General features: G+C 45.2%; 1 protein-coding gene across 12 annotated transcripts; it reads left to right on the forward strand.

The window, feature by feature from the left end:
* Window positions 1-36,953: 36,953 nt before the first annotated feature.
* On the forward strand, window positions 36,954-121,124 carry UBAP1 (ubiquitin associated protein 1). Of its 12 annotated transcripts, none has more exons than XM_089299881.1 (8): window positions 37,027-37,098; window positions 74,925-74,966; window positions 83,291-83,331; window positions 98,898-99,022; window positions 105,402-106,325; window positions 118,542-118,715; window positions 119,348-119,449; window positions 120,015-121,124. In XM_089299881.1, exons 3-8 carry the CDS (start codon window positions 83,298-83,300, stop codon window positions 120,153-120,155), a joined length of 1,500 nt encoding a protein of 499 aa, XP_089156007.1. In that variant the 5' UTR covers window positions 37,027-37,098; window positions 74,925-74,966; window positions 83,291-83,297; the 3' UTR covers window positions 120,156-121,124. The 12 variants fall into 12 exon arrangements, with proteins under 12 accessions (XP_089156021.1, XP_089156027.1, XP_089156019.1 ...); XM_089299877.1 differs by lacking the exon at window positions 37,027-37,098 and adding an exon at window positions 46,142-46,362; XM_089299884.1 differs by lacking the exon at window positions 37,027-37,098 and adding an exon at window positions 46,462-46,532.
* The last annotated feature ends 772 nt before the right edge of the window (window positions 121,125-121,896 follow it).

Genomic DNA, 121,896 nt, shown 5'->3' on the forward strand with positions numbered 1-121,896 from the left:
TGTGATTTATTTATTTATTTGAAAGGCAGAGTTGCAGAAAGGCAGAGGCAGAGAGAAAGGTCCTCTATCCACTGGTTCACTCCCCAAATGACTGTAGCGGCTGGAACTGAGCCAATCCAAAGCCAGGAGCCAGGAGCTTCTTCTGGGTCTCCCACACATGTGCAGGGTCCCAAGCACTTGGACCATCTTCTGCTGCTTTCCCAGGCCATAGCGGAGAGCTGGATTAGAAGTGGAGCAGCTGGGACTCGAACTGGCACCCTTGGTTGCTGGCACTGTGGGTGGCAGCTTTTCGCACTACGCCACAGCACTGGCCATCCCAAGTGTCATTTAACCGCTGCAACAAACATCCACCCAGATAATAACATTCTTGATCTGATGACACAAATAATAAATGTCCGGAAATTTTTTAAAGTATTATGGGGGTGGGCACTGTGGCACAGTGGGTTAAGACATTACTTGGGATGCCTACATCCCATATCCGAGTGCCAATTGAATCCCAATTACTCTACTGCTGATCCAGCTTCCAGGAAGACAACAGAGAATGGCTCAAGTACTTGGGTCTGTACCACCCACATGTGAGATCTGGATAGAGTCTGGGCTCTTCGTTTCAGCATGGCCGATTGTTGAGGGCATTTGGGGAGTGAACCAGCAGATGAAAGATCTACCTATGATCTCTCTTCCTCTTCCTCTTCCTCTCCCTCTTTGACTCTATCTCTATCTCTATCTTTCTCTGTCATTTGGCTTTTAAAATAAAATAAATCTTAAAAAAAAATTACCAAGAAATAAATGCAATAAGTACTATTGTGATTTTCCTTCCGTGTGTACATGTATGTTTACTCCTCCCATGTTTGTGTTTATTTTTGTTATAAAATTGCATACACAAATTTTTCCTACTGTTTAAACACATTATATTATGAGAACTATATTCCATGTTACTTGTCTCTTGAGAACATATTTAATGCTGAAAATAATTCAACAAATCTGTCCATCAAAATTTATTAACTTTTAAATTATTTTTGGACTTGTAGGCTGTCCATCAGTCAGTATCCTTCAGAAAAACAAAATAGTAGTAATGTATATATGCATACATAAAGGGAGATACAGTTCAGAAATTGGTTCATCCAATTGTGAGACTGGCAAACCCAAAATCTGTAGGGTAGTTTGGAAATTCTCTAGCAAGAGCTGATATTGTGGGGCTGGCACTGTGGCATAGCAGGTAAAGCTGCCACCTACAGTGCGGGCTCCCATATGGCTGTCCCACTTCTGATCCAGCTCTCTGCTATGGCCTGGGAAAGCAGTGGAAGATGGTCCAAGTCCTTGGGCCCCTGCACCCATATGGGAGACCTGGAAGAAGTTCCTGGCTCCTGGCTTCAGATTGGCTCAACTCTGGCCATTGCAGCCATTTGGGGAATGAACCAGTGGATGGAAGACTTCTCTCTCCCTCTCTCTGCCTCTGCCTTTCTAATAAATAAATCATTTTTTAAAAGTTGTTATTGCATTTTTAAAAGATCTATTTATTTGAAAGAGTTACAGAGATGAAGAGACAGAAAGAGGGAAATCTTCCATCAGCTGCTCTGCTCCCCAGATGGCTGCAGTTGCTAGGTCTGAGCCAGGCTGAAGCTAGGAGCCAGGAGCTGCATCCGGGACATCCACATGGGTGGCAGGGACCCAAACACCTGGGCCACCTCCCACTGCCTTTCCCAGGCTATTTGCAAGGAGCTGGATCAGTAGCAGAGCAACCAGGACATGAACTGGTGCCCATTTGGGATGCCAGCATCGCCATGGCAGCTCTACCCACTATGCCACAACACCGGCCCCCTGACATCTTAAGACCGAATTTCTTCTTTCTCAGGAAAACCTATTTTCCTTTTAAGGTCTTTCATTTGATGGGATAAGCCCCAGTTACATGATCGAGGATAATTTCCTTCATGGAATATTTCTCACCTCTACAAAGTTCCTTCACAACAACACCTACATAAGCATTTGATTAAATAACTAGCACTACTATATAAGCAAACCAATACATGAAACTGATCATCCCAGACCATCCCTTAGAACTTGGCATCTATACATATCTTCTTAAACTTTACTTAATCTCCAAGTGAGGAAAATAAGAAAATTGTACTTAACACACAGTACGATATAAGTAGCCTTATTTTTTTTAGATTTATTTATTTATTTGAAAGTCAGAGTTACAGAGGAAGAGAGAGAGAGAGAGAGAAAGAGAAGTCTTCCATGTAGGGAGCAACTCGGACTAGACTAAGTTACTGGAATTAAGACTTATTCTATGCATCTGCTTTCCCACAATATGGCGCTGAGAAGGGAAACAGCTTCTATACAGCTGCCTCCAGTTCAACCAATAAACTGTAGGACTTGCTCCTGATTGGAGGAGAGCAGCGTACTCGGCGTGTGGGTAGCAGAGTTGGGATTGGCGGAAGAGGACTATAAAGGAGGAGAGAGACAACATGCACCAGGAACATCTAGGGGAACATCTATTTGAAGGAACACCTGTGCAGCCCCCGAGAGAGCCGGCCGGCGGTGTGCCGCTCCCCCGCGGAAGTGGGGAAAGTGGCCAGGGGGAATCGCCCTTCCACGGAGGTGGAAGGGATGGTAGCCAACCCGGGAAGAACCAGCAGCAAACCCGGGGAGGGCCGAGCAGACAGAAGAACACCGCAGGGTCCTGTGTCGTTCCCCCACAAAGACGGGGAGCGACATAATGGTGCCGTGACTCGGATATGAAGCCTAGGCAGGGTTTAGTGTCGTTCCTCCATGAAGAGGGGGAGTGACATAATGGGGCCGTGACTCGGACAGGAAACCTAGGAGTGAAGAAACGGGAAGAAGTGGAAAATACCGGAGAGAGAGACTAGCAAAGAGCCTAGGGGAAAGCCGGACGGAAAAGGTGCCGGAAGAAGCTATCGAAAGCCTAGGCATAGACTCGGATATGGACTGTGGGAAAGAAGTTAGGATTTAAAGTGAAAGCAAGAAGAAACTTAGACTTAGATATGGACTGCAGGTTGAAAGTGAAAGTGAAACCTAGAAGAAACTTAGACTCGGATGCGGACTATGGCAGGGAAGCTAGGAGATTGAAAGCGAAAGTGAAAGCTAGAACAAACAGACTTGGATACGGACTGTGGGGAGAAGCCAGGAGAAATGAGGGAGGAATATTGTTGGAAGAAAACTTAGGGAAACATACCGGGTAGAGAAAAATGTTAGGGAAATTGAAGCTGCGGGGGCAGGCCGAGGCGGAAACGTAAGCCAGCTTGGAATTCTTTAAGTCAGCCCGGGGAGCAAAAGGCGAAAAGTTAAACCAGAGGCGGAAACGTGGGCCAGGTTGGAATCCGTCAGATTAGCCCGGGGAGCAAAAGACGGGAAGCCAAACCATAAGGCGGAAACGTAAGCTATAGGTTGAATTCCCCAGGTTAGCCCGGGGAACTTCGATTGAATGCTAGTGGCGGAAACGTAAGCTACGCTGTGTGATTCGCGGAAGCCGCCGCGTGCAGAGAGAGCAGGGAGCGTGAATAGATAGGGAACGCGGGGCTGGCGCAAGGCCGTGGTGCGGGCGCAAAGGGCGTGGAGACCACGGAGTGTGCGCGCGAAGCCAAGCCGCGCAGAGCCGGGAAGCCGCGCAGATGAGAGAAACAGAAGTTTAGAAGTAAAATGAGAGAAATAGGAATGCTGGTAGATAGAAATAAAATAGGAGAAATAGGAATGCCCGGAGATAGAGAAATAGAGAAAAATAAGGCCTCCCCACAACACGCACGGCAATGAGAAGGCTTGGATTCGGTCTGCCTGATTAGTAAGGCGATAAGCACCAGCAGGCAGCTCGACCAGAGTATGAGCTGCAGGTCACCGAAGATAGGCACGAACCAACACCAATAAGTCTCCCCACAAGACGGCAATGAGAGGGCTTGGATTCGGTTTGCCTGATAGGGCTTGTAAGCACCTGCAGGCAGTTCTAGCAGAGCAGAGCATGCGCTGCAGGGCACCAAACACAGGCACGCATCAGCGCCTAGAAACCTCCTCACAACATGGCGAAGAGAGGACCCGGATTTGGTTTGCCTGATTGGTAGGCTTGTAAGCACCTGTGGGCAACTCTAGCGAACAGAGCAGAGTGTGTGCCGCGGGGCACCGAAGACAGGCGCGTATCAACGCCAAAAATAAAAAGAAAGGGGGATCTGTGGGGAGCAACTCGGACTAGACTAAGTTACTGGAATTAAGACTTATTCTATGCATCTGCTTTCCCACAATATGGCGCTGAGAAGGGAAACAGCTTCTATACAGCTGCCTCCAGTTCAACCAATAAACTGTAGGACTTGCTCCTGATTGGAGGAGAGCAGCGTACTCGGCGTGTGGGTAGCAGAGTTGGGATTGGTGGAAGAGGACTATAAAGGAGGAGAGAGACAACATGCACCAGGAACATCTAGGGGAACATCTATTTGAAGGAACACCTGTGCAGCCCCCGAGAGAGCCGGCCGGCGGTGTGCCGCTCCCCCGTGGAAGTGGGGAAAGTGGCCAGGGGGAACCGCCCTTCCACGGAGGTGGAAGGGATGGTAGCCAACCCGGGAAGAACCAGCAGCAAACCCGGGGAGGGCCGAGCAGACAGAACAACGCAGGGTCTTGTGTCGTTCCTCCACGAAGACGGGGAGCGACACTTCCATCTGCTGGTTCGCTCTCCAACGGCCAGAGCTGCACCAATCCGACGCCAGGAGCCAGGAGCTTTTTCTGGGTCTCCCACATGGGTGCAGGGGCCCAAGCACTTGGGCTGTCTTCTGCTTTCCTGGTCAATAGCAGAGAGCTAGTGGTTAGAGAAGTAGAGCAGCTGGGACTCGAACCAGCATCCATATGGGATGCTGGCACTGCAGGCAGTGGCTTTACCCGCTATGTCACAGCGCCAGCCCTGATATAAATATCCTGAGATCACAAAATTCTTAGAATATTTGTGATATCCTATAATTTCAATACTGTGATATAAATTTAACTGGTATTAATATATTTTATGTTGTATGATAAGCAGATAAGAGTGTGAAGAAAACAGACATTTGATATATACACCTATTCATAAATAAAGAAGGAATATTAATAATATATCCTATTTCTCATCTCTGCAACTGGTCAAGTGGTCGTAGCTGATAGTTCCTTTCTCTACCCATTCCATATTTCCTTTGCAGTCAGCAAGCAGCTCAATTGGTCATGGCTCTTAGCCTGATAGAGTGAGCTAACATTTTCTTCCTGGAGATAAGTATTCCTGTCGGGATTGGGTTGTTGTGGTTTTCTATTGACTTTATTCACAGGGCTTGGTACACTGAGTGAAACCCGATGGGATCTCCTGTATTCTAGACGTACTCTTTCTTATCTGTGTTGTACAGTCAGCAAAGCAGCCCAGTTTGCCCTGAGTAATCAGGAGCAATCACCTGAGCCAGTACAATGACTCCTCCTATGCTTGTTGATTCAGAGGCATGAGGAGCCCAAAGTAGACATGTGACAGTCTTAACTTCCAGCTCAATGGGATCATTGTCATCTCACTAATGAAAGCATTCTTCCCTATGGAATTAAACTTCTAGCAGACAGAACAGAAGGTCATGGGAAGAAGAAGCAAACATTTTTCTAGTGGCTCATTAGGAGTGTCATTCTCATTTCCACCCCTTGATTCCTGGACCTGTTCATTCTTGCTGTTGGAGAAATAGCGCCATATACTGAAAGCTGGTTTGGAGCACATACAGCCTCCTGGGGAAATCCGTGCACATCTCTGAGTTCAAGGGATAAATTTACAGAATTGTGAGTGCTAAGTCAGTGGATATAAGCTTTTTTTTTTTTCTTAAGCAACAGCAAAGTTTCTCTCTCTCTCTTTTTAAAGATTGATTTATTTGAAAGGCAGAGTTACAGAGAGAGAAAGAGACAGAGACAGAGAGATCCATTCACTGCTTCACTCTCCAAATGACCACAGTGGTTGGAGCTGGGTGGATCCGAAGCCAGGAGCTTCCTCAAGGTCTCCCACATGGGTGCAGGGGCCCAAGTACTTGGGCCATCATCTACTGCTTTCCCAGGCACATTAGCAGGGAGCTGGATCAGAAGTGGAGCAGCTGGGACTCGAACCGGCACCCATATGGGATGCTGGTGCTGTAGGCGCTATGCCACAACACCAGCCCCATGGATACAAGCATTTTTAAAGTGCTTGGTAGCTTATGCTCAACTGCCCTCCAGGAAGGTTGTGTCAGCAGCATGAACACTGTCTATCTCAACACACTGGTATCAATACTGCTACTGAATATTGTCATTGTCAGCTACTTTGGATAAACTTTGCCCAGAAAAGCTTCCTGTTGAGGAAGTGAATCAGATGTCTTACAGCCACCATGTGCCAGGTTTTCTTAGGCATTGTACATTGATAGGAAGCAACTGAGAAGAAAAACCAAGTACTGACTAGGAGGTTATTGCAGTCATGATGAAAGAGGCTTTCAAAGAGGTTACTTCATCATTTACTTATCATCATCCCTCCATCCTCACTAGAATAGACCGTGCTGAGGCTGACATTGTAGTGCGGCAGGTGAAGTTGTCACTTGCAATGCCAGCATCCCGCCTGGGTGCTGGTTCATGTCCGAGCTGCTCCATTTTCAATCCAGCTCCCTGCTAATGGCTTGGGAAAAGCAGTAGAAGATGGCTCAAGTATTTGGGACCCTGTCACCCACATGGGAGACCTGGAAGAAGCTCCAGGCTCCTAGCTTCAGCCTGGCCCAGCCCTGGCAGTTGCAGCCATTTGGGGAATGAACCAGCAGATGGAAGATTCTCTTTCTCTGTGTGTGTGTGTGTGTGTGTGTGTGTGCACGCGCGCGTGTGTGCGTGTCCCTTTCTGACTTTCTAATAAGTAAACAAATCTTAAAAAAAAAATTGACAGTACCCAATCTGTTTGCTCTTGGCTAATTTAAAAAGTATACAAAAACTAGCTTTGTGATTGAAAATTCTCATTTGACAGAGAAAAGAACCAGTTTGTGATGAACTGGCAGTTCATGTTCACATAGAAGTGTAGAATGGAGTAAAATATTGGAACAGTCCAGTGAATGAACAGAGTACTGGAATTGAGATAAGGACCATTTCTGTGTATTTACCTAGTTGATAAGGTAGTTTAAGTTTTATTTATTTGAAAGGCAGAGTGGCCGGCGCCGTGGCTCAATAGGCTAATCCTCCGCCTTGCGGCGCCGGCACACCGGGTTCTAGTCCCGGTCGGGGCGCCGGATTCTGTCCCGGTTGCCCCTCTTCCAGGCCAGCTCTCTGCTGTGGCCAGGGAATGCAGTGGAGGATGGCCCAGGTGCTTGGGCCCTGCACCCCATGGGAGACCAGGATAAGTACCTGGCTCCTGCCATCGGATCAGCGTGGTGCACCGGCCGCAGCACGGCAGCTGCGGCGGCCATTGGAGGGTGAACCAACGGCAAAGGAAGACCTTTCTCTCTGTCTCTCTCTCTCACTGTCCACTCTGCCTGTCAAAAATTAAACAGAAAAAAAAAAAAACAGAAAGGCAGAGTGACAGAGAACCATATACACACAGATATCGTCCATTTGCATATCTGCAGGTTCATTTCCCAAATTCCCACAACAGCCAAGGCTGGGCCTGGCCAAACCCAGGAGCCCAGAACTCTATCTGGATCTCCAACATGGGTGGCAGGGACTCAAGCACTTGAGCTGTCACCTGCTGCCCCCTGGGGTGTACATTAGCAGCAAGGAGGATCAGAAGCAGAGGAGCTGGGAGTCAACCTAGACACTCCAAAATGGGATGCAAGTGTTCCAAGTCACTACCCAGCTTGCCTTGTGTCAAGTGCCCTCCCTGATTAGATCATTCTTAAAATGTAGAACACAAGGATCTGGAAGTAGGAGCAGCAACATAGAACACAAGGATCTTGAAGTAGGAGCAGCAAGTAGGAAGTCTGCTTACAGAAAGTCACATGAAAGTGTCGTATTCGGGGCCGGCGCTGTGGCTCACTTGGCTAATCCTCCACCTGCGGCGCCGGCATCCCATATGGGCACCGGGTTTTAGTCCTGGTTGCTCCTCTTCCAGTCCAGTTCTCTGCTGCGGCCCAGGAAGGCAGTGGAGGATGGCCCAAGTGCTTGGGCCCTGCACCTGCATGGGAGACGAGGAAGAACCACCTGGCTCCTGGCTTCGGATCGGCATAGCTCCGGCTGTAGCGGCCATTTGGGGGGTGAACCAACGGAAGGAAGACCTTTCTCTCTGTCTCTCCCTCTCACTGTCTGTAACTCTAGCTCTCAAATAAATAAATAAATAATCTTTAAAAAGTGTCCTGTTCAACATTTTAACATTGTATGAATTTCTGATAATAGTAATGATTAATTTTTAATGATAATGGTATTGTGTTTTTTTAAAGACATGCATAACAAAACAGTACTATATGTAATGTTTGAAAGAAAGAAGGAAGAGACGTAGATGAAACAAGATTGGCTGGGAGTTAATCGTCGGTGAAGGCGGGTGAATGGTACAAGGAATTCATCACACTAATCTCCTTTTTGTACACATTTAAAACTTTTCAAAATAAATAACTTAGAAATAATCCAACGAAGGAAAATAAATACCCCAACCAAGTAGGAGGCTGGAAACAGAATCAATGCTTAAAACCAGGAGCTGAGAGGAGGTGAGGCAGCTGAAACAAGCTGCCTCCCTCTGCTGCTGGCACTCCTGTTTTTGGAACTCTACATATCCAGGAACCAGGAAGACACAGACGTGACCACACAACCAGTTACCTATGCTAAACATGTGTAGCTCTGACTAGATTCACAGCAACTCTTGATAAGGAGAGAGTTAAAGCAATGAGAAAGTAAAATAAATCAAAACAGCAAAATTTCCAACTCATCAAATTTCCTAAACTCATTAAAATAGAAAAGACATCCCTCATCACCTAAAGTTCCATAATCAGTGAAGTAAGACGCTGCAGATAAATGAAACTAAAAGGACAATCTTTAAAATATTTTTACATAAGTTTGCTTTGAACAAAGGGAGAATAAAAAATTAAATAGGGGGCGGGTGTTGATGTGCAGTGGGACATGTGCCTCCCACACTGGAGTGTCTGGTTTGAATCTTCATTACTCCACACTTCCCTATCCAGCCTCCTGCTAATGCACTTGAGAGGCAGAGGATCATGGTCCAAGTACTTGGATTATTGCCGCCCACACAGGAATCCTGGATTGAGTTCCTGACTCCTGGCTTCAGCCTGGCCCAGTTCAGGCTGTTATCAGCATCTGGGGAGTGAACCAGTGAATAGAAGATCCACCCCCCACACACATTTAAATAAATGGATTTTTAAAGAAGATTTTTTTAACTTTTTTTTTTTTGACAGGCAGAGCGGACAGTGAGAGAGAGACATTGAGAAAGGTCTTCCTTTGCCATTGGTTCACCCTCCAATGGCCGCCACGGCCGGCACGCTGTGGCCGGCGCATTGCGCTGATCCGAAGCCAGGAGCCAGGTGCTTCTCCTGGTCTCCCCTGTGGGTGCAGGGCCCAAGGACTTGGGCCATCCTCCACTGCACTCCCGGGCCATAGCAGAGAGCTGGACTGGAAGAGGGGCAACCGGGACAGAATGTGGTGCCCCAACCTGGACTAGAACCCTGTGTGCTGGCGCCAAAAGATTTATTCATTTATTTGAAAGGCAGAGTTACAGAGAGGCAGAGAGAGAGAGAGGTCTTCCATCTGCAGGTCCACTTGCCAAATAGCTGCAATGGCCAGAGCTAGGCCGAAGCCAGGGACCAGGAGCTTCTTCTGGTTCTTCCACGTGGGTGCAGGGGCCATCTTCTACAGCACTGATTTCTTAGTTTTGATGAATGTATTATGGCTATATTAAGATGTTAACACTAAAGAAATCTGGGCAAAGCATATGTAAAGACTTGCTATACTATCTTTGTAACTCTGGTAATTCTAAAATTATTTCAAAATGAGAGGTTTTTAAAAATAAAAATAAATGGGGGCTGGCTCTGTGGCATAGCAGGTAAAGCTGCTGCTTGCAGTGCTGGCATTCCGTATATGCTCCCGTTCAAGTCCTGGCTGCTCTTCTTCTGATCCAGTTCCCTGCTAATGTGCCTGGGAAAGCAGTAGATGATGGCCCAAATCCTTGTGCCCCTACACCAGCATGGGAGACCCGGAAGAAGCTCCTGGCTCCTGGCTCCAGATTGGCCCAGCTCTGGCTGTTGTGGTCATTTGGGGAGTGAACCAGAGGATGGAAGATCTCTTTCTCTCTCTCTCTCTGCCTCAGCTTCTCTGTAACTCTACCTTTCAAACAAATAAATTAATCTTAAAATGACTCAATTAGAATTCGTGAAGCAAATTTCATAAAACAAAAAAGTATAGTACTTTGTTGAAAGATGGCATAGCCCTCAATAAACCAGACATATGATTTTTAAAAATTATTTTATTTATTTGAAAGACAGAGTTATAGAGAGAAGTAGAGCCAGAGAGAGAGAGAGGTCCTCCATTCCGCTGGTTCACTACCCAAATGACCGCAATGGCCAGAGCTGAGCTGATCCGAAGCCAGGGGCCAGGAGCCTCTTCCAGGTCTCCCATGCGGGTGCAGGGGCCCAAGGACTTGGGTCATCTCCCAGTGCCTTCCCAGGCCACAGCAGAGAGCTGGATCAGAAGGGGAGCAGCCAGGACTTGAACTGGCACTCACATAGGATGCTGGCATTGCAGGCTGGGGCTTTAACCCACTGCGCCACAGTCCCGGCCCCAAGATATATGATTTTTTAAAAATATTTACTTATTTATTTGAAAGGCAGAGTGACAGAGATTAAGAGAGGGAGAGAGGGAGAGAGAGAGAGAGAGAGAGAGAGAGAGAGAGAGAGAGAGAAAATCGTCTATCCTTTGATTCACTCCCCAAATGGCCACAAGAGCAAGGTCTGCACCAAGCCTGAGCCAGGAGCCTGGAACTCTATCCTATACTCCCATGTGGGTGGCAGGGACCCAAGTACTTGGGCCATCTTCCTCTGCTTTCCCAGGCACATTAGCAGGGAGCTGGACTGAAGGCAGAGCAGTTAAAACTCAAACCGGTACTCCCACATGGAGTGCCTAGTGTAGTTAAGCAGCAGCCACAATGCTGGCCCCAACACACAATCTTACGTGGACACAATCAGAGAGAAACTTAACAAACTAGAAGATGGTTCTGAAGAAGTCACTTAGAGTATAGCTTTAAAAGGTAGAGATTAAGAATAGCAAAAGGCATAGTAGGATCGGGGTGGCACTGGTGAAAGTGGCCGGCACCGCAGCTCAATAGGCAAATCCTCCGCCTGCGGCGCCGGCACTCCAGGTTCTAGTCCTGGTTGGGGCGCCGGTCCTGTCCTGGTTGTTCCTCTTCCAGTCCAGCTCTCTGCTGTGGCCCAGGAGGGTAGTGGAGGATGGCCCAAGTGCTTGGGCCCTGCACCTGCATGGAAGACCAGGAGGAGGCACCTGGCTCCTGGCTTCAGATCAGCACAGCCTGCCGGCCATAGTGGCCATTTGAAGGGTGAACCAACGGAAAAGGAAGACCTTTCTCTCTCTCTCTCTCTCTCTCTCTCTCTCTCTCTGTCTAACTCTGCCTGTCAAAAAAAAAAAAAAAAAAAAGTAGCAGTTCTATCCCTGCACAGGAACACCAAAAAATCTGGCAAAACCTGGCAGAATCAACCTTGCTGGAACTCTAGCAGATAGTCAAAACTTTACAGCAACGAAGCAGATACTTAGCCAGCAGGAAGGCTACTGAAAACTAGCAGGAAAGCTTTGTGGTCTTTTAATTTACTGTAGCCCCTCCTAGTCTCAGTGGAGCCGTGGTCTCAAAACTGGCAGCCTGTATCTTGTTCTCAAGGAAGAGTGTTTATCTTTTGGACCTGCGTGGGGTTTTCCAGGAGGACTTCCAGAGCAGAGAATTGCCTCGAATAACCCCGGAAGACAAGTAAACAGATTGCTGCTGGCTGGTTAAAAAATTAAATAACAACTGAGGCAAACAACAGACAAGCTGAAAGCTTGAAAAGGAAATTCAGACAGTGAGATTCAGAGCAAATAAAGGCTTTGAAATGTTCATGTGATTTTAATTTTCATTTATTTATTTATTTGAGAGGCAGAGAGGAGAAAGAGACTCCATTCACTGGTTCACTCCCCAGATGGCTACCTCATCAAGGGTGCACTGGACTGCAACTTAATCTGGGTCTCCCCAAGCCACTGGAGCCATCACCACTGCTTTCCAGAATACGCATTGGCAGGAAGCTAGAATGGGCAGCAGAGCAGAGTCTTGAATCCAGGCACTCTAATCAGAGAATACAGGCATCTTTATTTAATTACTTGAGAGGCAGAGTTATAGACAGGGAGAGACAGAGAGAAAGGGCTTCATCCACTGTTTCATTCCCCAAATGGCCACAGTGGCTGGAGCTGAGCCAATTTGAAGCCACTACACAGGCATCTTAACCAGTGTCTTTTTTTTTTTTTTTTTTTTGCCAGGCAGAGTTAGACAGTGAGAGAAACAGAGAGAGTTATAGACAGTGAAAGAGAGACAGAGAGAAAGGTCTTCCTTCCGTTGGATCACTCACCTAATGGCCACCATGGCCAGCACTGCGCCGATCCGAAGCCAAGAGCCAGGAGCCAGGGCCTCCTCCTGGTCTTCCATGCAGGTGCAGATGCCCAAGCACTTGGACCATCCTCCGCTGCCCTTCCGGGGCACAGCAGAGAGCTGGACTGGAAGGGGAGCAATCGGGACTAGTACCGGTGCCCCAACTGGGACCAGAATCTGGGGTGCTGGCGCCGCAGGTGGAGGATTAGCCAAGTGAGCCATGGCGCCTGCCAACCAGTGTATTGACAGCTATTCTGAACCCCTGCTCCAGGTTCCTGTGTTTACTGGGGAATGTAGAAAGTCACACACATGCCAAGGGAAGGACATACACTTAAAAAAGAACTGAGGACAAGCTTTCAGCTCTGGCTGGTCTGTAGGACCAGCAGGAAGTGCAAGCAGGCAGTGGGACAGAGTTGTCGACAGCCTGGCAAAGCACAGGATTGATCCATCACAGAGCCAATCTGCAAGGACCTGGAGAACTCTTCTATTAATTTGTTTTTCTTTCTCCCTTCTTTTCCTTCCTTTCTTTCTTCCAGGCATTTAACAAAATCTCTGTCAAACCACAACCAAAGATAAGGTTATGTAAGAGAAGGTCTTTACTTTTAGAAAATACACACTGAAGTACTTCGGTGTTTCCAATATGCTAATGATGTTCCCAACTTACTGGCCAAAGATTCAGAAAGAGAAGAAAGTTTACTAATTTAACAATCATTTCTTAGGTCCTGCTATGTGATAGGTGTGGTGGTGGTGGTGGGGCAGAGATGTGACCTAGTAAGGAACTTATGACTAAAACACCAGACAGTGTAGGGACATAAGAAGCATGAAAAGAGCCACAGGAGCTTATCTGTCCTAAAAACAAGAAGGGAAAGACAATGAGAATGTGAAAGCCAAACTCTTGTTTTTTCTTCCCTTTGTCTCTTTTAATCACAGTTTTCCTATAGTCATACATAAATGGATGTTCACATACACACACACACACACACAGAGTCAGAGTGAGAGCAAGAGATTTGCTCTTTCATATTTTACGGGTTCTGGATTTTTAGCTCTGGACCCACTACTAAATCTATGCCTTCTCTATTTCCTGCTAATTCAGGCTGAAATGAAACAGCCCTATGGTCGGAAATCATTTCCTCCCTCAGAAGCTCTCTCCAGAGCACAGCCAGCCAGTAGGCAGCTGCTCAGACAGCGGACATGAGTCGTCTGTCACGAGGGCAGAGGGGCAGAGCTTCTTTGTACAATTGAACTTGTAGGTAATAGAGAAGCTGTATTGTTCCTGGGAAGCTTTTTGTCTTTCCATAAAGGGCGTTCAGTAGGTCTTCCGTGAGAGAATCATAAATACCAAATGTTCCCTTTTCCATTAAAATTCCTAACTTTTCTATATTCCCTTAGAGCGTGCAGTGGAAAACTGTTGTTTTGGTTTTCCTTGTGCCCATACACCCTTCTTCCTTTGGTATCAGAATTCCTTTGTTACTTTCAATTTTAGTCTGTGTGGTTTGACTGGGACTAACCTGGCTATTACCAGGGAAGTGGTTATTTTTCTTAGCTTCAGTCAAAGCTGGAGCTACTGGGAAGAAGGCTAGGGTTGCTAGAAGAATATGAGGCTGGAGCTGCTGGGATCAGTTTGTCAGCCATGGAGAGAGACTAAGAATGAAGTCAACACTGATCATGTTGTCTGGGAACCTGCCTCAGTTTGAGTAGCATTTCTGTCACTTTCAATCAAGTGTGTTTTAACTGATTGACAAGGATATCAAAACCACTTTCCAGGGACAGAAAAGTTCAACGTAATGCTTAAGATGCTGCTTGTGGGGCTGGTGTAGGTTAAGCTGCTACCTGCGGTGCTGGCATCCATATAAATAAATAAATAAATCTTAAAAAAAAAAAAAAAGCATGCTACTTGGGACATTCACTTCCCACAGTGGAGTGCCTGGGTTCAAGTCCTGTCTCCATTACCAACCTCAGCTTCCTGCTAATACACACTCTGGGAGGCAGCTGCTGATGGCTCAAATAGTTGGGTCCCAGGGACCGGTGCCATGGCATAGCGGGTGAAGCTGCCGTCTGCGGTGCTGGTGTCACATGTGGGCGTCTGTTTGGGTCCTGGCTGCTCCTCTTCCTATCCAGCTCTCTGCTGTGGCCTGGGAAAGTAGTGGGGGATGGTTTGGGTCCTTGGGTCCTGGCACCCACGTGGGAAGACATGGAGGAAGTTCCTGGCTCCTGGCTTCAGGTCGGCGTGGCTCTGGCTGTTGTGGCCATCTGTGGCTCTGCCTTTCAAATAAATGAATAAATCTTCAAAAAAAAAAAAAAATAGTTGGGTCCCTGTCACTTGTGTGGGAGACCTGGATTGAGTTCCTGGCTCCTGGGTTTGATCTGTCCAGGCCTGGCTGTCACAGGCATTTTGTTAAATGAACATTACATTTTTATTTTATTCTTAAAGATTTATTTATTTATTTGAAAGGCAGAGTTACAGAGAGAGATTTTCCATCTTCTGACTGACTCCCCAAATGGCCTCAATGGCTGGAGCTAGGCCAGACTGAAGCCAGGAGCCTGGAACTCCCTCCAGGTCTCCCATATGGTTGCCAGGGGCTAAAGTACCTGGGCTATCCTCCACTGCTTTCCCAGGTGCAGACGTGGAGCAGCCAGGACTTGAATCTAAATTCATGTGGGATGTCAGCATTGCAGGCAACAGCTTAACCAGCTGTGCCACCAGAGAATGCTGATGGCCCATTGTGGCAAGAAGATCCCTCCTTCAGGTTCTGTTGCTTTTTCTCTATGGAAAAAAAGGCACCAATTGAATTTAGTGCTATCTTCAGATTTTTTTGAAAGTACAGCCTCAGTTTTTGTCTTTTTTTAGATTTATTTATTTATTTGAGAGGCAGAGTTAAAGACAATGAAAGAGAGAGACAGAGTTACAGACACAGAGAGAGGTCTTCCATCTGCTGGTTCACTCCCCAGATGGCCTCAACTCTAATTTCCTTGGGGCTGGCGCTGTGGCGTGGCAGGTTAAGCCACCACTTGCAGTGCCGCATCCTATATGGGCACTGGTTTGAATCCCGGCTGCTCCACTTCCGATCCAGCTCTCTGCTATGGCTTGGGAAAACAGTAGAAGATCCTGAATTCATGTAGGATACCCAGAGGAAGCTCCTGGCTTCAGATTGGCACAGCTCCGACCATTGCAGTCAGTTGGGGAGTGAACCAACAGATGGAAGACCTCTCTCTCTCTCTCTCTGTGCCTCTCCTTCCCTCTCTGTAACTCTGACTTTGAAATAAATAAATAAATCTTTTTTTAAAAAAACTCTAATTTCCATTTTCCTTGTGAATGAAAATGCCCATTTCTCCACATCCTAGCCAGTACCAAGAATTATCAATATTTAAAATAATTTGCTAGTCTGAAAAAAGCAGCTAATTGTCATACTTTAACCTTGTGAATGTTGCTTCCAGGGTGGCAGCTAGAGAGGTTCTTTAAAATCTTCCAAACCAGCACCACAAAACTTGAACAAAGAAGAGAGCAGCATCTGCTTTTCTCCTACCCTGGCAGCAGCTGATTACCCATATGGTAGTTGGATAAAGCAGTTGGCCAGAGGCCTCTATAACTTGTTGTAGCAACAGAAAAGGACACACGCACATACACACACACAGAGACATGCCTAATTTGTTGTGTGACTGAAAGAACACGTGCCTTCAGTGAATCTGTGAAGTTACAGTTCAGTGATCTGAGTCTCTTCAAATCTGTTTTGGTCCACTCTGCTTTTGGTGTTTTTCACAATCATTGCATGATCCTGTGCAATTCCTTCCTCTGGGAGTCAGCATCTAGGATGCAATACTTATCCATCTTCCATTTACTTATTTATTAAATATTTATTTATTTGAAAGGCAGAATTACAGAGAGGGACACACACACACACACACACACACACACACAGTGAGTGCGTGAGAGAGAGAGATCTTCCATCCCTGGGTTTGCTCCCCAAATGGCTATAAGGGCTGGGCCAGGCTGAAGCCAGGAGCCTGGAAGGCCATCTGGGTCTCCCACATGGTGCAGGGGCCCAAGAACTTGAGCCATCTTCTGCTGCTTTCCCAGGTGCATTAGCAGGGAGCTGGATCAGAAGTGGAGCAGCCAGAACTCGAGCTGGTGCCCATATGTGATACCAGGGTTGCAGGTGGCAGCTTGACCTGCTGTGCCACAGCACGTGCCACCATTCAAACATTTAAAATATAAAAGAGGAGGCTGGCGCTGTCCTGCAGCAGGCGAAAGCCCCAGCTGCAGCACCAGCATCCCATATGGATGATGGTTTGAGTCCTGGCTGCTCCACTTCTGATTCAGCTCCCTGCTAATGTGCCTGAGAAAGCAGCAGAAGATGGCCCAAGACCTTGGGCCCCTGCACCCACATGGGAAACCTGGAAGAAGCTCCTGGCTCCTGGCTTTGGATGGGCTCAGCTCTGGCTGTTGTGGCCATTTGGAGAGTGAACCAGCAGATGGTAGACCTCTCTCTCTCTATGTCTCTACCTCTCTCTGTAACTCTTTCAAATAAATAAACTAAATCTTTAAAAAAAATAAAATAGAATGATTTGGGAAAGATGGATAAAATATATTTTATGTTATAATATTTAATGTTTTTCTTTTTTTATTTTCTTTTTTATTTTATTTATTTATTTACTTATTTTGACAGGCAGAGTGGACAGTGAGAGAAAGAGACAGAGAAAGGTCTTCCTTTGCCGTTGGTTCACCCTCCAATGGCTGCCGCAGCCAGCGCACCGCGCTGATCCAATGGCAGGAGCCAGGTGCTTCTCCTGGTCTCCCATGGGGTGCAGGGCCCAAGCACTTGGGCCATCCTCCACTGCCTTCCCGGGCCACAGCAGAGAGCTGGGCTGGAAGAGGAGCAACTGGGACAGAATCCAGTGCCCCAACCGGGACTAGAACCCAGTATGCCGGCGCAGCAAGGCGGAGGATTAGCCTACTGAGTCGTGGCGCCGGCCAGCTTTAATGTTTTTCAAAACATGATGGCAGCATGACTCTGCTCGAGCATTTCAAAAGCCTTGAGAGGAGCAGGCATTTAAGACACGTGCATCCCATATCACAGTGCCTGGGTTTAATCTCCACCTCTGGCTTATGGCTTCAGCTTCTCACCAATGCAGACCCTAGGAGGCAGCAGTGATAGCTCAAGTCATTGTGTCCCTGCAATCCATGTGAGAGTCCTGGATGAAGTTCCTGGCTCCCGGCTTCGATCTGACCTTGCTGTTGCTATTGCGGGAATTTGAGGAGTGAACCAGCAGATGAGAGCTGTTTGTCTCTATCTCTCTGATTCTCAAATAAAAATGATTAAATAAAGCTCTCTCCCCCAAATAAACAGTATAATTCTCATTTTGCAGAGGAGGAATTTGAGGCTCAGAGAGGAAATATAATTTACAAAAGCCACTCAATAAATTAGTAGCAGAGGCAGGACTAAAACCATATAATTACTCACCCTAATGATCTTTGCCTTACATCACACCATCACGGGCACAGTTCAGTTCACCTGTTGTGGTGAGATCAATACTTACAAAGGTCCATTGCATACAGGAAGTTCTTCTTAGGCACAGGCAGCTCTGTTAAGGCTGTTTGTTTCTCTTGTTCTTTGTAACACTCCATATCCTTGCCCCAAGCCAAGAGCCCTCTCTGGTATCTGTCACCATGAACACTTAGTTAAAGCTTGTAACTCTAATAGGGCTTCCCTATCCTCCATAATTTTTTAAGCATTGGGTGAGAGTCAAGCAGTCTCCCAAGTCAAGCCATAATGGTATGAAATAGGTTGATAATCAAATTTTCTTCTATTTTTTTATAATTTATTTATTTATTTTATTTTTATTTTTGACAGGCAGAGTGGACAGTGAGAGAGAGAGACAGAGAGAAAGGTCTTCCTTTTGCCGTTGGTTCACCCTCCAATGGCCGCCGCTGCAGCCGGCGCACCGCGCTGATCCGATGGCAGGAGCCAGGAGCCAGGTGCTTTTCCTGGTCTCCCATGGGGTGCAGGGCCCAAGCACCTGGGCCATCCTCCACTGCACTCCCTGGCCATAGCAGAGAGCTGGCCTGGAAGAGGGGCAACCGGGACAGAATCCGGCGCCCCGACCGGGACTAGAACCCGGTGTGCCGGCGCCGCAAGGTGGAGGATTAGCCTATTGAGCCACGGCGCCGGCTTAATTTATTTATTTATTTGACAGAGTTATAGACAGTGAGAGAGAGAGAGAGAGACAGAGAGAAAGGTCTTCCTTCCATTGGTTCATCCTCCAAATGGCCACTACGGCTGGAACTGCGCTGATCTGAAGACAGGAGCCAGGTGCTTCTTCCTGGTCTCCCATGCGGGTGCAGGGGCCCAAGCACTCGGGCCATCCTCCACTGCCCTCCTGGGCCACAGCAGAGAGCTGGACTGGAGGAGCAGCCGGGACTAGAACCGGCGCCCTTGTGGGATGCTGGCACCACAGGCGGAGGATTAACCAAGTGAGCCATGGCACTAGCCCCCAATTTTTCTTCTATTAATGGGAATTCAGCTACAGTGATCAGCAAGAGTCCATAGAGAAAATCTGTGGCCAAGCCAAGGCATCTTACTTCAGCCAAGTCTCTGCAATATATGAGTCAGTTGGGAAATAGTGGGGACCACAGGAAGAAGCAAAAGATGAAACAAGATTCAGGAAGTTGCAAAAGAGGGAGATGGGAAACCCTAATACTTCTGAAAGGAATGTCAAACTGAAGCATTTTGACCTGGCAAGCTGAACCTTGAGATTCAAAGGATCTTTCATACCTTCCACGTCTCTACGTCTCTACGTCTCTCTCTCTCTCTCTCTCTCTCTCTCTCTCTCTCTCTCTCCTTTAGCAGTCTGGCTGTACAAAGATTAAAATATGCTTGGGATTTAATTTCTCTAATTACATGGAAGACCATCTGTGCCCTGCTTTGATGCATGAGCTCCTGCTCTGGCCAGGGAACCACATGCTGATCTGCCAGGCCTTCCTTTCTCCAGCTTTCTCTCTTCCTCGTCCCTTACCATCTGGCCATGGGATCACTTTTGTCAGAGAGTGGGGTGAGGAGCTGGAACTCTAGACAGAAATGCTCCATGCCCAGATGTTCCTCTGATACCCTGGGGACTGGCAATCATCAGAGGGCCATTTGACATCAGCTACCCCTGGCCCAGGGCTGCATCTGGGTGGAAACCTGTAGTGGCTCAAAGGGTGAAGGGCCCCTCCCCCCAGCATGGAGACCTGCAGTGTTATCTTCCTCTTGCAGATCTGACTTAAGTTCAAGGCTGAGTCATCAGGGTGAGCATAAGGATGTTTTCTCTATGTGTAAATATTGGTTGTTGACATTATAGCAGAATTCTGGTAAAGATGACATGTTGGTCCAGTTAAAATGTGTTCTCTATCATGAAAAATAATGAGGAAAAAATAGATCTTTCAGATTATTTGTTACCTAGAAAGAGAGACATTTATTGTAGACTGTGAAGAGACAAAAGTTCATTTAAATTACTGCATCTTTTAATTTTTTTAAATTATGATTTATCTTACTTATCTGAAATGCAGAGTGATAGAGAAGAAGACGGAGATACAGAGAGAGCGATATCTTCCATTCACTGGTTCACTCCCCAAACAGCAATAGCTGGATGAGGCTGAAGCCAGGATCCAGGAACTCCATCTGGACTTCTGACGTGGGTGGCAGGGGCCCAAGCACTTGGGCCATTATCCTCTGCCTTGCCAGGCACATTAGCAGGAAACTGGAGCAACTGGGACCAGAACTGGCACTCTGATATGCTATGCTGGCATGGCAAGTGTTGGCTTAATCCACTCTGCCACAAAGCTAGCTCCTATTGTATATTTTTATGTTTTTATACTTTTTCGATTGAACAACAATTTCTCTTCAACTTCATCTATTCCTCTCCACTTTCCCAAAAAAATAAGAAAGAAAAAAAACCAACTAAACATAAGGGTGCATGGGGAAGGGGAAGTTTTCCTCCAAAGACACCTGCTTCTATTATCAACTTCTCTTTGTTTCATATCACTTTTCACTCTACGCAGTCATTTCTTGATTTATCTGCAGCCCATCTCCTCACCCCCAGATGTCTTAAGTGCCCTCTTCTCTCTTGGTATAAGCCACACATCACAGTTCAGAGCTCTCAGCTATTTGGGAGCACAACGTCCATAAAGTGGAGCTTTACTCTTCTCTTTCATGAACACAAAAATTCAGCTGTTTGCCTTGTCAGTAGAAGTAGAAATCAGAGGTAGGGGAGTCTTCAGAGATAAGCAAATCTGGCTCCTTTAGTATGTAGGTGAGGTGGTTAAGACCCCAATGACTTCTACTAAGAGGGGAAGACAAGATGATTGTCCTTGGGCCTAAGTGGCAAAGAGGGCAGGTGAGCTCTGGATGTAAGTAGGATGGTGTAGTCGTTTGGAGAGCCCAGCTTTGGAGTCAGACCAACTTGGGCTTGAAAGCCAATGATGCTGAGTAATAGCTTACACTTTTTTTTTAAAGATTTATTTTTATTTTTATTTTGAAAGGCAGAATTAAAGAGAGAGGTGGAGACAGAGAGAGAGGTTTTCCATCCACTGCTTCAATCCCCAGATGGCTGCAATGGCCAGAGCTGTGCTGATCCGAAGCCAGGAGCCAGGAGCTTCCTCCAGGTCCCCCACATGGGTGCAGGGGCCCAAGGACCTAGGCCATCTTCCGTTGCTATCCCAGGCCACAGTAGAGAGCTGGATAGGAAGAGGAGCAGCCAGGACTAGAACTGGCACCCATATGGGATGCTGACACTTCAGGCCAGGGCTTTAACCCCCTGCGCCACAGCACTGGCCCCAACTTCCACTTTCTAAATCTGTTTCCTGTGCTGTAAACGGTAAACAATATGGTCTGCCTTTGGAACTATTAAAAGAATTTAATGCAAAGATGTATATAAAAACTCTATGCTTGGAATGAAGTAAGCATCAGCAAAATGGTTAATACTCTGTGTTTCATTACAGTATCATTTTTTCCCTTTCTAATCTAATGGCAGAAAAAATAAAGGAACTAGGAAGTCACTGAATTCCAAGAGAAGCCTGGCTGCTCTACAAACTCAAGTTAGTTAGCTAGGATATCCATGCTGTTCATGAGACCTAAAGCAGGTCATTCATTCTTTCTACTGCTGGGGAAACTGAGCAATAGTAGGAATGGTCTGCCTCGTATAACAGCATGGTGTGAAATGACAAGAAATATGTAGAGATGGGCATTTGGCCTAGCAATTAAGACATCAGTTGAACAGCTCCCATCCCATGTGGGAGTAGCATATTTCAATTCCCAGCTCTGCTCTTGACTCCAGCTTCCTGCTAATGTGCACCCGAGAGGAGTAGTGATGGCTCAAATAATTGGGGTCCTACCACTTATGTGGACTGAGCTCTGGGCTCCCAGCTCCTACCTCAGGCTGAGGTACTGGAGGTATCTGGGGAGTGAAACAGCAAATGGGAGCTCACTTTTCTCTCTCTCTCTCTCTGTCTCTTAAATAAATAAATTTTGAAAAGTTCTAAAAGGGGGGAAATATTGAGGACTCTTGGGGTACTAGTGATGTTTTATTCTTAATTTGGGTGTTGGTTATGAGTGTGATCAGAGGACCAAAAACTCATTTATCTGCATACTTATATGCATTTCTTATATGTATTTCAATATAAATTTTTAAAAGATTTATTTACTTATCTGAAAGAGTTGGGGAGAGAGAGAGAGAAAGAGAGAGATCACCCATCTATTGGTCCACTCCTCACATGGCCACAATGGCCAGGGCCAGGCCAGGCTGAAGCCAGGAGCCAGGAGCTTCCTCCAGGGGCCCAAGCACTGGCTTTGGCCTGACCCAGTCCTGGCCATTGCAGCCATTTGGGGAGTGAACCAGCAGACGGAAGATCTCTCTCTCTCTCTCTCTCTCTTTCTGTTACTCTGCCTTAAAATAAAATATACAAAATAAATAAATCTCTAAAAAAAATTAGGGATTGACATTGTGTGGCACTGTATTAAGCTGTTACCTGCGACGCTGCCATCCCATATCACAGCCCCAGTTCAAGTCCTGGCTGCTCTGCTTCCAATCCACAAAAGAAAATTTTACCACAAAAGAAAAATTTTTAAAGCTCCAACAACTTAAATACCAATATAAGTTCATCCTCGTGGGAGACGAGGATGAAGTTCCTGGCTCCTGGCTTTGGCTGAGTCCATTTGCGGAGTGAACCAGCAGATGGAAGATCTCTGTCTTTCAAATAAATAAATAAACATTTAAAAAAATAAACATATGGGATTAAACCTTGTTAATTCTTTCTTTTATCAGTTCAAATCTACCATAGAGTCATTCTAGGGAATTTTTATTTCAGTTATTATACTTTTTTTTTTCGACAGGCAGAGTGGACAGTGAGAGAGAGAGAGAGACAGAGAGAAAGGTCTTCCTTTTACCGTTGGTTCACCCCTCAATGGCTGCTGCGGCCGGCACGCTGCGGCCGGCGCACCATGCTGATCTGAAGCCAGGAGCCAGGTACTTCTCCTGGTCCCCCATGCGGGTGCAGGGCCCAAGGTCTTGGGCCATCCTCCACTGCACTCCCGGGCCACAGCAGAGAGCTGGACTGGAAGAGGGGCAACCGGGACAGAATCCAGTGCCCCGACTGGGACTAGAACCTGGTGTGCCGGCGCCTCAGGCGGAGGATTAGCCTATTGAGCTGTCGCGTCAGCCCCAGTTATTATACTTTTTTTAACAAAAGATTTTTTTAATTTATTTGAGAGGCAGAATGAGAAAAAGAGAGGTCTTCCATATGCTGGTTCACTCCCCAAATGGCCTCAACAGCCAGAAGCCAGGAGCTTCTTCTGGGTCTCCCACACGGATGCAGGGGGCCCAAGGACTTGGGCCATCTTCTACTGCTTTCCAGTTCATAGCAGAGAGCTGGATCAAAGGAGGAGTGACAGGGACTAGAACCAGCACCCAAATGGGATTCCAGCGCTTGCAGGCTAGGACTTTAACCCACTGCACCACAGCACCAGCCCTTTACTGCTTTAGTCATGGTTTCCTTTAGCTGTTTGAAGTCTTTGTTAAGTATGACATATGGTCGCTCTCATAGACACTTTCTATTCTCTGCTTTTATTTCCTTTTTTTTTTTTTTTTTTTTTTTTACTCTTTGTCTCTTTTCCTTTACTACATTCAGAAGTTAAGCTCTAATTGCCTGCTGGTTGCTCTATTGCTCCATTTTCAACAATGCTAGGGCATAAATTGCTTCACAGACCAATCCAGCAGAATTTGAGCTCCTTTGAAGGGATAGTTTCTGAGGGCAGTGTTTTTGATCTGGTTTATTCCAGGAATGATTTTCCCTGTTATTTTCCCCCCTATGTCTCTGGCATATTAGCTGGCGTACTATTTAGCCTAAATCACCAATGAATCTCTGAATGTCCTCCCAATTGCCTTTCTACTGTTTTTGAGACCATTCCTAGGCTTCAGTTTCTCTATATTCTCGCAAATGTAGTCAACTCCTTTGGGGTGTAACTGGAACTCTGTGTTCTATGGGCTTCTCCACTGGTCGAAATCGCTGAGCCATATCTCTGGAACTGGTGGCAAGGACAGTAGGGAGCTTCTCTCTGAGTGGCAACCCGACTTTGGGAACTGAGTGTTTGGAGGACAGTAGGCAGATGCAGCCTCAGGGCTCCTGACCTTGATCTGCCAGGTGCATCTGCTCCTGAACTGCAGAGGCAGTCTGGGCCTCAGTATTCTCATGTGTTCCTCATTCATGATAGAGTTCCCATCCCACGAATAGGGGCTGGGTTACAACGGTTAAAAAGGGTAAAATTTATGTCAAGCACATTTTACGACAAAATAAAAATTTAGAAACTCCAACAACTTAAACCCCAATATAAATTCTAACATTTCAAGTCTGCATCCCTAGAATAATCCTAGCCTAGCCCTGCCTTAGAGCACTTGATTGAGAAAGCTCAGACTGCCAAATAAATTTTCTGTTGTTTCTAGCTAATGCCTGAAGGTCGGCCCCACCTATCCTTTCTCAGAGAATTTACTAAACAAAAGCTTACATTTTTAAGAAAAAAATGTATTTATTTATTTGAAAGTTACAGAGAGTAGAGAGAGAGATTTTTCATCTACTGGTTTACTCCCCAGATGGCCACAAGGGCCAGCACTGAGCTAGGCAGAAGCCAGGAGCCAGGAGCCTCGAGCCTCATCCTAGAGTGGTAGCGGGGGCCTAAACACTTGAGTCATCTTCTGCTGCTTTTCCCAGGCCATTAGCAGGGAGCTGGATTGGAAGTGGAGCAGCTGGGACACAATCCAGCAGCCATATAGGATGCCAGCATTGTAGGTGTAACACTGGCTGGCCTCAAAACGGCTTGTACTTGTGGATCCTTTCTCTCTCCCTGTCCCTTTGGTGAATATAGTTTTTTTCTCCTATAATTCAAGAGTATCTTTCTCAAGGATCTGGAAACCACTCCCTTGAGATGTAATTATTGGGAAAGATAGGGCCTCCGTCCCCCAGTCTCCTAGGGAGAATAAAATCCTGATGATAATTTCCAGATAACAGATAACTGGCCTAATGAGCATTCACACGGACAAAACGTTTATAATTTTTCATTTGCATTTTATTTGAAAGAGCTAAAGGGAGATCTTTGGTTCACTCCCCAAATGCCTGCAACAGCAAAAGCTGTGAAAGGCTGAAGCCAAGAGTCTGGAACTCAGCATTGCTCATGTAGATGGCTAGGATCCGAGGACTAGAGCCAGTACCTGCCACCTCCCAAGGTGTACAATGAATGAAGCTAGAGTAGGAAGCAGAGCCAGGACTTGAACTCAGGACTCTAATATGAAATATGAGTATCATGACCGCTATGTCAAATGCTTGCTCCTGGAATTGTTCAGTTTCCTAACTGCACAAACTTCTTCTGTTCTCCCTTTAGCTACCTTATTCTCCCCCTTCCCTATTTTTTGTTTGTTTAAAGACAGATTGATTTATTTGAAATTCAGAGTGATAGGCAGGGAGGGAGAGAGAGAGAGAGAGAATCATCTGCTGGTTCACTGGGTCAGGCCAAAGCCAGGAGTCAGGAATGTCTTCTGGGTCTCTCATGTGGGTGGCAGGGGCCAGAGCACTTGGGCCATCTTCCGTTGCTTTCCCAGGTACATTAGCAGGGAGTTGGATGGAAAGTAGAGCAGCCGGGACATGAACCAGTGCCTGTATGTGATGAGGGCATTGTAGGTGGTAGCTTAACCCACTGTGCTACCACACAGCCCCTTCATTCTCACCTCCATACACACTGAAGCTGAGTTCAGCTCACACAGGGATCCTCTTCTCCACTGCAATAGTACATGACTGATTAATATCTCCTTACTACTCTAGTATCTGTCTTTGTTTATATTTGACAGGTGTTTTGACCAGCTTAATGGAGTTTCACCCTATTCACATGTGGCTTACCTATATTATTCAGCGGGACCACTATGAATTTCTTATTCTCTTTTTCCACATAGCATTCTCTGGCAAAATTGCCTTGCACATTCCAGTGCTCTTGGGATTCTCAAACTTGGTCCTGGCTTCTTCACTGCACCCAGACTGCTACATTCAGTTCGGGTTCTGCATGAGTTGAAATTGAAAAAGCGTCGCTGGGCAGAAAGCCAAAGTGTTTTTGGGCTCATTTATTATTTTTTCTTTTCTCAGGAATCGCAGTCCTGCACTCCCTGTTGTCCAGCATCTGCAAATAGTTGCTTTATGTATTTTACCCACTTTTCCAGTTATTTGTCATCAGAGGGCAAGTTCAGTGTCAATTATTCATTCTGGCAAAGCTAGATTCTCCTTTTCCATAAAGTTTTAATTCATTTAGTTTAATTGGGTAGTAATAAAGATAGGGGGAAAAATGAAGCCAAAAACCATAAAATTTAAAAAGCAAACGACAGGGGCCAGCATTGTGGCATAATGGGTTACGCTGCCACCTGCAATGCCAGTATTCCATCTGGGTGCCAGATTAAGTTCTGGCTGCTCCGCTTCTAATCCAGCTCTCTGCTGTGGCCTGAGAAAGCAGCGGAAGTGGGCCCTTGCACCCACGTGGGAGAACCAGAAGCTCCTGGCTCCTGGTTTCGGATCAGCACAGCTGTGAACGTTGTGGCCATCTGGGGAGTGAAGCAGCGGATGGAAGACCTCTCTCTCTCTCTCTGCCTCTGCCTCTCTGTAACTCTGTAAATAAATAAAATCTAAAAAAAAAAAAAAAAAGACAACTATGTCCCACATTGGAGTACCTGGTTTTATTTCCAGCTCTGATTCCTGATTCCAGCTTCCTGCTAACGCCAGTCATGGGAGACAGTAGTGATGATAGTGATGACTTGATGAATTGGGTTCCTGCCACACAACTGGAAGACCTAGAGTGTGTTTTTAGCTCCTGGCTCTGGCTCCAGCACAGCACCAGCCACTGTGGACATCTGAGCAGTTGATGTAGGTATGAAGGCAGCTAGCAAAGAGGAGCTGAGAATCGCCAGCCCCTGCTCTACAGCTTCACATGTGCTGCAGCTGAGTGCCTATCACCCAACACTACCCCTTCCTGTGCAGACTGCAGCTGCCCGGGTTTTGCTGCTTAATAACTGGTGCTGGCTAAAAATATCCAGTATGGCTGTTGGCTGTGTCCTTGCATGATCTTTAGTTCATTATAATAAAATTACCATGACTGACACTCCCACTCCCATCATGCACCTGACACCATGACACTTTTGAGATTTCAAAAAAATAGCAAGGATATGAGTGGTACTCAAGTCCTGCCCTAGACTCCATCTCCTTTGAATATTCAATTAAGTCTCACTCCAGACATCATTTCCTATGTCCTCAGATCATATAAAATGTTGGTCTGAACTCTGTTAACTGTGGCTTTCCCTCCTGAGCATACCTGCACTTATTCCTGAGTGCGTACTTTCGCATTAAATAAATCTTGCTGTTCTGCTCACTTTCATCTACATCCCTTCCTTGAATTCCTTTTCATGTGGAGACAGGAGCCTGGACCTACTCAGCCAGGGGTCACCTCACAAGAATGAATCTCTAGTGGGAACTCTCTTTCTCTGTATTTGTGTCTCAAATAATATGAAGAATAAAATATTTTAAAAAGCAAACAAAAGGGGCTGGTGCACTGGCATTGTGAGCTTAGCCTCAGCCTGCAGCACCGGCATCCCATCTGGATGCCAGTTCAAGTCCTGGCAGCTCCTCTTCCGATCCAGCTCTTTGCTGTGGCCTGGGAAAGTAGTAGAAGATGGTCCAAGTACTTGGGCTCCTGCACCCACGTGGGAGACCCAGAAGAAATTTCTGGCTCCTGGCTTCAGATTGGCCCAGCTCTGGCCATTTAAACCATTTAGGGAGTGAGCCAGCGAATGGAAGACCCTTCTCTGTGTCTCTCCCTCTCTCTCTCTATAACTCTACCTCTCAAATAAATAAATTTTCAAAAAAAAGAGCAAATGATAATAAAACATTTAATAGAATTAAATTATTTTTTTTTTATTTTATTTTTTTTTTTATTTTTTTGACAGGCAGAGTGGATAGTGAGAGAGAGACAGAGAGAAAGGTCTTCCTTTGCCGTTGGTTCACCCTCCAATGGCCGCCGCGGCCGGCGCGCTGCGGCCGGCGCACCGCGCTGATCCGATGGCAGGAGCCAGGAGCCAGGTGCTTTTCCTGGTCTCCCATGGGGTGCAGGGCCCAAGCACCTGGGCCATCCTCCACTGCACTCCCTGGCCACAGCAGAGGGCTAGCCTGGAAGAGGGGCACCCGGGACAGAATCCGGCGCCCCGACCGGGACTAGAACCCGGTGTGCCGGCGCCGCAAGGCGGAGGATTAGCCTAGTGAGCCGCGGCGCCGGCCAATAGAATTAAATTAAATACATTTAACAGGAGATTATATGTAGAATATATGACAGTGCTTAAAAATCATATGGATAAAAGGAAACAATCCAGTATATAATGGGTAGAGATCTACAATAAGCAACTCATGGATAGGCAATAGATAAAAGAAATCTACAACACAATGAAATACAAATTCAAATGCAATGAAAAAAATCACTTATCACAGAGCAGGAGTTTGGTGCAGTGGTTCAAATACTGCCTGGAGGCTGGCATCCTATATGAGCACGGGTTTGAGTCCTGGCTATTCCACTTCCAATCCAGCTCTCTGCTAATGCTCCTGGGGAAGCAGTGGAAGATGGTCCAAGTACTTGGGCCCCTGCTACCTGTGTTGGAGGCCTGGAATGAGTTCCTGGCTTCTGGCTCCAGCCTGGCTAAGGCTGGCTGTTGGGGGCATTTGGGGAGTGAACTAGGCAACAAGATCTGCTTTTCAGCTCTTCAAATGAATATTAAATAAATAAATAAAATTAAAATACATGACTTATGTTAAAATTATTTATCACCCCTATGGCAAAATTTAAAAGATTGATAGTTTTAAATGTTGGCAAAAATACACCAAGACAGCTACTTTGGTACACTTTGTTCTACTGTAAATTAATGAAATCTCTTGGTTGGAAACTTGGGGAAATGGGGAAGCCTTGGTGAGTGGGAATGCATGCTGTTAGACCCACAGACAGCCTGCTTTTCTGCCGCTGTGGCTACCTGGCCTGGGGTGGTTAATGATGGAAGCTATGATCAACTGGCTGAGCTATTTTGTTTACTTAGCTGTTAAGTGCCTCTTCTGTGGTGGATTCTCTCTGGTATGTATTAGAATGTTATGCACTGAATTGTGAGCCCCTAGAATTCGTATGTTGAATCTCTAACCCCCAGTACCTTAGAATGTGACCGTATTTGGAGATAGGTCCTATAACAAGATGGTTAAAGGTAAAGCAATCCTGTTAGGTTAGAACCTAATAATTCTTGGTGTCCTTGTAAGAGGAAAATTTGGACATCCAAAGAGATACCAGACGTGTGAATGCACAAAGGAAAGGGTATGTGAATATACAATGAGAAGGTGGAACCCAGGGAGAGATGACTTCGAGGAATCCAAACCTTCTGATACCTTGATCTTGGACCTCTGGCCCCAAGAACTGTGAGAAGATGAACCTTTCTGCTTTAATCTACTCTGTCTGTAGATTAAACATGTGATGCAAAGCTCATCATACTCATGACCTTTTCTTATGTGTTCATTCAACTGCTCCTTTATTAAACCTTCTTAGACCTGATTTTTCTAGCCTTACTCGTTCAAGGTCTCTAGCCAACTAAATCACTCACTACTATCTGATTCTGAATGTATCCTACCAGAAATTGCCAGGCAATTTCTCCTTTCATCAAAATTGAATGGTGCACCTGCCAGAGATTCCCAGGTGAGAGGGCTTCTCACCATGATCCTTCAGGGTTACCACTAGGCAGTATTTTCTTTTTTTTTTTTTTAAGATTTATTTATTTGAAAGTCAGAGTTATACAGAGAGAGGAGAGGCAGAGAGAGAGAGAGAGAGAGACAGAGACAGAGAGACAGAGACAGAGAAAGACACAGAGAGACAGAGAGAGAGGTCTTCCATCTGTGTGTTTACGCCCCAACTGGCCGCAATAGCTGGAGCTGCGCCAATTCGAAGCCAGGAGCCAGGAGCCAGGAGCCAGGAGCTTCCTCTGGGTCTACCATGTGGGTGCAGGGGCCCAAGGACTTGGGCCATCTTTTACTGCCTCCCAGGCCATAGCAGAGAGCTGGATCATAGGTGAAGCAGCTGGGACTTGAACCGGTGCCCATATGGGATGCCAGCACTGCAGGCTGGGGTTTTACCGGCTACACCACAGCAGAGGCCCCTGCTTGTATTTTCTTAACTGCCAAGGTAACTTCCTCTGTTAGCTGGTCTTGGAGTCATATGTAGCTTTAAATATAAGCTAGGTAAGAGGTGCCAATCTAAAAGCAACAGATGATTGGGGGGGGGGCGGTCTGCCACCTGCTAATGCAGTTTTCTTATGTTCTTGAACCTTATTTGTGTCTGACTCTGAATGTCCTACTTCATTTTTTAACAGATTGCTGCTGGGCCTACCTGCTAATACTGTAGTAACTCTGTGAACTCATGATGGCATCTACTGTCCATCTGTGTTCAGGGACTTTATATGGTCAGATGCTATTTTTCAGAAAATTTATAATTCAGCCAGTGCTGTAGCTCACTTGGGTAATTCTCTGCCTGTGGTGCCGGCACCGGGGGTTCTAGTCCCGGTTGGGGTGCCGGATTCTGTCCTGGTTGCTCCTCTTCCAGGCCAGTTCTCTGCTGTGGCCTGGGAAGGCAGTGGAGGATGGCCCAAGTCCTTGGGCCCTGCACCCCATGGGAGACCAGGAGGAAGCACCTGGCTCCTGGCTTCGGATCGGCGCAGCATGCGGCCATAGCAGCCATTTGGGGGTGAACCAACGGAGGGAAGACCTTTCTGTCTGTCTCTCTCTCACTGTCTAACTCTGCCTGTCCAAAAAAAAAAAAAAGAAAGAAAGAAAGAAAGAAAGAAAGAAAGAAAGAAAGAAAGAAAATGTATAATTCTGTGATGTAGATGTCATAGCCCTAAGCTGGAAACCTAGGGTCTAAATCATGATTCTTGTTGGAACTTGTCATAAACCGCATACAAAGTTTTTGCCACTGTGTTAGTTTGCTCTGCTATAACAAAATACCTGAGACCGGGTAATGACGAAGAACAGAAAATTCTTTCTTACAGTCCTAAAGGCTGGGAAGTCCAAGATCAAAGTTCTGGCAAGTTCAGTGTCTGGCGAGGGCTGTTCTGTCTTGCCAAGATGGTGCCTTTTGTTGTGTCCTCACCTGGTGAAAGGTAGAAAGACAAAAAGGCCGAATGCTGTGTGGAGTTCCTTTTTTAAGGGCCTTAATCCCATTTGTGAGGGAGAAGTCCTCATAATCTAATCAACTCCCAGGGGTCCTGCTCCTTAACAGGATTGCATTGGAGATTAAGCTTCAACATGAATTTTGAAAGGACAGAAACACTCAAACCATAGCAGACACCATTTTGCAGGGCTGTATTGCCCCAACAGCAGGATCATTTATATTCCTGTCTGGATCTGCTGCTGAGCACTCCCCAGGTCTGGGCCTCACTCAAAGCTGGCAGCCTTTTGTGTAACCCAGCGTAGGGGGTGGAGTGGTATTCCTCAATATTCTGCTTCCAGAACAAAGACAACTTAGTTGAGAGAGAGGGGAGTCATGTGTTTAACTTTAAAGGTGATATTCTAGCATTCCCCACATGCTTAGACTCCTCAAAACTTAACTGTTACAGCTTCTCTCTCACCTTTGAAGGCACGTGCACCTTAAAAAGATTGCTAAGGAGGGGCCAGCATTGTGGTGCAGTAGGTTAAGCCACTGTCTGTGACACTGGCATCCCACATCAGAGTACTAGTTTGAGGTCTGGCTGCTCTGCTTCTGATCCAGCTCCCTGCTAATGATCCTGGGAAAGCAGCGGAGGATGGCCCAAGTACTTTAGTCCCTGCCATCAATGAAAGGAGAACAGGAAGGAATTTGGCCTGCCCCAGCTCCAGGTGCTGTGGTCATTTTTGCAGAATGATCCAGCAGGTGGAAGATCCCTTTCTCTGTCTTTCCCTCTCTCTCTGTAACTCTGCCTTTCAAATAAATTAATTAAAAAATTTCCAAGGAATTTGCCATTTTTCTCTCAACATCTAGCCTACTTAATAGTCTTTTCTTATTTGAAAGACAGGGTTACAGAGAAAGGTAGAAACAGAGAGAGGTCTTCCATCTGCTGGTTCACTCCCCATATGGCTGCAATGGCTGGAGCTGGGCTGATCTGAAGCCAGGAGCCAGGAGCTTCTTCTGGGACTCCCACATGGGTGCAGGGGCTCAAGGACTTGGGCCATCCTCTGCTGCTTTCTCAGATGTATTAGCAGGGAGCTGAATCAGAAGCGGAGCAGCTGGGTCTTGAACCAGCACCCATATGGGATGCCGGCGCTGCAGCCGGGGCTTTAACCCCCTGCGCCACAGCGCCAGCCCGAGCTTACACCCTTTTGAGTTTGCCATAGTCTACTGTTATCTTCCAAAATCTACATAGGACTCTTCATCAAAAGAAATCAAAAGGGGCCGGTGCTGTGGCTGAGCAGGTAAAAGCTGCCGCCTGCGGTGCCAGCATCCTATATAGGCGCTTGTTCGAGTCCTGGCTGCTCCATTTCTGACCCAGCTCTCTGCTATCTCCTGGGAAAGTAGCAGAAGATGGCCCAAGTCCTTGGGCCCCTGCACCCATGTGGGAGACCTGGAAGAAGCTCCAGGATCCTGGCTTCAGATAGGTTCAGCTCTGGCCATTGTGGCCATCTGGGGAGTTAACCAGGGGATGGAAGACCTCTCTCTCGATCTCGCTCTCATTCTCACTCTTACTCTCTCTGACTCCCTCTGTAACTCTACCTTTCAAATAAATAAATCATTAAAAAAAAAAAGAAATCAGAAGAAAATATTGAGGCAGGCTTGGGCCTGATGGTTAAGATACTGCCTTGGATACTCACATTTCATATTGGAGTATCTGGATTAAGTCCCGACTCTGCTCTGTATCCCCGCTTCTTGCTAATGTACATCCTGAGAAGCAGTGGTGATAGCTCAAGTAGTTGGGTCCCTGCTGCCCACATGGGCCATCTGGACTGAGTTCCTGTATCCTCGCTTCAAGCTGGCCCAGCCCTGGAAGTTGTGAGCATTTGAGGAGCGAACCAGCAGATGGGAGGTTTCTATCTCTTTGTCTACCTTTAAAATAAATATATTTAGAAAAAGAAACTATGATAGGAAGCACCTCCTCTTGATGTCATAATTTTTATAGGTATCCCTGAATTCTACCATTATATACAGTATCTTATTATTTTTTTGACAGGCAGAGTTAGACAGTGAGAGAGAGAGACAGAAAGAGAGAGTTATAGACAGTGAGAGAGAGAAAGGTTTTCCTTTGTTGGTTTACTCCCTAATGGCTGCCACGGCCAGCGCTGCACCGATCTGAAGCCAGGAGCCAAGTGCCTCCTCCTGGTCTCCCATGCGGGTGCAGGAACCCAAGCACTTGGGCCATCCTCCACTGCCATCCCGGGCCACAGCAGAGAGCTGGGCCGGAAGAGGAGCAACGGGGACTAGTACCTGGTGCCCCAACTGGGACTAGAACTCAGGGTGCTGGCACCACAGGCGGAGGATTAGCCAAGTGAGCCATGGCGCCGGCCAGTATCTTATTTATTTATTTATTTATTTATTTATTTATTTATTTATTTATTTATACAGGCAGAGTGGACAGTGAGAGAGAGAGACAGAGAGAAAGGTCTTCCTTTGCCATTGGTTCACCCTCCAATGGCTGCTGTGGCAGGCGCGCTGTGGCCGGGGCACTGCACTGATCCAATGGCAGGAGCCAGGTACTTCTCCTGGTCTCCCATGGGGTGCAGGGCCCAAGTACTTGGGCCATCCTCCACTGCACTCCCTGGCCACAGCAGAGAGCTGGCCTGAAAGAGGGGCGACCGGGACAGAATCCGGAGCCCTGACCGGGACTAGAACCCCTGGGTGCTGACGCCGCAAGGCGGAGGATTAGCCTAGTGAGCTGCAGCGCCGGCCCGGTATCTTATTTATTAAAAAAATTATTTACTTAGGGTTGGTGCTGTGGCGTAGCAAGTAAAGCTGCCGCCTGCAGTGCCGGCATCCCATATGGGCGCGGATTTGAGTTCCGGCTGCCACATTTCCCATCCAGCTCTCTGCTACGGCCTGGAAAGCAGTAGAAGATGGTCCAAGTCCTTGAGCCCCTGCATCCACATGGGAGAACTGGAAGAAGCTTCTGGCTCCTGGTGTTGGTGCAGCTCCGGCCGTTGAGGCCAATTGGGGAGTGAACCAGCAGATGGAAGGCCTCTCTCTCTCTTTCTTTCCTTCTCTCTCTGTGTAACTCTGACTTGCAGGTAAAATAAATAAATCTTTCAAAAAAATTATTTACTGGGGCCTTGCTATGGCGTAATATGCTAAGCCTCCGCCTGTGGTACAGGCATCATATGTGGGCACCGGTTCGAGTCCTGGCTGCTCCTCTTCCAGTCCAGCTATCTGCTAATGGCCTGGGAAAGCAGTGGAGGATGGCCCAAGTGCTTGAACCCCTGCACTCTTGTGGGAGACCGGAAGAAGCTCCTGGCTTCTGGCTTTGGGTTGGCTCAGCTCCAGCTGTTGCGGCCATTTGGGGAGTGAACCAGCAAATGGGGGACCTTTCTCTGTGTCTCTTTCTCTTTCTCTCTGTAACTCTACCTCTCAAATAAGTAAATAAAATCTTTAAAAAAATAAACTGTTTACTTATTTCACACACACACATAAAGAGAGCTCCCACATGCTGTTTCCCTATGCCTGCAATAGCTAGGGCTGGTCAAAATGAAACCTGGAGCTAGGAACTTTGGTTGGCTCCAGCCCAATCTCTTGAGCCATCACCTGATGCCTCCCAGGGTTTGCATTATCAGCAAACTGAAATCAGAAGTGGAGCTGGGATTTGAATAACGCCACTCTGAAATGGGATATAGACATCCCATTCAACAGCTTAACCACTAGGACAACTGCCTAGCCCAGGAAATGTAATCTGTAACACAAGCTATGGGCAATTTAGGAAGGCCCAGAAGTACAAGAGAAACTGGAGGTTCAAGATTTTGAAGTCACTGACCCAGATATTTCCATCCCATGTCTTCTATTTTCTCGCCTCAAACAGGAGCCTTACTTTGGAGTAGCCGATCCTTCAGGACTGAGAATATAGCCTCCTTTGGAGCTCAGCAAATCTGATAATTAAGTCCTAGATCTGGTCCTTAGGTTTTCCTGCCTGCTGGCTTCAGGAGATGATAATCTTTTTATATGCGGTTATGTATTGCATAATGATAATTCGGTCACCAACGGGCCTCATATATGATGGTATGTAACATGTGGGTTTGAATAAGTACCTTCTATGATGTTCACACAATGATAAAATTGCATAGGGACACATTTCTCAGAATGTGAACGATGCATGACTGTACTACCAAAAGGCCCTTTGACTTGCACACTTAGTCTTTACTTTCTCTAAAGTATACATTACCCCCAACAGCAAATATCCCATTACTTCTCAAATGCCTAATACATTTTGCTTCCTCACCCCCATGCATTCCTTTCCTTCAGCAAAACATCCCAATTTATCACTGGGAAAAATTTTAACAATTGCGTTACTATCACATGCTAGGAGCTAACAGTGCTCCACCTATCACTAGTAATGGTATCTTTGTTGCCAAAAGGCTGGTGAGTCATCTGATTCCCAAATTCCATATTAGAGTTTGCTTTCTTGGATCACCTTTGGCACGAATTTACAGTCATGTATTGCTTGCTGTGGTCTGAGAAACGCTTCTTTAGTCAATTTCATCATTGTATGAATCTCATAAGAGTGTACTGGAAGCCAACTAAGATGGTTATGACACCATCAGGTGTAAAATCTTATGAGTGGGGCCAGCACTGTAGTGTAGTGAGTAAGGCCATCACCTGCAGTGCCGCATACCATATGGGCGCTGGTTCAAGTCCTGGTTGCTCCATTTCTGGTCCCGCTCTCTGCTATGGCATGGGAAAGCAGCGGAGGATTGCCCAAGTCCCTGGGCCCCTGCACCTGTGTGGGAGACCCAGAGGAAGCTCCTGGCTCCTGACTTCAGACGGGTCTAGTTCTGGCTGTTGTAGCCAATTGGGGAGTGAACCACTGCATGGAAGAACTCTCTCTCTCTCTCTCTCTCTCTCTCTCTCTCTGCCTCTCCTTCTCTCTCGGTGTAACTCTGGCTTTCAAGTAAGTAAATAAATCTTTAAAAAAAATCTTATGGGATCACTGTCCTATGTGTGGTCTGTTTTTGCCCAAAATGTTTTTACGTAGAGCATCACTACATTGTAAAGCGGGTTCCCCAGGAAGCAGAGAGGTGAACCTAGAAAATTTTCTGGAGAGTGTTTCCAGGGTCAACATCCAAGGGGGAGTGACAGAAAGAGGATTGGGAAAAGGGAGACGTTAGGTTGCAGTTAAGTCATCAAAAAGCCTCAGCTGATTCCACACAGAGCATTGCAGCAAAGATGGCTAGGCATGATTGTTTCTAACTGGGGCTGGGGTACCTGGGCTTCATACTCCTGGCCCAATCAGTATTTGTGGGCTGCCCTGGGAAGGAAGGTATAGCTTTAAACGAGGCAGCTCTTCACAGCTGAGGTTGTGTGGCAGCTCTTCACAGCTGAGGTTGTGTGGCGTGCTTAGGGGCCAGCTGACATCCATTAGCACTCCTAGCAGCTGGGGGACTGATAACATCGATGTTGAATGGTGGAGATCTGGGGAGAACCCCACAGCATCCCTAAAACACAACTCCAATTGTTTGAATAGTTTACAATGGGAAAATATGTTTGTGTTTTTTGTAATAAAAAATGTGCTTAATAACACAAAAACAGGAGCTGGTGTTGTGGTGTAGTGGTTAAGTCATAGCCTGTAATGCCGGCATCTAATATGGGCACCAGTTTGAGTCCTGGCTGTTCCACTTCTAATTCAGCTCCCTGCTAATGTGCCTGGGAAGGCAGCAGAAGATGGCCTAAGTGCTTGGGCTCTTGCACCCATGTGGGAGATCCAGATGAAGCTCCTGTCTCTGGCTTCTGCCTGGCAGCCATTTGGTGAGTAAAACAGCACACAGAAGATCTCTCTGCTTCTCCTTCTCTCTGTAACTCTGCCTTTAAAATAAACAAATAAATCTTTAAACACACATACACACACACACAAGCAAGCAAAACAAAGAAAATAAAATAGAAAGCACCCATAATGTTTCTACCAAGAGTTAACCACCATTAATATTTTGGTGTATATCCTTTCAGAATTTCAAATTCAAAGTTATATAGGTATATACTGTTTTTTTTTTTTTTTTTTTTGACAGGCAGAGTGGACAGTGAGAGAGAGAGAGACAGAGAGAAAGGTCTTCCTTTGCCGTTGGTTCACCCTCCAATGGCTGCCGCGGCCGGCACGCTGCGGCTGGCACACCGCGCTGATCCGATGGCAGGAGCCAGGTACTTCTCCTGGTCTCCCATGGGGTGCAGGGCCCAAGCACTTGGGCCATCCTCCACTGCACTTCCTGGCCACAGCAGAGAGCTGGCCTGGAAGAGGGGCAACAGGGACAGAATCTGGCGCCCTGACCAGGACTAGAACCCGGTGTGCTGGCGCCGCTAGGTGGAGAATTAGCCTAGTGAGCCGTGGTGCCGGCTCAGATACTGTTTTACAAAAATAAAGCCATATTGTATATATTGCTAGTTGCTTTTTTTAACTTAATGATGTTTTATAAGTATCTTTCCATAGTTACATACTTCTATAACATCTTTTTAGTTTATTTTTATTATTTTTAAAATGCATTTACCTTTTCTTTAAAGTTTATTTATTTTTATTTATTTGAAAGGCAGAGCCAGAGAGAGGGAGAGAGAGAGAACGAGAGAGAGAAACAACCTTCTATCTACTGATACATTCTCTCAAGTGACTGCAACATTTGGGGCCAGGTCAGGCCAAAGCCAGAAGCCAAGAACTTCTTCTAGGTCTTCCATGTGAGTGGGAGGGACTCATGTACTTGAGCCATCAGCTGTTGCCTCCTAGGACGCCCATTCTCAGGAAGCTGGACAAGAAGCAGAGGAGTGGACTTGATCCAAGGCACTCTAAATTGGATTGTGGGCATCCCTAGCTGCAGCTTAACCTGCTGGGGCACAGTGCCTGCCCCTAGAGTTTACTTTTTAGATTTAAGCGTTACAGGAAAAAGTTTGAGTAGATAGTGCAGAGTTCCCATATTGGCTCCAACCCCTGCAGTTTCCTCTATTAGCATCTTTCATGAGTGTGGTACAGTTATTATAATGAATGAACCATAGCTGATGCATTATTATTAGTGTTCAAGGATGGAGTTATAACAAAGTTAAATTCTGAATTGACTTTGTGATTCTAGTCCTCACAAATAAGTGTTCTGATGGGCTGAGCAGGAGAGATTGGTTTTATAAACAGAGAAGGGCTAAAAAAACATAAAGCACATTGGTCATTTCAAAATTAGTTTTCTTATAAGGCAAAGACAGGGAGACAGAACAATAGAAAAATAACTGATTGAGTAACATCAGGTTATACTTCATAAAGATTAAAGCAGAAGGAACTTCATTATCACACTGATTGAAACAGCCTGTTTGGGGAATCTGCTTATTATCTCTTCCTCCTGATTTCTCAGAAAGCCAGTTAACAACTCAGTTTCAGTTGGGTGGAACCTTAGAATGATGATACATTCTGATTTTCAGTATGGTCTGTTGGAGTCTAGTGCAGGAACTTAGTCCAAACAATGGCCTCCTACAATTTTTACTTAACATTAACTAAAGTTCACAGTTTACATTAAGGTTCTCTCTTTGTGTTATACAGATCTATGAGTTTGACAAATGCATGTCATGCATTCATCATTAAAGTATCATACAGCATAGTCTGTCCCAAAATGCTTGTCTTCATCTACTCATTGTCCTTCTCCAACCCTTGCCAACCACTACTCTTCTGTCTACAATTGTGCCTTTTATAATATCGTTTTTAATGGCTGCACAACGTTGTCTCATGTGGATTATCTAGACAATCTTTGATTAGCGGACACTGATGCACACAAAGTATATAACTTAAAGACTAGAATGGTAGCTCCAAACCTTAGATTCCCATAGTAGCTAATCAGACTTTGCTGACCTGGCATAGGATTCACTTTCCCATGAACTCACACTTCAGTGTGTATACTGAGACTTCACTATATTTGGGCAAAGGAAGCTTTTAGATCTACCACACTATCTTGGAAACCCGAACACATCTGGCATTCAGTCTGATAGGAGAACCAAACAAATGTATAAACACCATCTGTCCATTTTTCCTTCCAAAGGAGCCTTTCCAAATTTCAGGGAGGTTTTTTTTTTTTTTTTTTTTGCCAACTCTTGTCATAGTGGCACCAGAAGCCAATGAGACCATTGAGGTTTCTCATGATGTTCTGGGCTAGAAGGCTGGGCTCCTAGGAGTCTCCTGCTTTAGAGGTGCGCATCCTCCTAGGATGCCTCCAAATTCTTTTCATAGGTGCCTGTCTCTCCCTCCTCAAGCAAGGCAGCCATATATGGATGGGCACTGTGTGATCTGCTGAGGGGTCTAGAGAGGGCTGAAATCCAGTTGCACTCAGCTTGCTAAGCTGTATACTCTGGCACTGCATCGACTATGAGAGGATGCCTTTTCCATCTCACACAAAGGCAGGCCTTGTTCCCCATTTCACTGAGATTATTTAACTCTATTGTAACTGTGTGTTTACATATTTATCTTCCTCCTGAGATCCTTGATGCTGAAATCTGGTCTTGTTTAATTTTTGTTCCCATGGCAGCACGGGGCTTAGTGTACAGTAAACCTCAGTACTTTAAAAAGAGATGACAGGAGTCTTCTGACCCCCTGCCAGGATAGTCTACTTATCATTTCTCAAAATTTAATATAATTATCTTTTATTATTTTACAGAAATGATTAGGCTTCCTGCATTTTTAAAAATTTTTTTATTTACTTATTTGAAAGGCAGAGTTACAGAGAGAGAGGAAGAGACAGAGAGATCTTCCATCCAGCCACTTGTTCACTCTCCAAATGGCTACAATAACCTGAGTTGGCCCAGGCTGAAATAAGGAGCCAGAAGCTTCATCCAAGTCTGTCGTGTGCGTAGTAGGGGCCCAAGTACTCAGGTCATTTTCCACTGCTTTTCCAGGTGTATTAGCAGGGAGCTGGATCAGAAGTGGAGTGGTGCTCACATGTGTGGGGAGCAACTGAGACTAGACTAAATTACTGGAATTAAGACTTATTCTATGCATCTGCTCTCCCACAATATGGCGCTGAGAGAGCCCAAATAACCTTTACACAGCTGCCTCTCACCAGTTTGACTAATAAGCTGCAGGAGCTGATCCTGCTCCTGATTGGAGGAGAGCAGCATGTTTGGCGTGTGGGCAGCAGAGTTGGGATTGGTGGAAGAGGACTATAAAGGAGGAGAGAGACAACACGCACCGGGAACACCTGAGGAACACCTGTGCAGCCCCCGAGAGAGCCGGCCGGCGGTGTGCCGCTCCTCCGCGGAAGCGGGGAAAGTGGCAGGGGGTACCGCCCCTCCACGGAGGTGGAGGGGTCGGCAGCCAACCCGGGAAGGACCAGCAGCAAACCCGGGAAGGGCCGAGCAGACAAGAGAACAGCGCAGGGTCCTGTGTCATTCCTCCGCGAATGTGGGAGCAACAACGTGACACTGGTGTTGCAGGCAGTGGCTTTACCTACTGCACCACAAGGCCACCCTCATATATGACAACCACTGTCAAATTGTTCGATACAAAGACTCTATCAATGTATACTTACATTAACAATGCATACTTATTTCTGTATCTAAACCAGCACTGGATGTACAAGTACTTTATTTTTTCAGCCAATTTGTTACATGAAAATTATGGTCTTTTTGACATTACTAGTTGTTCATCATGTTTTTTTTTTAACTTATTATTTGAAAGGTAGAGTTACAGAGAGAGAAGGAAAGACAGACAGAGAAAGAGAGAGAAAGAGAGAAAGATCTTTCATCCCCTAGTTCACCCTCCAAATGGCTACAACGGGCAGGCTGAAGCCAGGAACCAGGAGCCAGGAGCTTCTTTCAGGTCTCTTCCATGAGCACAGGGGCTCAAGTACAGTCATTTTCTGTTGCTTGCCCAGGCACATTAGCAAGGAGCTGGATTGGAAGTGGAGCAGCTGGGACTTGAACCAGCACCCATATGGAATACCAGTGTCCCAAGTGGCAGCTTAACATGCTACTCAATAGTAGTCCCGATCATCTTTTTATACATTCACTGGTCACTTGTGTTTCTTTTTTTTGGTGAATTGCCTCTTGATAAGCAACACCAATTTTTTTTATTGATTCGTTCTATTTTTCAAAAAGATTTATTTATTTGAAAGGTAGAGTGACAGAGAGGGAGAGATAGAGATCTTCCATCCACTGGTTAAGTCTCCAAATGACTGCAACAACCAGATCGGAACCAGGCTGCAGCCAGGAGGCAGGAACTCTATCCTGGTCTTCTACGTGGGTGACAGGTACGCAGGCCCTTGGATCATCTCCTGCTGTTTTCCCAGGCATATTAGCAGGAAGTTGGATCAGAAGAGAATTCAAACCAGAACTTCTATATGGGATACCAGCATCCCAAATGGTAGCTTAAGCCTATTGTGCCACAATGCTGGCCTCTCATTGTACTTTTGAAAATTGACTCATAGGGGCTTGTTATGTATTGAGAAAATTAACCCATTTTAGTTATGTAAGTTACAAATATTGCCTTCTGGTTTATCTTTTCATTTTGGGTAAGAGGTCTTTGCCAGCATCAAACTTGTCAACCATTTCCTTTATGGCTTCTGAATTTGATATCACAATTAGACAATATGGTGGTTAATTTTAGGTTTCAATTTGATTGGATTAAGGAATATGTAAAAACATGGAACAGCATTATTTTGGGAGTGTCTGTGGAGGTGTTTCCAGAGGTTACCATAGGAATGAACTAGATGGGAAGATGGTCCCTCCGCCCCTAGGTGAGTGGCCACTATTCAATTGGCTGGCACTCAAGAGGAAACAAATATATGTGAATTGGTATCTTCCACTGAGAACTGAGACATGTTTTTCTCCTGTCTTGGATAGGAGAATTCCAGGTTTGCTGGCCTTTGGACTCCAGGACTTATGCCAGTGGTTCTCTGGCTGGTTCTCAGAGTTTCTGTCTCAAGCTGAAAGTTACACCTCCATTTTCTTTAGTTCGGAGACCTTTGGACTTGAACTGGATCATGTTTCTGGCATCTCAGGGTCTCAAGTCTGCAGATGATCTGAGGTGGGACCTCTCAAAATTGCAAGAGCCAATTCTCCAATAAATCCTCTGTTTTATGTCTATATACATATCCTATTGCTTCTGTCTGCCTGAATTGCTCTAATACAAATTCTTTCTACCCATGATTCAAAAAATTTTTCTATACTCTTTTTCAAAAAGATGTACTTATTTATTTTGAAAGTCAGAGTTACAGTGAGAGAGGGAAAGACAGAGAGAGAGAGAGAGAGAGAGAGAGAGAGATCTTCCATCTCCAAATAGCCACAATGGCCTGAGCTGGGCCAGATGGATGTCAGGAGCCAGGGGCTTCTTCCAGGTCTCCCATGTGGGTGCAGGGGCCCAACCATTTGGGCCATTTTCTGCTGCCTTCCCAGTAGCATTAACGGAGATGGATCAGAAGTGGAGCAGCTGGGAACAGAACTAGTGCCTATATGGGATACTGGTGCTGCAGGCGGTGGCTTAACCTGCTATGCCTCAGCGCTGGCCCTGAGAAATAATTTTTATCCATTTTTGGTCATGAGGATAATTCCATCTTCATATGATAGTCCTCACATAGATCTTAGAATTGGAAGGAACTCAGAGGTCACCCAGGGATCTGAATCTTTAAGTGTAATTGTGAGCTTTTGGGGAAGGGCAAAAGGTTTCAACTTGACCTTCAAAGTTCTAAGAATTCACCCCGAGTTTTTCAAAGAGAAACGATGCCTTTGCCAAGGATGCTGGTGGCTTTATTTATAGCCTTAGAACTTGTTAAATGCAAGCCAAACCTCTTCCCTCCTGGTTTCTCCAAGCTTTCTCCCTCTGCTCTCCTACATATATCCTTTGTTGTATTCACTAATCCTGAATTTTTCTGGAACTTTCCATTCATGACTTTGCTTAGAATGTTTTGGGCACCTTTCCAAGTTCTTCAAACATGATTCACAGACCTTATGCCATTTAGCCCCCTGTTATCTCTTTGACTTTGTTGCCAATTATGCTCCCCTTTGCTCATTCCATTCCAGCCACGCAGGGCTGCTTAATGTTCTGAGAATACAGGAAGTGAGCTTCCTTCTCAGGGCCTTGGTACTTACTATTCTTTTGACCTGGAATTTTCTTCTTGATACCTGCATGACCCATTTCTTTACTTCCTTTGGGTGTTTACTCCAATGTTACCTTTCAGTCAAGTCTTTTATTTATTAATTTTCATTTTATTTGAAAGGCAAACAGATGGTGGGGGGAAAAGACAGACCAGAGATAGAAAGACAGACAAGATCTTCCATTCACTGGAATAATGGAAACCATACCCAAATGACTACAATATCTAGGACTGGGTCAGGCCAAAACCAGGAGCCCAAACTCCACCCAGGTCCCCTACATGGTTGGTAGGGACTCAAGTACTTGAGCCATCATCCTGTGCTTCCCAGGCATTAGCAGGAAGCTGAATGGCAAGTGGAATAGCTGGGACTGGAATCCCGCACGCTGACAAAATATGTGGGCATCTCACGTGGTAACTTATGGTGCTGGGCCAAAAGCCTGACCTCAATGAAGTCTTAGTGAGGACTTACTTGGCTACTTTTTCTAAATTTCAACCACAAATACTTTTGATCTCTCTTTCCTTGCTTTATTCTTAGCACATATCACCATTATCTGCTAGTTAGCTTCCTCTAGAATGTAAGCTTCATGAAAGCAGAGATTTTGGGGCCAGTGCTGTGGCACAGCTGGTAAAGCCTCCACATGCAGTGCTGGCATCCCATATGGGAGCTGGTTTAAGTCCCAGCTGCTCCACTTCCAGTCTAGCTCCCTGCAGATGCACCTGGGAAAAGCAGCAGCAGACGGCCTATCGCAGCCATTTAGGGAATGAACCAGCAGATGGAAGCTCTCTCTCTCCATCTCTGTAATTCTCCCTCCTGTAACTCTGCATTTCAAATAAATAAATATATATATATCTTTAAAAAAAAGACATTTTTGGCCTATTTTATATCTCCAGTGCTTACCCAGAGTGGAGTAGCAGGTAAAGTCACCGCCTATGATGTCGGCATCCCATAGGGACTCCAGTTGGTGTCCCGGCTGCTCCACTTCTGATCCAGCTCTGTGCTAATGGGCCGGGGGGAAAAGTAGCAGAAGATGACCCAAGTGTTTGGGCCCTCCCATCCATTTGGGAGACCTGGAAGAATCTCCTGGCTTCATCTTGGCCCAACTCTGGTCATTGTGGCCATTCGATGAATGAACCAGTGTATAGAAGTGTTCTTTCTTTCTCTTTCTGCCTTTCAACTAAATAAATAAACCTCAAGAAAGAAAGAAAGAAAATGCCTGGTATTCTTCAGGTACTCAGTATTTGCTAAACAAATACCTGAAAAGTCTATTTGTTCAAGGAGTAACAATATGCTACACGTGTATATATTCATAATCTCTTTCCCAATCGCAGAGTCCAAGGTTCCCCTCTGCCATGTCTTCAGAAGATTTTGCCGTTATTGTCTTATTCTCTGTTTAGCCAGCTGAACTCATTACATCTCTCAGCAGTTTACTAATCCTCAGCTCTTTCTAATTTGTTAAGAAACCTCCCAAAATTGACATATTCTTCACCATTTCTCCTCTTATTTTTTATTTTTTTTAAAGATTTATTTATTTACTTGAAAGTCAGAGTTACACAGAGAGAGAAGGAGAGGCAGAGAGAGAGGTCCTCCACCTGCTGGTTCAATCCCAGGTTGGTCACAATGGCCAGAGCTGTGCCTATTTGAAGCCAGGAGCCAGGAGCTTCTTCTGGGTCTCCCACATGGGTGCAGGGGCCCAAGCATTTGGGCCATCTTCCACTGCTTTCCCAGGCCATAGCAGAGAGCTGGATTGGAGGAGAAGCAGCCAGGACTAGAATCGGTGCCCATATGGAATGCCAGCGCTGCAGGTGGAGGATTAACCTACTTCACCATGGCGCTGGCCCCTCAGATTTCTTAAATTTTATCTAATGTCTTTTTTTCCATTCTAGATGCCCATACAAGAAACCAGGTTACATTTAGTTTATCATATCTTCTTAGGTTACTCTTGGCTGAGACAGCTTCTTTTTTTTTTTTAACCATCTGATTTTTTATGTTAATGTGATATTAATACAAAGAGAACAAATCCAATGTAGTTCAGATATAATTCTAAGAATATAATGCTATTCTCCCATCTCTCCCTTTCTTTCTTTCCTTTGTTATAATGTTATACTACTATGGTTCTAATGAACTGTGATTATTTTTTAAAAAAGATTTATTTATTTATTTGAAAGTCAGAGTTACACAGAGAGAGGAGAGGCAGAGAGAGAGAGAGGTCTTCCATCTGCTGGTTCACTCCCCAAATGACTGCGACGGCCAGAGCAGAGCTGATCCGAAGCAAGGAGTCAGGGACCCAAGCAGGTGCAGGGACCCAAGGAGTTGGGCCAACTTTGCTTTCCCAGGCAGAGAGCTGGATTGGAAGTGGAGCAGCCGGGTCTCGAACTGGCACCCATATGGGATGCCGGCACTGCTCAACCCGCTAGCCACAGTGCTGGCCCCTGAACTGTGATTATTTTAAAATTTACTGTATATAGGTGAAATAATTTTTTTTCATTTGCTAAGTCTTTGCGCGTCCTTTCGCAATAGGGTTCCGGGCCTTTCCCTGCTTGCTCGTCTCGACTCTTACCCTGTCAGTGACCTCCTACTTTCCTCCTGCCCCTTGGGTCAGCAGGGTTCATCCTTTCCAATTGCAATGCTCCAGGTTGCAGGAGTTGTTCAGCGCTAGACTAGAGATTAGTTACGTCACCGTCGGCTCCTCCCATTGGTCCGGGCGGGTGGAGCGCGGCGCCATGACGTCAGACGCCCATAGGGGCGGATCAGAGAGGGGAAGGAGGAGGGAAGTAGGACTTCAACATGGCGGCTGGGGAACTGGCGGTGGCTACGGTGACGGCCTGGCCCGGGGCGGGCAGAGTTGGAAGTGGTAGCGTTCGCTTTTCCTAGGGGTCGTCGGGAGCTCAGCAGGAACCGAGCCTGGGAGGCCGGCCGGCGCCAGCACCTTTGGGCTTCTGGGACGGCGGCGGCGGCGGCGGCGTCGTTCAGGTGAGGGGGCCTCCCTCTGCTCCTCTGGGGGAGGGGGGAAGAGGGGCGGAGTTGGGGGAGGGGGCCGGGACCGGAGACCGACGCGGGAGGAACCAGAGAAAGGGGTTGGAACCCGAGAGGAATGCAAGGAGCTAGAGCTAGGGGTGGAAGGGGAAAAGGGCTGGAGATCGGTGAGTCGGCGAGGATTCTGGGAGAAGGGTCAGAGTCAGGGGACCAGAGTTGAAGGGGCAGAGGGCAGATGCGGTGTGGGAAAGTGAGTTCGGATTGGGGGGACTAATTTCCTACTGGGAGATAGGTACAGAAGACGCCTTTCCGGCAGGAGTTAGAGCTGGGTGGGAAGTAGAGGGTGTTAGAGAGGGGGAGCTCGGGTAAGGGAGGTGAGTGACGGGGAGTTGAGGGTGAGCTGGGCTTGTCAGCCGCAGATTTAGTTCTTCCCGAGCCCGTGAGATTAGGGAGAGAGAGAGAGGAGACCAGACCAGAAGCGAGCGCTCTTTGGGGAGGTCATTGGCATTGTCTGGTCTTCTCCAGATATGTTTAGCTTGCCTTTTGTGTTTGTTCCTTGGGTGGAGACTTACCCGTAGTCCACCTTGGCCACAGAGAACAGGCTCACATCCTCGTGAAGCCAAGTTATAGATGATTTATGTGATCTGTATCAGTGACCTCTGACCCTTATGTTGTTGCCACACGTAATTGTTTCCAGACGAGTCTCCTCAAAGTGTGGCTGGGCGTGAAAATACATTTTGTGTGAACCAAATAAAATTTCGAGACTTCTTAGAAACCCTGTCATGTTGCAATACTAGATTTGATAATTTGGTTAGCTATCAAACATTATATTCTAAGACCACATGCTAATATTCTGTCACTTTCCTCAGCTTAGTTATTAGTATTTGAGAATTTAAATATGATGAATGTATCCCTTCGGAGTATCATCGGATTTGATCAAGGGAAAACAGTGCTCTTAGAATTTAATGATAGGTCATTCTAGTTAGTGTCCTTAGCCTAGTTAAACTGAAAGCATCTATATTATCTTGCAGCAAAGCATGTGAAATGATAAATCTGAAAGAATTACTTTGTATTAATTTAGTGTAAGTTGAATTACATAAATTCAGTTTTTTTCAGTCTTCTGTTATTTAATACCTACTCTGTGTTAAGTTATTAAAAATCATTGTCATTGAAATGGGAAAATTAATGTTTCTTTAGTGAGCAGATATCTTACTAACCTGCTGTGGCCTCATTGGGGAAAAAAGTGCTATTCTAGAAAACACAGGAAGAAAATTAAGCATATGGATATAGAGACTTCCTTAATTTCTCTTTTGTTTAGTATTTGAGACATGTCACTTTATCATCGTGTATCTGAAAGATTTGGTTTTTGTCGTGATTTTGAAGAGGAAAATAACAGTATGCTGATGTTGCTAGGTCTGTAGACAAATCCCAACAATGGTTGTATGGGAAATGTCACTTGTGTATTTTGTCTTTTGTTCTCTTGATATGGTATTTAAAATTAGGATCCCTGAAGTTTTAATTCAGTGACTCAAATTCTTGTCAAATATTCTGAATATTATTAATGTGTTGTCATTAGTCCAGTGTGTAGATGCCAGTATTACAATTTTTTTCTGTTTTTTAAAATTATATTATTGAATGTTTTTTTTAAAGGGTTATTTATTTGAAAGGCAGAGCAACAGAGAGGAGAGACACAGAGTTTCTTATCTGCCGGTTCACTCCCCAAATGCCTGCAACAGCTGGGGTTAGGCCAGGTTGAAGCCAGGAGCCAAGAACTCCACCTGAGTGCTGCATGGGTGGCATGGGCCCAAGCACTTGAGCCTTCACTGGCTACCTCTAAGCACAGTAGCAGGAAGCTAAATAGGAAGCAGGGAGTAGCCCATCTTTAAACTGGCACTTTGATATGGAATGCAGGCATCCCAAGCAATGGCTTAACCTGTTGTGCCATAGTACCCACTTCCATAATTTCCTATAGGAAAAGACCTTTCAATTAAAAAGGAAGACGGTAGATTATTACTCTTTCAAATGATAAAGCACAGTCTCCTGTAATATTGGAAAATAAGGACAGGAGTTTGATCTAGCAGTTAAGGTGCCCAGTGCCTATAAGAATGCCTTGGATTTGAGTTCTGGCTCTGCTGGCATTTCCAGCTCCTGCTAATGCATACCCTGGGAGGCAGCAGATATGGGTCCTTGCCACCCACGTGGGAGATCCAGATTGAATTCCTGGTTCCTGGCTTTGGCCTGGCTCAGTTCCAGCTGTTGTGGGTATTTGGGAAATGAACCAGCAGTTGGAAGATCTCTCTCCTTCTGACTGCATTAATGTGAAGCTGGATCTGAAGCAGAGGAGCTGGAACTTGAACCAGGCTCTCTGATATGGAGGGCAGATATCCAAAATGGCTTCTTTTTTTTTTTTTAATTTTTTGACAGGCAGAGTGGACAGTGAGAGAGACAGAGAGAAAGGTCTTCCTCTGCCGTTGGTTCACCCTCCAATGGCCGCTGCGGCCAGCGCACCGCGCTGATCCAATGGCAGGAGCCAGGTACTTCTCCTGGACTCCCATGGGGTGCAGGGCCCAAGGACTTGGGCCATCCTCCACTGCACTCCCTGGCCACAGCAGAGAGCTGGACTGGAAGAGGGGCAACCGGGACAGAATCTGGCGCCCCGACCAGGACTAGAACCCCTGGGTGCTGACGCCGCAAGGTGGAGGATTAGCCTAGTGAGCAGCGGAGCCGGCCCCAAATGGCTTCTTAATTGCTGTGCTAAATGCCCCCCATAGAGTCTGAATTTGAATGCAGATCCATCTAACTTCAATGCTGTTACTGCATTTGTTAATACCTTTTTGCCTACCTTAGGTGTTCACAGGGCCATTCTAATTCCTGTAAAATCTAGTCACTAGTTTTGAAATAATGACTTTTTTTAAAAAAAGATTTATTTTATTTGTTCCAAAGGCAGAGTTACAGATAGAGGTAGAGACAGAGAGAGAGGTCTTCCATCTGCTGGTTCACTCCCCAAATGGCCACAACAGCCAGAGCTGGGCTGATCTGAAGCCAGGAGCCAGGACCTTCTTCCAGATCTCCCACATGGGTACTGGGGCCGTCCTCACTGCTTTCCCAGGCACATTAGCAGGGAGCTGGATCAGAAGTGGAGCAGATGCTGGCGTTGCAGGCTGGGGGTTTTAACCCACAGCGCCACAGCATTGGCCACAAATAATGGCATTTGATTTTATTATTTTAAAATGAGTTTAGTACAATCTTTTAAAAAAAAAAAGTGCCAAAAAATTATTTCATTTTATTTAAAAGATAGAGACAGAGTGTGAAAGAGAGCTTCTATCCATGCCTGTTTCCCAGTGCCTGCAACAGCTGGTTCTGGGCCAGGCAAAAGCCAGGAGCCCAGAATGCAGTCTGGGTATCCTTCTTGGGTGGCAGGGACCCAAGTACTTGAGCCATGCATGGTCTCTACCTCATAGCGTGTGTACCAGCAAAAAGCTAGAATTGAGAGTGGAGCCAGAGAGGCCTGTGTTTGTGGCATAATGGGTTAAGCCATGGCCTGTGACACTGGCATCCCATGGGGTTGCTGGTTCAAGGCTGATCCATTTTCGATCCAGCTCCCTGCTAATGTGCTTGGGAAACTAATGGAGGATGACCCAAGTCCTTGGGCTCCTGCTGCCCACATGGGAGACCCAGATGAAGCTCCTGGCTCCTGGCTTGGGGGAGTGGGGCCATTTAGGGGGTAAACCAGGGGGCCATTTAGGGGGTAAACCAGGGGATGGAAGATCACCCCAACCCTTGTAACTCTGCCTTTCAAATAGGTGAAATCTTAAAAAAAAAAAAAAAAAAAAAAAAAGTGGAGCTGGGACCCCAAACCTGTTACTCTGACATGGGTGCAGGATTTCCACCAGCTATGCCAAAAACCTGTCCCAAATAATACGATTTTAAACTACTTGTTCTCAGTTGAAATAGTAGTGTAACTGGAATGATAGTTTATTGAAATTTTAGTCATTTGTGATGTCATCAGTATTGTAGGAGGAAATGAATACTTGAATGCTTTGTACTTAACAAAATAAACTGGATAAACTGGATAAGGCACTGCAAGATTTTTTGTATTGCTGAGTCAGACTGGGAACCTCTCTTATTGCTGAGTCAAATTGGACCCAGTTCATTAGGTGCCAGAACTTGTGCTTGGCAAGTATCTGCATGTGTTCTCAGAATGCTGGATTGGTCTCTGAGTTATTTACTGCTTAGTGTACACTTCCAGTATGTGAGTCATTGATTTGGCTTGTGGTAATTGTAAATCTTGTGGTTACTGAGTCAAGAGCTAGCAGTGTGTGGAGTGTTTAACTTCTTCTCCAAGACTTGATATTGTCAGACTTTTAGATTCCTTCCTTCCTTCCTCCCTTCCTTCCTCCCTCCCTCCCTCCCTTCCTTCCTCCCTCCCTTCCTTCCTCCCTCCCTCCCTCCCTCCCTTCCTTCCTTCCTTCCTTCCTTGGGCTTCCTAGGTCTTCTTCCTTCCTAGGCCTGCCTTCCTAGGCCTGCCTGCCTTCCTTCCTTCCTTCCTTCCTTCCTTCCTTCCTTCCTTCCTTCCTTCCTAGGCCTGCCTGCCTTCCTTCCTTCCTTCCTTCCTTCCTTCCTAGGTCTTCCTTCCGTTGGTTCACCCCCCCAAAATGGCCGCTATGGCCAGCACACTGAGCCGATCCAAAGCCAGGAGCCAGGTGCTTCCTCCTGGTCTCCCATGCGGGTGCAGGGCCCAAGGACTTCGGCCGTCTTCCACTGCCTTCCCGGGCCACAGCAGAGAGCTGGACTGGAAGAAGAGCAACCAGGACAGAATCTGGTGCCCCGACCAGGACTAGAACCCAGGGTGCTGGTGCCACAGGTGGAGGATTAGCCTAGTGAGCCGCAGTGCCAGTCCTTAGATTTTTTTCTAATTTGGTAGATTTCAGATGATATCTGTGGTGCTTTTATTATCATTTTTTGAAGCTGAGCACCTTTATGGATATTCACTGGCCATTTTCTGTCTGTGAAGTGTGCCAATTCCTTTTGTTTTCCTAAATTTTATTTGAAAGGCAGAGTTACAGAGGGAGAGATACAGAGAAAGATCTTCCATCCACTGGTTCACTCCCAAACGGCTGCAGTGGCCAAGAGACTGGGCCAGGCCAAAGCTAGGAGCTGGGAGCTTCATCCAGGTCTCCTACATGGGTGCAGGTGGCCAAGGACTTGGGCCATTTTTTGCTGCTTTCCCAAGTGCATTATCAGGGAGCTGGATCAGAACTGGAGCAGTGGGGACTTCCATATGGGATGCTTGCATTGGAGGCAGTGGCTTAACTCATTGTGCCACAATGCTGGTCCTAAAGATTTCTTGACTTTTTATTTTGGGTTGTTTCTGTTTTTTTGATTGATTTTAAGAGTTTTTTTTTTTTTATATTCTAGGTACTAATTATTTGTTATTTTAAAATTGCAAATATCATCTCTTTTTGGTGAGAAAAGCTTGTAATTTTAATGAACTGAATTTTTCAGTCTTTTATGGTTTGTGCTTTTTGTATTGTATTTAGGAAATCCTTTACTGCCAGGCATGCTGCATTAGTAAATACAATATACTGTATCTGTAATGTGCTATCTAATCTGAAATTTAGTTCCAATATCTGCTTGATTAGAAAGGCAAACTTCTTAGGAGTTGTTTTCTTGTTATTTTTGGAGTTGCAGGGCTAGAGGTTTTTAAAAGCATCTCGAATTGTGCCTCATACATGATTTACAAACATTTTCCAAAACTGAGGCAACAACAGATTTAGGAATGAGATGTGTATTTTACTAAATGTTACTACTTCAATTTGACAGTGAGAGACATTTCTTATGTGGACTGTTAGGTACAACTGATAGTGAGTCACTTAGTCTAAGCTGTTAGCACTGCTGCTAAAATATATTCAGAATGATTTTTAAAAACAAATTGACTTGGGGCCGGCGCTGTGGTGCAGTAGGTTAATCCTCTGCGGTGCCAGCATCCCATATGGGTGCAGGTTCCAGTCCCAGCTGCTCCTATTCCGATCCAGCTCTCTGCTGTGGCTTGGGAAAGCAGTAGAAGATGGCCCAAGTGCTTGAGCCCCTGTGCCCATGTGGGAGATTGGGAAGAAGTACCTGGCTCCTGGCTTCGGATCGGTGCAGCTCTGGCTGTTGTGGTGGACTGGGGAGTGAACCAACAGAAGGAAGACCTTTCTCTCTGTCTCTCCCTCTCACTGTCTGTAACTCTACCTCTCAATAAATAAATAAAATTTTTAAAAAAACCACAAATTGACTTTTAAAACTTTATTAATTTGAAAGAGAGAGACAGAGACAGAGATTTCTCATCTACTGGTTCACTCCCCAAATGCCCACAACAGCTAGGGCTGAAGCCAGGAGTTGGGAACTCGGTCCATGTCTCCTGTGTGAGTGATGGGGACCCAAGTATTTGAGCCATCACTTGCTGCCTCCTAGCGTGCACTTTAGCAGGAAGCTGGAATGGAGAGCCCAGTTGGGACTTGAAGCCAGGCACTCAGATATGTGATGTGGATGTCTTAAGCAGTGGCTTAATCACTCCAAACATCCACCACAGAAACATGTTTTTTATGTCTAATGTTTACATTTTTGAGCTTTATTAAGAATAATCATAGATTGTGGAAAAATCGGAAGTTTTTTTTGGAAGATTTATTTATTTATTTGAAAGGCAGAGTTACAGAGAGGCAGAGAGAGGGGGAGAGAGAGGTCTTCCATCTGCTGATTCACTCCCCAGATGGCTGCAGTGGCTGCAATGGCTGGAGCTGCACTGATCTGAAACGAGGAACCAGGAGCTTCTTTCAGGTCTTCCATGTGGGTGCAAGGGTCCAAGGACTTCGGCCATCTTCTGCTGTTTTCCCAGGCCATAGCAGAGAGCTGGATTGGAAGTGGAGCAGCTGGTACTCGAACCGGTATCCATGTGGGAATACTGGCACTGCAGGTGGTGGCTATATCCGCTGCACCATAGTGCCCGCCCCCAGAAGATTAAGGTTTTTTATTTATTTGAACAAGTTACAGGGAGGCAGAGAGGGGAGGGCAAGGAGACAGAGGGAGTGTGAGCGAGAGAGAGAGGGAGGTAGGGAGGAGAGGGTATTCCATCTGCTGGTTCACTCCCAAAATGGCCACAATGGCAGGAGCTGGGCCGATCTGAAGCCAGGAGCCTGGTGCTTGCTCCAGGTCTCCTATGTGGGCGCAAGGGCCCAAGGACTTGGACCATCTCCTCCTGCTTTCTCAGGCCATAGCAGAAAGCTAGATTGGGTGTGGAGTAGCCGGGGCTCAAACTGGTGTCCATACAGATGTCCATATGGATGCCAGTGCTGCAGGCAGTGGCTTTACCTGCAACACCATGGCGTCAGTCCCTAGATTTTTTTTTTGTTTTGAAGATTTATTTATTTGAAAGATAGAGATACAGAGAGAGAAGGGGAGAGAGATATCTTCCATCTGCTGGTTCACTCCCCAAAAGGCCAAAGTGGCCAGTGGTGCTGGGCCAGGCCAAACCAGGAGCAAGGAGCTTCATCCGGGTCTGCCAAGTGGGTGCAGGGGCCCAAGGACTTGGGCCATCTTCTGCTACCTTCCTAGGCCATTAGCAGGGAGCTGGATTAGAAGTGGAGCAGCTGGAACTTGAACCTGTGCCCATATGGGATACCAGCACTGTAGGTGGAGGCTTAACCTTCTGGCCCAGACTTTTTCAATTAATTTTTACTTCTTTGAAAGGCAGAGAGATCCACCTGTTGGCTTACTCCATGAACATGCCCACAACAGCCAAGGTTGGATAAGCCTAAAAGCCAGGAGCCTGGAATGCGGTTCATGTCGCTCATACAGGTCACAGGAACCCAAGTACTTGAGCCATCACTTGCTCTTTTCCAGGGATACTATCAGGAAAGTGGAATGGAAAATGGAGATGGGACTTGAACCCAGGTACTCTAACATGGGTTGGAGGCATCCCAAGTGTTAGCCACTAGACCAAATGCCCATCCCAATAAATAATTTTTTTTTTTTTTTTTTTTTGACAGGCAGAGTGGACAGTGAGAGAGAGAGAGAAAGGTCTTCCTTTGCCGTTGGTTCACTCTCCAATGGCTGCCACCGCTGGCGCACTGTGGCCGGCGCACTGCGCCAATCCAAAGCCAGGAGCCAGGTGCTTCTCCTGGTCTCCCATGCAGGTGCAGGGCCCAAACACTTGGGCCATTCTCCACTGCACTCCTGGGCCACAGCAGAGAGCTGGCCTGGAAGAGGGGCAACCGGGACAGAATCCGGTGCCCCGACCAGGACTAGAACCTGGTGTGCCGGCGCCGCAAGGCGGAGGATTAGCCTAGTGAGCTGCGGCGCCGGCCCAATAAATAAAATTTTAAAAATGAAATTATATTTTGGTACAGTTCTAGTTTGAGATGTTCCAGGTCTCCTGTCCAATATAGTAGCCACATTGATAGTAGAGATCCTTTCTCTTCCCTTCCCTTGTATAAAACATTTCCATCGTTACAGAAAGTTATATTGGACAGCACTGTTTTTGATCGGTGATTGTCCATTTTTAGTGTGTGTTTAACTCGGAGTTCTGGCTGAAATGTATAGTCTATGGGGCTGGCACTGTGGTGTAGTAGGCTAAGCTTCCGCCTGTGGCACTGACATCCCATATTGGTGCCAGTTTATGTTCTGGCTGCTCCTCTTCCCATCCAGCCCTCTGCTTGTGGCCTGAGAAAGCAGTGGAAGATGGGCTTCTGTACCTGTGTGGGAGACCTGGCGGAGGCTCCTGGCTTCTGGCTTTAGGTTGGTTCAGCTCCAGCCATTGGGGCCATTTAGGGAGTGAACCAGCAGATGGAAGACCTTTCTCTCTGTCTCTCCCTCTCTAACTCTGTTTTTTTTTTTTTTTTTTTTTTTTTTAATGTATATTCTGCTTCAGTAGGTCTGGGATGTGTGAGATTTTGCATTTCAAATAAGCTTGCAGGTTATGCCAATGGTCTGAGGACCATGCTTTGAGCCATAAGCGTCTAAGGAGAAGTGAAATGCTTTGGACTGAGTTTTTACTGTAGTAGGAAGTTAAATTTGGGGACTTTTATGGGATCCTGCTAATACATTAATCACTTTTTTAAAGAAGATTTATTTATTTATTTATTTGAAAGGCAGAGTTACAGGGAGAGGGAGAGGGAGGAGGAGAAGGAGAGAAAGAGAGAGAGATCTCCTACCTGCTGATTCACTCCCCAAATGGCCTTAACTTTTGGAGCTGGGGCCAATCTGGAGCCAAGAACTAGGAGCTTCTTCTGGGTCTTCCATGTGGGTGCAGGGACCCAAGTACTTGGACCATCTTCTGCTTTCTGAGGCTCATTCATTAACAGGGAGCTGGATCGGAAGTGGTGCAGCTGGGACTCAAACAAGTACCCATATGGGATGCTGGCCTTGTAGGTGGTGGCTTAACCCGCTAAGCCACAGTGCTAGCCTCCTATTAATCAGCTTTTTAGGTAGTGTCTTTTGCCACGGGAGATTATATTGTAATGGACAGAACTCTGGATAGTGAATTAGAAAATACAATGTTCTAGTTATTCTTTCGAATTTGAAAACCTGAATCATCATTTCGCTTTTTAATTTATAAAATGAGGATGGTAATAATACTTGATTGGGTTTCATAGCATGTGAGGCCCAATCACATGATATATATGGAGGTATTTGGAAAACTACATAAAGTTTTCAATGTTGTAGTTTTGAAAACTATAGTTTGAATAAGTACATCATGAATAGTCCAAGAGAGTCTTTTCCTTGGAATCTGTGGAGCACTGATTTCAGAAACCCAGGAATACCAAAATCTGAGGATATTGAAGTTCCTTGTATATATGTTGTAGTATTTGCATATAACCTGTGTATACTCTAGATTACGTATTAATCACCTCTAGATTACTTACTAATACCTAATACAGTATAAGTGCTATATAAATGGTTTTGTAATATATTGTTTAGGGAACAATGACAAAAATGTCTGTACATGTTCAGTACGGATGCGATTTTTTGAAAGTAATTTTGACCGAAGTTAGTTGAATCATGGATGTGGGACCTCCAGATATAGAGAGAAGACAGTTCTTACTTCTTTTCTATGGTCAGCTACCTGTAGACTTATTTTCTAAAAACTAGTATAATACATTTTATCCAGGAATTCTCAGTAACTTTTATTTCTTTTTTTTTTTTTTTGTATTTTATGTCTGTATAAAATTAATTTTTAAAACAGATTTATTTATTTGAAAGGCAGAATTAGAGTGAAAGAGAGGGATCTTCCATATGCTGGTTCACTCCCCATATGGTTAGGCCAGTCTAAAGCCAGGAGCCTGGAACTGTATCTGAGTCTCCCATGTAGGTGGCCTAGCACTTGGGCCATCTTCACTGCTTACCGAGGAGGAGTATCAGGGAGCTGGATTGGAAGTGGAGCAGCTGGAGCTCTAACCATTGCTCATATTGGATGCCAGTGTATCAGGCAGTGGCTTAACCCACCATGCCACAATGCTGGCACCTAAAATTAATTTTAATAAAGGCTTTTTCCCTTCTATTAGTACTGGTTTTCTAGCTTTTAGATTAATAACAGGCAATAATAGGGGCATATTAAATACATATTGAGTGAATGAAACATGAAGCATAAGAAATTGTTTGCTGTGATCAGGAAGAATCAGCAGTTTTATTGGGACCCAGCATTAGTGGGGGGAACAAAAAGATGTAATTATTTGCCTAGTTTTTCTGTTGGGGAAAATATGGAAGCCAGATACCATATCACTCATTGTAGAATTCTATTTATTTCTTTGTCTTGTTACTATATTAGTTTTGACAGTGGTTTTTGTCATTGTATACATTTTCTTTTGCGTATCCTCTCCTAACTTTTTTTAGAAGATGTATTTTGGGGCCAGCTTTGTGGTGGAGCAGGTTAAACTGCTGCCTAAGATGCTTTACATTATGAACACTGGTTTGAGTCCAGGCTGTTTTGCTTCCAATCCAGCTTGCTGCTAATGATCTTGGGAAAGCAGCAAAGAAAAATGTGTGCGTGGGCCCCTGCCTGCCACCCATGGGGGAGACCTTGATGGAGTTCTAGGATTCTGGCTTTTGCTTGGCCCAGCCCTTGCCCACTGTGGCTGTTTGGGGAGTGAACCAGCAGATGGAGGATCTTTCTGTCTATCCTCTCTGTAACTCTGCCTTTCAAATACATAAATAAATCTTTAAAAAAATTTATGTGATTTTCATATGGGACACAGGCATTACAAGTGTCTGCTTAACACCCCCCACCCCACCCCACACAATGGTGGCCCCAATTCTTTCTTTTAGTGACTAAGTTTTATAGTTAAGAATTGGTGTAACAAGGGCTGGTGTTGTGGCATAGCAAGTGAAAGCTACTGCCTGTAACGCCAGCATCCCATATGGACGCTGGTTTGTGTTGTGTGTATTCTACCTCTGAACCAGCTCTCTGTGCTAATGGCCTAGGAAAAGCAGTGGAAAATGGCTCATGTGTTTGGCCTTGACCACTCATGTGGGGAGACCCAGAAGATCCTTTGTCCTGGCTTCAACCTGGCCCAGCCATAGCTGTTGTGGATGGAAGGTCTCTCTCTGTCTCTACCTCTCTATATCTCTGTAATTCTGACTTTCAAATAAAAAAAAATAAAAAAATGTGTAGCAATCATATCTAATGATGAAATGTTGTTTGTGTCTGTGGGTTTTTTTTTTTTTTTTTTTTTGGATAGGCAGAGTGGACAGAGAGAGAGACAGAAAGGTCTTCCTTTTGCCGTTGGTTCACTCTCCAGTGGCTGCCGCAGCTGGCACGCTGCGGCTGGCGCACCGTGCAGATCCGAAGGCAGGAGCCAGGTGCTTCTCCTGGTCTCCCATGGGGTGCAGGGCCCAAGCATTTGGGCCATCCTCCACTGCACTCCCGGGCCACAGCAGAGAGCTGGCCTGGAAGGGGGGCAACCGGGACAGAATCCGGTGCCCCGACCGGGACTAGAACCTGGTGTGCCAGTGCCGCAGGTGGAGGATTAGCCTATTGAGCCGCTGCGCTGGCCCTGTGTGTATTTTTAAACTTTAAGATTCATTTATTTTTTTTTATATTTTTTTTAGTTTTTTATTTTTTTGACAGAGTGAACAGTGAGAGAGAGAGAGACAGAGAAAGGTCTTCCTTTGCCGTTGGTTCACTCTCCAATGGCCGCTGCAGCCGGCGCGCTGCAGCCAGCGCACCGCACTGATCCGATGGCAGGAGCCAGGTACTTCTCCTGGTCTCCCATGGGGTGCAGGGCCCAAACACTTGGGCCATCCTCCACTGCAGTCCCTGGCCACAGCAGAGAGCTGGCCTGGAAGAGGGGCAACCGGGACAGAAACCGGGGCCCGACCAGGACTAGAACCCGGTGTGCCAGCGCCGCAAGGCGGAGGATTAGCCTAGTGAGCCACGGCGCTGGCCAAGATTCATTTATTTTATATGAAAGAGTTAGAGCAAGAGAGAGAGAGACAGAGAGAAAGGACAGAGATCTTCCATCCGCTGGTTCACTCCACAAGTGTCTATAATGACCCTGGCTAAGCCAGATCGAAGCCAAGAGGCAGGAGCTTCCTTTAGGTCTTCCACATAGGTGCAGGGACCCAAACCTTTGGGCCATCCTCTTCTGCCCTCCCAGGCACATTTGCAGGGAGCTGGATCAGAAGTGGAGCAGCTGGGACTTGAACTGGCCCGCACATGTGATGTTGGCACTTCAGCCAACAGCTTAACCCACAGTGCCACAACACTGGCTCCCAAATTACTCTTTTTTTCTTTAAAAAAAAATATTTATTTATTTTAAAGGCAGAGTTAGAGAAGGGAGAAAAAGAGATCTTCCAGCTGCTGCTTCACTCCCCAAATGGCCACATTAGCCAGAACTGGGCCAGGTCAAAGCCAGGAGCCAAGAGCTTCTTCCAGGTCTCCCACATGGGTGGCAGGGGCCCAAGCACTTGGGCCATCTTTTGCTGCTTTCCCAGGCACATTAGCAGGGAGCTGGATTGGAAGTGGAGTAGACTTGAACTGGGGTTCACATGGGAGGCTGATGCTGCAGGTCGTGGCTTTAACTTGCGCAGTCACTGTGCCAGCCCCCAAAAGTCACTCTTTCTAATGCACAAATTGTTTCTTCTTTCATCGGTGGGAGCTGTTTTAAGCTGGTATCTTTGTGATATGGTCCATAAATATTTGAAAGATTTCATCTGTTGCATAACAGCTTGTGTTCACCTTGTGCGTTTCTTTCTCCACATCTGAAAGTAGACATTTGTCTAGAATCAGTACAAAATGGTATTGAGAGCTCAAAATCTGAGTGCTAGGGGTGCTCATTGATACTGTCTGTGTATCTACAAATAAATATTTAAAAGGAATTACATGGTGCTGACATTTTGGTATAGTCCTTTAAGCTGTCACCTGCAATGATACAGGGGAGTGTAGAACTTTCAGGCAACAGGGAAACACAACTATTTGGAAATATGTTTTTTTTCCGACAGGTAGAGTTACAGACAGTATAGAGAGAAAGGTTTTCTTTCTGTTGGTTTACTCCCCAAATGGCCGCTATGGCTGGGGCTGCGCTAATCCGAAGCCAGGAGCCAGGTACTTCTTCCTGGTCTCCCATGGGCCATCCTTCACTGCCCTCCCGGGCCACAGCAGAGAGCTGGACTGGAAGAGGAGCAACCGGGACTAGAACCTGGCATACATATGGGATGCTGGCGCTGCAGGCAGAGGATTAACCAAGTGAGCCACGGCACCGGCCCCGGAAATGTGTGGTTTTACCAAGTAAGGAATCATCACCCTTCCTTTACCCATTCCTCAGTGTCCCCACCGAAAGCCAATTCAGTAGGCCCTGCCCTCACAGTGCTTCTGGCCCAGAACTCATTCTTCCATCATTCCCCAAGTACTCTTCCTTTGTCCCTAAATGCAATAGGCCAGGCTCTGGCTTAACTACTGGCTCCCCCAAACCAACATCACTTCCTTCAATTGCAGAATTCCCCCTTTCCTGGATCCCTGCAGGGGCTGTTTGCCTTTTGTCTCCTTCTTAGAAGGTTTTATTTATTTATTTAAAGACCTATTTATTTATTTGAAAGTCAGAATTAGAGAGAAGAGAGACAGAGAGAAGTTTTACATCTGCTGGTTCACTCCCCAGTTGGCTGCAGTGGCCGGAGCTGTGCCGATCCAAAGCCAGGAGCCAGGAGCTTCCTTCGAATCTTCCCACATTGGGTGCAGGGCTCAAGGACTTGGGCCTTCTTTTACTGCTTTCCCAGGCTGTAGCAGAGAGCTGGATTGGAAGTGGAGCAGCCAGGACTAGAACCAGTGCCCATATGGGATGCCGGCACTGCAGGCAGTGGCTTTACCTGCTACTCCACAGAGCCAGCCCCCTAGGGAGTTTTTGAAGCTTAACTGTGGAGGCCCACTGTATACAGGGCTGGGTAAAGGGCTCCTTTCCTAAGACTCCCAGAGAGTTAGAATTCAGGGCATTCTGCCCTAAGCATGACATTAACTTGAAGATACAATATGTTTTCCTAAAACCAAAGCAAAACAGGTTGTCCTTGTCACCTTATTTTTATCTTAATTTCCTTAATAATTTTTGTCTTTATTGCACAGTTAAGGTCTTAGATTTTTCCATCCAAATTTGTTTAATCAGGGATGGATACTGCAGGGATTTGTGTTTTATTTCCTGAGCCATTGGGCAGTGCAGGGCTGTACTATTTTCCTAAAAGTAAGTCATTGTGTAAGGTCACCACAAAACATACCAAACACCAGAGTAAGGGAAAGGGTTTATCTGATAGGTTGGAGGGAAGGAGTGAAGAAGAAAGGGGGGAAGGTTAAGAGAGAGAGAGATGAGCAGAGAGGATGAAGAAGAAAGAAAGAGCTCTGGAGAGAGAGCACATGTGAAGGAAGCAGGTCCTATTATACCTTTGCAGGGGGAAGGGAAATAAGAGCAGCAGATCTCATTGGGTTTGGGGTGGAGTTGACACCATTTGGTCACCTGGCTTCTAGCAATGGCGGTGAATTCTAGAGCTCAGAATGGTGTCCTGGGCATAGATCGTGCCACAGATGACTGCACCACTTTACTGACACACTGGATGTAAGTTGTCCAGTTCACATGTCCACACATGTCTGGCTGAGACATTCAGTTGGGTCAGAGGCTGGCAATATTCAAATCTAGGCAATTCTGAATTCTTTGTCAGTTCATAGAGCTCTGTTTTCTTTAAGGTTGGTTTTTGATGTTTTATTAGTTTCCTTTAATCTTGTTATGTTTCTTATTTGTAATCCTTGTAATTTGTAATAATCCTTGTATTGTTGGGTTGGTTTCTCTGCATTTGAAGAAGTGGCCACCATTTTTATCCTGTACAGCTTCATTTAAGAGAGTAAAGATATTCAGCAGTCAGCCTAGATGGGGTTCTGGATGGGCCAGCTGTTTTAATGTTTGGGTGCAGACAGAGCTTGCTGCCAGCATCTCTGGTTGTACCCAGCCACTCTCTGTACTTGGATGCCGCGTAAGGCTGCTGGATGTGCTCTGAATTGAGGTGGGTCTATTTTTTTTTTTTTTTTTTTTTTTTTTTGACAGGCAGAGTGGACAGTGAGAGAGAGAGACAGAGAGAAAGGTCTTCCTTTGCCGTTGGTTCACCCTCCAATGGCCGCCGCGGCCGGCGCGCTGCGGCCGGCGCACCGCGCTGATCCGATGGCAGGAGCCAGGAGCCAGGTGCTTTTCCTGGTCTCCCATGGGGTGCAGGGCCCAAGCACCTGGGCCATCCTCCACTGCACTCCCTGGCCACAGCAGAGGGCTGGCCTGGAAGAGGGGCAACCGGGACAGAATCCGGCGCCCCGACCGGGACTAGAACCCGGTGTGCCGGCGCCGCTAGGCGGAGGATTAGCCTAGTGAGCCGCGGCGCCGGCCGAGGTGGGTCTATTAACCAGCCTCTACGTTCTGGCAGGGTTGCTGGCTGAATGGATTCTCTGCCTGGGTGAGGCTGCTGGCCGGCTCCCTGGTTGGGTGGGTTAGAGGTTGGGTTGTGTGATTGGGTGGGGTCTTAGGCTATACTCTGTGATTTGACATGACTACATTATACTGAAGAAGTTTTGGATTTGGGAGCATTTCAGATTTTAGATTTTTGGATTAAAATGCTGAAACAATAATCTCTGTAAATGTTCTTCAATATGGAAAGGCCCCAAAATCTAAAATACTTTAGGGGTAGAGGATATTCAGATTCCGCTTTATGAGACAATGCTGAATAATGTTCTGTATAATGCTTATAAATACTGTGATTTTTACCCTCAAGTCAGTCAGAAGGCATTTGACTTCAGAAATAAGGGTCTGGGTTTTTTTTTTCTTTCTTTCTTTCTTTCTTTTTTTTTTTTTTAAAGATAGGTAGATTGAACATTGCAAAATTAGATCTATTTATGGGTGGGTATGGAAATTGTTGGTGCATAGGCTTAGGAATATGGTTCATAGTATATGGAAGAACACAAATTTATGCTGAGTTGACTTAACCAAATTTGAAAATGCACACTGGATTTTTTTTTTAAATTTCTATTAATTACAGTGATTTGTGGCCAGGTGGCAGCATGTCACTGGATAAATCACAGCTGGTTTGAAAGGTTTAGTTGTGATGTGATTTTATGCTTTGGGGTTAGCAGGCAGGAGATGGAATAAACATTATTTGCTGTTTGGTTTTTCCTTATCTCTAAGTAAGCTTTTGTTAGAAAAATGAACTGTTAATGTGAGCAAGGACCAATAGAAATGACTTGTTAGGGAGATGAGAAAGACAATACTATCCTTCCAGCTAGTCAGTATCTGGGTTGGGTGTCCAGATATTGGATTAAGTGCTCTAAAAATTAATTCAAGAGAAATAACAATTGAAGGATAGTATTCAGATTTTGGCACTGCTGATTCTTAAGACTTTAATCAGGAATGTAGCCTGCCAAATTTATAATTGATTATGTAGAGAAATAGTTTTGTAATTGTGCTGAAATAATATTATTAAATCAGTGTATTCAGTAAATATTTGAATACTCTTCTGCTTCTTATCTATGTAAAGGTTTTTTAATTTTTTTCTTTTCCGTTGGTTCACCCCTGCAATGGTCGCTGCGGCTGGCGCACAACGCTAATCCAAAGCCAGGAGCCAGGTGCCTCCTCCTGGTCTCCCATGTGGGTGCAGGGCCCAAGCACTTGGGCCATCCTCCACTGCCCTCCTGGGCTACAGCAGAGAGCTGGACTGGAAGAGGAGCAACCGGGACAGAATCTGGTGCCCCAACCGGGACTAGAACCTGGGGTGCCGGTGCCGCAGGTGGAGGACTAGCCGAGTGAGCCGTGGCGCCGACCTACGGAAATTTTTTTTTTTTTTGGACAGGCAGAGTGGACAGTGAGAGAGAGAGACAGAGAGAAAGGTCTTCCTTTTGCCGTTTGCTCACCCTCCAATGGCCGCCGCGGCTGGCGTGCTGCAGCCGGCGTATCGCACTGATCCGAAGGCAGGAGCCAGGTGCTTCTCCTGGTCTCCCATGGGGTACAGGGCCCAAGCACTTGGGCCATCCTCCACTGCACTCCCTGGCCACAGCAGAGAGCTGGCCTGGAAGAGGAGCAACCGGGACAGAATCCGGTGCCCCAACCAGGACTAGAACCCGGTGTGCCGGCGCCGCAGGCAGAGGATTAGCCTATTGAGCCACGGCGCCAGCAGAAATTTTCATACAACTAGGTTCATCTGAAGATGGGGCATGCTGATAACCTTGTCATTTATTATGTTAATTATATTTAATGTAAATGATTATCAGAGATGACTATAGTTGGAATATAAGTATTAGCTACTGGCTCCTTGACATTGCTACTTGTCTTGTCATCAATATTTGATCTGATCGTTACCATCTAAATCACATTCAGTGTACAGCTGTGTATCACTTTGGCTACTAGGGCTGACAAACTTTGGTGAATAATTTTTATTGATTTTTTTTAAAAAGATTTATTTATTTTTTAAAGTTTATTTATTTGAAAGTGTTATATAGAGAGAGGGCGAGACAGAGAGATCTTCTATCCTCTGGTTCATTCCCCAGATGGCCATAGCAGCCAGCACTGGGCCAAGTTGAAGCCAGGAGCTTTCCTCCAGGTCTCCCAAGTAGGTGGCAGGGACCCAAGTACTTGGGCCATCTTCTGCTTTCCCAGGTACATTAGCAGGGAGCTGGATCTGGAGAGGAGCAGCTAGTATATGAACTAACTCCCATATGGGATGCCAGTGCTACAGGAGGAAGCTTAGCCTACTATACCACAGTGTAGGTCTCCATAATGTTTTTTATTTCCCATTAAATTGTGAACTTTTTGAGGTCAAGGACCTTACACTTTGAATCCTCTCCTCCTCATTTGTCACCCCAAAATCTGCACTTTGACTAAATAATGATGAGAACTGATCAAGTATAAGCATGGTTTATATAATGAGATATTTATATAATGAGATATTTCTTATTTTCAATATGGCCAGTTAAATTAACCTAAGGTATATGACACATATTCATTTCCATTCATCTATTGTTTTAATTTCCTGAATAGCCAGTGATTGATATGGAGAGATTAGAAAAACAGGCAAACAAAAGATGAAAGGTGCTGGCATTGTGACATAGTGGATAATGTAGTCACCTGTGAAACCAGTATCCCATATGGACACTGTTCTACTTCTGATCCAGCTTTCTGCTAATGGCCTGGGAAACGCAGAAGAAGATGGCCTAATTCCTTGGGCTGTTGTACCCATGTAGGAAACCTGAAAGAAGCTCCTGGCTACTGGCTTTTTTGACCTGCCCTGAACCTGGCTGTTGTGGCTGTCCAGGGAGTGAACCACTGGATGGAAGAAGTCTTTAAAAAAAAAAAAAAAAAAAAAAAAAGATGGGGCCAGTGCTGTGGCGCAGTGGGTTAATGCCCTGGCTGAGGCTCCGGCATCCCATATGGGCGCCAGTTCTAGTCTCGCCTGCTCCACTTCCAATCCAGTTCTCTGCTGTGGCCTGGGAAAGCAGTAGAAGATGGCCCACGTCCTTGGGCCCCTGCACCCACACGGGAGACCCGTATGAAGCTTCTGGTTCCTGGCTTCAGATCAACACAGCTCTGGTCATTGTGGCCATCTGGGGAGGAAACCCGTGGATGGAAGTCCCCCACCCCCTTTTCTCAATGTGTAACTCTTTCAAATAAATAAATAAATAAATAAATAAATCTTTTAAAAAAATTCACCTTTAGTTCACCAGCCAGAAATACAGTATTCATTTTGTTTCCTATCAGACTTCTCATATACATATGTATATACATTTCTTTAAATTATAAAAACTTTTCTGTAAGCCTTCATTTGATATCTGCCGAATACTTTTTTGTGGCAATGAAGATGTCATTTTTAAAGATTTATTTACTTGAAAGTCAGAGTTACACAGAGAAGAAGAGGCAGAGAGCAAGAGGGGGTGGGGGGGCTTCCATCTGCTGGTTCACTCCTCAGATGGCTGCAACGGCTGGAGCTGGGCCAGGAGCCAGGGGCTTCTTCTGGGTCTCCCATGTGGGTGCTGGAGCCCAAGGACTTGGGCCATCTTCTGCTTTCCCAGGCCATAGTAGAGATAAAGCTTGTTTTAAATCATAATTAGATTCGTGTTGTGGGACTTTAAACTTGCTTCTTAGCTTATTGTTGTTATAAATGGCACTGTGGTGAGCCTTATTTTCATGGACTACTATTCTAGAAAGTGGTATTATGTTAAAGGTTATGTGTATTTTTAATACCTTTGATTGATATTGCCAAATTGCTTTCCACAGAAAGGTTTAACTCATTAAAATAGTGTCTGAGGGGCTGGCATTGTGGCTCAGTTGGCTAAGCCGCCACCTGCAGTGCCCAGCATCCCATGTGGGTGCTGGTCTGAGTCCTGGGTGCTCCATTTCTGATCCAGCCCTCTGCTAATCACCTGGGAAAGCAGTGGCGGATGACCCAAGTCCTGTGTCCTTGTACCCAGGTGAGAGACTGGAAAGAGGCTCCTGGCTTCAGCCTGGCCTAGCCCCAGCCATTGTGGCCATTTGGGGAGTGAACCAGTGGATGGAAGACCTCTCTTTCTCTGTCTCCCCCCCCCCCCCAACTCTGCCTTTCAAATAAATACAAAAACAAAAAAACAAAAGCAAAAAAATGGTGTTTGAGAATACCTGGTTTTCCAAATTCCCCAGATGTGTTGTTTGTAAGTTGTTCAATCACTGTTATTTACATGAAAAAATGAAGTATTAATTATTTAGGGATCATAATCCTCTATAATTGTTTCTCAGATTTTTATACTGAAGTATTCCTGATACTAGCAGTGGTTGTAAACTTAACCCTGAGAGCTGGGGGTATAACTCAAGACAATAGACAAGAGTTCAGTTTTTGTTCATCTCCCAGTGTATTTTTAAAAAAGAAAAATTTGTTTTAGAGGTAGAGAGACAAAGAGGGAGAGACATATATGCAGAGAGAGAGAGAGAGCGAGCGAGCGAGCTCCCATCTGCTGGTTTACTTCCCAAATGGAAGTCAGGAGCCAGGAACTAAATCCCGATCTCCTGGGTAGCAGGAAACTTTTTCTGCCTTCAAAACAATTTCTATTTTATTTACTTGACAGTCAGTCAACACCCGCCCCCCGCCAAAAAAAAAAAAAAAAAAAAAAAGAGAGATCTCTCATTGGCTAGTTCAGTCCTGAAATGACCAAGGATAGGCCAAGCTGAAGCCAAGAGCCAGGAACTTAGTCCAGGTGTCCCATGTGGAGACACACTGGCTGCCTCCCAGGGTGTGCATTAGCAGGAAGCTAGACTCAGGAGGGCAGCCAGGACTGGAACTTAAAACCCTCTGATATGGGATGTGGGTGTTCCAAGCAACATTTTTACCATTGTGCCGAACACCTGCCCCCTTTCTAACTTTTTTACACCTTTTATTTGTTCCACTTACTATTAAATAATGTTTTAAGTGGCATTTAAAAATTATTTTTTTAAAATTTATTTATTTATTTGAAAGAGGCATAGTTACAGAAAGAGACACAGAGACAGAGATCTGCTGGTTTGCCTCCCAAATGGCCACAACAGCCATGTGTCTTCTATGTGGGTGCAGGTGCCCAAGCAGTTGGGCCATCATCTGTTGCTTTCCCAGGTGCCTTAGCAGGGAGCTGGATCAGGAGTGGAGCAGCTGGAACTTGAACTGGTGCCACTGCACGTGGCTGCTTAACCTGCTGCGTCACAACACCTGCCCAATAGTAGACATTTTTGTCTTGTTCTTGTCCTTACTGGAATGCTTCTGTAATTTACTCACTAGTCAGCGTATTTAGGCTTTTGGTATTGAGAATGGTGGCATTTGTTGATGTTTTTTAAACTCAAATTAAGAACAGCTATGTGGCCGGCACCGTGGCTTACTTGGCTAGTCCTCTGACTGCGGCACCGACACCCCAGGTTCTAGTCCCGGTTGGAGTGCCAGATTCTGTCCTGGTTGCTCCTCTTCCAGTCCAGCTCTCTGCTGTAGCCCAGGAGGGCAGTGGAAAATGGCCCAAGTGCTTGGGCCCTGCACCCGCATGGGAGACCAGGAGGAAGCACCTGGTTCCTGGCTTTGGATTGGTGCAGCGCGCCAGCCGCAGCAGCCATTTGGGGAGTGAACCAATGGAAGGAAGACCTTTCGCTCTGTTTCTCTCTCTCTCTCACTGTCTAACTCTGCCTGTCAAAAAAAACAAAAACAACAACAACAACAACAAAAACATAGCTATGTGAGTTTTCTTAGATTTAAAAGTATTAGTATATGGTGAACTATATAAACACATTTCCAAATTTTGAAATATCCCATATTATGGAATATATCCCACTTAGAAAATGTGTATTCCTATATGTACTGCCAAAATTCTGTTTCACTTCTTTTCAGAATTTTTGTACTACATTTATATGTGAGATTTTTCTGAAGTTTTTTTTTCTGTTATGTTTAAAAAAGGAGAAACTTGCGGCCGTGCCACAGCTCACTAGGCTAATCCTCCGCCTTGCGGCGCTGACACACCGGGTTCTAGTCCCGGTCAGGGCGCCGGATTCTGTCCCGGTTGCCCCTCTTCCAGGCCAGCTCTCTGCTGTGGCCAGGGACTGCAGTGGAGGATGGCCCAAGTCCTTGGGCCCTGCACCCCATGGGAGACCAGGAGAAGTACCTGGCTCCTGCCATCGGATCAGCACGGTGCGCCGGCTGCAGTGCGCCGGCTGCGGCGGCCATTGGAGGGTGAACCAACGGCAAAGGAAGACCTTTCTCTCTCTCTCTCACTGTCCACTCTGCCTGTTAAAAAAAAAAAAATACAAACTTGCCTTTTTTTCCTGTGTTCTGGAACCATTAAAATCTCATTGAAGTTAAGTTTTTTTTCAGTGACAAAAACCTTTGACAACTTTTTCTGCTTTCCTCAAGATTTCTGCCTTTTGTGGTTTAGCTTTAAAAATTAGTATTTTCCTAGGAAGTTATCCATTTTTTCCCATTTCTCAATTGTACTTACAAAGTAGTAAATAAAGCAATGTCTTATAATTCCCCCTACCTATTTTGTATAGCAATTATTTTCCCTTTTTCAGTTTTTAAGTAGACAGTTTATCTGTTTATTTTCCAAAGAGCCATCTGTTATTAGTTGATTTGTTTTTGATTTTTAATTAGTTTTTGCTTATATATTTAATCTTTTTTCCTTTTTTCTTTTTTTTGAAGATTTATTTATTTTTTTACTTGAAAGGCAGAGAGAGGGAGGGAGACAGAGAGAAACAGATCTTTCATCTTCTGGTTCACTCCCAAAATGGCTGCCATGGCTGGAGCTGGGCCAGGCTGAAGCCAGTATTCCGGAACTCCATCCTGGTCTCTGATGTGAGTGGTATGGGCTCAAGTACTTGGGTGATATTCCACTGCCTTCTCAGACACGTTAGCCAGATCAGAAATGGAGCTTCTTAGACTTGAACCAGCACTCTGATAAAAGTTATTTAATGCTCTGCCACAATGCCATCTCCTGCTATTTCTATTTTTGTGTTTTCATCAGTGTGATATTTTTATTATAAGTTCCTCTGCTGTATGCTGTGAAATTTCCTCTAAGAACTGCTTTGCCTGTGTTTTAGCTTCTCAAATGCAATCTTTTCATTGTGTAATTTTATGTTTGTTGGTTCCTGCTTTGATTCATGAGGCTTTTTTTTTTTTTTTTTTTTTTAGTTTTAGTTTTATACTTTATTTGACTGTTACCAGTTAGTTCTCATCTACATTGACTGTAGAATTTTCAAAGTGGAGACATGGGAGACAGGTACAGAGGTAACCAAAGTATAGAGCTTTTTCTAAAACATTTTTTCTTGTTAAAGATTTATTTGACAGGCAGAAGGAGGGAGGAAGAGAGAGATAGAGATAGATAGAGGGAGGGAGAGGGAGAGAGGTCTTCCATCTACTAGTTAACTCCCCAAATGGCCGCAGTGGCCGCAGCTGTGTTGATTTGAAGCCAGGGAGCTTCTTCCGAGTCTCCCACACGGGTGCAGGGTCCCAAGGAATTGGGCCATCTTCTGCTGCTTTCCCAGGCCATAGCAGAGAGCTGGATTGGAAGGGGAGCATCCAAGACTCGAACTGGCGCCCATTATTGGATGCCGGCGCTGCAGGCAGTGGCTTTACCTGCTACTCCACATCGCTGACCCCCTTATTATGTTTTGTGGACAATCTCACATGGACAGAGTATGAGATACTCTTTTTTTCCTTATGCCCAGACAGCTTTGTTGAAGTGGGTACCACTGCACACATCTGAAGTCCCCTTCTCCTTCATGGTAAATTTCTAGATTTATTTATTTAAAAGATCTTATTTATCCATTGGAAAGTCAAAGTTACAGAGAGAGAGGGAGAGCCCAAATCTTCTGTCTGCTTGTTCACTCCCCAAGTGGCCACAACAGCCAAGGCTGGGCCAGGCCAAAGCAGGAGCCTCAACCAGGCCTCCCACTTAGGTACAGGGGCCCAAGCACTTGGACCATCTGCTGATGCCCTTCCCAGGCCATTAGCAGGGAGCTGGATTGGAAATAGAGCAGCCAGGATATGAACTGGTACCCAGATGGGATGCCAGTGTCTGTCACAGGCTGTGGCTTTACCACCTATGCCACAACGCAGACCCTCTGGATCTCTTTGAGTGCCTGAGGACATGCTTCTTGAATGTTCATGTTTGAATATTGATGATGCATTCCTAATGTACCACTTCGTTTATGGCAGAGAGTCCTTCTTCTCTCTAACCACCCTTCTTTGTGGGAGTCATGAGTTCTCTAATAATAGATGGTTTAAAAATTCAGGGAGGGCCGGCGCCGTGGCTCAATAGGCTAATCCTCCACCTTGCGGCGCCGGCACACCGGGTTCTAGTCCCGGTCAGGGCGCCGGATTCTGTCCCGGTTGCCCCTCTTCCAGGCCAGCTCTCTGCTATGGCCAGGGAGTGCAGTGGAGGATGGCCCAGGTGCTTGGGCCCTGCACCCCATGGGAGACCAGGAAAAGCACCTGGATCCTGGCTCCTGCCATCGGATCAGCGCGGTGCGCCGGCTGCAGCGGCGGCCATTGGAGGGTGAACCAACGGCAAAGGAAGACCTTTCTCTCTCTGTCTCTCTCTCTCACTGTCCACTCTGCCTGTCAAAAAAAAAAAAAAAAAAAAAAGCAGGGAGAATGATGTTTTGTTTTCTTAATACCTATTTCTAATTTTTTACCTTTGTGCTATTGACTATGCTACTATTGGCTTTGGAAATTTTTTGTGGTTTTCTTTGTGGCCTACTGTTTACTTGAATTTTTAAGTGTTCTGTGGTTTTTTTTTTATGTTAATTTTTATTTATTTGAAAGGCAGAGTTACAGAGAGGCAGAGGCAGAGAGAGAAAGAGAGAGGTCTTCCATCCGCTGGTTCACTTACCAGATAGCTGCAATGGCTGGAGCTGTGTCAATCCAAAACCAGGAGCTAAGAGCTTCTTCTGGGTCTCCCATGCAGGTGCAGGGACCCAAGGACTTGGGCCATTCTGCTGCTTTCCTAGGCCATAGCAGGGAGCTGGATGGGAAGTGGAGCAGCTGGGACTTGAACTGGCGCCCATATGGGATGCCGGCACTGCGGCTGGCAGCTTTACCTGCTACGCCACAGCACCTGCCCACATGGAATTTTTGTCGTATACATATAGTGGTTGAGTTATATGTTAATTTTGTTTTTAGATTAGAAATATGCTAATTCTCAGAGCTATCTTTTTCTGTAAATTAGATAATTTCTTGGATTAATTTAAATCTTGAGAAATTCTTGATTTCAGCTATTACTGTAGTAGAATTGTGACTGGTAGCTTCCTGAGATATTGAATTGCTGTTGTGTACTGGGAAGCCGTAGAGCATAATTTCATATAATAGTGATTTGATGATTTGTGAAAGAAAAATGAGAACATTAATATAATTGCCCTTGGGCTTTTTTTTTCTTGTAAACCAAGAAATCATAAACAAGGTTAAAATAAAAGCAGGGTTTTATTCAGGTGTAAAATAGATGTGGGAATCAGAAAAATAGAGGCAGTTAGACTGAATTTGTTCTGCAGAAGGAAGATGAGCTTGGGGTTTTACAATAAGAAGTAGAAACATGTAGTTTTTTTAGCATCCTTTGGGGGTAATAAGCAGGATTGAGGCATCTTTGCACAAAGCAAGGTAGTCATAAATATTTTTAGTTTTTTGGAATGTCCGGGTTAGGAGACAAACTGGTCATTCTAATATTTCGCAGATGTTACCAAGGTATTGTTAGATTCCAGAAAACTGTTCCCTCTGGAGGATTCAGTTTCTGACATGATATCTGTGTTAGTTTACCTGTCATTAAAATCTGAGGCTCGGAAAAAGATTTTTCCTCTTTTTATAGCCATTCTGCAGGCATTTTGACTTTTATTTTCACAAATTTCATTCTCCTGTTTCCTACCCTTAATTTCCTTTTCCTACTCCTCACATTTTGCTTTTTCTAATCCTTAACAAGTTCTCTTTTAATTTTTTTAAAGATTTATTTATGGGGCCGGAGCTGTAATGTAGTGGGTAAAGCCCCTGCCTGCAGTGCCAGCATCCCATATGGGTGCCAGTTCAAGTCTTGGCTGTTCCACTTCAATCCAGCTCTCTGTTATGGACTGGGAAAGCAGTGGAAGATGGCCCAGGCCCTTGGGCCCCTGCACCCGCGTGGGAGACCCGGAAGAAGCTCCTGGCTTCGGATTAGCGCAGCTCTGGCTGTTGCAGCCAACTGGGGAGTGAATGGAAGACCTCTCTTTCACTCTCTCCACCTCTCCTTATCTCTGTGTAACTCTGCCTTTCAGATAAATAAATACATCTAAAAAAAAAAAAAAGATGTATTTATTTATTTGAAAGGTAGAGTTAGAGAGAGAGAGAAAGAGAGGTCTTCCATTTGCTGGTTCACTCCCGTGATAGCCACAATGGCCAGAGCTATGGTGATCCGAAGCCAGAAGCCATGAGCTTCTTCTGGATTCCCCATTTTGGTGTGGGGGCCCCAGGGCCTGGGCCATCTTCTACTGCTTTCCCAGGCCATAGCAGAGAGCTGGATCAATGGAGCAGCCAAGGACTCAAAGTGGCGCCTATATGGGATGCTGGCACTGCAGGTGGTGGCTTTACTGCCATGTCATAGCGCCGTCCCCAAGAACACGTTGTCTTTACCCTTCCTCTTTTTCGTCTTCCTACAGTTCTTTCTTCCTTTGTGTCTCTCTTTCATCCCCCTGTCCCTGTTCTTCTCCCTTCTGCTCCTCTCCTCCCCCCCTGGATTTATTTATTTATTTGAAAGGCATAGTAACAGAGACAGGGAGATCTTCCATCTGCTGGTTCACTCCTCAAACAGTTGCAACAGCCAGGACTGGGTGAGGCTGAGCCAGGAGCCACGAACTCCTCTGGCTCTCCACATAGGTGGAAGGGGCCCAAGTGGTTGGGCCATCCTCTGTTATCTTCCTAGACACATTAACAGGAAGCTAGATTGTAAGTAGAGCAGCTGGGACTTGAACCTGCACTTTCATATGGGGTACTGGTGTCACAAGGTGCAACCTACTGTGCCACAAACCTGGCCTCTGCAGTTTTCTTCTTGTTCCCTCCCTCCCCATATATTTTAAAAACATTTATTTATTTATTTATTTTATTTGAGAGGCTAAAACAGAGAGCTCCCAAATATCAGTTAGTGCTAGTTCACTTGCCAGATACCAGCCAGGGGCAGAACCTGTGAGCCAAAGCTGAGAAATTGATCCAGGTCTCCTTCATGGGTGTCAGGGACCCTGCTACTTGAGCCATCACCTGCTGTCTTTCAGCTGGAATCCATAGCGAGAGCTAGAACTTGAACCCAGGCACTGTTGATATGGAATGTGGGCATCCTAAGTGATTGCTTTATGGCTAGGTCAACATCCAGTCTATCTTCATCTCGTTTTGGTTTTAGGTGTCTTTCATTAGTAGTTCAATTTTAAGAAATCAAAAAATATTTATTTTTATTTTATTTGAAAGGCTGAAACATACACATACAAGTACACACACACACTCAAGAGATCTTCTATTCATTTGTTGATTCCCCAAATGCCAGATCTGGGCCAGGCCAAAACCAGGAGCCCTGTACTCTTTGTTTCTTGCACTTGGGTAGCAGGAGAGACCCAAGAACTTGAACCAGCACCTTTTGCCTACCAGGTGCATTAGGAGGAAGCTGGATTGGAAGCAGAGTAGTCTGGGCTTTGTCTAAGCACTTGATATGGGATGTGGGTGTCTCATATAGTGTCCTAACTGCTGCGCCAGGTGCGCATCCAAATATAACTTAATGAGTTTTCTTCCTACCACATTTTAACTGAAATGGCACTGAGCCAGAAAAATAAAACATTACTGTTACGTTCTATGTTACTAATATGAATGTGAATTAAAAATGTGTTACTGATATTTTCCATATAATAGAAGCACTTATATTTATTTTAGTGGAAATTTATGATTGCTTATGAAATTTTTTTTTCTCACTGTAAGTACTGAGCAGTTTATATTAGGGGCAAATGTGTACCTTTCTTACATAGTTAAAGTAACTTGATCTAGGTTATAAACATGTTTTAAGAGGTACAATTATTTTCTATTTAGTATATGTTTTTAGTAAGCAACTGTTAATATTAACACAGCATATCTTCTGAATTGTCCATAGTTTGTTTTTCCATGATTGAACATTTAAATTATAAGAAGATATTATAAAATAAATGAGTATAATTAAGTAAAATATAGGATGGTTTTGAGGAAGTGTACACATGTAAATATCCTGATCATTCCTAAGATGTTCCAGGAAAAAATAGTTGACCTAAGTACCTATTAAAATGTCTTTTGATCCTGAGAGACTGAAGATATACTGCATAGTGGATATTAGAAAAATCTTTTCCCTAAGTGTCCAAATTATAGATTTCTTATATTCTTAACATTTGCAGTAGCTGTAATTAAAGTTAAATTCAGTGAACTGTTTTAATATTTAAAGAAAATTCTTAGAAAGTCTATATTTTATCAGTTCTTACTGAGGCATATCTTAAAATGTTTTATGTTATTTAATTAGTAATAAAGGATACTATAATTTTCATTTACTATTCTTTAATAGAAAACTTTCTGTGTTGCAGCTTTTATGCATACTTTAAAGTACCTACCTTCCCTGCCACCAGGTTGGTATTTTCTCTTATCTAGTTGTTCATTGCCTTTCTGATGTTCAAATTCAGAAGATGTTTTCACTCATCCCCCGGGCCTCAGCCCGTGAGCACTTCACTGCTGATGCTTTTTCTTTTCTTCCATTTTTTCTTGCTATTTCATATTAAAGAAAATAATCTGTTGCAGTGAAAGTCATATAACATGAAAATCAATCACTTTAAAGTGAACAGTCTAACAACATTTAGTATATTCACAATGTTGTGCAACTACCCCTTCTGTTTCCAAAACTCTTTGCAGAAACTAAAGCAGCTTCTCTCTCTGTCTCTCCAAAATCACTGACAACCACCAATCAGCTTTCTGTCTATGAATTTACCTAAATGGAATAACGCATTAAATGAGGATACTTCAAAAAAGTCCATAAAAAATAGGATTAAAAGATGAGTTTCTTTTGGCACAAAATATTTAGAAATCCATGAATAGTTTTTTTAATAAGTATTTTCCATAACCTTTTTGAATACCACCTTCAGTGCTTTTGTACCAATAAATTCATCTTTTAATTACACTTTCTATGAACTTTTGAAGTATCCTCATGTGATCTTTTGTGTCTGCCTTCTTTCGCTTAGCAGATAATATTTTAGAGGTTAATCCATATTGTAGCACACGTCAGTATTTAATTTCTTTCTATATATATTATGACCAAGTACTTTTTCATTGTATGGTTATGTCATTTATCATTGGTGGGCATTTGGATTGTTTCCGCGTTTTGATTATCATGAATAATGCTGCTGTGAACGTTCATGTTTGAGTTTTTGTGTGGGCATAGGTTTTTATTTCTCTTAAGTATATATGTAGAAGAGGAATTGCTGGGTCGTGTGGTAACTGTGTTTACCATTCTGGGGAACTACCAGAGTATTTTCCAGAGTAGTTGCTCTGTTTTATGTTCCCACTAGCAACGTATGATGGTTCTGATTTCTCCACATCGTTGCCACTATGTATTATATCTCTGTTTACTTTTAGTTATCCTAACAGGTATGAATGACATCTCATTGTAATTTATTAAAATTTAAGATGAGAGTAACATACAAAATTAATTATAGAAAAGTGAACAGTTCGTTGGCATTTGGCATATTCACAGAGTTATACAACCACTACCTCTTTCTATATTCTAGATTCTTGTTATGGTTTTGATTTGCACTTCCTTGATGACTAATGATGTTGAACATCTTTTCATGTGCTTCCTGGCCATTTATATATCTTTGGAGAAATGACTATTCAAACCTTTTGCCTTTTTTTTTTTAAATTAATTTTGGGGGAGGGTAAAGATTTATTTATTTGAAAGGCGAGTTACAGAGAGAATAGAGATCTTCCCATCTGTTGGTTCAATCCCCAAATGGTATAGCAGCTAGGGATGAGCCAGGGCAAAAGCAGGAGCCAGGAGCTTCATCTGGGGTCCCAATTGGGTGGCAGGGGCCCAAGCACTTGGGCCATTTTCTGCCACTTTACCAGACACAGTAGCAGGAAACAGAAGTAGAATAGCCAGGGCATGAACAGGCACCCATATAGGACGCTGGCATTGCAGGCAACGATTTTACCTACTATACCACAATGCCAGCCCCTTTTGCCCATTTCTAATTGGGTTATCTTTTTATTATTGGGTTGTAGAGTTGTTTATATATTCTAGATATGTTGCTTAACCAGGTGTATGTTTGCAAATAATTTTTCCCATTCTGTGAGTTATCTTTTGGTTGAGCCTTTTTAAGGAGGAAGAATCCATTTACATTTAGGTGGAACAACTTCGTATCATTTGTACTGGCAGCTTTTTTTGGGGATTGTTTAGGATATTCTTTTTTTTTTTTTTTTTAAGATTTTATTTATTTGAAAGGTAGAGTTACAGAGAGCAAGAGAGAAAGGTCTTCCTTCCATTGGTTCACTCCCCAAATGGCCACAATAGTGGAGCTGCGCCAATCCGAAGCTAGGAGCTAGGTGCTTCTTCCCAGTCTCCCTTGTGGGTGCAGGGGCCCAAGGACTTGGGCCATCTTCCACTGCCATCCCAGGCCACAGCAGAGAGCTGGATTGGAAGAGGAGCAGTCGGGACTAGAACCTGTGCTCATATGGGATGCCGGTGCTGCAGGCAGAGGATTAACCTACTCTGCCACGGCACCGGCCCAGAAATTATTTCTTAAGTCAGAGACTCAAGCAGCTTCTCCAGGCCATTTTCCTCATAAAAAGAGCTATTTCAGGGCAAGTGTTTGGCCTTGTGATCAAGCTATCAGTTGGTATGCACACATCACCTATCAGAGTGCTTAGGTTCAGGTCCCAGATCCACTCCTGATTCCAGCTTCCTGACCACAGATACCCTGGAGATAGCATGTGAGGCTAGTATTTGGGTGCCTGCTACGCACATGGTTCGAGAACCTGATTGTGGGCATTTGGAGAATTAACCAGTGGACGGGAGAGTTCTCTGTTTTTCTCTCTCTTCTATGTAAAATAAATAGATTTAAATAAAAATTTAAAAAATTTGTGTCTTAGCTTTAAAACAATGAAGAGCTGGAGCTGGCATTGTGGCATTGCTGTACAGTGGGTCAGGCTTGTGAAGCTGGCACCCCGTGTTGGAGTGCTGGTTTGAGTTCTGGCCCCTTCACTTTCTTTTTTTTTTTTTTTTTTTTTTTGACAGGCAGAGTGGACAGTGAGAGAGAGAGACAGAGAGAAAGGTCTTCCTTTGCCGTTGGTTCACCCTCCAATGGCCGCCGCGGCCGGCGCACCGCGCTGATCCGATGGCAGGAGCCAGGAGCCAGGTGCTTTTCCTGGTCTCCCATGGGGTGCAGGGCCCAAGCACCTGGGCCATCCTCCACTGCACTCCCTGGCCACAGCAGAGGGCTGGCCAGGAAGAGGGGCAACCGGGACAGAATCCGGCGCCCCGACCGGGACTAGAACCCGGTGTGCCGGCGCCGCTAGGCGGAGGATTAGCCTAGTGAGCCGCGGCGCCGGCCCGGGCCCCTTCACTTTCAGCCCAGCTTCCTGCTAATATGCCTGGGAAGGCAAGGTAGGATCGCCTAAGTGCTTGGGTTGTTGCCCTTCATGTGGGAGACCAGGATCAAGTTTCTGGCTCCTGGCTTGGCCTGGCCTAGACCTAGCTCATGCAGCCCTTTGGGGAGTGAGTTCTGCCTGTCAAATCAGTGAATATATAAATCTTTTTTAAAAATGACAAAAACTGTTTTTTCAAATCACTGATATCCCCTAATATCAGTAAATTAGGGATATAGAAATGAAAACACTAATTTCCTGCACCTGTCTGAACATAATCGTAGCTGTCATTGCTGGGCGGTTAAATGGTACTTCTTTCCCAACAGAGAATTAGAGAAACAAGTTTTTGGTATGTGGCTGTGTGGGAGGGTTTATACTGTTAGTAATCTGAGTTTTAGTTTCACAGTATTGTTAGGGTGGTTTGTATGTATCACAGTGAGCCTGAATCCTTTGTAGGAGCCTATGAAATGTCTTCTGTACAGATAAAAAGATTAAACTAGTCTCTGTATTATGTTGGTTCTTTGAAAATTGATGATCAGTGTATTTTGTAATTAACTCTCTGTTAACTAGAATGACCAGCCAGTATATTTCATCCCTATATAATTATAGAAAAATGGCACTTTTAAAATGAGGCTTTGAAATAAAATTTTTAGAAAATTTATGATTTATTCCCAGTTCTACACCTAGATGTAACCGTTGTAAGTATTTTATGTATTTCTTTGTTTTTACAAATTTTAAAATATTTGTAAATACAAAAAATTATAAAATTTTTTTTTTTATATATTTTTATTTTATTTTATTTTATTTTTTGACAGGCAGAGTGGACAGTGAGAGAGAGAGACAGAGAGAAAGGTCTTCCTTTTGCCGTTGGTTCACCCTCCAATGGCCGCCGCGGCTGGCGCGCTGCGGCCGGCGCACCGCGCTGATCCGATGGCAGGAGCCAGGAGCCAGGTGCTTTTCCTGGTCTCCCATGGGGTGCAGGGCCCAAGCACCTGGGCCATCCTCCACTGCACTCCCTGGCCACAGCAGAGGGCTGGCCTGGAAGAGGGGCAACCGGGACAGAATCCGGCGCCCCGACCGGGACTAGAACCCGGTGTGCCGGCGCCGCTAGGCGGAGGATTAGCCTAGTGAGCCGCGGCGCCGGCCTAAAATTATAAAATTTTTTAAAATTTGCTTTTGTTTTTTTTTCCTACCCCCAAAGATTGATTTATTTGAAAGGCAGAGTTACAGAAAGGTAGGATGAGACAGAGAGAGAGAGAGATGTCTTCATTTGCAGGTTCACTCTCCAGATGGCTGCAAGTCAGGAATGAGCCAAGGTGAAGCCAAGAGACAGGAGTTTCATCCAGGTCTCCCACATGGGTGGCAGGGGGCCCAGGCACTTAGGCCATATTCTGCTGCTTTCCCCAGGTCATTAACAGGGAGCTGGATTGGAAATGGAACAGTCAGGACACAAACGGGGGCCCATATGGGATGCTGACATCATAGGCAGTGGCTTTACTTGCCATGCCACAGTGCTGGTCCCGGTTTACTTATTTTTTTATTTTTATTTTTTTTTTTATTTTTTGACAGGCAGAGTGGACAGTGAGAGAGAGAGAGACAGAGAGAAAGGTCTTTCTTTGCCGTTGGTTCACCCTCCAATGGCCGCCGCGGCCGGCGCACTGCGGCCGGCGCACCGTGCTGATCCGATGGCAGGAGCCAGGTACTTCTCCTGGTCTCCCATGCGGGTGCAGGGCCCAAGGACTTGGGCCATCCTCCACTGCAGTCCCTGGTCACAGCAGAGAGCTGGCCTGGAAGAGGGGCAACCGGGACAGAATCCGGCGCCCCGACCGGGACTAGAACCCAGTGTGCCGGCGCCGCAAGGCGGAGGATTAGCCTAGTGAGCCGCGGCACCGGCCCGATTTACTTTTAAAATCTGTAAATGCTTACTTTTTCCATAATACTTTCTAGCCTTAAAGGGGTTGTAGTTGGATCCATAGCAGTTAGGAGATAATTTCTTACCCTATAGATTGTAAAATTTAATGATTGAATTTCTTTTTGTGCAGTGAATAAAATTATTATAAAACTTGTTTCACTTATGATAGCCATCATAAAAGTGAAAAGACATCACTTATCTTTCCCTTTTGCCTCTTCTATACCTAAATAACTCTTACTTTAGTTGCATTGCGTACTAAATTTAGAGCTACTTTTTTTTTTCATAACATCTTTGACTATAATTTACAACCTATGATTCACTCATTTGAGTATTCAATTCAGCAGGGATTAGTGTAGTCACAGGTTTTCAACCATCACTATAATCAACTTTAGAACATTTTTATTACCTCCCAAAAGAAAACCTATCTCAGTAACCAAGTTGAGTAAATTTTTAAACATTATTATAAGGTTGCTGCTCTGTTAGGTTTAGAAGATATTTTACCACTTCAACACAGTATTAAAAGAAAGTTATTTTGAATTTATATTTTTCTTTTTTTTTTTTTTTAAGATTTATTTATTTGAAAGTCAGAGTTGCAGAGAGGAAGAGGTAGAGAGAGAGAGAGAGAGGTCTTCCATCTGGTGGTTCATTCCCAAGTGGCTTCAACAGCTGGAGCTGAGCTGATCCGAAGCCAGGAGCCAGGAGCCCAAGGATTTGGGCCATCTTCTGCTTTCTCAGGCCATAGCAGAGAGCTGGATCGGAAGTGGAGCAGCTGGGACACGAACTGGCCCCCATATGGGATATCGGTGGGGCAGGAGGAGGCTTAGTCCACTACGCCACAGTGCTGGCCCCTATTTTTTTTTTTTTTTTTTTTTAAGACTTATTGGGGCTAGTGCTGTAGTGTGGTGGGCAAAGCCGCCGCCTGCAGTGCCGGCATCTATATGGGTGTGGGTTCAAGTCCTGGCTGTTCTCCTTACGATCCAAGTGAAATAACATATTCACAGATGCTTTCAGTGGCTTTGTTTATACTGGCTAAAAACTAGAAAAAAGTCAGATGTCCTAGCAGGTAAATGAATCAGTACAATACTACTTAATAACATAAAACTAGGAAATAACAGGTGTAGTACCATTGTAAGAATGAATCAAATGTTAAGTGAAAGAAGCCTGAATTAAAAGGTTACATACAATTCCATATATGATACTCAGCAATAGGCAGAAACCACAGGGACATAAAACTAACTACAAAAAGGAACATGGGAATTTTTTGAGGCAGTGTATCAGTTTTATATTTCATTGTACCATGTTACATAACTTGTATGTATTTGTCAGAACTCATAGAACAAACAAAAGTAAAAAGGGAAATTTTACTAGTATGTAAGTAAACTATACTTCAGTCTTTTAAAAAGTATATACACCAAACAATGTTCGTATACATATCACACTAAAATTAGAAAAAGCGGAATCGTTCAATAATACTGTTAGATGTTTTAAAGGAGGTGGAGTCGTTTGAAAGGCAGAATTGGGGGAAGAGTGTGGGGAGTGAGAGAATCTTCCAACTGCTGGTTCACTCCACAAATGGCCTCAGTGGCTGGAGCTGGGCCGATTTGAAGCCATGAGCCAGGAGCTTCTTCTGGGTCTCCCACGTGGGTGCAAGGGCCCAACCACTTGGGTCATCCGCCTCTGCTTTCCCAGGCCCTTTAGCAGGAAGCTGGATCAGAAGAGGAGGACCCAGGACACTCGAACTGGCTCTCAGAGATTTAAATCTTAACAGCTATCGTTATCCAGATCTATATTTGTTTAAGTGAATAAAGTGATATCTTTTTCTTACCCTGGTATTGGAATTGGAATATTTGTAGTTTATATCAGGAAGATACACTTTTTTTTTTGGTATTAGCATATAAATTGTTTAGTGGCTAGTATGCTTTTCCAATTTTTTTACCCTAGAGCATGCAGATTTCAGAAAGACTTATTTTATTTAAAAACATCAATTTCTACCCCCAGGCCCCCCCGCCACATTCTGCCTGTTTTGGGAACATTAAGAGAAGTGGGGCCAACATTGTGGTGCAGTGGGTTAAACTGCTGCTTGTGATGGCGGCATCCCATAGCTGGTGCCGGTTCGAGACCCAGCTACTTACTTCCTATCCAGCATCTTGCTGATGCACCTAGGAAGGCAGAAGATGACCCAGATACTTGGGCCCTTGCCACCTATGGAAGAGACCAGGTTGGAGGTGCTGACTGTTGACTTTAGCCTGGCCCAGACCTGGCTGTTGGGGCTATTAGTGGAGTGAACCAGTGGATTGATGGAAAGCCTCTCTCTCTGTCTCTCTCTCCCCCTTTCTCCCTCCCTCTCTGTCATTCTGCTTTTCATGCAGATGAAAATAAACATTTTTAAAAAATAAGTGAATGGCTGGTGCCATGGCTCACTTGGCTAGTCCTCCACCTGTGGCGCCTGCACCCCGGGTTCTAGTCCTGGTTGGGGCGCCAGCTTCTGTCCCGGTTGCTCCTCTTCCAGTCCAGCTCTCTGCTGTGGCCCAGGAAGGCAGTGAATGATGGCCCAAGTGCTTGGGCCCTGCACTCGCATGGGAGACCAGGAGGAAGCACCTGGCTCCTGGCTTTGGATCGGCACAGCGTGCTGGTGGTAGCGGCCATTTGGGGGGTGAACCAACAGAAAAAGGAAGACCTCTCTCTGTCTCTGTCTCTGTCCGCTCTGCCTGTCCAAAAAAAAAAAAAAAGTGACTGAGGGCTATATCATTCCTGAAACCTCTGATGTTCTGGTTCTTTCTTTTGTTCGTTCGTTCGTTCGTTCGTTCTTTCTTTTTCTTTCTTTCTTTTTCTTTTCTTTTCTTTTCTTTTCTTTTCTTTCTTTCTTTTCCCTCCCTCCCTCCTTTCTTTCTTTCTTTCTTTCTTTCTTTCTTTCTTTCTTTCTTTCTTTCTTTCTTTCTTTCTTTCTTTCTTTCTTTCTTTCTTTCTTTCTTTCTTTCTTTCTTTCTTTCATATTCATTTATTTGAAAGAGTTTCACAGAGAGGAGAAGGAGAACGAGAGAGAGAGAAAGATACCTTCCATCTGCTGGTTCACTCCCCAAATGGCCGCAGTGGCCGGAGCTGTGCCAGTCCCGAGCCAGGAGCTTTTTCTGGGTCTCCCACGTGGGTGCAGGGGCCCAAGGACTTGATCCATCCTTTACTGCTTTCCCAGGCCACAGCAGAGAGCCAGATTGGAAGTGGAACAGCCAGGTCTCGAACCAGCACCCATATGGGATGCTGGCACTGGAGGTGGCAGCTTTACCCGCTGTGCCACAGCATTGGCCCCTAGTTTCTTTTTTGTAGTCTGAATTTTCTTGTAATTGTTCGTTTTTACCTCCTCATGGTATCATGCACCTATACAAACTTTCTTTTCTTTTTTTCTTCCAGGTTCTAAATGGCTTCTAAGAAGTTGGGTGCAGATATTCATGGTAAGTGCACTGTTAGATATTGTGAGTTAAGTTTTGAATTTATCAGAGTTTGAAATCACTTAGCGTAGTTTTAAGTAAGTGCTGCTTTTTGTCTCTTTAAATGAATAGTTTGAAAAAAGTAAAGTTGTACAGCAATGTAGCATATACATCCAGAGATCTTTAGATAATTTTAATCTTGAAGTATTTGTTAAAATAGATAAGCTGTAGAGTCTGGTTATTGTAACTGAAATTACTAAGGGTAGATTAAAGGGACTATCTGCTTCTGTTGTTGTTTAGGAGTGTTTTGAGGAAGTCCATCATTCCTTTCCTGTTCCTTGGTCATAGCTCTTTTTCTAGCGTGGTGTGAAAATTGTAACACTTTAGGTAATGCTTTGTAATATTCGGGTTTAGTCCCTACTCCACAAAGGAAGTAATTTTTTTTTTTTTTTTGGACAGGCAGAGTGGACAGTGAGAGAGAGAGAGACAGAGAGAAAGGTCTTTCTTTGCCGTTGGTTCACCCTCCAATGGCCGCTGCGGCCAGCGCGCTGTGGCCGGCGCACCGCGCTGATCCGATGGCAGGAGCCAGGTGCTTCTCTTGGTCTCCCAAGGACTTGGGCCATACTCCACTGCAGTCCCTGGCCACAGCAGAGAGCTGGCCTGGAAGAGGGGCAACTGGGACAGAATCTGGTGCCCCGACCGGGACTAGAACCCGGTGTGCCGGCGCCGCAAGGCGGAGGATTAGCCTGGTGAGCCGCGGCGCTGGCCAGGAAGTAATTTTTTTAAAGATTTATTTATTTATTTGAAAATCAGAGTTACACAGAGAGAGGAGAGGCAGAGAGAGAGAGGTCTTCTATCTGCTGGTTCACTCCCCAATTGGCCGCAACAGCTGGAGCTGTGCCACTCCGAAGCCAGGAGCTAGGAGCTTCTTCTGGGTCTCCCACACATGTGCAGGGGCTCAAAGACTTGGGCCATCTTCTACTACTGCTTTCTCAGGCCATAGCAGAGAGCTGGATCGGAAGTAGAGCAGCTGGGTCTCGAACGGGCGCTCGTATGGGATGCCGGCGTTTCAGGCTAGGGTGTTAACCTGCTGTGCCACAACGTTGGCCCCCGGAAGTAATTTTTCTAAAAGTCTATAAATATATTAGAGCATTATCAGTAATAGTAGTTACAGTTTTGCATTTGAAAAGAAAAGTTGCTCCGGGGCTGGTGTTATGGTACAGCTGGTTAAGCTGCTGTCTGCAATGCTGGCGTGCTGTGTGGGCTGCTCCATTTTTGATCCAGCTCTCTGCTAATGTGTGGAAGAGTGGTGGAAGATGGCCCAAGTACTTGGGCTCCTGCATCCACATGGGTGACTAGCTGGAGTTCCAGTCTCCTGGCATCGGCTTGGCCCAGCCTTGGCCATTGCTGCCATCTGGGGAATGAACCAATGGATAGAAGATCTCTCCCTCTCTCTTTCTCTGTAGTTCTGCCTTTCAAATAAATAAATCTTAAACAAAAAAAGAATGACTTACCTGACTGCCCAGCAGATAGCATGTGTTTCGAGCTCTTTTCAGTTATTGATTGCTTGACAGCATCACTCAACTGGGTCAGGTAGTACACCTGCAGCCACTGTGGTTTCAACTTGACTTCTGTGTTTTCTGCAACAGCATTTACATTCTCAGTGCCATTTTACATATACTTACATATATAATCTGCCTATATTTTGTTTTAAAACATTTGGGAATTAAGTCATTCAGACTCTGGAGTTAGCGTTCCCTAACAGGTCAGGCAGCAGATCTTCCAGGTAAGCTAGCTCCTGTTATTAAGAAATATTACAGGACTCTTTCAGAGTTTCTGAATACTAGCAGAGAGGCAGATCTGAAGTTACCTCTGGATTATTTTTTCAAGGGAAGAGAAAGCACAGAGCCAAGGACACAGGAAAGGCCTCTGGAGAGAAACTAGCAAAAATTAAAAAGTTGAAGTTAAAATCTTATTTCAAAAGATAAACCTATGTATATATATAGGTTTATATATATATATATATTATATATATATATTTTTTTTGACAGGCAGAGTGGACAGTGAGAGAGAGAGACAGAGAGAAAGGTCTTCCTTTGCCCTTGGTTCACCTTCCACTGGCTGCCGCGGCTGGCGCACTGCTTCCGGCGCACTGCGCTGATCCAATGGCAGGAGCCAGGTACTTCTCCTGGTCTCCCATGGGGTGCAGGGCCCAAGGACTTGGGCCATCCTCCACTGCAGTCCCTGGTCACAGCAGAGAGCTGGCCTGGAAGAGGGGCAACCGGGACAGAATCCGGCGCCCCGACCGGGACTAGAACCCGGTGTGCCGGCGCTGCAATGAGGATTAGCCTAGTGAGCCGCGGCGCCGGCATAAACCTATATATTTTTAAAAGATTTATTTATTTATTTGAAAGTCAGAGTTACAGAAAAGAGGAGAGAAAGAGAGAGGTCTTCCATCTTTTGGTTCATTCCCTAGTTGGCTGCAACTACTAGGGCTGTGCCTATCTGAAGCCAGGAGCCTCTTCCGGGTCTCCCACGTGGATGCAGGAGTCCGGGGACTTGGGCCATCTTCCACTGCTTTCCCAGATGATAGCAGAGAGCTGGATTGGAAGTGGAGCAGCCAAGACTCAAACCAGTGTCCATATGGCGTGCTGGCACTGCAGCCACAGCATTGGGCCCCAAGATAAACCTATCTTGAAACTTTGAATCCAGTCTTTTTGATTGGTTTGAAAATAATTTAGGCCTCAGGTTATGTGTTCCAGCTGAACAGTCTAGAGAGGAGACTCTAAGGTGTCTGTTTTTTCTTCTAAAGAACGTCTTCCATCTCCCTTAATTCCTTTTTTTTTTTTAATTTATTTGACAGAGTTAGACAGTGAGAGAGAGAGAGAAAGGTCTTCCTTCCATTGGTTCACTCCCCAAATGGCCGCTACGGCCAGAACTACCCTAATCCGAAGCCAGGAGCCAGGTGCTTCCTCCTGGTCTCCCATGCAGGTGCAGGAGCCCAAGCACTTGGGCCATCCTCCACTGCCTTCCTGGGCCTCGGCAGAGAGTTGGATTGGAAGAGGAGCAACCGGGACTAGAACCCGGCGCCCATATGGGATGACGGTGCCACAGGCAGAGGATTAACCAAGTGAGTTTAGGCACCGGGCCCTCCTTAAATTTCTAACCAAAATTATTTAAGTAAATTTTGAAGCTGAGTAAAGTTTGAGAGAGATTTTTTTTTTATTTCCTCATGCTGCTGTTGCTTCAGTAGGGCTCTAAGTATGTAGTCCCTGGTTAGATTTCAGTAGCTTTAGTTGGGTTTTTAGAGGAGAGAATTATATTTTTTAGATATCCGATAGTTTAAGGAATAAACATAAGGGACTATGGGGAATTTCTAAAAGTATTTATTTGAAAAGAAGGAAGAAAGAGTTCCCATTTGCTGGTTCACTCCCCAAATGTCCACAATGGCTTAGCCAGGAGCTGGGAACACAATCCAGGTCTCCAACATGGGTGGCAGGAACCCAATTTTTTTTTTTTTTTTAAGATTTATTTATTTGAAAGGCAGAATGACAGGCAGAGACAGAAAGAGAGGTCTTCTATCTGCTAGAACCCAATTTCTTGAGACATTACTTCTGCCTCCCCGGGTCTGCATAGTCAGGAGCCAGAGCTGGGTATTGAACTGATGTTCTCTGATAGGGGATGCAAATATTTCCACTGCTAAATTAAATGCCTGCCCCAGGTGGAAAATATTTAACAGGCATCTCATAGTCACCTGAGCATAGGAAATTAAGTTCAATGTGGTCTTACAGTGCTGAAATTAGAGATCGAAGAAACTATGGATATTACTCCTTCCATTTTTTTTTTTTTGAAAGATTTTATTTATTTATTTGAGAGGTAGAGATACAGTGAGAGGGAGAGATAGAGAGAAAGGTCTCCATTACGCTGGTTCATTCCCCAAATGGCCGCAACGGCTAGAGCTGAGCCGATCTGAAGCCAGGAGCCTGGTCTCCCATGTGGGTGCAGGGGCCCAAGGACTTGGGCCATCTTCCACTGCTTTCCCAGGCCACAGCAGAGAGCTGAATTGGAAGAGAAGCAGCCGGGACTAGAGCCACCACCGCAGGCAGAGGATTAACCTACTGTGCCACGGCGCCAGCCCCTACTCCTTCCATTTTTTAGGAATCTGCTTAGCTTTTTGTCACTGCTTTCCTGTGACTGTGCTCCATTTTTATTTGTTCATAAATTTGCATTCTTGGTCTATTACTGTAGAATACACAGAACTGCAAGTGGCCATCCTAGTTTTCATGCTACTTGCTACCTGATACTTCATTTTAATTGGTTCGCCATCACACAGCTAGAGTTTTTGTAGCTTTTGGTCAAAGGAATCTGATGGCATAGTTTAATGAGCCTGTAGATGATTGGTTTACCCAAAATTAGGTATTATTTGACTAGTTCTTTGTAGGATTAGTGGGTATGGCTGTAATTTTTCTAGGGCACTAGGGTGTAGACAAGGAAATAATAATTACTGTCATGACTGGAATATTAAAATTCCCTTTTTTCTAAATATTTAGAGTTGACTAGGTCTTGTGCTTTTTTTTTTTACTAGATTTGATTTATTTTCAAGTTTTTTTTTTTTTTTAAGATTTATTTATTTTTGTTTGAAAGTTACACAGAGGAGAGGCAGAGAGAGAGAGAGAGAGGTCTTCCATCCAATACTTCCCTTCCCAATTGGCTGTAACAGCCGGAGCTGCGCTCATCGGAAGCCAGGAGCCAGGAGCTTCTTCCAGGTTTCCCACGCATGTGCAGGGGCCCAAGGACTTGGGCCGTCTTCTATTGCTTTCCCAGGCCATAGCAGAGAGCTGGACTGGAAGAAGAGCAACCGGGACTAGAACTGGCACCAGTATGGGATGCCGGTGCCACAGGCAGAGGACTTTTTTTTTTTTTGGACAGGCATAATTAGACAGTGAGAGAGAGAGAGAAAGGTCTCCCTTCCGTTGGTTCACTCCCCAAATGGCTGCTATGGTTGGCGCGCTGCGCCGATCCAAACCCAGGAGCCACGTGCTTCCTCCTGGTCTCCCATGCAGGTGCAGGGCCCAAGCACTTGGGTCATCCTCACTGCACTCCCGGGCCACAGCAGAGAGCTGGACTGGAAGAGGAGCAACTGGGACAGAATCCGGCGCCCCATCTGGGACTAGAACCCAGGTGCTGGCACTGCAGGCGGAAGATTAGCCAAGTGAGCCACAGCGCCTGCCAAGGCAGAGCATTAACCAAGTGAGCCATGGTGCTGGCCCCAGAGTTTTATTTTTTGAAGACTTTTTGAGATATTGTCCGTACATTGTATAAAGTACAAACCATTGGCTCAGGTTAGATCAAGAGCCTAGGAGCCTTGTACTTTCTACTCTTCCCCTCTTTTTTTTCTCATCTACTTGAAAGGCAGATGGGGGGCACCTTCCATCTGCTGGTTCACTGTCTAGCTGCCAACAGTAGCTAGGGCTGTGCCAGGCTGAAGCCTAGAGCCTGGAGCTCTTTCTGGGTCTCTCATGTGGGTGGTGGAGGCCAAGCACTTGAGCCATCATCCTGTTCCTCCCAGGGTGCATTAGCGGGGATCTAGTTGGAAATGGAGTAGTCAGGACTTGAAGTGGCACTCTGCTGTGTATTACGAACATTTCAAGCAGCAGCTCAACCCACTGTACCACAACATAAACCTTGATTGTCTTTAATTTTTAACTCATTTTTGTTTCATCCAAAAAAGGATTATTCTCTAGAAGTACCTTTTAAAGGATTTTTTAAAAAAATGTTTAACCAAATAAATCACTCTTTTAGTAAAAATGCCTTGAGATTATAGTTTAGGAAAAAATAGGGCTCAGTAATAGGACTTAATAAACTGAACTTCTGTATTATTTTTAAAGATTTATATATTTGAAAGGCAGAATGATAGAGATCTTCTCTTTGCGTGTTCACTCAAGAAATGGCCATAACAGCCAGGGCTGGGCTAGGCCAAAGCCAGGAGCCTGGAACTCCATCTGGGTCTCCCATATGGGTGGGGCAGGAACTCAAATACTTGATCCATTATCTACTGCTTCTCAGGAGCATTAGCAGGGAACAGGGTCAGAAGAACAGTCAGGACTATTTCAAGTGGTGGCTTAATCTGCTGTGCCCCAGCCTTCTGTGCGCTTCTCTCCCCATTTTATAACCACTTTATTGAGATATTACTGATATATAAATAGCTAAATATGTTTAAAGTATACATCTTGTTAATTTGAGGATAAATATATATTCATGAGACTATTACCACCATCAAAGCATAAAACTACCCATCACACATCAGTTTCTCTGCTACCTTTATTATTATAGTTATCTCTTGTTACCTATTAGGAGAACTGATTCCATGATTCATTGTGAATGCCATATTTCCTGGATGCTCATATTCCTTGTATGAAATGCATAGTACTTGCATGTAGCCTCTATATATCCTTCCATATGCTTTAAATCATTTGTAGATTATTTATAGTACCTGATATATTACAAATGTTATGTTATATTGTTTAGGGAATGACAAGAAAAGCATACGTGTTTAATAGAGACATCATTTTTTCTCCCAAATAGTTTTAGTCTTTTGTTGAATCCACTGATGTGAAATTCATGGTTATGAAGAGCCAACTGTATTGTGTGGTTTTTCTTTTTTCCTTTTTTTTTTTTTCTCCCCTTTTAAGATTTATTTATTTATTTGAAAGAGCAGCAAAGAGAAGGGAGAGAGAGATCTTCATCTTCTGTTTCACTGTCCAAATGGCTACAATGGCTGGGCCAGGGACACACCACTGGACACTATACTGTTTCTTTCTTTTATTCTTTTTCTCTTTTGGCTTAAAAATGCTTAACTGAAATCTACCTTTTTAGTAATTTTAAGTATGAAAATATGGTACAGTATTTTTTTTTTGTTTTAAGATTTATTTTATTTAGGGAATGACAGGAGTTATAGAGAGAGGTAGAGAATTTGAGTTATAGAGAGAGGTAGAGACAGAAGTCTTCCTTCCACTGGTTGACTCCCCAATGGCCGTGATGACTGGAGCAGAGCTGATCTGAAGCCAGGAGCCAGGATCTTCTGGGTCTCCCACATGAGTACAGGGGCCCAAGGACTTGAGCCATCCTCTGCTGCTTTCCCAGGCGCATTAGCAGAGAGCTGGATCAGAAGTGGAGCAGCCAGGACTTGAACAGCGCCCATATGGGATGCCAGTGGTGCAGGCCAGGGCTTTAACCTGCCTGAGCCACAGTGCTGGTCCCCACAGTACAGTATTGTTAGCTGTAGGTGCTGTACTGTGTAGTAGATACCAGAACTTACTTTGTATTACTGAAACTTTGTCACCTCCTTTTAAGCTAAGCTAACCAGTTTGTGACCAGTTGGCTAATTTCTAGAGAGGTTAATTCTGCTCTTGTTTCATTTTCCTGTGGAGTGATAGAAAAAGGCATGTTGTTTTAAAATGTTTTTAAAATTGATCTGTAATTGCTTTGGAGAAAAGTCATCATCTTTCTAATCATTATTCTATTTGTAATGTATCATCCCCCCCAAGATTTATTTATTTATCACATTTTATTTTCATTTAATTGAAAGGCAGAGAGATTGATTTTTTTTTAAAAGATTTATTTATTTATGTATTTGAAAGCAGAGTTACAGAGAGGCAGAGGAAGAGAGAAGTCTATCTGCTGGTTCACTCCTCAAGTGGCCACAACAGCTGGAGCTGGGCTAATCCAAAACCAGGAGCCAGGAGCCTTTTTCGGGTCTCTCATGTAGGTGCAGGGGCCCAAGGACTCGGGCCATCTTCCACTGCTTTCCCAGGCCATAGCTGAGAGCTGGATTGGAAGTGGGGCAGCTGGGAGTTGAACCAGCGCCCATATGGGATGCCGGCACTACAGGCTGTGGCTATACCTGCAGTGCCGGCCCTGAGATTGATTCTCTGTCCACCAGTTCACCCCCCAACTGCCCACAACAACCAGGGTGGGTCAGGAGGAAGCTAAGAGCCAGTAACTCAACTCCATGTGGGTCTACCATGTGAGCGGCAGGGGCTCAAGCACTTGAGATAATGATCTGCTACCACCCAGAATGAAATAGCAGGAAGCTCTTTTAGAAGCCAGGTAGCTGGGATGTGAATTGGCACTCCAGTATGGGATGCTGGTGTACCAAGCAGTTGCTTAACCCTTTGAGCCTCAATGCCTACCTCCTCCCACCTCCCCAAATAAATTATTTATTTTTCATTCTATTTGAAAGGGAGAGAGGTAGAGACAGAGATCTTCCATCTGCTAGTTTATTCCTCAAATGCTTGCAGTGGCTGGGGCCAGGCCAGGCCACAGCCAGGAGTCTGTAACTCAGTTCAGGCTTCCCATATGGGTGGCAGGAATGCAACTACTTGAGCTATCACCTGCTACCTCCCAGGGTGTGCATTAGCAGGAAGTTGGAATGGGAAGTGGAGGCAGGGCTGGAACCCAGGAGGGGTTACAGATGGGATACAGTGTCCCAGGTGGGCCAGGCCAAAGTGTGGAGCCAGAAACTCCTTCCACAGGAAACTGGATTGAATTGTGGGATAACTGGGACTCGAACTAGGCACCGTAGTGTGGAATGTGGGTTTCCCAAGTGGAAGCTTAAACCTCCATGCCCCAATGCCAACCCATCCCTAGGTGACATCTTTTTTTTTTTAAAAGATTTATTTATTTGAATGACAGAGGGACAAAACATCTTCCATGTTCTGGTTTGCTCCCTATGTAGCTGCAATAGCCGGATAGGAGTCAGGCTGCAGTCAGAAGCTAGGAACTTCACCCAGGTTTGCATGTGGGTGTCAGGAATTCCAGTACTTGAGCCATCATCTGCTGGGAAGCAGAGTAGCCAGGACTGGAACTGGCACTCTGATATGGGATGCAAGTATCCCATGTGACATCTTACCATTCCACCAAACTTTATCTTTTGTTTTCGACATTCCTTGGTATGATTTTCTACACATTTACCCGTATAGGGCTTAGCTAAATTTCTTGGATCTACAAGTTGATATTCTCAGCCATTATCTTTTCTCATATTTTTTCTGCCCCATTCTTTACTCTTTTCTCCTTTTGAGATTCCGGTCACATATAGTAGGCTGTTTGATATTGTTCCAGAAATCTCCTACTTCTGTTCCAATTTTTTTTTTTTTTTTTTAAAAGACAGAGTTACAAAGAGATAGAGATAGAGAGAGGTCTTCCATCTGCTGGTTCACTCCCCAGATGGCCTCAATGGCTGGAACTGAGCCAATCCAAAGCCAGGAGCCAGGAGCTTCTTCCAAGTCTGGCACGTCGGTACAGGGGCCCAAGCACTTGGGGCATCTTTTACTGCTTTCCCAGGCCATAGCAGAGAGCTGGATCAGAAGTGGAGCAGCCGGGACTAGAACCGGTATCCATATGGGATGCTGGCGCTTCAGGCCAGGGCTTTAACCTGCTGTGCCACAGTGCCAGCCCTGTCTGATGCAATTAAAAAAATTTTTTTTCTCTTTCTGTTTCAGTTTAATTTTTCCACCTAATTTCATGTTCTTAAGAGTATTTCCTCTGCTCAGCCTTGTCTTCAGATTAGCATAGACTGGCTTATTAGTCATCAAAATTTTTCTTCTGTGTTAATGCGTTTTTCACTTCCAACCTTTCCATTTATCTCTTTGTATTCCTATCTCTGCTGAAATTCCCCATCTGTTCACAAATCTATCTTTTCATTAGATTATTTAGCAAATTTATGAAATTTAATAAATTTATGACAGCTGTCTTGTCTGATAATTACAGTATCTTGGCAATCGCTTGGTTTGGGTCTGGTGGCTCTTCTCTTGATGATGGATTGCATTTTTTTGATTTGTGTATCTTACACTTTTTTATTGAATGCCACACATTGTATATCAAAAAGCTGATTTTGTGGGTTGTTAGTCTGTGAGTAACATTTTCTTTTGACTTCATATCTTAGGACAGATGTTTATATATTTGTAATTTTTCAGAGTGTTACCTGACTTGTGGCTTTAAGACAGTGATTAACAATCATAGAATTGCATCTATTCTGCTAATTTTAAGTTTGATCTTCTTCTTTTTTTTTTTTTTACCCTAAAAACCTCAATTTTGAATCACCTTAAACCTGAAATAAACATAATCCAGTTGCTTCCTCTATTAGGACTTTCTCCCTCTACCTGGGATTAATTGTACCGCCACCCCCCCCACCCCCCCGGAAAACAGGCAGGGTCTCAGGATCGTAAACATACCAGCAATTTAGAAAGAAATCAAGCAGGGTGACATCTTCCCAGAATTTATCCTGAGTCATTATAAATTATACATTCGGCCATTCTCTTTCACTGTGGCTTGAGCCAGTGTGATGTGTGCAGAACTTCAGGTCAAGGCCAGAGTCATCAGAGCTGCACTTAACTGTCTTTTTTTCTAAATGGAACTTGGGAAAATGGGCTCATTTTACAGAAATTTCAGGTACAGTGACTGAAACTAAAAAGTATTTGGGGTGAATCAGAAAAGCTACAGTGCTTAATTTTCTGGACCATGTGGTTAATTGAATTTGTTTAAAAAATGATAAGAGAAACAAGTTGATATCTTTTTTTTTTTTTTAAGATTTATTTATTTATTTGAAAGGTAGAAAGAGAGAGAGGTCTTCCATCTGCTGGTTCACTCTGCAAATGGCCACAATGGCTGGAGCTGGGCAGATCCAAAATCAGGAGTCAGGAGCTTCTTCCTGGTCTCCCACGCGGGTGCCAGAGCCCAAGGACTTAAGCCATCTTATTGCTTTCCCAGGCCATAGCAGAGAGCTGGATTGAAGTGGATCAGCTGGGACTCAAACCAGTGCTCATATGAGATGCTGAGGTTGAAGGTGGCAGCTTTACCAGCAATGCCTGCTTGCATCTCTTTGAATACCTTTTTGTCCTAACTCCCCATCTCCTCCCAGTAATCACACAATTGTGTGCTCATTCTCTGTTAACAGAGCTTTAAAGATTTAAGACCGTGGAAGCTTAGGGATGTACTAAATCACCTTTTCATTAACTTTGTTAGTGAAAGGTAGCTGCTTTTTTGGAGTAGGTACTTGTAGTTGGTGCTAATGAAAGGAAGAAAGCAGTTATTTAAAGTTGTTTTACTTGATCTTGTCTGTTCCTAAGCCAAAAGTCTGTGTGTATCACACTGTCATAGTTCCTAACTGAAAGGCAAGAGAACCAAACAACTTTCATGAAGGATATGCTCATTTGTCTTAGATATCTTTATCATACTACTTTCGTGGATAGTACCCCTCTCAACAACCTCACTGATCTGCAACAAAACTGTTCTTTTAAGGAAAATTAAGTAGTAGTAATGTGGATAGGTTTTTTTATATTTTTGTGTCATATGTGTTTATTAGTGTTACAGAATGGATTTTTCTAATGTGTATCATATAATTAGCTCATTTAAAGAGTGTTTTTATTAAAAGGTTTTAATTTTGTGATTGTTAACTATAAATCTTTCTACTAAATCTTGGATAATGCTCAAATTCCAGTTTTGCTTCTATTTTATAAGGGCACTAGCCAAAATAGGAGTTTTTTTTTTCAGTAATATTTGAGCATTTATTTTCATAGAAAATGGGCAAAAATTCTTTAAAAAGAACTTTCCTTTAATCATTTTAGTATTTTGTAAGTGCCAGAGGATCTGTTATAACCAAAAGTTTTGTTGGCAAGCTCCAATAGCTCCTGGTATTTCTCTCTAGGCACTAGGCACAGTTGTGTGCCTTTGTCCAGTATCTTAGACATGTGCTTATATTTCATAGGAGTGCCTTGTTAAAACATTTTCATGATTAGCTTTGCCATTTTTAGTAAATTTTTTTTTAAAGATTTGTTTATTTGAAAGGCAGAGTTACAACGGCAGAGGCAGAGAGAGAGAGAGAGAAAGAGAAAGAGGTCTTCCATCTGCTGGTTCACTCCCCAAATGACCACAAGGGTTGGAGCTGTGCTGACTTGAAGCCAGGAGCCAGGAGCTTCTTCCAGGTCTCCCACGCAGGTGCAGGGGTTCAGGGACTTGGACCATATTTCTTTTTTTTTAAAGATTTATTTTATTTATTTCAAAGAGTTAGAGAAGGAAGGCAGAGAGAGGAGGGCCATCTTTCACTGCTTTCCCTGGGCCATAGCAGAGAGCTGGATTGGAAACGGAGCAGCTGGGACTTGAACCGGCATCCATATGGGAATGCCAGCAATGCAGGTGTGGCTTTACCTGCTACACCACAGCACCATCCCCAAGTAAATAATTTTGAATTTTAGTTAAGTATTAATTAAATATAAGTTGGAGTAGAGGTGCGAGTTGAATACAGAAGGAGCATAGAATTGTGTATTTGTTATTCATTGACGAACAAATCTTAAGACATCATGCTGAGTTGGGAGATACAGATTGAAACATTAAGGGATGCTCAAATTCTGGCTCAGTCTGTAGGCAGGGGTGAGAAACCTTTTTCTGCCAAGGTCCATTCAGATATTTATAACATTATTTGTGGGCTGTACAAAATTACCAACTGAAAAACTAGGCTGCTATAGTTGTATTGAATTTTGAACCTAGCCTGTGGTTGCGTTGGCAGGACCAGTCTAAATGATTTTGCAGGCTGTGTCACAGATGTTCCCCTCCTCTGCCCTAGGTGAAGACAAGGAAAGAAACTGTCACGTTGCGTCCTACTAAGTTTTCAGGTGGTGGTGTGTGCTAGGTGTTTCATTTGTTCCTCCTCTTTTTTTTTTTTTTTTTTTAAGATTTATTTATGTATTTGACAGGCAGAATTACAGAGAAAGAAGAGAGAGAGAGAGAGAGATCTGGCCAGAGAGAGAGAGAGAGAAAGAGAGAGATCTGGCCAGAGAGAGAGAGAGATCTGGCCAGCCTGAAGACCAGGTCTCCTATGTGGGTGGCAGGGGCCCACGTACTTGGGCCATATTCTGCTACTTTACCAGGTGCATTAGCAGGCGTTAGAATGGAAATGGAGCAGCTAGGACACAAACCCATGCCCACGTGAGACATGAGACTTGGCGTTGTAGTTGGTGGCTTAACCTACAATGCTGGCCCCTTGAGTTTATTCTATTTATTTATTTTTTATTTATTTGACAGGTAGAGTTTTAGACAATGAGATAGAGAGACAGAGAGAAAGGTCCTCCCTCTGCTGGTTCACTCCCCAAGTGGCCGCCACGGCAGTCACTGTGCTGATCCAAAGCCAGGAGCCAGGTGCCGCCTCCTGGTCTCCCATGTGGGTGCAGGGCCCAAGCACTTGGTCCATCCTCCACTGTCCTCCTGGGCCACAGCAGAGAGCTGGACTGGAAGAGGAGCAACCAGGACTAGAATCCGGTGCTTACGTGGGATGCCGGTGCCACAGGCGTAGGATTAACCAAGTGAGCCACAGTGTCGGCCCCTTGAGTTTATTCTTAATGACTATAACTACCTAAGTAAGAATGGGTAAGATTGTGATAGGCTTTACCAGCTGAGAAAACACCACATATAAAAAGTATGACAACACTTGGAAAATTTCATAGGTTGTTAATAATTATGGTTATGCCCCAGAAAAATATGAACACAGTTGTGGATTTAATTTTTTTAACATTTTATTTATTTATTTGAGAGGCAGAGTTTCAGGGAGAGAGAGAGAGAAAGAGGTCTTTCATCTGCTGGTTCACTCCCCAAATGGCTACAACTGCCAGAGTTGGGCCGATTGGAAGCCAGGAGCTTCTTCCAGGTCTCCTACATGAGTACAGGGGCCCAAAGACTTGGGCCATCTTCTGCTGCTTTCCCAGGCCATAGCAGAGAGCTGGATCAGAAGTGGAGCAGCCGGGACTCAAACCAGCATATGGGATGCCAGCACTGCAGGCAGTGGCTTTACCTGCTACGCCACAGCACTGGCCCAAATTTAATTTTCTAGCTATGTGAAGTACAGATGTTATTTTAAGTCTGACGAGAGGTTAGTGAGTCCCCTTCCCCAAGGGTGAGAATGGTACCCTTCTTCCTGATGACGTGTTTCAGGTGTATCAAAAGAATACTAATTTCATGAAATTGGAATGATGACAAGATTACAGATATGTTTTTGACTTTGCTGAGGCTTCAGATCTAAACAGGTTTTGGAAGGAAAAAAGTTGTCTTCATGAAGAGCTGTAGTTGGTTGTAGTACGTCTGTACTTGCCCACAAAAATAAAATAGTGTGTGGCCCAGAAGAAAGCCTTATTTTTCTAGCTGTTGATATTGAAATAGTAAAATTTATTTTTATCAACTATGTTTCATGGTCCATGATGTTTCTCTTAGGAGAATTGACCTCCAGAACTTGTCAGAAAAGAAACCATAGCCCATTTAAGAGTATGTATCTAGTGAAAGTGACATACAAGAGGCAGTCTCCTTCTCTGACTCTGTGAGCTGATGATGATCATGTCTTAGTCTTTCTTTATTGTTCGGTTATGATAAGCAAAAACCCCTATTGTGGTTAAAGCAGTTCAGTTGTGTATAGCTTATGTCTCCTAATTACCCTATTCAGATTCCTGTGATTTACCTGGTTTTTCCTTTTTTCAGCAAATGCTGTGATGCTTAAATATTTCCATGTTGTTCTAGAATTTAGTGGTAGTATTGTTTTTAGATTTCGAGTAATTCTTTATATTAATTAAAATGATTCTTTATAAATAGAAAATTACTGATCAAGGATGTTCTTTTGTGGAAAGTCTATTATCAATTTAGTAATTTTTTTAAATGTCTAATATGTGCTAGTCAAGATTACAGATTTTGCGAATGTACCATTGATTAAGGTAGACTTAAAGGCTTATCTGAGAGGAACTTAAATTCCACTGGGAAAGGTAAACAGTAAACCTGATGATCCCTCAAAGTTTATGGGAAAATGCAGCCAAAGATAAAATTTTGGTGCAAAAATTTTGAAATCCATGCACATTTTTCATGAACTTTTCAAAGACCCATAGTATGTATGAATTACAAAAATTTTTGCATCTAAAAAACCTTATCTTTTAATTGCATTTTCCATGAACTTTTTGAAATTGTGTAATTTAAAAAAAAATCAGTTGTCTGTGTTAGCAGATGATAACTGCTATGGGGAGAAGATAGATAGTGGTATGGGAGTTCTGTAATGTGGACAGGGTAGGAGTTGTAATAGGGTGGGCAGGCAGAACCTCACTGAGGGGCAGCATGTGAGCCAAGCCTTGGAGGAGGTGACGGGTGATTATCTGAGGGAGGAGCGTTTCACCTGGAGGGAACAGCCAGTACAGAATTTTTGAGGTGGATCGAACCTGTCATTGTTGGGAACAGTGGTCACTGCAGGCTAGGGCCGCCAGAAGATGATTCCTAGGAGATGAGGGCAGAGGTCATGGGCCGTGTGGAGGCCTTTTAGACCACCATGAGCACTTTGGTTTGGCCACTAAATTTAACTGAAAATCAGCTCTGCAAAGATTAAGTGGAGGAATGTAGGATTTCCCTAGAGATCTAGGGTCAGGAGAAGGTAAGCAGTCAGAGGAGAAACTTTTTGTAAATTCTGGTCTCCAGATACCATAAACTAATGCATATCCAGTAGACATAAAGATTATAGCAAAACAGATAATAAAGTTCTTTGCTGATATTTTCTACTTTATTTTTGATTATAGGGACTTTCAGTTACCTTGATGATGTCCCATTTAAGATAGGAGACAAATTCAAAACACCAGCTAAAGTTGGTCTACCTATTGGCTTCTCCTTGCCTGATTGTTTGCAGGTTGTCAGAGAAGTACAGGTAAGTGGTGATTTTTAGTTTAAGTTTAGTGCATTTAAAAATTTAAAAAGTAAGAATTTTATGTTTAGTGAAATAGAAAAACCTATCTTATCTCTTATTTATATTTCTTATGGTTCCTGGCTCACATGGTCACACACACACACACACACACATGCATGTACATAAATATGTTTTATGCACTCATGTACACATACTTTGTGTAATCTGGTAGATTGTATATTCCTAGGGCTCTGTACCTTGCATGGAAGAAGTTCATTGCTTGTCTAACTGGCATATTTGCCTCTGTTCCCTTTCTCTGTTAGTGTCCTCATTATCTTCTTAGCCACTCAAGTTAGATAATATTCTTCTTTGCTTTATCTCACACTCCAGCCATACCTTATTTTTCACCTGGGTTGTTGTAGTAGCCTCTTTAATTGGCCCCTTTGCTTATGGGATTTTCTACCTTGTTTCCAGAATAAATTCTTAAAGTTTTCAATTGTTAGATCCCAGTTCAAAAATGCCCAAGAAGTCACCAGTCCTCATTGAACTTAGTGTAGATTATGGCAGAGAACCTTAGCTCATCATCTCTACATTTCCTCCAAACCAGGTAACCAGCAGTTTGTTGAACATAATGTGTACATTACATGCCTGTGCCCTGCCTTTTCTCGTGAGCTGCTGTTTTCACCTGGACTGTTCTCTTTCCATACTAAAAGCTGTCTGTTAAAATCTGTTTATTCTTCTCAGGCTTGTGCTTAAATGCTATTTCCTCAAGGGCTTCTTTCTCAGCCCTTCATCTTGCAAGCTCAGTTGTATATAAGTGCACTGAATTACTTCTGGGAAGGAGCAGATAGCTGTGCCTCTTCCTTCCTTCAGGACACACTTACTGATTGCCTGTGTTTTGCTGGGTCCTGAACATAGAGACGCATGCCTTCATCACTGTCCTCAAGGTGCTTAGCGTTTACAGGAGTCAGGTAGAAGGCCAAGAAAGTACACTGCATACTCTAAACACTTCCCTGGGACTTAAGATTTTTTAAAAATAGAACTTTATGCAAAAGAAATTTTGTTTCTGGGGGATTCACTAAGCATCACCTTGTTACTCTAAAAACAATTATTGGTTTTCCTTTCTAGAGTCTGTATACTTGAAATAATCATAATAGAACTTGAGTTACTTCATTTAATATTTTTTTCCTCAAAAGAAAAGCAGTTTTATTAGGGACTTGAACTGGCACTCCAATATGGGACGCTGGCATCACAGGTAGAGGCTTAACTCATTGCACCACAAAGCCAGCCCCTCATAGAGCTCATAGAGCACCTGTAAAGTTTGACTTTCTAGAGTGTCCAGTAGGGGATTTGGCTTTGGTAGCCCTATACAGCTAGCTTGGTGCTTCCTGTAATTGTTTCATATTTGGTCTTGTATTACAATACGAACTTTTTATCTAAAATTTCATCACAACATATACAGATTTTGCATCTTGGGTACAGAAAGTTTCTATTAAATATGGTGGGATGGTCCTTAGTGTCAAGGTTTAGGACAGAGTCTGGTGTCACCCACACATTAGCTGCAGTTGCCATATAATAACTGTGTTATCTTGTAAAGATTTCTTAAACTCTCTAAACCTCCATTTCCTTATTTAGACTCTAAAATGGCAACAATGAGCTTTTATGGTTGTCATATGGATTAAATAAAATACAGTAATCCCATCTTAATCTGTGTTGTGTGGCTATGAACAAAATACCTGAGACTAGGTATTTTTTCTTTTCTTTTTTTAAAGATTTATTTATTTGAAAGACAGAGAAAGAGAGAGATCGATCGGTCTTCCATCATCTGATTCACTCCCCAGATGACTGCAATGGCAGGAGCTGTGCCAATCTGAAAACAGGAGCCAGGAGCTTTTTCCAAGTCTCCCACGCGGGTGCAGGGGCCCAAGTACTCACTCATCTTCCACTGCTTTCCCAGGCCACAGCAGAGATCTGGATCGGAAGTGGAGCAGCCAGGACATGAACCAGTACCCATATGGGATGCAGGCACTGCAGGCAGTGGCTTTACCTGCTATGCCACAGTGCTGGCCCCTCTTTTCTTTTTCTTAGTTTCTTTTATCTTTTTAAAAAAATTTGTTTATTTGAAAGTCAGAATTAGAGAAAGGGAGAGACAGATAGCAAGAGAAACTTTCCACTGGTTCACTTCCCAAATTGCCGCAATGGCTGGAGCTGGGACAGACTGAATCCAGGAACCAGGATCTTCATCTGAGTCTCTCACATGGGTGCAGGGGCCCAAGCACTTGGGCCATCCTCTGCCGCTTTCCCAGGCACATTAGCAGAGAGCTGGAATGGAAGTGGATCAGTCAGGACACGAACTGGCACCCCTCTAGGATGGCAGCCACGTATGGATTGCAGTCTGCGGCTTTACCTGTAATGCCACAATGCCAGCCCCGAGGCTAGGTATTTTGTACAGAAAATAGGTTTATTTAGCTCACAGTTTTGGAGGCTGAAAGTCCAAGGTTGGGCAGCTCCATTTTGTTTAGCCTCTGGTGATGTGGCCTTCTGAGTACATCAAAACAAAAGGGAAATGGCTATATGCACAAGGCTGTGAGTAAGAAAAAAATACATGGTGAGACAGGAAATGAGAGATTACTGGGAGAGACCAGATTCTAACAGTATTTTTGTGGGCCTTCTCTCAATAGTAAGAAAGTACTCCTTCAAGAAAAGCTTTTTTCTTTTTCTTTTTCTTTTTCTTTTTTTTTTTTGGACAGGCAGAGTGGACAGAGAGAGAAAGGTCTTCCTTTTCTGTTGGTTCACCTCCCAATAGCTGCTGCGGCTGGCGCACCGCGCTGATCTGAAGCCAGGAGCCAGGTGCTTCTCCTGGTCTCCCCTGTGGGTGCAGGGCCCAAGCACTTGGGCCATCCTCCACTGCACTCCTGGGCCACAGCAGAGAGCTGGACTGGAAGAAGAGCAACTGGGTCAGAATCCAGCGCCCTGACCAGGACTAGAACCTGGGGTGCCAGCGCCGCAGGCGGAGGATTAGCCTAGTGAGCTGCGGCACCGGCCAAGAAAAGCATTTATACCTCCTAAAGGCCTAATCTCCACTTGTTCCCATCTGTTGAAAGTTCCACCGCTTCTTCATTGCCACCATAAATCTTGGGGCAACAAACGCCATCCAAATTATAGCAATCTCTTTATCCTCCAGAATTGGGTTCCAGCTCCCACAGTGGGTGTCTGAGACCCTAGGTAAGACTAAACTCCGTATACAAGCACTGTGATACCGAGGCAGCTGATCTGCTGAGGGTAGTGTATACAGTCTGGTGATGTTGGACAAAGGAGTGAGTCACATTCTGAATGGGATGGAGGAGAGAGGTGCCCGATTTAATCATACTGCTCAGAATGCCACACAACTTAACACTTAGCATTTCTAGAATTTTTCATTTAATATTTGAGGATTGCAGTTGCCTGCAGGTAACTGAAACCATGGAAAGCTAAACCACAGGGAATTGGAGGCTTGTGTAATGCATTTATGATGCTTACTTTGGTTCCGGTACTCCATGAATGCTAGATGTTGTTAGTGTTTATTATTGTACTCTCAAAACGTGGTCTTAAGAACAAAACAAAACAAAAAAACCGTGGTCTTACTTGTTCACTCTATTATTTCTGCTCCTCCCCACCCCCAGATGTTTGTATGTTTCAGGTATTCTGCATTACTTGGGTAATTTAAAAAGAAAAAAAAAGCTTCATAAAGGTTTACTAGAAAAGGAAAGCAATTTGGAATTGTTCTTTGGATAAAACTTCAGAGATCTATGTTGGTAGACAGTGGGAAGTTAGTTATGGCTTTTATTTTTAATTGCAGCTAACCAGTTGCCAGATTGTATTACACCCCAGTTGGAAGCGCAGTCTCTGCCCAGTGCTGTGGAGGAAAGGAGGCACGTGATCCTTCGCGAGCCTTTCTGGGCACCACAGCTGGCTCACCGATGTAAATTAACTCTTGACCTGCCTTTGTAGATTTCTTTCTTGTTCGAAGCTGAAAAGCTTGGGATGATCAGAGACCCATTACTAGGTTTCTTCTCTAAATTGCTTATCTCAGCACAGCATACTTCTTTCCTTTCCTCTTTTCTACCCCATCCTTTTTTAACCTTTAATGTATCTCCAACCTTGATACACCCAAATATTATTTATGCCTGGTGCTTTGGAATGAATGCAGAAATGTAAATTTGCTTTCTCCTGTCCAATGTAAATTTTGCTTTAGGTTAATTCTAAGTGTTGAAAATCTTGTAAATTGAGCTGTACTTTAAGGGATTTTTTAAGGAATCATGAGGAGAATCTGAAATCTTAATTTGAACATCTAAATTAAAAAAAAAATACTGTATGTATTTGAGACATGGAGGGAGGGAGGAAGAGAGAGAAGTCCCCTTCCCCCATCTGCTGGGTCACCCTCTAAATGTTCACAAGAGCTGGGCCTAGAGCAGGTCTCCTCACTTGAACCATCATTGCTGCCTCCTTTGGTCCACACTTGTAGGAAGTTGGAGTCAGGATCCAAACCCAGGCACCCTGACAACGGGTTGTTTCAAATGATGATTCTCATTGTTTTTATTTTTTTTTTCTCTTCTAAAATTTCAAATGATGTTTTACAGAAATTTTTTAATTGAAATGTGGAGAGAGAGGAAAAGGAAAGGAAAACTTTTTTTAAAGCTTTATTTCTTTATTTGAAGGCAGAGTTACAGAGAGGCAGAAGCAGAGAGGGAGAGAGAGGGAGGGAGAGGGAGAGGGAGAGGGAGACAGAGGAGAGAGAGGTTTTCCATCCACTGATTCATCCCTAAATGGCTGCAACGGCCAGATCTGAAGCCAGGAGCCAGGAGCTTCTTCTGGGTCTCTCATGTGGGTGCAGGGGCCCAAAGACATGGGCCATCTTTTACTGTTTTCCCAGGCCATAGCAGAGAGCTGGATCGGAAGTGGAACAGCCGGAGCTTGAACTGGCACCCACACAGGATGCCAGCATTGCAGGCGGTGGCTTTACCTGCCATGCCACAGTGCTGGCCCCAAGAGAGAGAAACTGACAGAGATTATCTGTCTTCTGGTTCTCTCCCTAAATGTCCACAGCAGCCAGTGCTGGGTCAGGCTGAAGCCAGAAGCCTGGAACCCCATCCCAGGTCCCCATGAAGGTGGCAGGAACCCAAGTATCTGGGCCATCACTATTGTCTCTCAGAAATTTTGCAGGAAGCTTGATTTAGAGTGTGGAGTAGCTGGGACTTGAACTAGGCACTCAGATATGGGGTGCAGATGTCTCAAGCAGCAGCTTAACCCACTGCACCACGATGCCCGGCCTCCTACCTCCCCCAGGCATAAGTACATGAGTTTTCCTGCCTTTTGAGGATAGCCTGTTCATTATGACCTGCAGACGGTGGTTTAAGAGCACAGTATCTGCAGTCAGATGGGCATGTGTTCAAATCCAGGCTCTACCACTGCTGACCAGCTTTATGATTCTGGTTGCCCCCATAACATAGAGAGAACAGTACTTCACAAGGCTATTGAAAAAAGTCTGTAGTGAGTCCCGGCTGTTCCACTGCCAATGCAGCTCTCTGCTATGGCCTGGGAGAGCAGTGAAAGATGGTCCAAGTCCTTAAGCCCCTGTACTCGTGTGGGAAATCTGGAGGAAGCTCCTGGCTCCTGGGTTGGAACCACCCAGCTCCAGCCGTTGCGGCCATTTGGGGAGTGAACCAGCAGATGGAAGACCTCTTTCTCTATCTGCCTTTTGCCTCTCTGTAACTCTGCCTTTCAAATAAATCTAAAATAAATAAATAAATAAAAACACCTTAATGTTAATACATGAAAAGTAGTAAGAAATGCATGGCATCTTGTGTTTCTCAGATGCTGGGGTGTCATTATTGAGCATGTAGTCTATTTAGGACAGCCTGCTGGACAATAGCGGCCCCAAGAGAGCCTTTCACAGGGTTGGTGTGCACAAGAGGCTTGTGATGTTGTTGGGAAGGGTTAGAGATAGAAGCTGCGTATGGCCACATGTGTGTGGCCTCAGGTGGCTGAGAGACCAAATTCAGAAGGAACAGGTCATCTGGGAAACTGCATAGAGGAGGGGCTGAGCTGTGCTGGAGCTACCAGTGAAGAGTTCCCGGAAGGGAAATAACCCGAGGGAGAGAGGCAGAGGCAGTGGCAAAGTCTGTTTGGCCTGCACTGTTGGATTATAGGTGGTGGGAGTACTTTCTGCATCATTTCTAGAGTTTGTATGAGGACATTGGAAGCCTCAGGCTTCCCGAGTGGGGAGTGGGGGTCGTCCCACATGCCTTTCACCCTGCCTGGCCCAGTTCTCCTCTCCTACCAACAGAGGAAGGAGTGAGTTGGGTGGGGAAAAGGGCAGCGACCTGGGTTCACACCCCCTTTCTCTGCTCCGTCCTTGCAGTATGACTTCTCCTTGGAAAAGAAAACCATTGAGTGGGCTGAAGACGTTAAGAAAATCCAAGATGCCCAGCGGGAAGCAGAGCGCAAGGCTGAGGAGTCAGAAGCTAAAGTGAATTCTAAGAGTGGCCCAGAGGGTGATAACAAAATGAGTTTCTCCAAGACTTCAAGTATAGCCACCATGCCGCCGCCTATTAACCCCATCCTCGCCAGCTTACAGCACAACAGCATCCTCACTCCGACACGCGTCAGCAGTAGTGCCACAAAACAGAAAGTTCTCAGCCCACCCCACACAAAGGCAGATTTCAATCCTGCTGACTTTGAGTGTGAAGAGGACCCATTTGATAATCTGGAGTTAAAAACCATTGATGAGAAAGAAGAGCTGAGAAACATTCTGGTAGGAACCACTGGACCCATTATGGCTCAGCTGTTGGACAGTAACTTGCCCAGAGGCGGCTCTGGGTCTGTGTTACAGGATGAGGAGGTCCTGGCCTCCCTGGAGAGGGCAACCCTTGATTTCAAGCCTCTTCATAAACCCAATGGCTTTATAACTTTACCACAGTTGGGTAACTGTGAAAAGATGTCGCTGTCTTCCAAAGTGTCCCTCCCCCCAATTCCTTCAGTAAGCAATATCAAATCCCTGTCCTTCCCCAAACTGGACTCTGATGACAGCAGTCAGAAGACGGCCAGACTGGCGAGCACTTTCCATAGCACATCCTGCCTCCGCAGTGGCGCGTTCCTGAATTCCCTAAAGCCTTCCACCCAAAGCAGTGCCAGGGAGCTCAATGGGCATCATACTCTTGGGCTTTCAGCTTTGAACTTGGACAGTGGCACAGAGGTGCCCACCCTCGCACCCTCCCAGATGCCTTCCCTCTCTGTCCTGTCTGTGTGCACAGAAGAATCATCACCTCCACATACAGGCTCCACGGTAAGTTTTAAATCCCACCCTACTCCAACCCAGTAGAGTCTAGAGATTTTTAAATTCTTCCTAACTGTTGCCTCCCTCACATTCTTTTCAAAGTTTAAGGCAAGATGGGAAATTGACCTGGTTATGTAAATATATGTGATTCTGGTTTCTTTCTTTTCTTTTCTCTTTTCTTTCTGTCTGTCTTTCCGTCTTTACTTGAAAGTCAGAGTTACACAGAGAGAGGAGAGGCAGAGAAAGAGGGCTTTCATCCGCTAGTTCACTCTCCAATTGGCCACAATGGCTGGAGCTGCGTTGATCTGAAGACAGGAGCCAGGAGCTTCTCGCGGGTCTCCCATGTGGGTGCAGGGGCTCAAGGACTTGGGCCATCCTCTACTGCTTTCCCAGGCCATAGCAGAGGGCTGGATCAGAAGCGGAGCAGCCGGGACTCAAACCGGCACCCATATGGGATGCCAGCACTGCAGGCGACGGCTTTACCTGTTTCGCCACAGCGCCGGCCCCCTGGTTATTTTCTTGAGGGCAAAGATTGTTACTTTTGAAGCTGGCTTGGTTAATGTTCACTTGTTCCTCCATGTGTCGTTTTCTTTTCTTAAGATTTATTTTATTTATTTGAAAGACAGAGTTACAGAGAGAGGTAAAGACAGAGAGAGAGGTCTTCCATCCGCTGGTTCACTCCCTAGATGGTCGCAACTGCTGGTGCTGTGCCAATCTGAAGCCAGGAGCCAGGAGCTGCCTCCGGGTCTCCCACGTGGGTGCAGGGGCCCAAGCACTTAGGCCATTCTCCATTGCTTTCCCAAGCCACAGCAGAGAGCTGGATCAGAAGAGGAGCTGAGACTAGAACCGGCACCCATATAGGATGCCGGCACCTCAGGTCAGGGCTTCAACCTGCTGCGCTACAGCGCTGGCCCGCCTCCATGCATCTTTTTGGTCTTTTTTTGCAAAGATAAAATATATGTTACGTGAGTCACTTCTTTCCTGTGTTGCTATGTGTTGTATTTTTAAAATGACTTTGTTGTTTTATTATCTTTCTTCAGTTTTAAAAGCTTATTTTATACATATATATACACACATACGTATTATTTGTTCTACCTTGCCCATTCCCATCTTACTCTGCCTGAGTTTAGTTATTTTTATTTTGAAGGTTTCTTTATTTATTTTAGAAAGTCAGAGTTGCAGGGAGAGAGAGGTCTTCCATCTGCTAGTGCACTCCCTGGGTGGCTGCAACAGCCAGTGCTGGGCCAGGCTAAGGCCAGGAGCTTCATCCAGGTCTCCCATGTGGCTAGCAGGGGCCCAAACACTTGGACCATCTTCTGCTGGTTTTCTTAGGCCATTAGCAGGGAGCTGGATCAAAAGTGGAGTAGCCTGGACTCGAACTGGTGCCCATGTGGGATATCAGCCTCGCAGGTGGTGGCTTTTCCCGCTGTACCTCAACACTGGCCCCAGAGGATGGCCTTTTTTTGGCAGCTTGGAGTTAGTTTCTTCAGACTGGGTTGTACTTTAGTAACCAGGAAATAATTTTTTCTTTTAAAGATTATTTGGAAGGCAGAGTGACACACACACAGAGACAGACAGAGACAGAGAAACATTGATCCTCTGTGCACTGATTCCTCTCCAAATGGTTGCAACTGCCAGAGTTGGGCCAGGGTGAAGCCAGGGGCCTGAAATTCCATCCAGATGTCCCACGTGGGTGGCAGGGGCCCACGCACTTCATCATCTGCTTTCTCATACACATTAGGAGGGAGCTGGATTGGAAATGGAACAGCTGGGACTCAAACTGGCATCCATATGGAATGCCAACATTGCAAGTAGCAGATTAACCCACTGTGTGCCACAATGCAGACTCCTCTTTTTTGTATTTTTATTTCTCTAAGTTGAAAGGCCGAGAGAAAGATAGGCAGATCTCCCATCCATTGGTTCATTCCCCACATGCCTGCAATGGTTGGAACTGGAGCACGCTGAAGCCAGGATTCAGCAGTTCAATCCAGGTCTCTCACATGGGTGGTGGGGACCCAATTACTTGAGCCATCAGCACGCTTCCCATGGTGCACATTAGCAGGAAGCTGAAATCAGAAGCTAGAGCTGGAAATTGAACCCAGGTTCTCTGATGTGGAATATGGGTGTCTTAACTGGTATCTTTTCATTTTTATTTTTTTTTAAATTTTACTGTTGTCTTTTTAAAAAATTAGTATTTTTATTTATTTTCATTTTATTGGAGGGAGGGTGGTAAGAGAAGAGTTGATTGATCCTCCATTTACTGGTCCATTCCTCAAATGCCTAGGATAGCCAGGGCTGGCCGGGCCAGTCAGGAGCCTTGAACTTCATCCAGGTCTCTTATGTAGGTGCCAGGGACCCAGGGCTTTGAGCCATCTCCTGCTGCCTTCCAGGATGCGCATCAGCAGAAAGCTGGGTTGGAAGCAGAGGAGCTGGGACTTGAACCATTGCAGGATCCCAGGCAGCAATTTAAGCTGTATCAAATGCCTTCCCCTTAACTGATGTCTTAACTACCATGCTAATACTGCCTCATGCGCCTTTTCTCTTCTTCATTCATTGTATACTTTAGAGAAATTCATAGTGCTCTGGAAAAAAATCGCCATTTCTCATTAAAGTTAGAATAAGCATGTAGAGACCAAAACCAGTTAATAGCAGATATCTTTCTCAAACCAAAACACTTGCCAGTTTTGGACCAACCTGATCATAGAGTTTCTTTCTAGCCCATTGGGCTCAGTGTGGGAAGGAGGTGGGTGGGTAGAGACAGAGCTGGCAGACTGTGTTCTTCTGAGGAAGTCCTGACCCCTCTTCCCAGGGAGCAAAGTCTGGTTGCAGTGCGAGTTCCTGTCTCCGAGGCCCCTGGGGGTAGACATTCTTCTCCAGGATAGCTAGTGACCATGGCAGGGGTGGCAGTCCTGGGATGTAGTTTTTGTGATTACTTTGGTTAGGCCCAGTGTTTGGTCTGAATCTCGTTTTTCAGATTTGATTTCATCTGACTTGTTTACTAAAGTAATCGTAAAAGTAGAGAAGCTCACGTTTTGAGAAGAGCAATCTTGTAATATACCCTTTTTCTGAGTCCAGCCTAGAACCATCTGAGGCAGCCAGTATCTCCTCCCACTGCTTTTCAGCCCTTCAGAGGCCTTGCCCTGTTCATGGGTTAGGCCACTTCTGCCGTTGGGTTCTCTTTCTCCAGTGTGGATGCATTCCTTACTCTTCCTAGTTACTTCAGGATAACACAAAGAGTAGCACTGGTTTGCCTTTAAATTGTATTTTAAATATTTTGTTTTAAAGATTTATTCACGAGCCGGCGCCGTGGCTCAATAGGCTAATCCTCCACCTTGCGGCGCCGGCACACCGGGTTCTAGTCCCGGTTGGGGCGCCGGATTCTGTCCCGGTTGCCCCTCTTCCAGGCCAGCTCTCTGCTATGGCCAGGGAGTGCAGTGGAGGATGGCCCAGGTGCTTGGGCCCTGCACCCCATGGGAGACCAGGAAAAGCACCTGGCTCCTGGCTCCTGCCAGGATCAGCGCGGTGCGCCGGCTGCAGCGGCGGCCATTGGAGGGTGAACCAACGGCAAAGGAAGACCTTTCTCTCTCTGTCTCTCTCTCACTGTCCACTCTGCCTGTCAAAAAAAAAAAAAAAGATTTATTCAATTTATTTGAAAGAGTTAACAGACGAAGAGAGAGAAGTCCTACATCTGTTGGTTCACTCCGTAAATGGCCACAGTGGCCTGGGCTGGGCCAGGCCAAAGCCGAGAGCCAGGTGCTTCACCTGGGTTTCACACATGGGCGCAGGGGCACAAACACTCGGGCCGTCTTCCATTGCTTTTCCTAGGCCATTAGCAGGGAGCTGGATTAGAAGTAGAGCAGCCCAAACATGAACAGGTGGCTCTATGGGATGAAGGTGTCACAGGTGGTGGCTATACCTACTGTGCCACAACACCAGCTCCTTAAATAATTTTTTGACATATTGCAACCTTTAGCTGTTAGGTATTCATAGCTCTGGATAATTTCTTATATTGCTATTACTTTAATATAAAGTTCTCCATTATTGTAAAAACATACGTTTTTATGAATCAAATAGCTTAAAAAAATTTTAAATTACTTATTAAAAATTACTTATTTTACTTATTCAAAAGACAGGGAGGGAGTGATATCTTTCATTTTTTGGTTTACTTTCCAAATGTATGGAATAGCCAGGGCTGAGCCAGGCAGAAGCCAGGGCCTGGAACTCACTCTGGGTCTTCACATGGGTGGCAGGGACCCGGCTACTTAAGCCATCACTGCTGCCTCCCAGGGTCTGCATTAGCAGGAAGCTGGCAAACCTGTATGAGATGCAAGTGTCCCAGTGGCCATGTATCACTGCTGCCTCAGACACCCTGCCCCCTGCATAACTTTTAAAAGAGGCTTACACTGAAAAATGGCAACCCCTTGCCTTTCCTCAACCTGTTCTTATTTGCGTCCCATAGTCAGGCATGTCAACTCCTGTTTTTCTTTCTTTCTTTCTTTCTTTCTTTTTTTTTTTTTTACAGGCAGAGTGGACAGAGAGAGAGAGAGACAGAGAGAAAGGTCTTCCTTTTGCCCTTGGTTCACCCTCCAATGGCTGCCGCGGCTGGTGCACTGTGGCCGGCGCACCGCGCCTATCCAAAGGCAGGAGCCAGGTACTTAGCCTGGTCTCCCATGGGGTGCAGGGCCCAAGCACTTGGGCCATCCTCCACTGCACTCCCGGGCCACAGCAGAGAGCTGGCCTGGAAGAGGGGCAACCGGACAGAATCCGGCACCCCGACCGGGACTAGAACCCGGTGTGCCGACGCCGCAAGGCGGAGGATTAGCCTAGTGAGCCGCGGCACCAGCCTCAACTCCTGTTTCTATTGGCATTTTTCTTTATTTCTAAAATGCTTACATTGCTTTTTCTAGATATGTCAATTCTAGACTGTTTTCTACTTCCTTTTGGAGGAAGGATAGTAGTGGAAGGTCTACTTCTTGTAGTAGTGACCCCTCCTCCTTTATCATGTTTTAATTTTCCAAGTGCTTTGTCTGTTTCTTCTTTTGGCTTGTGTCTTTCATATTGGTGGCTTTGGGTTCCTGTTCTTTCTATTCAGGTTTAAGAGTGAGGCACTTAAAAATCAGTAGGCCCATGTGCTGGGGCATCCGTGCTGATCATTAAGCTTTGCTTAGGTCAAAAGTTGGCTTTGAGGGGGAACTCCTCAAATTTTATCATCTAAGCTTGTTTTTAATTACATTTTTTTCCAGAGAATTTTGTGTGAGAGCTAAGGAAAGTTGAGAAGGCTGGTGTAGACTTCTACTTAATACTCAGCTTCTTTCACCTACCTCTGCCCTGCCCTGTGCCTGGGTCCTTACCCCTTTGGGTCTCTGGTTCACATTTGCAAGAGATTGAACCTGTAGGCATGGGGTGGAGAAGGTTTGCCGACAGTTTGTGCCTTTGCCTTGTCCCAGCAGTACCTGGTGCTTCCGTCCTGTGGTCTGATAGAGTGACTCTCCTCTTTCCAGTTGCTTGCTTTATAACTTCATTGCTTCTGTCAGTTACTGTCTGTCCCTCCAATAGCTTTCTGTGTTCTAAAATGTCATTGAAATATATTGTCCAGTGCTGTCCTAATTTTTCCCCATTGACCTTAAAGGTAAATACAGTTTCAATTCTTCTGTTACCATTTTAGTGGGTGTAATCAGTCAGCTTTTTATCACTTTAACTACAGGGAAGCCACTTACAGGAGGCTTATTTCCTGCTCATGGTTTTGGAGGGTCACAGTCGGAGACAGCAGCCTCACTGGTCTGGCGTCTGCTGAGGGCCGTGACTGCTGGAGCGAGTGGAGGCATCCCGTGTGAGGCAGGGAGGACACTCGTCTCCTCAGAAAGCTGCCACGACGCCACCCAGCAACCTGAGTTGATCTAATCACCCCAAAGGCCCCTGCCTTCAGACACCATAATTGTATAAAGTTTCTATCCTCAATCTATTAACCATTAACGTTAATCCATTGCTTAGTAACATAAGACTTTGTGCATCAAGCCTTTACTGTATGGCCTCTGAGACACACCCAAATATCCAAGCCATAGCAGTGGATTTTTGGAAGATAGAGAGGGTGAAGATATTTGGTCAGTTTGTTACGTTAAATGAAATACCTTCTTTGAAAATCTTAATAGGATTATTCTTATTTCACAACTATTGATGATGATTACCAGTAAGTGCCAGGTCCACGCCAAGCTCTGAGAATTCAGAAATGCATTGGCATGCTAACTAACCTTTAGGTGCTCACAGTAATGGACTATGGCAGCTGTGTGACCAAAACACTGTGGGACTACAGGTGGGAAAGAAGCTGCAGCGTGAGTGGCTGTGTGTGCACTCGCAGTGGAATGGTAAGGAAGCATTTGGGAAGAATGGCAGAAAAGCTGTCCTGCAGGCAGGCGTTTGGTGCCGCAGTTAAGTTGTTGTTTGCATCTAATATCACAGTGCCTTGAGTCCCAGCTCCTGCTTCTGATCCAGCTTCCTGATAAATACACACCCCACAGAGCAGCAGATCAGATGGCTCCAGTACTTGGGTCCTGTCAGGCTCCTGGCTTCAGGCTGTCCCAGCCCTAGCTATTGCAGGCATTTTAGGAGTGAACCAGCTGATGGAAGCTCTCTTTCCATCTTTGTGCTTGCCTTTCAAATAAAAATGAAAAAAAAAAATTTTTTTTAAGATTTCTTTATTTATTTGAAAGGCAGTTAACAGAGAGAGAGGAAAAGAGAGAGAGCTGGTTCACTCCCTAAGTGGCAGCAATGGCTAGTGCTGTGCCAGCTGGAAGCCAGGAGCCAGGAGCTTCATCTGGGTCTGCAACATGGATGGCAGGGCCCAAACACTTGAGCCATCTTCCTCTGCTTTTCCCAGGCCATTAGCAAGGCGCTGGATGGGAAGTGGCGCAGCTGGGGCATGAACCAGCATCCATGTGGGATGCTGGTGTTGAAGGTACCCACTACGCCATAGTACTGGCCCCCAGATTTAAAAAAAATTTTTTTTTTTAGAAAAACGTTTCTTGTCTGGCACAGGACTTGGAGGTTGCATAGATATAAAAGACCCTGTAGAAGCTTTGCAACACTAATAGTTGTATCCTCTCACAAACTTATCTTTCTACAAATGCCAATACCTATTTTGCAAAGATATTTTAATAATTCTCATTTTTCTCTACTTTTTTTGCTCATTCAGGTATGCAGTATTATAATCTTTGAATATGAAAATTTTAAGCCAGAGTCAACTTGTTCCCCTTGAGAAATAAACTTTATCTTTTTATTGAAACAATAATGACAAAGGGCTACCATGAATGCAGTAATGGTACCGAAGAAGTTCTGTTTTAACCATGGAGCACTACATATATTTGAAAATAGAATTGTAGATATTTAAAAATAGTGCTCTTGATTAAATGACTATAATTTCGGGTCCAGCGCTGTGGCGCAGTGGGTTAACACCCTGGCCTGAGGCGCCGGTAAGTCCCGGCTGCTCCTCTTCCAATCAGCTCTCTGCTATGGCCTGGGAAATCAGTGGAGGATGGCCCAAGTCCTTGGGCCCCTGTACCCATGTGGGAGACCCGGAGGAAGCTCCTGGCTCCTGCCTTTGGATTGGCGCAGCTCCAGCCATTGTGGCCATCTGGGGAGTGAGCCATCGGATGGAAGACCTCTCTCTCTGTGCCTCTGCTTCTCTCTCTGTGTAACTCTGACTTTCAAGGATAATAAATAAAAAATTAAAAAAAAAAAGACTATCATTTCTTTCTTTCTTTTTTTTTTTTTTAGAGATTTATTTTATTTATTTGAAAGAGAGAGAGAGAGGGAGAGGTCTTCCATCCGATGGTTCACTCCCCAGATGGCCACAATGGCTGGAGCTGCGCCAGTCCAAAGGCAGGAGCCAGGAGCTTCCTCTGGGTCTCCCACATGGGTACAGGGGCCCAAGGATTTGGGCCATCCTCCGTTGCTTTTCCAGGCCATAGCAGAGAGCTGATTGGAAGAAGAGCAGCCGGGACTAGAACCGGTGCCCATATGGGATGCCAGTGCTTCAGGCCAGGGCTTTAACCTGCTGTGTCACAGTGCTGGCCCCAGTGACTATCATTTCATTATCATTTAAAAATCTCATACAAGGATACTTCAGAAAGTCTGGGAAAAATGGATGGAATTACAAGGTAAGTTATTTTGGCACAAAAGATTTTGAAATCCATGCATAGTTTTTTTTTTGTTTTTTTTTTTTTTTTCCCCTTTTTTAAATACTTCACTTTTGGGGGTCTTCAAAAAGTTCAAGGAAAAATTTAAAAAAAACTGCATGGATTTCCAAATTTCTTTGCCCAAAATAAACTTACACTAGTTACAACATGTCTGAACAGAAGTGTGAGGCACCAAGAAGGATAAAGTATCAGTTTGAAAAGAGCCCGTCAGAGCAACATGAATTCTGCTAAAACCGAAGCAAGTGCAAGCGTCAGTTTCCTGCTGAATCTGGAGGAAGAAGGGTGAAATCACTGCTGTTTTACAAAAACTTTATGGGGACAGTGCCCCAAAGAAACCAGCAGCTTACAAGTGAATAATTCATTTAAAGAAGGGACAAGACAGTGAGGAAGGCAGGCGAAGCTCTCAGTGACAAACCATCCACATCAATGTGCCAGGAAAAAATTAATCATGTTCATGCGAAAATGGAAGAGGACCAATGATTCGCAGTAGAAAGAGTAACCAGCAGACACTATAGACATCTCTCACGGTTCAGTGTACACAGTTCTGACTGAAAAATTAAATGGATGGTGGCAAGTGTTCGGTGGGCAATTAGCTATCCGTGTCCCATGTCAGAGAGCCTGGGTTCGAGTTCCGGCTCTGCTCCTTATTCCAGCTTCCTGCTAATGTGCGTCGTGGGAGGCAGCAGTCTATGGCTCAGGTATCTGGGGGCTCTATGGGATATCCGGATTGAATTCCCAGCTCCTGGCTTTAGTCTGACCCATCTGTGGCTGTTAAGGGCTTTTGGCAAGTGAAACAGTGGCTGGGAGATCTGTCTCTGCCTTTCAAATAAATAAGTTAAAATCGGGGGGGAAAAAAAAAACTTGTGGGGCAAATTTCCTGAGTGCCAACATTGTAGTGCTTGGATCAGCTGCAGATAAGAGCAAAGCTTTCAATGGAAATTTTAAATGTTTCTTCAGAGAATTCTAAGAGATGAAACATGGCTTTACCAGAATGATCTGAAGACAAGCACAGTGAAAGCAGTAGCAGCCAAGAGGGAGGTAGAGTGTTCCGTAGGAAGACTGGTCACCAGCAGATTTCGTGCTGTTTTGGGGAGGCATAGGTATTTCCCTTTTTGCTTTCAGGAGGCCCCCCAAAAATAGTAACTTGTGCTTATCAGGAGAGTGTCTTGAGAAAGAGCCAAAGCCTGAAAGCCTCCCCAGCGTCCTCTCTACCACAGTGCCTCTGCTCACTGTTACCAAATCAAGGCCAGTTTTGGATGTTTCAGTGGGAAATTGTTACATGTCTACCTTATGGTCCTGGTTTGGCTCTACTTCATAATCGTAAAAAGGATCTTTCAGGGGCACCCATTTTCTACACTGCACACACACTGCAGCGACGTGATTAAACCCCCAGGACCCCCCAGTTCTTTTGAAAAATATATTGAATTTGATGGGGCTTATGTTGGAAATAGCTTTTACATTTTTATCTTTTAATTCCCTTTTTCCAATGTACTTTTAAAGTCCTTTCATAGCCGCCCACCCCCGGTCTTGTTTCTGAATGTCATTTTAAATGACTAACAATCATGCTGTTTATTGTGCACCTACCTAATATCCCATGTTGGATATTTAGGTTGCCTCTAATGTTTATTACAAATGCTGAGATTAATATTAATATTCCTTGCCTATAGTTGTTAGCTTTTTTTATTTCTTTATATTATCACTCAGAGCTGATGAGCAGATAAACGAATCTGAACAGTTTTCAAGCTTTACCTTTAGTAGATTTCCCTAGAGTGATTTCCCCCAGCAGGTTATGTGAGAGTTTTCTGTACATCTTTTAAAAATAGATAGTCTTACTGTTTTTTAACATGTAATTTGTTACAAGTATATTCCTACATCCCACCAGGTGTTCAGGAGGCTTCTTGGCTGGGGCATGTCACGTGAGAGCTGACACTGCTCTTTGGCTGTTGGTATTGTTGAGCTCAGGTAGAGCCTATCTCTGAAGAGAGAATTTTTGGCTCTGCTACATGGGGATAGATTGATGTGATTCATTCCCTAGGCCCTGTCACGACTCCTGTAACCTAATGACAGCCCTGTGACTGGGGTGCTGAGAGCATTTTGTGGGTAAAATTATTAAGAGGAACAGAATGAAATTTTTTATAAGATTATTTATAGGGACGGCACAGTGCCAGCATCCCATTTGGGCGCCGGTTTGAGTCCCTGGTGCTCCACTTCTGATTCAGCTCTCTGCTATGGTCTGGGAAAAGCAGTGGTTGATGGCCCAAGTCCTTGGACCCCTGCACCCGCGTGGGAGACCCAAAAGATCCTGGCTCTGGATCGGTGTAGCTCCAGCCTTTGCAGCCAGTTGGGGAGTGAATCAGCAGATGGAAGACCTCTCTCTCTCTGCCTCTCCTCTGTCTTTGAAACTCTTTCAAATGAATAAATAAAAAAAATTTTTTTAAAAAAGATTATTTATTTGAAAGAGTTAGAGAGCTTCAATCCACTGGTTCACTCCCCCAGATGACCACAACAGATAGGGCTGGGCCAGGCTGAAGCCAGGAGCCAGAAGCTTTGCAGGTCTCCCACATGGGTACAGGGGCCTAAGCACTTGGGCCATCTTCCACTGCTTTTTCAGGCCTTTAGCAGGGGCTGGACTAAAAGTGGAACATCCAAGACATTAACTGCCAGTGTTACAAGAGTCAGCTTTACCCACTATGCCAGCAGCCCCTAGAATGAGTTTTTAGGGTCTTATGTAGTCACACTGGCTTTCCTCAACAGACTTTGAGGAGGACATCTGGTTACAGCTGTGTAATTCTGATCTAACTTCTAGGACAGAGGGCTCCCTGGTGCTTAACTTTCTTCCAACCCCCTACTGTCTTATAAAAAAGAAAACAAAATTTTTTTGACAGGCAGAGTGGACAGTGAGAGAGAGAGAGAGAGAGAAAGGTCTTCCTTTTGCCGTTGGTTCACCCTCCAATGGCCGCCACGGCCAGTGTGCTGCGGCCGGTGCATCGCGCTAATCCGAAGGCAGGAGCCAGGTACTTCTGGTCTCCCATGTGGGTGCAGGGCCCAAGGATTTGGGCCATCCTCCACTGCACTCCCAGGCCATAGCAGAGAGCTGGCCTGGAAGAGGGGCAACTGGAACAGAATCCGGCACCCCGACTGGGACTAGAACCCAGAGAAAACAAAATTCTAAAACATTGCTTTCTGGTCCCTGGGCCAAGCTGTAGAACTGCTTGTAACCATGTTCCTGTGATAGATGGCCGCTTTGGTCTGGGTGTGAGCTGCCTTCGTGCTCAGGCCTGTTTTTCTATAAGTGGTGGGAAGAGTCACAGGAACGTGGACACCCATCAGATTGGGGTGGGGTCCAGGGGCATGGAGCAGGTTCACTGTAGGCAGGACAGTGGCAGGGCCCTAGCGTCCCCATTCTAGACTTTGGGGCTAAGCCTGGTATAGCTCATCTTACTTCAGTTTTGGCTCTGGAACATGAAGAGTGGTAGGTAGTGTGGGGCAGAGCAGGGTCCCCTCAAAACACTAGGGTCCTGACGACTTGGACATGCATGGGAACAGCACTTGCAGCCTCTGCCCAGCACAGACAGTAACAAGGATTTGGACTGGGATACGTTAGCTCCAAAGTGGGAATGCTGGCAGTGAAGGGTCCCTTCAAGTCTGATAAAAGATAATGGTGCCCTGGGGGGATGCCACTGTGTCCTGCCACTGGGCAGTCTTAGAACTCTTTTTCTCCAACTCAAGCCCAGGGGATTTGGGCCTAGAGGGGGATGTGGCTGTTGTGCTTCCTCATCCTGCAAGGTGAGTTGAAGACAGAGTAAGACCTGCAGGTGTCTTCCCAGCATCTCTCTCCTCCTCAGCTGGCACTTCCTACCCCTCTGCAGAACATCTAGCCAGCAACATGGCCCTTTCTCCTAAGCAGACTCCTTGACTGAGGGCTTGACTCGTGTTAGAAGTGGCAAACCCCTGGACTGGGCCATCACAGTGACAGGTCTGCTGGGGCCCGTCTTTTCCTCTCACCTTGATCCTCTTATTTCTCCAACACCAGGTTGCCCCTCCTAATTTCTCAACGTCACAAGTGCCCAGCTGTCCCCAGGCCTATTCTGAACTGCAGACATTGTCCCCCAGCGAGCGGCAGTGTGTGGAGACAGTGGTCAACATGGGCTACTCATACGAGTGTGTCATGAGAGCCCTGAAGAAGAAAGGAGAGAATATTGAGCAGGTGAGTGTTTGGTCAGCACAGGAGCAGGTGCTCAGCCAGGAGACTTGGGACCTCTGGAGGTGGTGAGTGTCGGGCTCTGCTCCTGTGCACCCACCTCCCTTCCTGTGGGCTTGTGGGGACCCAGACAGGTGTTCTGTCGGAGAAGCGAGCACCTCACCAGCAGTTTCTCTTCTGGAGGCTGCTCTAGAACCCAGGCTTAGAGAGAGCCTTGGGAGTACTGGAACTGTTGGACCGTTACCCAGTCCTCGCCAACCCCTGCCCCATAAAGGGCCAGACTAGGAGTGGGTCCCAGGTCATCTTCTAGACATTTCTTTCCATTTACACTTGTCCAGGCAGTCAGTAGGGTACTGGAGTCTAACACTCTGGGGACATTTTCTGACTTGGGCTGTGCAGGTGACATTCTGGGAGATGTGAGTCAGCTGTGGCTACAACTCCTTTGCAAAACGGCTACTCATATTTAGAAAGGTATATACACCTCTCTGTTCTGTAAGTAGTCACTGAGGCCCCGCTGCATTGGATACAGTTCAAGGCACACTCAAGTCCTGTCCGGAAACTGGTAGCCTGGGTAGACTGGGAGCAGACTTGTTTGCGTAGTGACAGTAGGTGTCCAAACTTCCTCTTTGTTTTCTTAGATTCTCGACTATCTCTTTGCACACGGACAGCTTTGCGAGAAGGGCTTTGACCCTCTGTTAGTGGAAGAGGCTTTGGAAATGCAACAGTGTTCAGAAGAAAAGGTGAGACCCTTCAGGCTTCATGGGAACCCCCTGGAAAAGAGGAAGCGTCCTTCTCTCCCTTGGTCACAGGCTGCTTCCCTTGCCAAGGAACTGCAGGGTGGTCTCATGTCTAGGCAGGCTCTGCTCGACTTGGGTAATACATGGGCTTATCTAGAATCCCAGTGAGGGGAAGGGAGAATTGACTTGGGCCGAAAGCCAAACTTCCGATGACCAGGAGGATCACTAGTCTCACCACCTACCTTGATCCCTGGAGAACAGCTGTTTTGGAGGTCAGTGGCCTGCCTCGGTCAGTGTGGGTGGAAGGACCCAGATAGAGGTCAGCAGGAGGTGGGCTGAGCTAAGGGTGGCTCTTGAAGGGTGGCAGGCTTTGGTGTCAAACCTGCGTGACCTGGTTTCCTCCACCACCACCCTTTCTTCCTGAAGAACCTCAGGGAGACTGAGGTGGCTCTGGCTAGAGGGATGCAGAACCCCCGTGACCTCCAGGCCCCTTCCAGACAAAATGCTCCGTTGCTCTGTTGTGTTGGATGGCTGGGCCCTTTAATCTGTGTTCTCTTATGTCCCTTAGATGATGGAGTTTCTTCAGTTAATGAGCAAGTTTAAGGAAATGGGCTTTGAACTGAAGGACATTAAGGAAGCTTTGGTATTACACAACAATGACCAGGACAATGCTTTGGAAGACCTCATGGCCCGGGCAGGAGCCAGCTGAGACCAGGCCCTGCTACAGCCCTGCCACGGAACCACCACCCCCAGGAAGCCCCTGCAGAGCCCGCCTGTGGGGAAGGCGAAGGGGACACTTCTGGATTTTCTTTTGGGACTTAAGACGGTCAGGCGTGGAGACTGTGCTTGTCAATCTCCATGAGCGCAGGGCCCGAGCTGGGGAGAAGCGGGAAGATTTGGGCATGCTAATGCCCCCAGACCTGTCCTGGCTCCTTCTCTATTAAACATGTTTGTATCTTGAGAAGTGTCCTTCCCACCTGGGCCCTCCAGAAAGACTAGCTTGGTCTTCTCTTGGGTCTTTACGTCCTCAGCCCTGGCCTGGCCACCAAGAGGAGTCAGGGAAAAGTGGGGGAGAGGGCCAAACTCAGTGCTGCTTTGGGGCTAGATGCTTCTCCCTCCCCACACTAGTGGACGGAACTCTAATCCAAGTTGAGTACAAGTGAAAGGTTCTTCCGGGGTTTCAGTCCCCCCTCAACAAAGCCTCTTAGTGTTACACTGGTTCTGCAATGTCTGCGGTGCGAAGAATGCACTTTTATCCAGGGGGCCTGAGTTTCTCTTTCGCCAGGCAGTCACTACGCTTCCCTGCCCCAGCCTGCCTCTCCTGGTGTGGTTTGGACCACAGTCTCTGCTGCCCAGGGTTACAGAGCCCCTGCTCTAGGAAACAGTTGTCAGTTTAACCCTTGGCCCCTTCGCAGCACATTCAGTGGGGAGACAACAGGCCACAGTGCCGTCACCCAGCACTAACTCCACTTCTGTTCTTGGACAGCCTCTCCCCTCTGCAGCCCACTGCTTTAGAATGACACAAGTAACACCTAGTCATAGAAATCAGTCTCTTTGGTTTTGTATTATGTTGAACGTTAAAAATCTAAATACAAAGAATATACAGTCTTGAATCTAAAATAATTTGCTAACTATTTTGATTCTTCAGAGAGTACTACTAATAAAAATCTAAAAGGTATATCCTGCCATGCTAATTTCTTTATTGTCAAGGGCTGTTTTAGTGAGGGGTGGAGTGGGTGGTAAGGGAGTTCCTGTGTAGATTTGCTGGGGGTGGAACATGACCTAACCTGCTTCTGTCATTTCAGTACTTTCTTCCTACTCCAGGCCTGCGAGACCCAGGAACTGGCCCCTGCAAAGGCAGGTCCAGACAAGTGCCTTTTTAAACCTGACCTATCTCAGTCTCTGGCAGAGGACATCGACTCTGCGGTTAAGACTTACTGGAAGTGAGATAGATTGGGCCTTCAGGAGATGGAGGAAATCCCTTTTCCCGTGAGCAGCATCAGGCGTTTATGTGCTATTTGAGTACGATAGAACTAGATGCATCCCTCAAGTTTCTTGTCCTTATTTTTAGTGCTGTTCCACCATCCCTCTTGGGCTCTCCACAAAGAGTGGGTCTCGGGTTTTTTAAATGATCATGTGTGTAGGGGCTGCGGAGCCTTAGGGCCAAGAAGCACCAAGATGGAAGCAGGATGCCCTCTGGTGGTCAAAGAGTGGTTAGGGCCAGAATGCTGCAGACTGGAAAAAGCTACTTGGTTGACTTGGCCTTTTAACTAAGCCCTCCTTTTAAAACATTAAAAAAGTTACTCTTTACCTGAAGGAAATTAAAGGTCTCTCAGCAGTGGCCCAGGCTGTGATAAATCTCAGTTTGTCCCTGGACGGCCTTGGAAAGTGATGGGCACTTGGAGACTTCTTCCTGCTGAAGAGACAGACAACAAGCAGTACCCAGAACT

This window comes from Oryctolagus cuniculus, chromosome 1, assembly GCF_051225735.1.
Source record: "Oryctolagus cuniculus isolate XC-2025 breed Fujian yellow rabbit chromosome 1, ASM5122573v1, whole genome shotgun sequence".
NCBI classification, from domain to species: Eukaryota; Metazoa; Chordata; class Mammalia; order Lagomorpha; family Leporidae; genus Oryctolagus; species Oryctolagus cuniculus.

Coding starts and splice junctions, on each gene's coding strand:
- UBAP1 (XM_089299893.1), top strand. CDS start 83,298: ATGGCTTCTAAGAAGTTGGGTGCAGATATTCATG. Junction 106,326..118,541: donor CTCCACATACAGGCTCCACG/GTAAGTTTTAAA, acceptor CTCCAACACCAG/GTTGCCCCTCCTAATTTCTC. Junction 119,450..120,014: donor AACAGTGTTCAGAAGAAAAG/GTGAGACCCTTC, acceptor TATGTCCCTTAG/ATGATGGAGTTTCTTCAGTT.